The following is a 144,179-nucleotide window of genomic DNA, read 5'->3' as shown; positions in this document are numbered from 1 at the left end:
CCCTTTTTTTAATAATTTTTCACTTTTTAATGTAATAATGGTTAAAACCGGTTGGCTTTTTTAAAATTCCCCCTTTTTAATTTTTTACCACCCCTTTTTTTACTTTAAGTTTACACACCTTGGGTTTTCCTTGGGTTACACCCCGGGGTTTTAAAATTTTTTACACCCGGTTTACTTAATCTTTGGGGAAAAACGTTGGGCTGTAACATAATTTTCAGTTGTTGTTCTTAAACATATGGTTCCCCGTGTGGAGAATTAATTGTACCAAGGGGCGGGGATCCCTTTTGGAACCCGTGGGACGTGAATATATGGGGTCCCAAGTTTTTGGGTACGTTCTTATTGGGTTAACCCCCGTGTGGTTTTAAACCAAAGTTCCCCTTGGTCTTTCTATTGGTCACTGGCTGAAATTTTTTTTTTAAAACCTGGTAAGTATTATTTTTGTTACCACGGTGGCTGGGTTCTTAAGGTTAAACGTGTGGTTTTTCAATTTTTCCCCGTGTTTGGTTTTTTTCCACCGGGGATTAAATTTTGGTTTTACACCTTTCTGAACTTTTTTAAAACCCTGTGTCGTTCCCACTTTCCCCTTGGCGTATTTAAGTTTTAAACCGTTGGTCTGTGTTTGTTCACCCGTTTTATGTTAATTTTGGGGTTCACCCGTGTGGGTTTACTGTACTAATTTGGAACAGTGTGGACTGTATACATATGGGGTTTAAAAAAACCCCCGTTGGGGCTGTGTCTATATGTTTTCACCCTTTTACGTTTATGGTAAACCCCGGGGGGGGTAAAAATGGAAACCCCCGTGGGTCTGTAATTTCATAGGGAAAATTGGTATGTTCATGGTCCCCGGGGGGAGGGATATTGGGGCCCTGGGACGTTCTTTGGTTCCCACCTGTTCGGATCCCCTGGTTCACAGTGGGACTGTAATAATAAGGAAACCCGGGGGGAGAATAACCCCTGGTAAAACATGGGTCGTATTCCAAGGTTTAAAAACCCGGGGTACTTAAACAATGGTTACAACCCCGGGGGGACGGAATATATGTTCCACCTGGGTTTTACTCTGGACACCCGTGTGGTCGTTCTTTGGAACCCCGTTGGTACTGTTCTTTTGGCCACCGTGTGGACGTAAAAAGTTAACCCGGTGGTCGAACTTTGGTTTTAAACCTTGGACGTATTTCTGGTACCCCGGGGGTGGTACGTTAATAAAGGACAACCTGTGGCTTGAAAATTTAAACGGGACGGAATTTTGGGGAAAGTGTGGGAGAAAATTCAGTTCCCAACTTGGTTTTGTTTTTGGGTTCCCCGTGGGTTGTGATTAATTGGGGGAACACCCCTGGGGGAAAATAATTGGGTTAAAAATGTTATTTTTCTAAGGCAACCCGGAGGACGTTTAAAATATTGTTTCACGGGAAAAGTAAATAGGGCCCGTTAAAATTGGAAAATTTTAAAAGGTACCCGGGGTTCCTTTAGAAAAACCGGGGGAATTTTATGGGTTTTAATTTAATTATGGAAATGGGGATGTTGTTATTTCGTTTTACAAAGGGGGGCGGGTTTGTTTTTAAAGGGGACGTGAAAAGGGCCCAAACCGGGTCTTTTAAAGCCCGGGGGGGTTTTTAAAGGGGGTGATTCAATGGGGTTTGGGTGTTTCTAATTTTTAAATTGAATGAAAAAAAAGGGGAAAATTTTAGATATTATTGTCGTGGTATTGGGAAAAACCGGGGGAATTATACTGAAAACCCCTTTTTTTAAATCCCGGGACACTAGGAAATTTCCCGGAATTCAAGAAAAATTTTGGCAAATGGGGAAACCCGAAACAAATTTAAACATTGGAATAAATATTGGAAAAATTTTTTGGGTTTTTTAACGGGGGTCGGTTTTAGGGGGAAACCTTGGGGCGGGAAAAATACGGTTTTATTAATAAGACCCAAAAGGGGGTAAAACCTGGAAATTGGACGGATTTTTTGGTTTAAATGGACGGAAATTCAAAGGGGGAAGTGGGTAGTTTTCTTTGGGGCCAACCCCGGGGTAGAATTTTCTTTCCCAATGGGACCTTTTTTAATTTGACCACAGGGGCGTTATTTTCCCCCGGGGCTAAACCCGGTAGTAATTACTGACGTGACAGACTGGACGGTAGTAATAAATTACGGGACAGACTGGACGTTAGTAATTACTGAAACGTGACAGACTGGACGGTAGTATTACTGAGTGACGGACTGGACGGTGTAATTACTGACAGTGACGACTGCGGAATAATAGTTAATTATGACGAAGATGGCAGGTTAGTATTCGCTCAAAGTGCAAAGAAAGCGTGAAGATGATATAAATTTGACGATGCTTCCGCCGAACCCTTGTTACTTAACGCCCAGTGGGTAAAGACGGCAGATGATCAATGTGGTTTGGGTGGTATCTAATAAACTGTGAATGATTGACAGGCGAAATCATTTAGTCATATAATGAGTGTTGTCAGTGCCGTACCTTGAGAATAATTTCTGTAGTTACAGCTTATACTAGTATAACCACATTGTAATAATACGGACACTAGCGATCATGTTGGCAGGATTATTCAGCGACACTTTTACACGTGCTCACAATAGCACAACGAACAATAATGTCGAAACAACCTCGACATAAATAATGTGCGACACGACAAATCCTTTCTAGCTAGTCTTTAACTGTGATCGGATCATGAATGTAGGGTAGGCAACTCAGTAATGACGTGACAAACTGGACGGTAGTAATTACTGACGTGACAGACTGGACGGTAGTAATTACTGACGTGACAGACTGGACGGTAGTTATTACTGACGTGACAGACTGGACGGTAGTAATTACTGACGTGACAGACTGGACGGTAGTAATTACTGACGTGACAGACTGGACGGTAGTAATTACTGACGTGACAGACTGGACGGTAGTAATTACTGACGTGACAGACTGGACGGTAGTAATTACTGACGTGACAGACTGGACGGTAGTAATTACTGACGTGACAGACTGGACGGTAGTTATTACTGACGTGACAGACTGGACGGTAGTAATTACTGACGTGACAGACAGGATAGTAGTAATTACTGACGTGACAGACTGGACGGTAGTAATTACTGACGTGACAGACTGGACGGTAGTAATTACTGACGTGACAGACTGGACGGTAGTGATTAATGACGTGACGGACTGGACGGTGGTAATTACTAACGTGACAGACTGGACAGTAGTAATTAATGACGTAACAGACTGGACAGTAGTAATAACTGACGTAACAGACTGGACGGTAGTAATTAATGACGGGACAGACTGGACGGTGGTAATTACTAACGTGACAGACTGGACGGTAGTAATTACTCACGTGACAGACTGGACGGTAGTAATTAATGACGGGACAGACTGGACGGTAGTAATTACTGACGTGACAGACTGGACGGCAGTAATTACTGACGTGACGGACTGGACGGTAGTAATTACTGACGTGACGGACTGCAGGGTAGTAATTACTGACGTGACAGACTGGACGGTAGTAATTACTGACGTGACAGAGTGGACGTTAGTAATTACTGACGTGACAGACTGGACGGTAGTAATTACTGACGTGACAGACTGGACGGTTGTAATTACTGACGTGACAGACTGGACGGTAATAATTACTGACGTGACAGACTGGACGGTAGTAATTACTGACGTGGCACACTGGACGGTAGTAATTACTGACGTGACAGACTGGACGGTAGTAATTACTCACGTGACAGACTAGACGGTAGTAATTACTGACGTGACAGACTGGACGGTAGTAATTACTGACGTGACAGACTGGACGGTAGTTATTACTGACGTGACAGACTGGACGGTAGTTATTACTGACGTGACACACTGGACGGTAGTAATTACTGACGTGACACACTGGACGGTAGTAATTAATAACGTGACACACTGGACGGTAGTAATTAATGACGTAACAGACTGGACGGTAGTAACTGCTGACGTGACAGACTGGACGGTAGTAATTACTAACGTGACAGACTGGACGGTAGTAATTGCTGACGTGACAGACTGGACGGTAGTAATTACTGACGTGACAGACTGGACGGTAGTAATTACTGACGTGTCAGACTAGACAGTAGTAATTACTGACAAGACAGACTGGACGGTAGTAATTACTGACGTGGCACACTGGACGGTAGTAATTACTGACGTGGCAGACTGGACGGTAGTAATTACTGAAATATCAGACTGGACGGTAGTAATTACTGACGTGACAGACTGGACGGTGGTAATTACTGACGTGTCAGACTAGACAGTAGTAATTACTGACGGGACAGACTGGACGGTAGTAATTACTGACGTGACAGACTTGACGGTAGTAATTATTGACGTGTCAGACTGGACGGTAGTAATTACTGACGTGACACACTGGACGGTAGTAACTACTGACGTGACACACTGGACGCTAGAATACCTCTGGTTTCCCGACATCAGGTCTATTTCTGTAGGCAGTTAAAGTTTGTGGTTGATATCCGATGCGTTTAAATTCAATGAAGGTTTATAATAACTGTATAACTATGATCTTTGGCTATAATATCATATTACCCCTACAGCGTCGCCAGTTTAACTGTATTAAACATGTACATACAATATTTATAATAACATCCGTTATATTTAATTCCAGATGAATGTCTGACGTCGAGTGTATAAAGTAAAACCTGCATTTAATTTACCTCTGCTGAATGAGATTTACATATTAATTAGCTAGTGTACAATACCGTATAAACACATGTCGCAAATAGTCGTCCCGGAAATATAAAAAAAATATTCAATAACTTATATCATTTAAAATATTGGCAAACAAGGGAAGATAGACTGCTATGACATTTGAGTGTGATTTACAGAACAGCACGGTACATTATGTAAGTTTATATTGTGTTTTAAATTAAGTGTTCATTAATCACACACGATTAGTGGATCATTAATCAACATTAATGACATAGCTAACGCTGACGAGGACTGCTTTACGCAGCACATACCAGATTTTTTTATGATACGTTTCTATATACAAACTGTCAAAAAGTACGATCCACAGGAGACAGACAACCTTACTATTTAAAGAAAACAAGACCTTTGTATTGCATAATTAATCACTGAACGGCCGCCCGTTATATAGTCCATATGAATGCTATCTGAGTGACATATAACCAGTCTGTTCAATAACTATACAATTCTATTCATATTTCATTGATTACTTTCGGGGTTGTTGTTGTTGTTTTGTTGGGGTTTTTTTGGGGGGGGGGGGGGGGGGGGTTAGTGTAGTGGTGGGGGACAATTATATATGTACAGTGTAGTGGTGGGGGACAATTATATATGTACAGTGTAGTGGTGGGGGACAATTATATATGTACAGTGTAGTGGTGGGGGACAATTATATATGTACAGTGTAGTGGTGGGAGACATTTATAGACACAATTGGAATGGGCACAAGTTATTCTTGAAAGTTTGCAGAAATCGGAGTCATCTAATTTATCTATGGATAATATATGCATGTATTATGAAAAACTGTATAATTCCTCAATTAGACGCTAGTATCATCGGGGGGGGGGGGGGGGGGGGGGGGCGAGGCAGCATCCCGATGGTGCTGTTCGCCTGTCTGCACGACCCTGTTGACTACCTCAAGTGTTGTGGTTATCAACATTTTGTTGTCTGTCTCAGGATTCGTGGTATGGTATAAGGGAGACAACCCCGAGACTGGTATATAAAAGTTGGACTGTTGATACGACAGTACTTGTCCAAATTACATTTTAATATCTGCTATAGCTGTCACAGTGACCAAACGGCAGTGCACCGCACACGGCTTCAGGTGACATTCGTCAAGACATCGGCGACGGTTTAAACGTTATGGTATTGACAAGTAATTATTAGAGGAACCAGCTAGGGCCCGTATGAAACTGTACTCATGCTCGAACTCTGATGGTATGATTTCTCTGTCAACCCTTATATTATGATTTATTTCTCTGTCAACCCTGATGGTATGATTTCTCTGTCAACCCTCTTGTTGTGATTTCGCTGTCAACCCTCATGTTGTGATTTCTCTGTCAACCCTCATGTTGTGATTTCTCTGTCAACCCTCATGTTGTGATTTCTCTGTCAACCCCCATGTTGTGATTTCTCTGTCAACCCAGATGTTGTGATTTCTCTGTCAACCCTCATGTTGTGATTTCTCTGTCAACCCTCTTGTTGTGATTTATTTGTCAACCCTAATGTTGTGATTTCGCTGTCAACCCTCATGTTGTGATTTCTCTGTCAACCCTCATGTTGTGATTTCTCTGTCAACCCTAATGTTGTGATTCTCTGTCAACCCCCATGTTGTGATTCTCTGTCAACCCCCATGTTGTGATTTCTCTGTCAACCCCCATGTTGTGATTTCTCTGTCAACCCCCATGTTGTGATTTCTCTGTCAACCCCCATGTTGTGATTTCTCTGTTAACAACTATGGTGTGATTTCTCTGTTAACAACTATGGTGTGATTCTCTGTTAACAACTATGGTGTGATTCTCTGTTAACCCCCATGTTGTGATTCTCTGTTAACAACTATGGTGTGATTCTCTGTTAACAACTATGGTGTGATTCTCTGTTAACAACTATGGTGTGATTCTCTGTTAACCCCCATGTTGTGATTCTCTGTTAACAACTATGGTGTGATTCTCTGTTAACAACTATGGTGTGATTCTCTGTTAACAACTATGGTGTGATTCTCTGTTAACAACTATGGTGTGATTCTCTGTTAACAACTATGGTGTGATTCTCTGTTAACAACTATGGTGTGATTCTCTGTTAACAACTATGGTGTGATTCTCTGTTAACAACTATGGTGTGATTCTCTGTTAACAACTATGGTGTGATTCTCTGTTAACAACTATGGTGTGATTCTCTGTTAACAACTATGGTGTGATTCTCTGTTAACAACTATGGTGTGATTCTCTGTAACAACTATGGTGTGATTCTCTGTTAACAACTATGGTGTGATTCTCTGTTAACAACTATGGTGTGATTCTCTGTTAACAACTATGGTGTGATTCTCTGTTAACAACTATGGTGTGATTCTCTGTTAACAACTATGGTGTGATTCTCTGTAAACAACTATGGTGTGATTCTCTGTTAACAACTATGGTGTGATTCTCTGTTAACAACTATGGTGTGATTCTCTGTTAACAACTATGGTGTGATTCTCTGTTAACAACTATGGTGTGATTCTCTGTTAACAACTATGGTGTGATTCTCTGTTAACAACTATGGTGTGATTCTCTGTTAACAACTATGGTGTGATTCTCTGTTAACAACTATGGTGTGATTCTCTGTTAACAACTATGGTGTGATTCTCTGTTAACAACTATGGTGTGATTCTCTGTTAACAACTATGGTGTGATTCTCTGTTAACAACTATGGTGTGATTCTCTGTTAACAACTATGGTGTGATTCTCTGTTAACAACTATGTTGTGATTCTCTGTTAACCCCCATGTTGTGATTCTCTGTTAACAACTATGGTGTGTTATCTCAGTGTCGCCTAAGGCGTAATTTCTCCGTCACATTGATATTACATACACTTTTTTAGAATATACTTTGAATGAACCTAACATGAACAGCCCTGAAAGGGGTCAAAGCTGCCTGTCAGATTGTCGTCGAACTTTATATATATATATATATATATAGAATAAAGTTGAAATGTCCATGTGACGGTAAATAATAATAAAATAAAAAGCCAAGCGGCAGAATGTAGCCGCGAAAGTACTTGGGAGACAGCAGATCTGTGTTTAGCTTTTTATTATATATATATATATATTCGACTTTTAAAACAGGCTCATAGGTTAAATGCATGTCACTTCATACCAAACAATGAAGGCGTGAAAGTGGCAGATCATCAAAGTAAGGTGACAAGCTGGAGGGGATCTTCATTCGACCATAATTGTGGTGAGGTGTACCATCACAAACAAACAAGGAAATAAAATGGAGATCAAACCCTGTCACACGATAAACATACCCGCTCGTATAATATCTGAACGAAATTCAAATACATTTAACTAGACATATCCCCTTCTCTCTTGCTAGACATCACTATGTTTGCACTTAATTGACCTTTGAGCTGGAAATAAAGGTTGCAGTGACCAAATTAAAGTACACTACATTCGCTGGTAGGTGATGCATTATCTGTCATAAGGTTCATCAAGATATCTTTAACTGTTTAAAAGTTATACCATGGACAAGACTGTATAAGCAGAGCTTGTCAGCTTATTTGGATGATCTGCCACTTTCATGACTGGAGTGATACATGTATTTAACCTATGGGTCTGTTTAAGCCATATATATGTGTGTCTGTCATATCCTAGTGTTTGATAGAGAGATATTAACAGGGAAACCGAGAGACGAAACCGAGAATGATGGGAGAATTATATGTACAGTGTAGTGGTGGGAAATAGTTATATGTACAGTGTAGTGGTGGGATACAATTATATGTACAGTGTAGTGGTGGGATACAATTATATGTACAGTGTAGTGGTGGAATACAATTATATGTACAGTGTAGTAGTGGGGGACAATTATATGTACAGTGTAGTGGTGGGGGACAATTATATGTACAGTGTAGTGGTGGGAGAGAATTATATGTACAGTGTAGTGGTGAGGGACAGTTATATGTACAGTGTAGTGGTGAGGGACAGTTATATGTACAGTGTAGTGATGGGGACAATTATATGTACAGTGTAGTGGTGGGGGACAATTATATGTACAGTGTAGTGGTGGGGGACAGTTATATGTAGAGTGTAGTGGTGGGATACAATTATATGTACAGTGTAGTGGTGGGATACAGTTATATGTACAGTGTAGTGGTGGGGGACAGTTATATGTACAGTGTAGTGGTGGGGGACAGTTATATGTACATTGTAGTGGTGGGGGACAATTATATGTACAGTGTAGTGGTGGGGGACAATTATATGTACAGTGTAGTGGTGGGGGACAGTTATATGTACAGTGTAGTGGTGGGATACAATTATATGTACAGTGTAGTGGTGGGAGACAATTACATGTACAGTGTAGTGGTGGGATACAGTTATATGTACAGTGTAGTGGTGGGATACAGTTATATGTACAGTGTAGTGGTGGGGGACAATTATATGTACAATGTAGTGGTGGGGGACAGTTATATGTACAGTGTAGTGGTGGGGGACAATTATATGTACAGTGTAGTGGTGGGGGACAGTTATATGTACAGTGTAGTGGTGGGGGACAGTTATATGTACAGTGTAGTGGTGGGGGACAATTATATGTACAGTGTAGTGGTGGGGGACAATTATATGTACAGTGTAGTGGTGGGGGACAGTTATATGTACAGTGTAGTGGTGGGGGACAATTATATGTACAGTGTAGTGGTGGGGGACAATTATATGTACAGTGTAGTGGTGGGATACAGTTATATGTACAGTGTAGTGGTGGGAGACAATTACATGTACAGTGTAGTGGTGGGATACAATTATATGTACAGTGTAGTGGTGGGAGACAGTTATATGTACAGTGTAGTGGTGGGGGGCAGTTATATGTACAGTGTAGTGGTGGGGGATAGTTATATGTACAGTGTAGTGGTGGGGGACAATTATATGTACAGTGTAGTGGTGGGGGACAATTATATGTACAGTGTAGTGGTGGGGGACAATTATATGTACAGTGTAGTGGTGGGGGAACAGTTATATGTACAGTGTAGTGGTGGGGGACAATTATATGTACAGTGTAGTCGTGGGGGACAGTTATATGTACAGTGTAGTGTTGGGATACAATTATATGTACAGTGTAGTGGTGAGGGACAATTATATGTACAGTGTAGTGGTGGGGGACAGTTATATGTACAGTGTAGCGGTGGGGGACAGTTATATGTACAGTGTAGTGGTGGGAGACAATTATATGTACAGTGTAGTGGTGGGGGACAGTTATATGTACAGTGTAGCGGTGGGGGACAGTTATATGTACAGTGTAGTGGTGGGAGACAATTATATGTACAGTGTAGTGGTGAGGGACAATTATATGTACAGTGTAGCGGTGGGGGACAGTTATATGTACAGTGTAGTGGTGGGAGACAATTATATGTACAGTGTAGTGGTGGGGGACAGTTATATGTACAGTGTAGTGATGGGGACAATTATATGTACAGTGTAGTGGTGAGGGACAGTTATATGTACAGTGTAGTGGTGGGGGACAATTATATGTACAGTGTAGTGGTGGGGGACAGTTATATGTACAGTGAAGTGGTGGGGGACAGTTATATGTACAGTGTAGTGGTGAGGGACAGTTATATGTACAGTGTAGTGGTGGGGGACAGTTATATGTACAGTGTAGTGGTGAGGGACAGTTATATGTACAGTGTAGTGGTGGGGACAATTATATGTACAGTGTAGTGGTGGGGGGCAATTATATGTACAGTGTAGTGGTGGGGACAGTTATATGTACAGTGTAGTGGTGGGGGACAGTTATATGTACAGTGTAGTGGTGAGGGACAATTATATGTACAGTGTAGTGGTGGGGGGGCAATTATATGTACAGTGTAGTGGTGGGGGACAATTATATGTACAGTGTAGTGGTGAGGGACAATTATATGTACAGTGTAGTGGTGGGGGGGGGCAATTATATGTACAGTGTAGTGGTGAGGGACAATTATATGTACAGTGTAGTGGTGGGGGGGCAATTATATGTACAGTCTAGTGGTGGGGGACAGTTATATGTACAGTGTAGTGGTGGGGGACAATTATATGTACAGTGTAGTGGTGAGGGACAATTATATGTACAGTGTAGTGGTGGGGGACAGTTATATGTACAGTGTAGTGGTGAGGGACAATTATATGTACAGTGTAGTGGTGGGGGGCAATTATATGTACAGTGTAGTGGTGGGGGACAATTATATGTACAGTGTAGTGGTGGAATACAATTATATGTACAGTGTAGTGGTGGGCGACAACTATATGTACAGTGTAGTGGTGGGAGACAATTATATGTACAGTGTAGTGGTGGGGGACAGTAATATGTACAGTGTAGTGGTGGGGGACAATTATATGTACAGTGTAGTGGTGGAATACAATTATATGTACAGTGTAGTGGTGGGATACAATTATATGTACAGTGTAGTGGTGGGGGGCAATTATATGTACAGTGTAGTGGTGGGGGACAGTTATATGGACAGTGTAGTGGTGGGGGACAGTTATATGTACAGTGTAGTGGTGGGGGACAGTTATATGTACAGTGTAGTGGTGGGGGACAGTTATATGTACAGTGTAGTGGTGGGAGACAACTATATGTACAGTGTAGTGGTGGGAGACAATTATATGTACAGTGTAGTGGTGGGATACAATTATAGGTACAGTGTAGTGGTGAGGGACAGTTATATGTACAGTAAAGTGGTGGGGACAATTATATGTACAGTGTAGTGGTGGGGGACAGTTATATGTACAGTGTAGTGGTGGGAGACAATTATATGTACAGTATAGTGGTGGGGGACAGTTATATGTACAGTGTAGTGGTGGGATACAGTTATATGTACAGTGTAGTGGTGAGGGACAGTTATATGTACAGTGTAGTGGTGGGGGACAGTTATATGTACAGTGTAGTGGTGGGATACAGTTATATGTACAGTGTAGTGGTGGGGGACAGTTATATGTACAGTGTAGTGGTGGGATACAGTTATATGTACAGTGTAGTGGTGGGATACAGTTATATGTACAGTGTAGTGGTGGGGGACAATTATATGTACAGTGTAGTGGTGGGGGACAATTATATGTACAGTGTAGTTGTGGGGGACAGTTATATGTACAGTGTAGTGGTGGGATACAGTTATATGTACAGTGTAGTGGTGGGGGACAATTATATGTACAGTGTAGTGGTGGGATACAATTATATGTACAGTGTAGTGGTGGGGGACAGTCATATGTACAGTGTAGTGGTGGGAGACAATTGTATGTACAGTGTAGTGGTGGGGGACAATTATATGTACAGTGTAGTGGTGGGGGACAATTATATGTACAGTGTAGTGGTGGGGGACAATTATATGTACAGTGTAGTGGTGGGGGACAGTTATATGTACAGTGTAGTGGGGGGGGACAGTTATATGTACAGTGTAGTGGTGGGGACAGTTATATGTACAGTGTAGTGGTGGGATACAGTTATATGTACAGTGTAGTGGTGGGGGACAGTTATATGTACAGTGTAGTGGTGGGATACAGTTATATGTACAGTGTAGTGGTGGGATACAGTTATATGTACAGTGTAGTGGTGGGGGACAATTATATGTACAGTGTAGTTGTGGGGGACAGTTATATGTACAGTGTAGTGGTGGAATACAGTATATGTACAGTGTAGTGGTGGGGGATAATGATATGTACAGTGTAGTGGTGGGATACAGTTATATGTACAGTGTAGTGGTGGGGGACAATTATATGTACAGTGTAGTGGTGGGATACAGTTATATGTACAGTGTAGTGGTGGGGGAAAATTATATGTACAGTGTAGTGGTGGGATACAGTTATATGTACAGTGTAGTGGTGGGGACAATTATATGTACAGTGTAGTGGTGGGATACAGTTATATGTACAGTGTAGTGGTGGGATACAGTTATATGTACAGTGTAGTGGTGGGGGACAGTTATATGTACAGTGTAGTGGTGGGGGACAATTATATGTACAGTGTAGTGGTGGGATACAATTATATGTACAGTGTAGTGGTGGGGGACAGTTATATGTACAGTGTAGTGATGGGGACAATTATATGTACAGTGTAGTGGTGGGATACAATTATATGTACAGTGTAGTGGTGGGATACAATTATATGTACAGTGTAGTGGTGGGATACAGTTATATGTACAGTGTAGTGGTGGGATACAATTATATGTACAGTGTAGTGGTGGTATACAGTTATATGTACAGTGTAGTGGTGGGATACAATTATATGTACAATGTAGTGGTGGGGGACAGTTATATGTACAGTGTAGTTGTGGGGGACAGTTATATGTACAGTGTAGTTGTGGGGGACAGTTATATGTACAGTGTAGTGTTGGGATACAGTTATAAGTACAGTTTAGTGGTGGGATACAGTTATATGTACAGTGTAGTGGTGGGGAACAATTATATGTACAGTGTAGTGGTGGGGGACAATTATATGTACAGTGTAGTGGTGGGGGACAGTTATATGTACAGTGTAGTGGTGGGGGACAGTTATATGTACAGTGTAGTGGTGGGGGGCAGTTATATGTACAGTGTAGTGGTGGGGGACAGTTATATGTACAGTGTAGTGGTGGGGGACAATTATATGTACAGTGTAGTGGTGGGGGACAATTATATGTACAATGTAGTGGTGGGGGACAGTTATATGTACAGTGTAGTGGTGGGGACAGTTATATGTACAGTGTAGTGGTGGGGAACAATTATATGTACAGTGTAGTGGTGGGGGACAATTATATGTACAGTGTAGTGGTGGGGGACAATTATATGTACAGTGTAGTGGTGGGATACAATTATATGTACAGTGTAGTGGTGGGGGACAATTATATGTACAGTGTAGTGGTGGGGGACAATTATATGTACAATGTAGTGGTGGGGGACAGTTATATGTACAGTGTAGTGGTGGGGACAGTTATATGTACAGTGTAGTGGTGGGGGACAGTTATATGTACAGTGAAGTGGTTGGGGACAGCTATATGTAGAGTGTAGTGGTGGGATACAATTATATGTATAGTGTAGTGGTGGGGGACAGTTATATGTACAGTGTAGTGGTGGGGACAGTTATATGTACAGTGTAGTGGTGGGGGACAGTTATATGTACAGTGCAGTGGTTGGGGACAGTTATATGTACAGTGTAGTGGTGGGATACAATTATATGTACAGTGTAGTGGTGGGGGACAATTATATGTACAGTGTAGTGGTGGGGGACAATTATATGTACAGTGTAGTGGTGGGATACAATTATATATGTACAGTGTAGTGGTGGGATACAATTATATGTACAGTGTAGTGGTGGGGGACAGTTATATGTACAGTGTAGTGGTGGGGGACAATTATATGTACAGTGTAGTGGTGGGGGACAGTTATATGTACAGTGTAGTGGTGGGATACAGTTATATGTACAGTGTAGTGGTGGGATACAGTTATATGTACAGTGTAGTGGTGGGGGACAGTTATATACACAGTGTAGTGGTGGGGGACAGTTATATGTACAGTGTAGTGGTGGGGGACAATTATATGTACAGTGTAGTGGTGGGGGACAGTTATATGTACAGTGTAGTGGTGGGATACAATTATATGTACAGTGTAGTGGTGGGGACAATTATAGGTACAGTGTAGTGGTGGGGACAATTATAGGTACAGTGTAGTTGTGGGGGACAATTATATGTACAGTGTAGTGGTGGGATACAATTATATGTACAGTGTAGTTGTGGGGGACAGTTATATGTACAGTGTAGTGGTGGGGGACAATTATATGTACAGTGTAGTGGTGGGGGACAGTTATATGTACAGTGTAGTGGTGGGGGACAGTTATATGTACAGTGTAGTTGTGGGGGACAGTTATATGTACAGTGTAGTGGTGGGGGACAGTTATATGTACAGTGTAGTGGTAGGGGACAGTTATATGTACAGTGTAGTGGTGGGGGACAGTTATATGTACAGTGTAGTGGTAGGGGACAGTTATATGTACAGTGTAGTGGTAGGGGACAGTTATATGTACAGTGTAGTGGTGGGGGACAGTTATATGTACAGTGTAGTTGTGGGGGACAGTTATATGTACAGTGTAGTGGTGGGGGACAGTTATATGTACAGTGTAGTGGTAGGGGACAGTTATATGTACAGTGTAGTGGTGGGGGACAGTTATAGGTACAGTGTAGTGGTGGGGGACAATTATATGTACAGTGTAGTGGTGGGGGACAATTATAGGTACAGTGTAGTGGTGGGATACAGTTATATGTACAGTGTAGTTGTGGGGGACAATTATATGTACAGTGTAGTGGTGGGATACAATTATATGTACAGTGTAGTTGTGGGGGACAGTTATATGTACAGTGTAGTGGTGGGGGACAGTTATATGTACAGTGTAGTGGTGGGGGACAGTTATATGTACAGTGTAGTGGTGGGGGACAATTATATGTACAGTGTAGTTGTGGGGGACAGTTATATGTACAGTGTAGTGGTGGGGGACAATTATATGTACAGTGTAGTGGTGGGGGACAGTTATATGTACAGTGTAGTGGTGGGATACAAATGTGGCAGGGTGATTTAAATAGTTATATTGTATCTAATCTAGTAATTAGTCATTTATTAAGTAGCATCATCATCAATGCACCAGCACCTCACATTCATCTAATCACTATGCAGTGTGTTGTCCAGGTATGTCCATGCATGTCTTTGTGTGTGTGTTTACCTGCAGTGACTAGGAATGTGTGTGTGTGTGAGTATGGAAGAGTGTATGTTACCTGTATAGGTAGATACAGGTTGTTACCTGTATAGGTATATACAGGTAAGTAATAAGGCTTTTGGGTCAAACCATTATGTTGGTCACATGATTGTCAACATGGGTTTTATTGGTTATGATAAGATAGTACATATGTTTTTATTGGTTTATATTTTCCCTCCACTTTTATTGTTTGTGTCTAAGTCTTTGTGTTGAATCTGGCAGTTTTTCGGCTGGAAGTTCAAGAAGAAGGTACCGGTTCTACCTGTACATCCGTCCGGCATTTCAAAAGTTATGGCGATAGATTTCCGACGTGGTTTTGGAAGATAAATTCATTGATCTACTCCTGACCCTGGGTCAACTTGCTTAGATCTAATTAGAAGATCAAATTGCCAGAGAAAGTTCAGCCCATAGTAGAACTTGAATTGAATCTGGAATTTGGTTACTGAACCGAAATGGATTGAATAAATAATGAGAACAACCTTTTGGAGTTGTCCTATTTTGTCATCCACCTGGGACCTAACCCACCCCAGTTACATTGGCGCCCAACGTGGGGCCCAGGATTTCAGGAGTGGACACTGAAGCTGAAGGAGGCTGTTTATGTGTGATCACCATATGTGGCAGAGATGTATCCAGACACATAAGTGGATACGTATACATTGGGACTTTTCCTTAGATTAGTATACATGTGTGTACGTCATCAAGACTTTCCCTTGGATTGGTATACATGTGTGAATTAGTATACATGTGTGTACACGTCATCAAGACTTTCCCTTGGATTGGTATACATGTGTGTACACGTCAAGACTTTCCCTTGGATTAGTATACATGTGTGTACACGTCATCAAGACTTTCCCTTGGATTAGTATACATGTGTGTGTACACGTCATCAAGACTCTTTCTATGATTAGCACACACGTGTGTATACGTCATCAAGACTCTTCCTAGGATTATTATACATTTGTTTGTATACATGGAGACTTTTCCCTGGATTATCATACATGTGTGTACATGAAGACATCAAGCCATGAAGTGATGGTGAGACTTTTAAAGCAGTGATGAGATTTTGTTCCTGGGATTTGGCATCAACTGTGAAGTGAGCTCAACTCAAGAACTTTTTGGTATCTATAACTTTCCATAGTATGGTTGTATTCAAGTAAGGACATTGTATGGCCTTTTGATTACTTATCAGGTACTATTTAATTAAATCATATCACTCATAAGTTTGTTTGCCTTGTTGACCAGAGAGATGGTACCAATACATGTGTATTCCATATAGATTTGTATTTATGATACAGGAGTATGTTCTAACCCCTTTCATTCTATACTCTATGCCATCGCTATCTCCTCATGGTATTTGATAGTCGTCATAGTAGGATAGTGGATGCAGGTCTCTATCAGTTGATGGTGGTTCGTGGGTGGTGCGAGGTTTTGCGTGTAGGGATGCTAGTATTTGTGATGCATGTAAATGTCTCCCCATCCAATCACCACACATGCACATGTTAATCATTGTTTCATCACTTTTACTACATGTATATGTCACTCGTAACCATTTTGATTGCAGGAGTCTCACCTCATATTCTAGTTGTGCCACAGGTACTGGTGAATTAGTTACATATATATGCAATAGCCATTGTTATTCATTTTCAGGGGGTAAGTATCATATATCAGTTATACTATCTTACACTCCTAACATGTCTACAAACGAGATAGAGGTATTGGATAGTAAGTTAGACACCATTCCTGAGGAGGAGGAGCAGGCTACCGACATGTCCAGCCAGTCAGAGGAAGTAAGTGAATTGAGCACTCAAGAAGTAATGAACATTATCGCAGCCTTTAAACAGTTGAAGGTGAAGCCCGAAGCCTCCACTGTGCATGGAACTGTATCCTGGCTTCGTAGCTATATGACTTCACCAGCTGGTAATCTTACCCCGAAGCAGGAGGATTCAGAAAGGGCTGAGGCTCTCAAACCACCACCCATACAACCTCGAATCCTGGTGGCACAACCCCCACGACTTCCAGTCTTCTCAGGAGATGGCAAAGGTGACGTCACGTATGATCTTTGGAGATATGAGGTAGAGTCTCTCGCCATCAGGAGATCATTGCGAGGAGAAGCCAGTAGGATAGCAATGAGGCTTAGACCAGGAACTCCGGTGAGTGAGCTGTTACTGAAGATGGAAAGCATCTATGGAACAGTCGACAAACCAGAGTCGGTGCTTGCCACTTTTTACAGTGCAAGGCAAGGAAAGGATGAAGATGTCACCACTTGGGGATGCCGCCTTGAGGATCTACTTTCCAAAGCCTGCCAGAAGCACCCCTTTCCTGTTGAAGAACAGAATGGCATGCTGCGGGAAATGTTTTGGAGTGGCCTGGTAGGACACCTTAAGGATACGACAGGATACCTCTACGAGACAATTAAGGACTTCGACCAACTAAGGGTGGCGGTTCGTCGCGTGGAGAAAGATAAAGATAAGAGACGAGAAGAGGGAACTAAGGCTACACCAGCAAAAGCAGCTGTGGATCAGAAGTCCCAATTTGATGAGCTGAAGGGAATGATTCACCAGCTTGCAGGGGAAGTTGAGAAGCTGCGGGATAATCCTGGGAGACCTATACCTCCTAAAGGGCAAGGTCAGTATGGCAACCCTAAGCACCACAGTGATAGGAAATCTGCACAGATTCCGAATACACAGGAGAACAGGAGAAGGGACAACCCAACGGATGAACCTGTATGCTGGCGATGCAACCAACCAGGGCACCTAAGGATCGGATGCAAGGTTAGGCTGGACCATTCCAAGCAGCCGTTAAACTCCAACATGCTTACATCGGGGGGCAGATGATAGGCAGGGAACCAGCAAGCCCCAGGAAGCCAACACCAGATGTTGAACTGATAGGAACGGCGAACGAGGTAAGCATTGAGGTGGGAGGACATGAAACTAGAGCCCTGTTAGATACAGGCTCAACAGTCTCCACTATTAGTAGGAGCTTTTACCAGTCCTATCTCAGCGACATTGAAATTCAGCCACTGACGACAGTCCTTAACATTGAGTGTGCAGATGGGCAGCAGTTACCTTATGATGGCATTATAGAAGTCGATCTGAAATCAATAGGAATCAACGGTGACCAGATATTGGAAGGATGCGTCATGCTCGTGGTCCCAGACAGCAACTATAACAGTTACATCCCCGTACTGATAGGAACGAACATCCTCAACATATTGATGAGTAAGACCAAAGACATACACGGATCAAGATTTCTACAGGACTCTAGTCTCACCATGCCCTACTATCTTGCCTTTCGATGTATGCACCTGAGAGACAAGGAGCTGGAGCGCAATCAGCATCGATTGGCAGTTGTCAAGTTGGCAGGTACAAACAGAGTCACCATCTCACCCAACTCTGATATCACAGTGAGAGGATACCTTGACAAGTGCCTCGGGTACCAGCAGGTTTGTGCCATGGTCCACCCCACCCAGAAGTCGGCAATACCAGATGACCTTGATATTGCTCCTACGCTAGTAGCTTATGGACCGAAAGACCGGAGACCAATAGATGTTCGGATCTCAAATGTAACTACCAGGACAGTAACGATCTCACCTAGGGCTATACTTTGCGAACTCCAACCCATTTCTGTGGAGGACAGTGCAGATATACCACAGGGAGAAGATACCTCGATGGATATCCTGGACCAGGTCAACATTTGCACAGAGGACCTCACACAGACTCAGGTGGAGGATGTTAAGGAGATGCTGAAGAAATACCAGAATGTATTTTCTGTATCAGATGTAGACCTAGGACTCTCTAGTGCTGTCAGACACCGAATCGACCTCACAGACACCACACCATTCAAGCAGAGACACCGCCGGATTCCACCTGCCATGTTCGAAGAGGTAAGGAACCACCTGCAGCAACTTCTGGCTACAGGAGTGATCCAGCGCTCCCATTCACCATGGGCCTCCAACGTGGTCTTATGTAGGAAAAAGAATGGTAAGCTACGGATGTGTGTGGATTACAGACAGCTGAACCAAAGGACGATCAAGGATGCCCATGCCCTCCCGAGAATTGAGGAAATACTGGAGGCTTTGGGAGGTAACAAATTCTTTAGCACAGTGGACATGAAGGCTGGGTACCACCAGGTAGAGTTAGAAGGGGACCATAAGGAGAGGATAGCATTTACCGTAGGACCCCTGGGTTTTTACGAGTATGTTAGGATGCCCTTTGGACTCACTAATTCTCCTGCAACGTACCAACGTCTGATGGAACACATCTTATGGGACATGAACTTAAAGATATGTTTTGTGTACATGGACGATGTTATCATCTTTGCTCAGACATATGACGAGCACATGGCCAGGCTTGACGCTATATTTCAGCGGTTTCAGGAAGAGGGCTTGAAGCTATCACCAGACAAATGCTCCTTATTTATGAAGAAGGTGAAGTTTGTGGGACACATAGTGTCAGAGAGTGGTGTAGAACCTGATCCTGAGAAACTGGAAAAGGTGAAGTCGTGGCCAACCCCAACATCACCGGAACAAGTTAGACAATTCCTAGGATTTGTTGGCTACTACAGACGTTTCGTTAAGGACTTTGCCAAAATAGCGAGACCTCAACGTATGGGGTTGTTCTTGACTTGCTCATTCCTGTCAACTGACATAGCTCCTTGATCAACTTTCCTTCGAAGTTGGGACCCTGGTCGCTGTGGATGCGTTGTGGCAGACCATAATGTACTACGAAATGTCTGAAGAATGCCTCAGCAGTTGTTTTGGCAGTTGAGTTTCGTGTGGGGACAGCTACCGCATATCTAGTGAAATGATCCACTATTACAAGGATGTTCTGGTATCCTCCTTTTGACATCTCTAATGAGAGGAAGTCCATAGTCACAAGCTCCAGTGGCTGGGAGGTGGTGATGTTAGTCAGTGGTGCTTTGTCTGTAGTGGTCCTCTTATGACGACATCGATCGCATGTGCGAATCCATGTTTCTGCATCCTTCACCATCCCTGGCCAAAAGAACCTATTTCTCAGAAGAGAAATAGTACGTTCTCTCCCTTGATGTCCCATATCATTATGTAGATACCGTAGCGCTGTGTTGGTATGGATCTGTGGTAATACTTGTTGTTCTACAGTCTCATTTTCTTGTTGGACATGACGATACAGTAAGCCGTCCTGCAGCCTCAATTTGTCAAAACTATCCAGGAACTTTTGGTGAGTCCTCAAGTTATCTAATGGGAGTTCCTGCTTCCTTGGTTTCCTGGCTCCTCGGACTCTGGGTATCCACCAGCCTATAATGGGGTCTCTAACCTGGTCCTTTCGTAAGCTCCTTATAGGGAAAACTGTCCCATCCTCATCTTCCTCGATGACATTCCCATCTATTGTCAAACACTCAGCATATGGTGGTGTTACTGCATTACTACACTATACATATAATTGTATCCCACCACTACACTGTACATATAGCTGTCCCCCACCACTAAACTGTACATATAATTGTCTCCCACCACTACACTGTACATATAACTGTCCCCACCACTACACTGTACATATAATTGTATCCCATCACTACACTGTACATATAATTGTATCCCACCACTACACTGTACATATAACTGTCCCCCACCACTACACTGTACATATAACTGTCCCCCACCACTACACTGTACATATAACTGTCCCCCACCACTACACTGTACATATAATTGTCCCCCACCACTACACTATACATATAATTGTATCCCACCACTACACTGTACATATAACTGTCCCCCACCACTACACTGTACATATAACTGTCCCCCACCACTACACTGTACATATTACTGTCCCCCACCACTACACTGTACATATAATTGTCCCCCACCACTACACTGTACATATAATTGTATCCCACCACTACACTGTACATATAACTGTCCCCCACCACTACACTGTACATATAATTGTCCCCCACCACTACACTGTACATATAATTGTCCCCCACCACTACACTGTACATATAACTGTCCCCCACCACTACACTGTACATATAATTGTCCCCCACCACTACACTGTACATATAATTGTATCCCACCACTACACTGTACATATAATTGTCCCCCACCACTACACTGTACATATAACTGTCCCTCACCACTACACTGTACATATAATTCTCCCCCACCACTACACTGTACATATAATTGTCCCCCACCACTACACTGTACATATAATTGTCCCCCACCACTACACTGTACATATAATTGTCCCCCACCACTACACTGTACATATAATTGTCCCCCACCACTACACTGTACATATAACTGTCCCTCACCACTACACTGTACATAGAATTGTCCCCATCACTACACTGTACATATAACTGTATCCCACCACTACACTGTACATATAATTGTCCCCCACCACTACACTGTACATATAACTGTCCCCCACCACTACACTGTACATATAACTGTCCCCCACCACTACACTGTACATATAACTGTCCCCCACCACTACACTGTACATATAATTGTCCCCCACCACTACACTGTACATATAACTGTCCCCCACCACTACACTGTACATATAATTGTCCCCCACCACTACACTGTACATATAACTATCCCCCACCACTACACTGTACATATAATTGTCCCCCACCACTACACTGTACATATAACTGTATCCCACCACTACACTGTACATATCATTATCCCCCACCGCTACACTGTACATATAATTGTCCCCCACCACTACACTGTATATATAATTGTCCCCCACCACTACACTGTACATATAACTGTATCCCACCACTACACTGTACATATAATTCTCCCCCACCACTACACTGTACATATAATTCTCCCCCACCACTACACTGTACATATAATTGTCCCTCACCACTACACTGTACATATAATTGTCCCTCACCACTACACTGTACATATAACTGTCCCCCACCACTACACTGTACATATAATTGTCCCTCACCACTACACTGTACATATAACTGTCCCCCACCACTACACTGTACATATAATTGTCCCCCACCACTACACTGTACATATAACTGTCCCCCACCACTACACTGTACATATACTTGTCTCCCACCACTACACTGTACATATAACTGTCCCCCACCACTACACTGTACATATAATTGTCCCCCACCACTACACTGTACATATAACTGTCCCCCACCACTACACTGTACATATAATTGTCCCCCACCACTACACTGTACATATAACTGTCCCCCACCACTACACTGTACATATAATTGTCCCCCACCACTACACTGTACATATAACTGTCCCCCACCACTACACTGTACATATAATTGTCCCCCACCACTACACTGTACATATAACTGTATCCCACCACTACACTGTACATATAATTGTCCCCCACCACTACACTGTACATACAACTGTCCCCCACCGCTACACTGTTCATATAATTGTCCCCCACCACCACACTGTACATATAATTGTATCCCACCACTACACTGTACATATAACTGTCCTCCACCACTACACTGTACATATAATTGTCCCCCACCACTACACTGTACATATAATTGTCCCCCACCACTACACTGTACATATAATTGTATCCCACCACTACACTGTACATATAATTGTCCCCCACCACTACACTGTACATATAACTGTCCCCCACCACTACACTGTACATATCATTATCCCCCACCACTACACTGTACATATAACTGTCCCCCACCACTACACTGTACATATAACTGTCCCCCACCACTACACTGTACATATAACTGTCCCCCACCACTACACTGTACATATAATTGTCCCCCACCACTACACTGTACATATAATTGTCCCCCACCACTACACTGTACATATAACTGTCCCCCACCACTACACTGTACATATAACTGTCCCCCACCACTACACTGTACATATAACTGTCCCCCACCACTACACTATACATATAATGGTCCCCCACCACTACACTGTACATATAACTGTCCCCCACCACTACACTGTACATATAATTGTATCCCACCACTACACTGTACATATAATTGTCCCCCACCACTACACTGTACATATAATTGTCCCCCACCACTACACTGTACATATAACTGTCCCCCACCACTACACTGTACATATAATTGTCCCCCACCACTACACTGTACATATAACTGTATCCCACCACTACACTGTACATATCATTATCCCCCACCGCTACACTGTACATATAATTGTCCCCCACCACTACACTGTACATATAACTGTCCCCCACCACTACACTGTACATATAATTGTATCCCACCACTACACTGTACATATAATTGTCCCCCACCACTACACTGTACATATAACTGTATCCCACCACTACACTGTACATATAATTCTCCCCCACCACTACACTGTACATATAATTGTCCCCCACCACTACACTGTACATATAACTGTCCCCCACCACAACACTGTACATATAATTGTCTCCCACCACTACAATGTACATATACATATAATTGTCCCCCACCACAACACTGTACATATAACTGTCCCCCACCACTACACTGTACATATAATTGTATCCCACCACTACACTGTACATATAATTGTATCCCACCACTACACTGTACATATAACTGTATCCCACCACTACACTGTACATATAACTGTATCCCACCACTACACTGTATATATAACTGTCTCCCACCACTACACTGTACATATACAAGTAATTGTATCCCACCACTACACTGTACATATACATGTAATTGTATCCCACCACTACACTGTACATATACATGTAATTGTATCCCACCACTACACTGTACATATAACTGTTTCCCGCCAATCAAATGAACTAATTAAGCATGATTTGTAAGTGATCGACACCAGGGCTCGTTGGGTCCATGTCACACGAGGTAATCCACTGAGTCTGACAACAGATCTGTAGGACATGTGACGGACAACAATACAAGGGAGAACAGTCTGTGTGAAACTTATTTGTATATTAAAGCTGATGGTTAGTTGTTAATCTCCTTCTCCATTGAACGGTGACTGCGGGTATACAGCCACTCGTGTTCGCCGGAGTGTAACAACACGGGGTATATTGTACGGCTACAGAGACGTTGGAGCGATCCTCGGGGAAGTGTAGTCAGGGACGGGGTATACAGATCCCTGTGTTAGGGTAGCGCGTGTGTAGAGACCCGACCGCCAAAGACGCTACCCCCGGGCTATCGCGCATCTCAGGCAAGGACGACATCATGTGGCGTTAATGGTAAGTATATGTAGTAAGACTGATCGTGTTTTGGTTAGCCACTGTCATGGTTGGTAGTTGAATGTGGAATCCTTACTATAATACTGAAACATTGTACAGGTAAAGTATATTCTCCGGTATTGCATTTGTTAAATACCTAAATCTATTCGCCAGTGACTGTTTACAGATATCCATTAAGTAGAATGCTACCCAGTGTTGGACGACCTATAAACACAGAAAAAAAACCTTTATAGTGATACAGCGATACCCATTCAGAACAAGCGCGTAAGTGTGTCGGTGGAACTAGTTAGACCAGTTTTAGTCCCCGACCTTCAAAACAATATGATATAGGTATGCAGGTGAACCGCCGATATGATTCTCCACATATCCTTTCGATAGCAAGGAGCGCAAATTGTCATCCTGATTATTATAAGACGATTCCGATATATTCAGTTCCAAAACAATTACGGCTACCACGATATTGGACAACTACGGTACACTGTGATACCGGACAGCTCAGGTACACCATAAAAATAGATAATTCTGGTACACCACAATAAAGGACTGTTCCGGTACACCACAATAAAGGACAGTTCCGGTACATCACAATAAAGGTCAGTTCCGGTACACCACAATAAAGGACAGTTCCGGTACACCACAATAAAGGACAGTTCCGGTACACCACAATAAAGGACTGTTCATGTACACCACAATAAAGGACAGTTCCGGTACACCACAATAAAGGACAGTTCCGGTACACCACAATAAAGAACAGTTCTGGTACATCACAATAAAGTACAGTTCTGGTACATCACAATAAAGGACAGTTCTGGTACACCACAATAAAGGACAGTTTCGGTACACCACAATAAAGGACAGTTCTGGTACACCATAAAAATATATAATTCTGGTACATAACAATAAATGATAGTTCCGGTACACCACAATAAAGTACAGTTCTGTTACACCACAATAAAGGACAGTTCCGGTACACCACAATAAAGGACAGTTCATGTACACCACAATAAAGGACAGTTCATGTACACCACAATAAAGGACTGTTCCGGTACATCACAATAAAGGACAGTTCCAGTACACCACAATAAATGACAGTTCATGTACACCACATTAAAGGACAGTTCCGGTACACCACAATAAAGGACTGTTCATGTACACCACAATAAAGGATAGTTCTGGTACACCACAATAAAGGACAGTTCATGTACACCACAATAAAGGACAGTTCCAGTACACCACAATAAAGGACAGTTCCGGTACACCACAATAAATGACAGTTCATGTACACCACAATAAAGGATAGTTCCGGTACACCACAATAAAGGACAGGTCATGTACACCACAATAAAGGACAATTCCGGTACACCACAATAAAAGACAGTTCATGTACACCACAATAAAGGATAGTTCCGGTACACCACAATAAAGGACAGTTCCGGTACACCACAATAAAGGACAGTTCCGGTACACCACAATAAAGGATAGTTCTGGTACATCACAATAAAGTACAGTTCTGGTACATCACAATGAAATACAGTTCCGGTACACCACAATAAAGGACTGTTCATGTACACCACAAATAAAGGACAGTTCCGGTACATCACAATAAAGGACAGTTCCGGTACATCACAATAAAGGACAGTTCCGGTACATCACAATAAAGGACAGTTCCGGTACACCACACCGGACGACTATTTCATATACGAGTTCAGGTATATCAAGTAATATATGCAAGTTCCGGTTTACCATATATATATCAGAGTTCCGGTTTACCATGTAATATACGAGTTCCAGTTTAATATATCCGAGTTCCGGTATACCATGAAATATACCAGTTCCGGTACACTATGTGATATATGCGGGTTCAGGAACACCGTGTAATATAGGAGTTCCGGTATACCATGTAATATACGAGTCCATGTTTACCATGTAATATCCGAGTTCCGGTATATCATGTAATATCCGAGTTCCGGTATACCATGTAATATCCGAGTTCCGGTACACCATATGTTTACGTGTTTAAGAGTATATCGAGTATATCGACCCAAGAAAAGATCAACATTGACTTCGGACTACGTTCTCGGTTAATATTATCTTTCTTGGGTTGTTAAATCCAGGTATCGACCTCACCCAAAGGCTATTATTATATAATATACGAGTATGGTTTATCATGTATTATTATATGATTGGTATGTAACACTATCACTCATTGGTCCTAATGAGATCACATGACATCAATTAACCGAGGATTCAATATAATGTTTTGTCAGGTTCGTGGAATCTATTATTGACTCCTACTAAAAAAAGAAATTATGTCATGTGTGTTGAGATGTACTTTAGCAGAGGTTAATATAACATTCAACGAACCTGGCAAAAAGGTTATATTAACCTCCAGGTGTTGTGATGTATTTTAAAGGAACTTTCTTCGTTTTTTGTTTTTTGTTTTTGTTTCGTTTTTAAATTGATATCAATCATATATAAAGTAAATGCGAAAACATGATGGTAATGATCGAAAAAGCGAAGGAGCGAAGGAGTGAAGGAGCGAAAATACGATGACGAAGTAGCGAAGGAGTGAAGAAGCGATATTGGAAATTTGGCCCTAACGAAACACCATAGATTGCCCGAAACTAAAGTCTGCATTTAATATAATATACGAGTTCCGGAACACCTGTGTACCATGTGATATACTAGTTCCTGTGAACCATGTGATATACTAGTTCCTGTGAACCATGTGATATACATGTACTAGTTCCTGTGTACCATGTGATATACTAGTTCCTGTGAACCATGTGATATACTAGTTCCTGTGTACCATGTGATATACTTGTTCCTGTGAACCATGTGATATACTAGTTCCTGTGAACCATGTGATATACTAGTTCCTGTGTACCATGTGATATACTAGTTCCTGTGTACCATGTGATATACTAGTTCCTGTGAACCATGTGATATATTGTTCCTGTGTACCATGTGATATACTAGTTCCGGTATATCTTGCGATATACGAGTCAGTGTACACTATGTGATATACTAGTTCCGGTATATCTTGCGATATACGAGTCAGTGTACACTATGTGATATACTAGTTCCTGTGAACCATGTGATATATTGTTCCTGTGTACCATGTGATATACTAGTTCCGGTATATCTTGCGATATACGAGTCAGTGTACACTATGTGATATACTAGTTCCGGTATATCTTGCGATATACGAGTCAGTGTACACTATGTGATATACTAGTTCCTGTGTACCATGTGATATACTTGTTCCTGTGTACCATGTGATATTCTAGTTCCTGTGTACCATGTGGTATACTAGTTCCTGTGTACCATGTGATATTCTAGTTCCTGTGTACCATGTGATATACTAGTTCCGGTATATCTTGCGATATACGAGTCAGTGTACACTATGTGATATACTAGTTCCTGTATATTATACAGTTATTGTATGGGTGTGAGGGAAATAACACTTTTATTGTCCCCCGAAACTATTTCCCGAGGCGAAGCCGAGAGAAATAGTTAATGTCAGAAATACCCGTACAATGACATGACTTACGATTATGAAAGTTTACAGTGAATTTTAAACTTGGTAAATATAGTCAAATAACGTAAAAAGGGCGATGTTCGGTACAAAACAGCAGAATCAATACGAATTGAGAACATTTCGGCGAGGGGTCGACAATAACGCTTTCTACCCTGATTACTGCAGAGTGATTTTCGTTTCCATTGACATCTAATTAAAGCTATAGCGTTTGAGGAAATAAAAGTGGAATTACTCTTCAAGATCTTGGCATATTTATAGCGAGAATAAAAAGCTTCATTTGAGTATTTAACATTATTACGCTCCTTGAACACGCTTAATGTAACATGTGTCAATTCAAATTAACACTAAACCTCTACATAGGGGAAACCCGTCCTACAATATCTCATGACACCTGTGTACCCGGCCTACATTATCTCATGACACCTGTGTACCCGGCCTACAATATCTCATGGCACCCGTGTACCCGGCCTACATTATCTCATGACACCAGAGTACCCGGCCTACAATATATCATGACACCTGTGTACCCGGCCTACAATATCTCATGACACCTGTGTACCCGGCCTACATTATCTCATGACACCTGTGTACCCGGCCTACATTATCTCATGACACCTGTGTACCCGGCCTACAATATCTCATGACACCCGTGTACCCGGCCTACATTATCTCATGACACCTGTGTACCCGGCCTACAATATCTCATGACACCCGTGTACCCGGCCTACAATATCTCATGACACCTGTGTACCCGGCCTACATTATCTCATGACACCTGTGTACCCGGCCTACATTATCTCATGACACCCGTGTACCCGGCCTACAATATCTCATGACACCCGTGTACCCGGCCTACATTATCTCATGACACCCGTGTACCCGGCCAACATTATCTCATGACACCAGAGTACCCGGCCTACAATATATCATGACACCTGTGTACCCGGCCTACAATATATCATGACACCTGTGTACCCGGCCTACAATATCTCATGACACCTGTGTACCCGGCCTACAATATATCATGACACCCATGTACCCGGCCTACAATACCTCATGACACCTGTGTACCCGGCCTACATTATCTCATGACACCCGTGTACCCGGCCTACAATATCTCATGACACCTGTGTACCCGGCCTACAATATCTCATGACACCTGTGTACCCGGCCTACAATATATCATGACACCCATGTACCCGGCCTACAATACCTCATGACACCTGTGTACCCGGCCTACATTATCTCATGACACCCGTGTACCCGGCCTACAATATCTCATGACACCTGTGTACCCGGCCTACAATATATCATGACACCCGTGTACCCGGCCTACAATATATCATGACACCTGTGTACCCGGCCTACCATATCTCATGGCACCTGTGTACCCGGCCTACAATATCTCATGACATCTGTGTACCCGGCCTACAATATCTCATGACACCTGTGTACCCGGCCTACATTATCTCATGACACCTGTGTACCCGGCCTACAATATCTCATGACACCAGTGTACCCGGCCTACCATATCTCATGGCACCTGTGTACCCGGCCTACAATATATCATGACACCAGTGTACCCAGCCTACATTATCTCATGACACCAGTGTACCCGGCCTACAATATCTCCTGACACCCGTGTACCCAGCCTACACTATCTCATGGCACCTGTGTACCCGGCCTACAATATATCAGGACACCAGTGTACCCGGCCTACATTATCTCATGGCACCTGTGTACCCGGCCTACATTATCTCATGACACCTGTGTACCCGGCCTACAATATCTCATGACACCTGTGTACCCGGCCTACATTATCTCTTGACACCAGTGTACCCGGCCTACATTATCTCATGACACCTGAGTACCCGGCCTACAATATCTCCTGACACCCGTGTACCCAGCCTACACTATCTCATGGCACCTGTGTACCCGGCCTACAATATATCAGGACACCAGTGTACCCGGCCTACAATATCTCCTGACACCCGTGTACCCGGCCTACAATATCTCATGACACCCGTGTACCCGGCCTACATTATCTCATGACACCAGAGTACCCGGCCTACAATATATCAGGACACCAGTGTACCCGGCCTACAATATATCAGGACACCAGTGTACCCGGCCTACAATATCTCCTGACACCCGTGTACCCGGCCTACCATATCTTATGACACCTGTGTACCCGGCCTAACATATCTCATGACATCCATGTAACGGGCTGTCATCAGTGCAATACGCAATCTAACAGGTCGTCATCAGTATACTATACCTATGTAGCCAGCCATAACCAGAACACTACACTCGTGTAACCGGTCGTCATCAGTATACCACATCCATAACCAGAACACTACACTCGTGTAACCGGTCGTCATCAGTATACCACACCCATAACCAGAACACTACACTCGTGTAACAGGTCGGTATCAGTATACCACACCCATAACCAGAACACTACACTCGCGTAACCGGTCGTCATCAGTATACCACACCCATAACCAGAACACTACACTCGCGTAACAGGTCGTCATCAGTATACCACACCCATAACCAGAACACTACACTCGCGTAACCGGTCGTCATCAGTATACTACACCCATAACCAGAACACTACACTCGCGTAACAGGTCGTCATCAGTATACTACACCCATAACCAGAACACTACACTCGTGTAACAGGTCGTCATCAGTATACTACACCCATAACCAGAACACTACACTCGCGTAACAGGTCGTCATCAGTACATACACCCATAACCAGAACACTACACTCGTGTAACAGGTCGTCATCAGTATACCACACCCATAACCAGAACACTACACTCGTGTAACAGGTCGTCATCAGTATACTACACCCATAACCAGAACACTACACTCGTGTAACAGGTCGTCATCAGTATACCACACCCATAACCAGAACACTACACTCGTGTAACAGGTCGTCATCAGTATACCACACCCATAACCAGAACACTACACTCGTGTAACAGGTCGTCATCAGTATACCACACCCATAACCAGAACACTACACTCGTGTAACAGGTCGTCATCAGTATACTACACCCATAACCAGAACACTACACTCGTGTAACAGGTCGTCATCAGTATACTACACCCATAACCAGAACACTACACTCGCGTAACAGGTCGTCATCAGTATACCACACCCATAACCAGTACACTACACTCGCGTAACAGGTCGTCATCAGTATACCACACCCATAACCAGTACACTACACTCGTGTAACCGGTCGTCATTAGTATACCACATCCATAACCAGTACACTACACCCATAACCAGTATACTACACCCATAACCAGTACACTACACTCGGGTAACCAGCCGTCATCAGTACACTACACCCATAACCAGTAAACTACACCCATAACCAGTACACTACACTCACGTAACAGGCCGTCATCAGTACACTACACCCATAACCAGTACACTACACCCATAACCAGTACACTACACCAATAACCAGTACACTACACCCATAACCAGTACACTACACCCATAACCAGTGCACTACACCCATAACCAGTACACTACACCCATAACCAGTACACTACACTCACGTAACAGGCCGTCATCAGTACACTACACCCATAACCAGTACACTACACCCATAACCAGTAAACTACACTCGGGTAACCAGCCGTCATCAGTACACTACACCCATAACCAGTACACTACACCCATAACCAGTACACTACACCCATAACCAGTACACTACACCCATAACCAGTACACTACACCCATAACCAGTACACTACACTCGGGTAACCAGCCGTCATCAGTATACTACATCCATAACCAGTACACTACACCCATAACCAGTACACTACACCCATAACCAGTACACTACACTCGGGTAACCAGCCGTCATCAGTATACTACACCCATAACCAGTACACTACACCCATAACCAGTACACTACACCCATAACCAGTACACTACACCCATAACCAGTACACTACACTCGGGTAACCAGCCTTCATCAGTATACTACACCCATAACCAGTACACTACACCCATAACCAGTAAACTACACTCGGGTAACCAGCCGTAATCAGCACAATACAAAGCTAAGAGGTCCAGAGGGCATGCATCGCTCATCTGAATATCTTTGTAACAAGGCAAAGTACTCTTTTTTAACTTATGTTACAAATATTTGTTTCTCTACTTTCCCAACAATGGCTCACAGCAAATATGGACCAAGATCCTATCGTTCTTAAAGATGATTTAAAGAAATTGCTATTATTTTATTATTGGGTCCCACCTCTCCGACCTCCAAGGAGCTAAACTACTGATTGATACAATATTAGATCTCCTTTGCCAATATCAGATATGCCGCATATTTGCCTGTTTCGACCAGCGAGACCCCTATTTTCCCTCCCGGGCCCCTCCCCTCCAGCCCCAGGGGAACCATGTCCTCCGTTTATACAACATTGGGCCTCATTTCCAAAATAATGCAGACCATTTCACCAAAAATTCTTCGATCGTTCAGAACTTGTAGCGGAATTACCTATCTGGATGACTGTCTGTTGTCCAGAAAACATCTCCTAAAATTATGAACTACACAGGAAAGTTTAGGACCATGCATAGATAAGCATTGAAGATTTTTTAACAAAACGAAAATTGGTTGCCATGGCAAAAGAGTTATGCACAGGTTTTGTGTACTGACCCTTAGCTCATCAGTCCTTCGATCAGTTATATTAAAACTTGGTGAAGTTGTGTAACTTAACAATATCTGTAATTTTACTGATCAGGTGTTTCAACCCCAAGTAAATGTTGACGGACGGTCGGGCAGACAACGGCCGATAATGACATAACATCACTTTCCTTCGAACCAGGTCAGGTAATCGGAGACTTGTCAGTTGATGTATTTCCTAAAACTGACCGTGACGCTATTTCTCCAGTTGAAGTCTTGTAAAAATATACGCGTATGTTTCTGCTAATTGCTACATGAATTAATTGGTATATTTATAAACAAGTTTTATAACCGGTACATCTACTTTGCTGAAATACATTATGACCTGTATTATAGACAATAGCAATTATCTGAGCATTTTTCTTTTTCTTTACAGCAAACGAAAATGTCAAAGAAGTCGTTACACGTGCACTGGTATGTAATCTCTAATCGCGAGGTGTTACAAAGTATCAATCCCTTTTTTTAGAAAACATAATAGGGCACATTTAGTGTGTGTGGGTACTGTAGTGGTACGTGTAGTGTGTGGTTACTGTGGTGGTACATGTAGTGTTTGGTTACTGTGGTGGTACATGTGGTGTTTGGTTACTGTGGTGGTACATGTGGTGTGTGGTTACTGTGGTGGTACATGTGGTGTGTGGTTACTGTGGTGGTACATGTAGTGTTTGGTTACTGTGGTGGTACATGTGGTGTGTGGTTACTGTGGTGGTACATGTAGTGTTTGGTTACTGTGGTGGTACATGTGGTGTGTGTTGTTACTGTGGTGGTACATGTAGTGTGTGTGGTTACTGTGGTGGTACATGTAGTGTGTGTGGTTACTGTGGTGGTACATGTAGTAGGTGTAGTTACTGTGGTGGTACATGTAGTGTGTGTGGTTACTGTGGTGGTACATGTAGTGTGTGGTTACTGTGGTGGTACGTGTAGTGTGTGGTTACTGTTGTGGTACATGTAGTGTGTGATTACTGTGGTGGTACATGTAGTGTGTGGTTACTGTGGTGGTACATGTAGTGTGTGGTTACTGTGGTGGTACATGTAGTGTGTGTGGTTACTGTGGTGGTACGTGTAGTGTGTGGTTACTGTGATGGTACATGTAGTGTTTGGTTACTGTGGTGGTACATGTGGTGTTTGGTTACTGTGGTGGTACATGTGGTGTGTGGTTACTGTGGTGGTACATGTGGTGTGTGGTTACTGTGGTGGTACATGTAGTGTTTGGTTACTGTGGTGGTACATGTAGTGTGTGGTTACTGTGGTGGTACATGTAGTGTGTGGTTACTGTGGTGGTACATGTAGTGTGTGTGGTTACTGTAGTGGTACATGTAGTGTGTGTGGTTACTGTGGTGGTACATGTAGTGTGTGGTTACTGTGGTGGTACATGTAGTGTGTGTGGTTACTGTGGTGGTATATGTAGTGTGTGGTTACTGTGGTGGTTCATGTAGTGTTCGTGGTTACTGTGGTGGTACATGTAGTGTGTGTGGTTACTGTGGTGGTACATGTAGTGTGTGGTTACTGTGGTGGTACATGTAGTGTTCGTGGTTACTGTGGTGGTACATGTAGTGTTCGTGGTTACTGTGGTGGTACGTGTAGTGTGTGGTTACTGTGGTGGTACATGTAGTGTGTGGTTACTGTGGTGGTACATGTAGTGTTTGGTTACTGTGGTGGTACATGTAGTGTGTGGTTACTGTGGTAGTACATGTAGTGTGTGGTTACTGTGGTGGTACATGTAGTGTGTGTGGTTACTGTGGTGGTACATGTAGTGTGTGTGGTTACTGTGGTGGTTCATGTAGTGTTTGTTACTGTGATGGTACATGTAGTGTGTGGTTACTGTGGTGGTACATGTGGTGTGAGGTTACTATGGTGATACATGTGGTGTGAGGTTACTATGGTGGTACATGTAGATATTTCAGGTATAAGTAAATTGTAGGAATATTTCAACATGAGACTATGGAATTTATATTGTTTATATTTTATTACTAGACATTTGAATTAGCTTGGCATTCAGTTTTATTAGAATCATATTGCATTTTAGAAGCTTTGATGTTTTTAGGAGTCAGCCAGGTAAACTGGATTAGCCTTAATTGAGTTGACACATATCTACCTGTGAACCCTCCAGCTGACAGGTGGTCACTCAACAGGCTCAATTAAAGTAATTGTAGGATAAACACTTTGAGACAGAATAGGACTTTGTATGATTTACTACTGACCATAGCTGTTAGGTAATTGGTGTCAACATATCTTAATTACTATAGGCACCATCTAATAATTAAACTCCACCTCTTACTATTTTATTAACCAATGAAATTGAATGTTATAGTTTTGACTGTTTTGTAAAGAGTATACATAAATAGTTTTTAGAGAGAGAGAGTAAGAGTGCAGAAGGAGAGAGCTAGATTAGGACCCAAGCGAGTGTGAGGGTGCTGGCCTTTTACAAGGACCCGTAGACTCTGACCAACTTTGAAGTAGGGGCCAGCACCAGAGTGGACAATTTATAAAGAACTTCTGGTGATGGTGATACATGTGGTGTGAGGTTACTATGGTGGTACATGTAGTGTGTGTTGTTACTGTGGTGGTACATGTAGTGTGTGTGGTTACTGTGGTGGTACATGTAGTGTGTGGTTACTGTGGTGGTACATGTAGTGTGTGTGGTTACTGTGGTGGTACATGTAGTGTGTGTGGTTACTGTGGTGGTACATGTAGTGTGTGTGGTTACTGTGGTGGTACATGTAGTAGGTGTAGTTACTGTGGTGGTACATGTAGTGTGTGGTTACTGTGGTGGTACATGTAGTGTGTGTGGTTACTGTGGTGGTACATGTAGTGTGTGTGGTTACTGTGGTGGTACATGTAGTGTGTGTGGTTACTGTGGTGGTACATGTAGTGTGTGTGGTTACTGTGGTGGTACGTGTTAAAATAAGGCTATTGTTTTACCCCTGTGTACCGCGAGGTACATTTTGACGAGTAAAAACTGCACTGTTTATTTTTTTCAGGAGGTGCGAGGAAGACAGGACAGAAAGCAATGGCGAGGTGCAACCAGTCCTAAACGGTATCCTGAAAAATTCCACAACTAATGGTAAAAATGAGATTATTCCGGAAAAGCAAACGCCTGTCCAACAGCAGACGAATAATAAGCGTCTGCAAAACTTTATTGATGCCCAAGATCCTAAAAGACAAAGACAAAATATCCAGAACGTTCAACAAATACGACAGAAACAAAGAGCACCTCTACCACCAAACATAGGATCCCGGACGTACAACCCCGTTCCCGTGCCTACTCCCGCCAACAGGAAGATGTTTGGCGCAGGAGTACCACAGCAGTACGTATACCTACAGCAATCCGGGGGCAGCACGCGGCGATACCCACCAGGATACCGTTCATCCCGCCCCCAGTCGGCGCACAACCAGATAAACCATTCTAGGACTCTACCCCCATACAGGATCGTACCACCACAATTAGGATTGTCCAGGATGGACGACAATTCACCACAAGTACGCCTAGGTCGTTACCGACCAAAAGTTATACAGGAGCATTTCAGTCCGAACAATATCCGGGACGCCGAGTTTCTCAACAAACGGCGGGAACAATCAGCGCCTGACAAACGTAAGTAAAGGTTGTAGGTTGTATCAAGCCATTGCTAACCCGAAAGAGTCAATGTCTGGATCCTGCGCTAGAGATACTGGTAAAGAGCTTCGATCGATGAAGGTTCGGGGAAAGAAAGAGAATTTATAAAAAAAATTTGTTTGTGGATATTTGATTTAGTGTGCGCCTCTTGTTCTCCTATCACTTGATGTTATGTATGTATAATTCTATAGAGCATGAGTAGTCTGGCTGTTCTCTGAACGGCAAGAGGTTCCCAGTTCAGAAATGTTATCATGTGTGTGACGCAGTCTGACCTCTACTTTTATGCTGGTTGTAAACATTATCATTTGCAAGAATTTGGTCTGATGTTTATAGGTGCCAGCTAATGGCTGCATATTCTATTGATAGTCTTACCTGTGTAGAGCACAGTAAACTTTTACCATGTAATGAGTATTTTAACTTTAAAAGTTTTTTTTTAGCTCACCTGGTCCAAGGACCAAGGTGAGCTTATGCCATACCGTGGCGTCTGTCGTCCGTCTCTCGTCCGTCCGTCAACAGTCGACTTCTTCTCCATAACTGCTCAACAGAATTTGACCAAATTTGTTGAGAAGCATCCTTATGAGGTGGGGATTAGAAATTGTACAAATGGTGGGGCTGACACCCTGGGGGCTCAGGCGCGGGACCAAAAGGGGCCAATTTAGGCTATATTGATATAAACGACTTCTTCTCTGAAACTTAACAACGGATATTGCTCATATTTGACTGGTAGCATCTTTATGGGGTAGGGATTCAAAATTGTACAAATGGTGGGGCTGGCCCAATGGGGGCATGAGGGGTGGGGCCCAAAGTTGTCAATTTGGCTAAATTGATATAAATGACTTCTTCTCTGAAACTAAGCAACGGATATCGCTCATATTTGACTGAAAGCATCCTTATGGGGTAGGGATCCAAAATTGTACAAATGGTGGGACTGACCCAATGGCCCTAGGAGCGGGGCCAAAAGGGGTCCATTTGGCAATATTGATATTAATGACTTCTTTTCTGGAATTATGCAATGTATGACATTGTTATTTCTGTGGTAACATCCCAAGTAGGCTGTGATTCAAAGTTTTACAAATAATGGGGCTGACAGCATAATCATGATCATACATCAACAAATAAAGCTATTAGCAAATGGAGCATAAACATTATTTTGATGTTTGATCAAATAAACCAGGTGAGCGATACAGGCCCTCTGGGCCTCTTGTCTTCTTAATGACAACACACATTTTGGCATTGAATTTCATCTGCCATTTCTTTTCCTAAATTTCAAGTGATTTTAGGTCATTCTCCAGTTTCTGACAGTCTAACAGCGAAGAGACTTCATAAAAGAGTAGAAAATCACCAGCAAATGATTTGATACAAGAAACAGAATTTACAATGGCATTTATAAAGATAAGAAAAAGTAGTGGGCCGACCACTGTCCCCTGTGGTACCACGGAGAGGGGTGCCATCTTTTTGGCGTCTGTTGCTTATAGGAAAGAAGAAAACCAGAAAACAACTTCTAAAATCTTAACTTAAATAGTAGTCTGGAGTGTGGAGCTTTGTCAGACGCTTTCAACAAGTCTAACAGAGTCATATCAGATTGTTTATTTTGTCAATGTTCCTGGAAAAGTCATCAATATCAAGAATTAATTGTGTTTAATTAGAGAGCTTGGATCTAAAGCCATGTTGAAGATTCTTAAGCTTGTTGCGTTGTCTAAGCAGTATGTACGGCAATAGCGACAAGAAACCCTGCAGGCCTCGCATGGTCTTCTTGCGAAATTTCGAGCACGCACCGAACCCGTAGGCCGTACGATGATTGTTGAGCATATGGAACAAAACCCAGTGGCGTAGCCAATCTTTGCTCGAAGTGTTTACTTTTTTAGGCCCCCAAGCCCCTTGTTGTGGTCCAGCGGCGAAGCCATGGGGTGTCTGGGGCAAAGCTTTTAAGTGATCAGAAATGAGTTTCCATGTAGCAAATCTAAAACGTCATCGATTTTGCATTTCTACAGTAATTCAAAGCTGACAAAATACAGTTATTGTTTTATCAGGTGTCATTTCTAAGTTCATTGTCCGAAAAGGTGTTTAAGTCGCAATCGGATTTACACACATTTGTATGAGCTTTGCTAAGGGTACCGTTTGTTGTAACAGACGTTGAAGTATCGGGAGACTGGCTGGTCTTGACATCACATCGTTGACACGTCCAGTTAGAATTAAAAGTTCCGTTGTTTTACGCCATGCCACCTTCAATCTTATGTGGCGGGTAAAACTTCATAAACAGGAAATACTATTGTTTCATAACAATTATAGTACCAAATACAGGTTAAGAGCTAAATGTCCGCATCCAAATTTACAGGAAGAATCTAGGGAACGACAGTCTGAGGCGTAATACATTTACATTACTAATGCTTTTTTTAGTAAACGTGTAAAAAAAGAAAAACAAAAATAAGAAAAAAACTCCCACGAGAAAATGTATCTTTAAGCATAGAAGCATATATGATTCCCTAGAAACACAAAAGAACGCCAGTGTACAGTGCCAACACGATTTCGACTGGTCACTGGGAGAAAATTAGGCGTAAGGTGCTACCACGTAGGGCGTGTTAATAATACAAATAATGTTTTAGAGTAAGGGCTATTTTATAATCTGATACCATATCAATTGTGTTATTTTCGATTACCAGTATTTTTAGGCGTCAAGTCCCTTTGACGATGCATGTATGACATTGTCGTAATTTTGAAACTCACCTGGCTTAATAATCATAATATCACAGTTGTTTGTCTGGAGATCTTCTTTGTTTTAATGGATGTTTGCGAAAATTGTTTTATTATAAGGTAAAGGTATTTAAACAATATTTTGTTCGAACAAATCTCCTTGTTACACTTATTTATCTTATACATTTCAATACAAATATCCATCCCAGTACTCAAAGACAAATATAAATTGTTTCATGTGTGAACTCAGATTGTATGTTTCCATTGGAACTAAGACAAGATTTTATGAAAATAAATCATAGCTATCCATTTGTTTTTATTTCTAGGTAAATCAGTGCAGACCCACACCTGGTAAGTGCTGGAGGGGAAAGGTAACATAGAGCACGTGTCATAATAGTCTGTAAACTAGAGGTATAGTAAAACACTCAAAAACAGGTTACTATTGGTCATTAAAACAACTTAAAACAGGTAACTATTGGTCATTAAAACACTCACAACAGGTAACTATTCGTCATTAAAACACTCAAAACAGGTAACTATTCGTCATTAAAACACTCAAAACAGGTAACTATTGTCAAAACAGGTAACTATTGGTCATTAAACATCGTGATTGTATAGCTACTAAAGGGAGATTTGGATATTATCTGGGTAGACTGGTCCCTCTCTAGGATAGGTTAAAATAAGACGTAATGCACGTTTCACGGATTTGTTTGATTCAAAGTGTCAAACGGGAAGAGGATGAAATATAAGTTAGTGTAGGTAGCCAGTCTAGGTGTTTTGGTTAGATTTGATAGTACAGTTGTATAATAATGTACAAAGGAAGCCTTGTGTTAATTAGTGGACGCTGTTCACAATACTTTTCTCTGGAATCCCGTATATACCTCAGTTCTCCTAGTTAGGACAAGACACCAGCTCACGGGAAATGGTCTCAACATTTGGACACATACTAAGTTTTGATAGAGTATTGCTATATTCTATATAATTTATATATGGACAATTACTCACAGGAGTCTGATGCTGTATGTGTTTGTCACAGGGCGGTAGTTATCTTAGGTCAGTCAAAACAGCGGTTAATCCTGATGATGCGTTAACCTCTCCATTTCCAGTTCGTATTTTTTGATCCTCTGAATATTGTTTATTAAATGTCTACAAATATATCTGTTACAGGCAAAAACAGGGATCGGCCGAGGCCAAGGTAAATGTACGTATAGAATTTAGCGATACGTCATGATGAAACTATATATATATATGGATGTTAAAAGGGGATATCAAATTTCAATAACAAAAAAAATAACCAAAACATAAACCGTAAATAACTGGTATAAGAGACATAATATCTATGAGGTTACAGTAATTTATACTACTCCTGTACAGACTGAATAGTATGCGGGGTAATCAAACAATTATGGTACATGTTATTGAAACCCCAAACTTACCACGGGATAAAGTATACTGCAGCTCTAAGTCATATCATTTCAGGTCACGAGACAAGATGCTAACCTATCAACACTGCGGACCAAAACAATCGTGCGTCTCAAAGCTTCCCCGATCCAGTCCCACAACCCCCAATGGAAACACAGACTAGTGTCTTCCGTTACCATTCCACCCAGGTCTTCACAAGAGGACGACAACGGGAATTATGTGATTGTGGATTACGTGGTAGATAACCTGGGTCCTCAAATGTTACAAATGAAACTGACTGAAAATGGCGACACAGATATGGTGACACGAGGCGTAGGTAATGGCCAGGGCGACACAGATATGGTGACACGAGGCGTAGGTAATGGCCAGGTTAACAATGGACCTACTAACTCTGGCAATACAACAGCAATTTCTACAGCTTCAGAAAAAGAAGTTGAAATGATAGAAATGCAAAAGCAGGTCCTCCAAGAGAGTCTCTAGCACAGCTCCCTACATAGACACTGTGCTGTGTCACAGTATTGGATTCAGTTAAGAGCTTGGGACGTGACTCCGACAATACTCATTAATATTACTGGGTAAAAATTACTGTGTTTGGTGTACCCGGTACAACATACTGTGTTGAGTGTACCTGGTACAGTTTACTGTGTTGAGTGTACCTGGTACAGTTTACTGTGTTGGGTGTACCTGGTACAGTTTACTGTGTTGGGTGTACCTGGTACAGTTTACTGTGTTTGGTGTACCTGGTGCAGTTTTCTGTGTTGGGTGTACCTGGTACAGTTTACTGTGTTGGGTGTACCTGGTACAGTTTACTGTGTTGGGTGTACCTGGTACAGTTTACTGTGTTGAGTGTACCTGGTACAATTTACTGTGTTGAGTGTACCTGGTACAACATACTGTGTTGGGTGCTCTTTGTACATACAAACTTCCTTTATCCAGCACATGTATCATTCCATTTGTCGTTCCACTTGTACATGTATATTGTTTTTTCCAATATTTATAAGTGTTTGATGTAATTGCTATACAATAAAGGACATTAGTTTCTACATCTATTAATTCCAATTGATGAGTGAATAAAAGACATTTCTGTATGTGGTGAGGTCACCAAATCTAGGTCACTTTGAAGGTTTACTTATCAGCCTTCACTTCACACAGCTATAAATAAGGGTAAACTCAACTATTGAAATACGTGTATTATATATATATATCTATGCATTATGATATGAATGTCACCAATTATATACACATACAGATTATATGTAAATAGGAAAGAAATACACAATGTAATTGGTAAAGGATTCACTACTATTAAACTTGTGTCAGTTGGAAAATGTATATGTTTTGGAAAGTTGTGTTCTTTTCTTTATGTAAAAGATGTATAGTTTGCACCTATATTTTCCTTATTATAACAATCTCTGGATTTTACTGTAAAACATTGTATCTGTACATGTTGTCAGCATTTTACAATGTAAGATTACCAGTTTTCTAACAAATACCAGCTTTGCTAAAAGTAGCACCTGGAATTTGTATTTAGGATTCTTACATATACAGTATCACAGTAAGTATATCAATATAGACCGTATTTGTTGGTATACTGCAGTGATCCACAACCCCACAGTCCAATAAATATTTATATGACTAGAACTCAAACAATGATAGATCAGCAAGAGACCGACAGCGAACTCCTCATTGAATTCCAACAAACTTTGCTTCATCATAATAAAATGTTCATCTGTTCAGTGAAAAGATACCACAGTTGAACTTGTTGTATTGTGACTTCCTTTGCATCAAGATGTCATAGCAAAATATTAACCAGCAAAAAGCAAATTTGAATTAATGTTAAAAACCAAGATGGCTGAATAACAACCATTTTCAATTGAATCGCCCCAAAAAATTACCAAGCAGAACTAGGATGCATGGGAAATCATCATGTAAATCTTTTAAATCCTACTCCATTTATCAATATCAATAATTTTTATCCTATGACAACATAAGGACTGTAGAGATGAGGGATCTATGCCACCTCCATGTGGTCCTGTAAGGAATTTGAAGAAGGCTAACTTTCAGATGTCTTATGTTTTACATATAATGTAACATGACAGAAGTGTATTGTTGCTTTTATTGTTAATGTCAAACGATAAAATGTTATGAAAAAAGTAACTGTCCTTTGTTATTTGTACTTCCTACAACATACACTATATACCATCCAAATTATCATAGAGATAGTGATACCACTGTATACCATCCAAATTATCATAGAGATAGTGATACCACTGTATACCATCCAAATTATCATAGAGATAGTGATACCACTGTATACCATCCAAATTATCATAGAGATAGTGATACCACTGTATACCATCCAAATTATCATAGATAGTGATACCACTGTATACCATCCAAATTATCATAGAGATAGTGATACCACTGTATACCATCCAAATTATCATAAAGATAGTGATAAAACTGTATACCATCCAAATTATCATAAAGATAGTTATAAAACTGTATACCATCCAAATTATCATAAAGATAGTCATAAAACTGTATACCATCCAAATTATCATAAAGATAGTTATAAAACTGTATACCATCCAAATTATCATAAAGATAGTCATAAAACTGTATACCATCCAAATTATCATAAAGATAGTCATAAAACTGTATACCATCCAAATTATCTTAAAGATAGTGATAAAACTGTATACCATCCAAATTATCATAGAGATAGTGATAAAACTGTATACCATCCAAATTATCATAAAGATAGTTATAAAACTGTATACCATCCAAATTATCATAAAGATAGTCATAAAACTGTATACCATCCAAATTATCATAGAGATAGTGATAAACTGTATCCCATCCAAATTATCATAAAGATAGTTTTAAAACTGTATACCATCCAAATTATCATAAAGATAGTCATAAAACTGTATACCATCCAAATTATCATAAAGATAGTCATAAAACTGTATACCATCCAAATTATCTTAAAGATAGTGATAAAACTGTATACCATCCAAATTATCATAGAGATAGTGATAAAACTGTATACCATCCAAATTATCATAAAGATAGTGATAAAACTGTATACCATCCAAATTATCATAGAGATAGTGATACCCCAGTACACCATCCAAATTATCATAGAGATAGTGATAAAACTGTATACCACCAAATTATCATAAAGATAGTGATAAAACTGTATACCATCCAAATTATCATAAAGATAGTGATACCACTGTATACCATCCAAATTATCATAAAGATAGTGATACCACTGTATACCATCCAAATTATCATAGAGATAGTGATACCCCAGTACACCATCCAAATTATCATAGAGATAGTGATACCACTGTATACCATCCAAATTATCATAGATAGTGATACCACTGTATACCATCCAAATTATCATAGTGATAAAACTGTATACCATCCAAATTATCATAGATAGTGATACCACTGTATACCATCCAAATTATCATAGAGATAGTGATTAAACTGTATACCATCCAAATTATCATAGAGATAGTGATACCACTGTATACCATCCAAATTATCAGATAGTGATACCACTGTATACCATCCAAATTATCATAGAGATAGTGATACCACTGTATACCATCCAAATTATCATAGATAGTGATACCACTGTATACCATCCAAATTATCATAGAGATAGTGATACCATTGTATACCATCCAAATTATCAGAGATAGTGATACCACTGTATACCATCCAAATTATCATAGATAGTGATACCACTGTATACCATCCAAATTATCATAGATAGTGATACCACTGTATACCATCCAAATTATCATAGAGATAGTGATACCACTGTATACCATCCAAATTATCATAGTGATAAAACTGTATACCATCCAAATTATCATAGATAGTGATACCACTGTATACCATCCAAATTATCATAGAGATAGTGATTAAACTGTATACCATCCAAATTATCATAGAGATAGTGATACCACTGTATACCATCCAAATTATCAGATAGTGATACCACTGTATACCATCCAAATTATCATAGAGATAGTGATACCACTGTATACCATCCAAATTATCATAGATAGTGATACCACTGTATACCATCCAAATTATCATAGAGATAGTGATACCACTGTATACCATCCAAATTATCATAGATAGTGATACCACTGTATACCATCCAAATTATCATAGATAGTGATACCACTGTATACCATCCAAATTATCATAGATAGTGATACCACTGTATACCATCCAAATTATCATAGATAGTGATACCACTGTATACCATCCAAATTATCATAGAGATAGTGATACCACTGTATACCATCCAAATTATCATAGAGATAGTGATACCACTGTATACCATCCAAATTATCATAGAGATAGTGATACCACTGTATACCATCCAAATTATCATAGAGATAGTGATACCACTGTATACCATCCAAATTATCATAGAGATAGTGATACCACTGTATACCATCCAAATTATCATAGATAGTGATACCACTGTATACCATCCAAATTATCATAGATAGTGATACCACTGTATACCATCCAAATTATCATAGAGATAGTGATAAACTGTATACCATCCAAATTATCATAGAGATAGTGATTAAACTGTATACCATCCAAATTATCAGAGATAGTGATAAAACTGTATACCATCCAAATTATCATAGAGATAGTGATACCACTGTATACCATCCAAATTATCATAGAGATAGTGATACCACTGTATACCATCCAAATTATCATAGATAGTGATACCACTGTATACCATCCAAATTATCATAGAGATAGTGATACCACTGTATACCATCCAAATTATCATAAAGATAGTCATAAAACTGTATACCATCCAAATTATCATAAAGATAGTTATAAAACTGTATACCATCCAAATTATCATAAAGATAGTCATAAAACTGTATACCATCCAAATTATCATAAAGATAGTCATAAAACTGTATACCATCCAAATTATCTTAAAGATAGTGATAAAACTGTATACCATCCAAATTATCATAGAGATAGTGATAAAACTGTATACCATCCAAATTATCATAAAGATAGTTATAAAACTGTATACCATCCAAATTATCATAAAGATAGTCATAAAACTGTATACCATCCAAATTATCATAGAGATAGTGATCAACTGTATCCCATCCAAATTATCATAAAGATAGTTTTAAAACTGTATACCATCCAAATTATCATAAAGATAGTGATAAAACTGTATACCATCCAAATTATCATAAAGATAGTGATAAAACTGTATACCATCCAAATTATCATAGAGATAGTGATACCCCAGTACACCATCCAAATTATCATAGAGATAGTGATAAAACTGTATACCATCCAAATTATCATAAAGATAGTGATAAAACTGTATACCATCCAAATTATCATAAAGATAGTGATACCACTGTATACCATCCAAATTATCATAAAGATAGTGATACCACTGTATACCATCCAAATTATCATAGAGATAGTGATACCCCAGTACACCATCCAAATTATCATAGAGATAGTGATACCACTGTATACCATCCAAATTATCATAGATAGTGATACCACTGTATACCATCCAAATTATCATAGTGATAAAACTGTATACCATCCAAATTATCATAGATAGTGATACCACTGTATACCATCCAAATTATCATAGAGATAGTGATTAAACTGTATACCATCCAAATTATCATAGAGATAGTGATACCACTGTATACCATCCAAATTATCAGATAGTGATACCACTGTATACCATCCAAATTATCATAGAGATAGTGATACCACTGTATACCATCCAAATTATCATAGATAGTGATACCACTGTATACCATCCAAATTATCATAGAGATAGTGATACCATTGTATACCATCCAAATTATCAGAGATAGTGATACCACTGTATACCATCCAAATTATCATAGATAGTGATACCACTGTATACCATCCAAATTATCATAGATAGTGATACCACTGTATACCATCCAAATTATCATAGAGATAGTGATACCACTGTATACCATCCAAATTATCATAGTGATAAAACTGTATACCATCCAAATTATCATAGATAGTGATACCACTGTATACCATCCAAATTATCATAGAGATAGTGATTAAACTGTATACCATCCAAATTATCATAGAGATAGTGATACCACTGTATACCATCCAAATTATCATAGAGATAGTGATACCACTGTATACCATCCAAATTATCATAGAGATAGTGATACCACTGTATACCATCCAAATTATCATAGATAGTGATACCACTGTATACCATCCAAATTATCATAGAGATAGTGATACCACTGTATACCATCCAAATTATCATAGAGATAGTGATACCACTGTATACCATCCAAATTATCATAGAGATAGTGATAACCACTGTATACCATCCAAATTATCATAGAGATAGTGATACCACTGTATACCATCCAAATTATCATAGAGATAGTGATACCACTGTATACCATCCAAATTATCATAGATAGTGATACCACTGTATACCATCCAAATTATCATAGAGATAGTGATACCACTGTATACCATCCAAATTATCATAGAGATAGTGATACCACTGTATACCATCCAAATTATCATAGAGATAGTGATAAAACTGTATACCATCCCACTGTATACCATCCAATTATCATAGATAGTGATACCACTGTATACCATCCAAATTATCATAGAGATAGTGATACCACTGTATACCATCCAAATTATCATACGATAGTGATAAAACTGTATACCATCCAAATTATCATAAGATAGTGATAAAACTGTATACCATCCAAATTATCATAAGATAGTGATACCACTGTATACCATCCAAATTATCATAAAGATAGTGATAACACTGTATACCATCCAAATTATCATAAGATAGTGATACAACTGTATACCATCCAAATTATCATAGAGATAGTGATACAACTGTATACCATCCAAATTATCATAGAGATAGTGATAAAACTGTATACCATCCAAATTATCATAGATAGTGATACAACTGTATACCATCCAAATTATCATAGAGATAGTGATACCACTGTATACCATCCAAATTATCATAGAGATAGTGATACAACTGTATACCATCCAAATTATCATAGATAGTGATACAACTGTATACCATCCAAATTATCATAGAGATAGTGATACCACTGTATACCATCCAAATTATCATAAAGATAGTGATACCACTGTATACCATCCAAATTATCATAGATAGTGATACCACTGTATACCATCCAAATTATCATAGAGATAGTGATACCACTGTATACCATCCAAATTATCATAGATAGTGATACCACTGTATACCATCCAAATTATCATAGTGATAAAACTGTATACCATCCAAATTATCATAGAGATAGTGATACCACTGTATACCATCCAAATTATCATAGAGATAGTGATACCACTGTATACCATCCAAATTATCATAGAGATAGTGATACCACTGTATACCATCCAAATTATCATAGAGATAGTGATACCACTGTATACCATCCAAATTATCATAGATAGTGATACCACTGTATACCATCCAAATTATCATAGATAGTGATACCACTGTATACCATCCAAATTATCATAGAGATAGTGATACCACTGTATACCATCCAAATTATCATAGAGATAGTGATACCACTGTATACCATCCAAATTATCATAGAGATAGTGATACCACTGTATACCATCCAAATTATCATAGAGATAGTGATACCACTGTATACCATCCAAATTATCATAGAGATAGTGATACCACTGTATACCATCCAAATTATCATAGATAGTGATACCACTGTATACCATCCAAATTATCATAGTGATACCACTGTATACCATCCAAATTATCATAGAGATAGTGATAAAACTGTATACCATCCAAATTATCATAGAGATAGTGATACCACTGTATACCATCCAAATTATCAGAGATAGTGATACCACTGTATACCATCCAAATTATCATAGATAGTGATACCACTGTATACCATCCAAATTATCATAGAGATAGTGATACCACTGTATACCATCCAAATTATCATAGAGATAGTGATACAACTGTATACCATCCAAATTATCAGAGATAGTGATAAAACTGTATACCATCCAAATTATCATAGAGATAGTGATACCACTGTATACCATCCAAATTATCATAGAGATAGTGATACCACTGTATACCATCCAAATTATCATAGATAGTGATACCACTGTATACCATCCAAATTATCATAGAGATAGTGATACCACTGTATACCATCCAAATTATCATACAGATAGTGATACCACTGTATACCATCCAAATTATCATAGATAGTGATACCACTGTATACCATCCAAATTATCATAGAGATAGTGATACCACTGTATACCATCCAAATTATCATAGAGATAGTGATAACACTGTATACCATCCAAATTATCATAGAGATAGTGATCAACTGTATACCATCCAAATTATCATAGATAGTGATACCACTGTATACCATCCAAATTATCATAGAGATAGTGATAACACTGTATACCATCCAAATTATCATAGAGATAGTGATACCACTGTATACCATCCAAATTATCATAGAGATAGTGATACCACTGTATACCATCCAAATTATCAGAGATAGTGATACCAACTGTATACCATCCAAATTATCATAGATAGTGATAAACTGTATACCATCCAAATTATCATAGATAGTGATACCACTGTATACCATCCAAATTATCATAGATAGTGATACCACTGTATACCATCCAAATTATCATAGAGATAGTGATACCACTGTATACCATCCAAATTATCATAGTGATAAAACTGTATACCATCCAAATTATCATAGATAGTGATACCACTGTATACCATCCAAATTATCATAGAGATAGTGATTAAACTGTATACCATCCAAATTATCATAGATAGTGATAACACTGTATACCATCCAAATTATCATAGATAGTGATACCACTGTATACCATCCAAATTATCATAGAGATAGTGATACCACTGTATACCATCCAAATTATCATAGATAGTGATACCACTGTATACCATCCAAATTATCATAGAGATAGTGATACCATTGTATACCATCCAAATTATCAGAGATAGTGATACCACTGTATACCATCCAAATTATCATAGATAGTGATACCACTGTATACCATCCAAATTATCATAGATAGTGATACCACTGTATACCATCCAAATTATCATAGATAGTGATACCACTGTATACCGTCCAAATTATCATAGAGATAGTGATACCACTGTATACCATCCAAATTATCATAGAGATAGTGATACCACTGTATACCATCCAAATTATCATAGAGATAGTGATACCACTGTATACCATCCAAATTATCATAGAGATAGTGATTAAACTGTATACCATCCAAATTATCAGAGATAGTGATAAAACTGTATACCATCCAAATTATCATAGAGATAGTGATACCACTGTATACCATCCAAATTATCATAGAGATAGTGATACCACTGTATACCATCCAAATTATCATAGATAGTGATACCACTGTATACCATCCAAATTATCATAGAGATAGTGATACCACTGTATACCATCCAAATTATCATAGAGATAGTGATACCACTGTATACCATCCAAATTATCATAAAGATAGTGATAAAACTGTATACCATCCAAATTATCATAAAGATCGTGATACCACTGTATACCATCCAAATTATCATAGAGATAGTGATACCCCAGTACACCATCCAAATTATCATAGAGATAGTGATACCACTGTATACCATCCAAATTATCATAAAGATAGTGATACCACTGTATACCATCCAAATTATCATAGATAGTGATACCACTGTATACCATCCAAATTATCATAAAGATAGTGATAAAACTGTATACCATCCAAATTATCAGAGATAGTGATTAAACTGTATACCATCCAAATTATCATAGATAGTGATACCACTGTATACCATCCAAATTATCATAGAGATAGTGATACCACAGTACACCATCCAAATTATCATAGATAGTGATACCACTGTATACCATCCAAATTATCATAGATAGTGATACCACTGTATACCATCCAAATTATCATAGAGATAGTGATAAAACTGTATACCATCCAAATTATCATAGATAGTGATACCACTGTATACCATCCAAATTATCATAAAGATAGTTATAAAACTGTACACCATCCAAATTATCATAGAGATAGTGATACCACTGTATACCATCCAAATTATCATAGAGATAGTGATACCACTGTATACCATCCAAATTATCATAAAGATAGTGATAAAACTGTATACCATCCAAATTATCATAAAGATCGTGATACCACTGTATACCATCCAAATTATCATAGAGATAGTGATACCCCAGTACACCATCCAAATTATCATAGAGATAGTGATACCACTGTATACCATCCAAATTATCATAAAGATAGTGATACCACTGTATACCATCCAAATTATCATAGATAGTGATACCACTGTATACCATCCAAATTATCATAAAGATAGTGATAAAACTGTATACCATCCAAATTATCAGAGATAGTGATTAAACTGTATACCATCCAAATTATCATAGAGATAGTGATACCACTGTATACCATCCAAATTATCATAGAGATAGTGATACCACAGTACACCATCCAAATTATCATAGATAGTGATACCACTGTATACCATCCAAATTATCATAGATAGTGATACCACTGTATACCATCCAAATTATCATAGAGATAGTGATAAAACTGTATACCATCCAAATTATCATAGATAGTGATACCACTGTATACCATCCAAATTATCATAGAGATAGTCATAAAACTGTATACCATCCAAATTATCATAGATAGTGATACCACTGTATACCATCCAAATTATCATAAAGATAGTTATAAAACTGTACACCATCCAAATTATCATAGAGATAGTGATAAAACTGTATATCATCCAAATTATCATAAAGATAGTGATAAAACTGTATACCATCCAAATTATCATAAAGATAGTCATAAAACTGTATACCATCCAAATTACCACAAAGGATTCTAAAAGTTCATACAGAGATTGAGTATAACTTATGCCTACTGATGGCTGAACACCCTGATGCCAGTACACTTCTTCTACCTTCATTCTTGGCCAGGTATTATTACACATAAATAGAAACTCTAGCATTGGCAAATATATGCATAAGACTACCATATTTTTTTTGAACATTTTTATTTACCAGAATACACATAAAATTTATATAACATCATCGTTTTCTTTTCCCTCCGCCACCTTTACCCCCTTTAAATGAACTCTTTCCTCCCTTAAAGGAGCCTTTTCCACCTTTAAATGAGCCCTTAGCACCTCCTTTTCCCTTCTTTCGTCCTCCGAACCCTTTAGATTTTCCTTTAAAGGGTTTCTTACCAGAACTGCAACAGTGAGAAAACAGAACATTTATAGACATGTATTAGAGCAGCTGTTTATACATCAATACAGAAAACACAGTATATGTGAATGTCCAACATATTGGAACTTTCAATTATCCAAACCCCTTCAGTATCCCCTACATAACAAGTTTATCTGTAGCTAGAAAGTCTGAACAACTGCATAAATGTATGTGTTCAAGTGGTTCGGAAAGGCAGTGTTCTAATGTATTTACACTAATGGCATAGCTTTCCTGAAAATTACAAAAGCCTTCCAATCAAGTCACAAAAACCCTTCCATTGAGTCCCACAAACCTTCCCATTGAGTCCCACAAGCCTTCCCTGTAATTCCCTTAACCCTTCCAAGTGTGTCCCAAAAGCCTTTCCATTGAGTCCTGCAAGCCCAATGAGTCCCACAAACATTTCCTAGTACATGTAAAACCCACTTATCTTCCCAACGAGTTGGCAAACCTTCCCTGTAAGTCCCATAAACCTTCCCATTAAGTCTCGCAAACCTTCCCATGGAGCCCCACAAACCTTCCCATGGGGCCCCACAAACCTTCCCATGGAGCCCCACAAACCTTCCCATGGGGCCCCACAAACCTTCCCATGGGGCCCCACAAACCTTCCCATGGGGCCCCACAAACCTTCCCATGGAGCCCCACAAACCTTCCCATGGGGCCCCACAAACCTTCCCATGGAGCCCCACAAACCTTCCCATGGGGCCCCACAAACCTTCCCATGGAGCCCCACAAACCTTCCCATGGGGCCCCACAAACCTTCCCATGGAGCCCCACAAACCTTCTCATGGGGCCCCACAAACCTTCCCATGGAGCCCCACAAACCTTTCCATTAAGTCCCACAAAACTTCCCATGGGGCCCCCACAAACCTTACCATGGACTCCCACAAAACTTCCAAGTAAGTCCAGCAAACCTTTCCATTAAGTCCCACAGAATCTTCCCATGGAGCTCCAAAAACTTTTCCATTGAGTCCCACAAACATTTCCATGGAGCTCCAAAAGCCTTCCCAGTAAGTCTCACAAACCTTCCCAATGAGTCCCACAAACATTTCCTAGTACATGTAAAACCCACTTATCTTCCCAATGAGTTGGCAAACCTTCCCTGTAAGTCCCATAAACCTTCCCATTAAGTCTCGCAAACCTTCCCATGGAGCCCCACAAACCTTCCCATGGAGCCCCACAAACCTTCCCATGGGGCCCCACAAACCTTCCCATGGAGCCCCACAAACCTTCCCATGGGGCCCCACAAACCTTCCCATGGAGCCCCACAAACCTTCCCATGGAGCCCCACAAACCTTCCCATGGAGCCCCACAAACCTTCCCATGGGGCCCCACAAACCTTCCCATGGAGCCCCACAAACCTTCCCATGGAGCCCCACAAACCTTCTCATGGGGCCCCACAAACCTTCCCATGGAGCCCCACAAACCTTTCCATTAAGTCCCACAAAACTTCCCATGGGGCCCCCACAAACCTTACCATGGACTCCCACAAAACTTCCAAGTAAGTCCAGCAAACCTTTCCATTAAGTCCCACAGAATCTTCCCATGGAGCTCCAAAAACTTTTCCATTGAGTCCCACAAACATTTCCATGGAGCTCCAAAAGCCTTCCCAGTAAGTCTCACAAACCTTCCCATAAGTCCCAAACATTTCCATTGAGTCCCACAAACTTCCAAAAATCCCACAAACATTTCCATTGAGTCCCACAAGTCTTCCCAGTAAGTTCCACAAACCTTCCAGTGGAGTCCCACAAACCTTTCCCATTGAGTCCCACAAACATTTCCATTAAGTCCCACAAGTCTTCCCAGTAAGTTCCACAAACCTTCCAGTGGAGTCCCACAAACCTTTCCCATTGAGTCCCACAAACATTTCCATTAAGTCCCACAAGCCTTCCCAGAGTATCTACCTTACCTTTCATTATTTTCTTCAATCAACTGTGTGTTGACAGCTTTTGTCACGTCTATAACCGGTTCTTTGTTTTTTAGTTTCTGTAAAATGTCCAGCTGTTTGCTTGTCTCATTTTTCAAACTCCCATAATTTTCCTCAAACTGAAAAATCCATACAAATCAAAGTTAGCAATTTTTTCATTCTGAGGTTATGAAGGCCGATGGTCTAACTGACTGAGCTATTACCACTCCTTCCTATTTTTTGGATAAAAGTGAGAGTCCCTCAATTTGTGTTTCTACCAATGTAAATTGACCCAATGCTCCTTGTACATCTTTTAAAGTACTCCTGACAATATTGTTAAAATTTCAACTTACCAGCAATGATATATTATTCTACATATAGGTGAACCCAAAATATATCTGACTGGAAAAGGACTCTTTATGCCTTCTTTTGCTACTAGGTATTGGATGTAGACACATGAATGTACTTTTAGCCACTTATTCTGCTAATTTGTTCAAACTTTTTAAAACTTGACTTGACTTGTTTAACTTTTGGACATTGTGACAAAAGGCGATTAGAATAGGTCACTTGAGACTTCATGTCAGGTAACCTAAAAAAAAATTCATATTATCAATTAAGCTATAATAATCACATTACTACAGTAAATCTGTCTGTTGCTAGTAAAATAATTCAAGCCTTTATAAACCAAAAACACAGAACACACCTTGCGTTTCTTGCCTGTGTATTTTGAGGGTTTCTCCTTTGGAAGTGACTCTGTGAATTTTCCAATTGAAGCTGTCGACCTCTTGGCTACTGCTAGAGCCTTGCTGACATAGTCTTTGGAAGGAGCTTCTGTGGGTGTCAACCCAACACCAGGTACTGTAGAAAAAACAGAATTATGATACAATTGTAGTTAACTTTTGTTCTTTGATATACATACATTTTCTGTGACTCGACTCCACCCTTACCTTTAGTTTTCTGTGACCGGGCAATGTTTCTCAGTCTCTGTAACCCACCCTTGTCCTATGATATACCTACCTTTAGTTTTCTGTGACCGGGCGATGTTTCTCAGCCTCTGTAACCCACCCTTGTCCTATGATATACCTACCTTTAGTTTTCTGTGACCGGGCGATGTTTCTCAGCCTCTGTAACCCACCCTTGTCCTATGATATATCTACCTTTAGTTTTCTGTGACCGGGCGATGTTTCTAAGCCTCTGTAACCCACCCTTGTCCTATGATATACCTACCTTTAGTTTTCTGTGACCGGGCGATGTTTCTCAGCCTCTGTAACCCACCCTTGTCCTATGATATATCTACCTTTAGTTTTCTGTGACCGGGCGATGTTCCTCAGCCTGTGTAGCTCATTCTTGGCTGTCCTTTCTGATTTAGCTTTAAGTCTCTTTTCAAATTGATCTTCATATGGATCTGGAAAAAAAAAGTATAAATTTATAATTTGGAAATGTGTTTATGTATACATGTAACCAAGAAGGACAGCTAACAACTGTGTGATGAAAATTTACCTATTGTTAATATCTATTTCATAAATGTAACAACCCTGCTATCTCTACATATGCTCTTCAATGTCCCAGTTGATTCAATATTTAAGGACTTGTTCCCAACATCACAACTCCCCTGACAGATGTTGACTGCCAATAGAAAAACTTACAACACAGATTTCCGAGAGATGATGAAGACAAAAGATTTCCGAGAGATGATGAAGACAAAAGATTTCCGAGAGATGATGAAGACAAAAGATTTCCGAGAGATGATGAAGACAAAAGATTTCCGAGAGATGATGAAGAAAAGATTTCCGAGAGATGATGAAGACAAAAGATTTCCGAGCTTGTTGATATGGTTCTATTGATACCACCCTGGCTCTAGGATGTAAGACACAGCCTGGATTTGACATACATGTAGTAGATTTAGAAGAGGAGTCGCTGAAGCAGAAGATGCCTTACACTTTCTCCTTGTATAAGGGTCTCTGAAAATCTTTACTCTTTTCCCCTCATATGAGTTAGGACTATGATTTCATGATATTCTCTGTTCTTTATGGCATTCCCTTTTGATCTGTTTCACCCTAATGACCTTCAATTATCTTACACTATGACATACCTGCATTGCTTGGAACCTCTATACACCAGTCTTTTGTGTCGTCTGCTGCTCGATTGTAGCCCCATCTTGGCTTCCATTCCTATTACATAAACAGGGAACATGTCATAGGAGATTTTACCATGTCGTTGTGTGTCACCAGTATTACAATGTCGGCTTTAGTGTTATTGTTGGCCTTCAAACAGGTCCACTCAGATAATCCAGGATTTAGATTAAATTTCATTACAGCATAAGGACAACAGATAACTTGGTCCCAAAATACATTTTCTTTGTTTGCATACAAAGTATACAAGACCATTTTCATCTCTTGTCTTATGTCTTCCAATAAGCACATCCGCACAAAGTGTCTTAATTTACCAATACTGTTTTACACAGTGAGGTAATGTACACACTACTGTTATACTATGACCTTATGACCTATTTTGGGAGTAATATATGCAGGAATTTGCATTAGGTAAATCTCTTGCCTAAACTGTAGTGTAGCTAACAGGGAAAGGGAAGCCCAAAGCTTTAACCCCTGTCGCCACTATTTCATTTAAATAATTTACAGCTATAGACAGTGACTAAACCATTTGTCTTTTATGATTCAACGATTGGGCCCCCCTTCATCTGTTCATATCGAAAATCAAAGACATAGGGGTCTGTTTTGTCATGATCAATGCATCACTTTCTTTACCATCATCAAATTCTATTTCATACTGTATAGATGTCTAATTTCGCAAGGGAAAATTTCGTGTTTTTACCCTCTGCGACTAATTCGCAGGGAGAAAATTTTGCACATTTTCAATTTCTTACAATAGTAAATCAGTAGCAGTTATCTTTCTTGACAATAGTATCATCTACAGTGTAGGCTGTACGTATACGTACATACCCCACAGAAACGAAAACACTGTTATTATGGAATCTATTCGCCGGAACAAATGGCAAAATATACCATAGACAATCGATCAGCGAAAGCTGCCAAGCATTTCACAAATATCACCGGTCAGATTTTGACACATTGGATTGTTTCGCGTTAGGCCCAGTCAGCCTCTCCCATCTACGATGTTTGTTAAAACAAAATAATTAATATTACCCTAATTACCTTGTGATTTTCACGCTATTATGATCTTTTGTGGTATCTACACGATATACAAACCTAGTTAGGCCCAATTATAACAAGATTTACTGGTAAGCTGAGAATAGTAGGCTAGGTAATGTAACGCTGGTTGCCATTTTGTATATATATATATACATGGAAATAATTCTGCTGTCGGTGTGCTGGTCACAACTTTTATATCAATGAAGTAAACATGTCAATAGGACAAATTTTACAGTGCAAACAGTGAATCAGAGTAGTTTTCAAAGTCAGGTCGTAATTAATAGGGCCAGTTGTGACAGCCTTGCTAGAGTTATCCTTGCTGAATTGCGCATGCGTGCTGTTACAGCTTCCGTAAATAAACAAGTTGAACATTATCAGTTTTTTGTAAAGCTCTGATTATTGATCGTTTATTCATTCATTTTCATGGTTGCAGTCATCAAAGAGTGGAAAAATTTGCAGGTATTTAATTTCGCAGACATTACCTTGACCACAAACATAGCGAAATTAAATCCCCCGCGAATACAAGCAACTATACAGTAAGACTCAAATCCCCAGATTATTCAATCTTTCATTGAGGACATCCTTTTCAATCAGTTGCACCCATGTTGAATTAATGAGCGATAGTAAAAGTAGCCTGTGGTCAAAGGCCAGATCAGAGGTCAACCAAGAAGATTTGCTGGGGGACAAAAACAACCAATCAGATGATTTAAAAGTGGTTACACACAACTGTTTCCAAACAAAATCAATAACACATTGTTACAAATTGTATCATGTGGCATGTAAGTTGTAAAACAAGCGTAACTATGGGAAAAACAGCGTGTTACTTTACCAATACTGTTATACATGGTGTGGTACCCATAATGGTAAACTAGTCTTACATTTTTCTGCTCATCCCACACCATCTTGCTCCTCTTCCTGTTCTGAATGCCCTTCATCTGGGCATATTCTTCCCATTTTGTAAAGTTTCTGGCCTTGGGAACCTACAAAACAGAATATGGACTGACACATATTTGACAGAGGCTTGTATGTATACTAGTAAACAAACTGAAACACTTTAATTCTGTATCAAATCTATAGACGTTTCATATCAATTAAGTTTTTATATTTTCAGATACTTTGGTTGATATTAATATGCATTCTTCAGTTTTTTAAACTTGTATATATACATGTATACCATATAGAAATATTCTTTTTTACAGTTGTAAGTTTTAATATGTTGTTTACCTTCTTTAATTCTTCATTTTATATATTATCTAATGGACCGTTTTAAGAGGAGAATTTACAATATACACAATGTATTTGATACTTCCTTGTATGATAGACAAACAAGATTCTAGAGAGGTAAGTGTGCTTTTACAGATCAAATTTTTTTTTTCTTTTCATTTTTTAAATCTGACATATTTATGGAGTTATTTATGTATTTGATGGCAAATATTGAATTTTACTATGTTTAAGATATGTGGATAAACATACAAATATATATACAGATTATAACATAAATTTCCACTTTTGGTACTCCACAGACTGAGCGATTTACACATTAAACAGGTCTGATTCAATCATTAGAGCAAATACTTACTGGTTTTCCTCTAGGAATCAAAACTTTGGTATCAGGTAACTGCAAGATACAAACAAAAACATCAGATCACTGTTCCATTTTCTAACATTAAAATATCATAAATAGTGTAAATGGCTAATTGAATTACGACAGAGATTTAAAGATTGCATTTCAAGCTGCTAAAATATAATTTACTTTCCAAACCTGATTATAAAAGATCATTGACCAAGCTTGAAACAATTCATTTTTTTTTCAATCAGGATGGGAAGTGTTAAAGGCAGGGAAGTAATTTTCCTATAGTAAATTATCTCCCTTTACTTTTTGTTTGCTAAATGTGTCAATGCAAGCGCAATATGTGAAATCCAGTCAAAAATGCAGCTCACACACTTTTCCACCTCATGAGAATTCTAAAAAGTTGGCAGGTATAACTTGATCATCAGATATGTTGCATAGATTGATACAAACAACGAGTTAAATATGTTGTACTGCAATAACGTGTTCACCATGGAGGTGTCCAATCATTTCTTTGTATTGTCATATATTGTCACCATGGTAGAATAACCACACCAATCAACAACAGCAACTCCAATAACTGACTTCATTAGCAAAATTGTCCTACCTTAACTACCACCACTCCATCTTCTTTCTCTGTTGGCAACTGAAATAGATAAAATCCATTAGTTCCGAGATTGAAATTTAATTTTTTTCTATTGAGTATCACAGAATTAAGGCATTTCTCTCTGGGACCTAGTTTTCTCCTTCACTACATAAACTCGTGATTTCAACTCTTTTTTTTTTGAATATATATAATGTTACCAAACAAAATCAATTTTCTAATATAGCCCTCTAAAATCCTGGGGTTTCCCGGTGCTACCCTGACAACAACCCATGTCTGCTAGACTATGCTGCTGCTACCTGAATTGCCACTCAAGGTTCATCGACCATCCTCACTTCACAGAGTGCCTTACACTAAGGTATAATGTTCAATCTCACCTTTAGCACATGTTCAGGTCCACTGTCTCAAGAGAGAGTCTGCGGTCACCTGTCACAGCTTTTATACACCTGAGTGAGCTGACACAATATGTTGCAATCCTTCACAGGTAACACACAATTTAAACAAGGGCCCATTGGAGGGCCACAACATACGCCCGACGCAATATTTGACACTTGGAAGGGGGTAGTTTCACAAGTTGTAATGCTCCGGCTCATCAAGATGTATATTTGTGTCAAGTATGGAGAGCCTGGGTCGGGTAGTATTGAAGTTTTGGTCCAGATAAGCAAAATCATCAAAGGGCAATAACTCCGCTAATAAGGGGGTAAGGGGCATAATTTTGGTATGTGACTCCAGCTCATCTAGATGTATATTTATTTTAAGTATGGAGAGTTCAACACCATATGTGCCCGAAGTAAAATCATCAAAGGGGAATAACTCCACAAATAAGGGGGTAAGGGGCATGATTTTGGTATGCGACACTCCGGCTCATCAAGATGTATATTTGTGTCAAGTATGGAGAGCCTGGGTCGAGTAGTACTGGAGATATGGTCCGGACACCATATGTGCCCGAAGTAAAATCATCAAAGGGGAATAACTCCACAAATAGGTGGGGTAAGGGGCATGATTATCAATATGGTATGTGACACTCCGGCTCATCAATATGTATATTTGTGTCAAGTATGGAGAGCCTGGGTCAAGTAGTATTGGAGTTATGGTCCGGACAAGTAAAATCATCAAAGGGGAATAACTCCGAAAATACAGAGGTAAGGGGCATGATTTTGGTATGCGACACTCCGGCTCATCAAGATGTATATTTGTGTCAAGTATGGAGAGCCTGGGTCGAGTAGTACTGGAGTTATGGTCCAGACACCATATGTGCCCGCTCGCCCGCCAACATGATAACATAATACGTCCCGTCTTTCGTCGGGCGTATAAAAACTCAATGCACATGTTATCATGAGTGTACATTACCATGTGAATATCTATGATACAATATCTCACCTGAAATATTCTATTTATAAGCAACTGGGCATTATCTCTTGCTAGTTCTTTCAAACATACATCTTTCTTAGACCTGAAATAGGGTAAAAAGAAACAAATATAGGTACATAAAATAAAAATCTATGCACACGTTATTGTATTATCACATATTTCTTATTGAGTAATTTTGTTTGCATTAATGAAAACAATAGAACTGCTGTAATTCATAGCCAAAAATGTAGGCCCAATGCATCATATAAATATGCAGAAAAAGTGCTATCAATTTACAAGAAAATCAGAGACGTCTCTAATCATCTCAATTTCATAAATCTGCTTATTGTAATTGGACATAAAGTAAGTGTACGTAATTTACCACAGTATATAAATTTGTACACCTGAGGATTTTTGCATTTTTCCTCAAAGTGGTGGATAACTGTGCATTTTTGTTGATATGGTGACTTATGCCAGACTTTCGTTGTAATGAAAACTTCAAGGTTAAAAATTATAGTATAACAAGTAACAGTGTTTATCTGCAAACACCATGTCACTTTCGACAAAATGGAAAAATATTTAGTTGGTTATTTCCTGTGCGAATACACACAGATTTATGAGCGTGTAATTCAATGGAGGAAGAACATTCCACCAAAATAAATAAGGTAGCAGTCATAAATGAGAATCAACACCTTTCTTTGTAAATCAATCAAAGGATGACTGCTAAATTTAATTTGGGCTTAATCTTAGTTTATAATGTAGTTTGTCTACAAAATGATTGAAAACTATTTTTATCAACAAAACTAAAGAAATTAGATGGGTGTGCGAAATTACTTTCCCGATCCTCTTCTAGTTCTAACATACAAGCAAAAGTTTATGTAACAGTATGAGTTCTAACATACAAGCAAAAGTTTATGTAACAGAGCACATGATTACTTAAATTTAAATCACTGCCTTTCGCTAGGGATCTAGTCTTATGCTCAACCGATCCAGCTAAAGAGAAGATCTCTCTATCCGAACTGTATATTGTGGCCAGTATTTTCCTCTAGGAAAGAACTCGTCCTCAAGTTTCCAAGGGTAACAGCGATGCTTTTGCAAGCAACATGAGTATCATTCCTGAGTCCCTACGTGGGCGCCAATGTAACAGAACTTAATCACTCACTCCACAAGGGATCAAACCTGGGATTTCTGGCTTACTAGTCTTAAGCTTAACAGATCGAGCTAAAGAGAAGATCTCTCTAGCTGAGCTATATATTGCAGCTAGTATTTACCAGGGTTACGTATACATTAACAATAACTCACCTGCGCAGTGATAGTATGTGCTCTTTCTCGATTTGAAATGAATTTGATCGAAACATTTTTAAATACATACCGAAAATTGAGCGAAATTACGTACTCCCACTCTCTAGTAAGAGATAACACATTGCCAATACAGTGACTAGAGTGGGGGTACGTAATTTCGCACACTTTCGGTATGTTTTTAAATACATTTCCATCAAATCAATTTCAAATCAAGAAAGAATACCTCACATTGTTAGATGTACAAATGCTTCGTAACATACAAGTGTGCAACCTGATATGCGCACACGTAACACTGCGCATGGGAGCTGTTGTTAACTTGTGTTTATTGCTGGGTTTGAAGTCGATCGGGAACGTAATTTCGCACACCCATCTAACTTCTTAAATTTTGTTAGTAAAAACAGTTTTCAACCATTTTGTAGACAAACAACATCCTAAACTAAGATTAAGCCCAATGCCATGATTAAAAAAATCTTTAAAAACAAAATAATGTAAAATTGGAAAGTGTCAATTTGCTGCCATGTTTGCTTTAAATAATGACCGCTCCCTACAGAGATAATGTAAACAAGGCGGCGAAAATGACGGGGTGTCAGCAGGTCAGCGCTGTTATTGGTTATACTTTGTGGATTTGTATTCAGTTTTGTTTATAATCTGATCAAATGATATTTTCCTTAAATATTTGCAAATTCACATGCCAATCAACAACTGGGATTATTTTAAATAAAATATTTAATCATCCGGTAACAATTTTATCGGAAGAGAGTTGTATCAGTTAAAATTTGTTTTCAAAACGAACTTAATCTGAAAAGAAGTACTTAAAATGGGAAATATTCCACTAAAGGTTGACATTAGTCAACATATAAACAAAAAAACACAGTCCTCGACCACTTAGAGGAAAAACGCAAAAAATCGTCAGGTGTGCGAATTTACGTACTGTGCGAAATTACGTACCCTTGCTCTACAGTATACATTTAATAATAATACATGTATTTGCTAGTAAATTGCAGTATTCAGTAATGAGTGTGTTTAGCAATCCACCACATTATAAGATCATGCACGATTCAGGTTAACTGACCAAAATTATGCATTCAACATATATAATTAAAGGTTTTTTCAAACATCTTATAACCACATGGCCAGCAAGGCTTGATCTGTTAATGTACACATGGACATAATCGTATCGAATATTAGTTGAAAACCATATCTCACTTGTATTTTCTTAAGTCGAAAGGATTTGTATCGACGGCAAGCAGGTTTCCTTCGTCGATTTCAAGATCTATATCTTTAATGACTTCGATTGTTTTATAATTTGCTTGCTTTTCTATCTCTTTCTGTAGCACCTGCTCCACGAGGTCTGCCATGTTCCAATACCTACTTCCTACAACACAAAGTACGCGTTATTTGATTCGTTGATGGTTTCACAACGAACCAATCAAAACACGTTTGTCAATCGTCGGAAGAACATGTCTGTCGCCTGTGGTCTGAAGTGAAAATGACACTCTACAGAAAATGCAGATGAAATACTGAAACCTATGGTTTTAAGTTTACTTAATTCGTCGGAAGTGGACAGGATAAAACAACACAATGTTGAAGCGGGAGAATCTGAGGAAGAATTTCCTCCGCGTGAAGCAAATGGCGGATCAGAATTTGGGAAGGTGGGGCATTTTCAGAAATTCTGCTGTCAAAATATACAGTATATATATGAGCATAATACGTTCACCAATAGTTTGTTGCATGGCCTTTACTCCAAACTGTTATTGAAATCAAATAACTTCGTGTATCCTATACTGAATCTCATCAGTGCATGTGGAATGTGGTAATGAAATGTTTTTAGATAAGCTCGCGAAAATAATTTACATGACAACTTGGTACATTCATAAATAGTTACATTGTATGCATTTCCTTTGAAAGTTTTTTTATCATTTAGATACTAGTAAAAGGAAAAGTATATACTCCTTTTGAAATTCCACACGTGTTACATTGTGAATTACTACATCCTTTCCCTCAATATGATATAGATATAACCAGCTGAACCCACGATAACAGGTAGAGTAATCAATTGAAAGTCTATAGTTTTGAAACAGATGTCAGTTAAGTTTATCAGTCAAAGATGGAAAAAGGTTATCGTAAATGTCATGAGTTGGAAGACTTTGTTGAATGAGGCTGACTAATTATAATGTACTTGAACTGGTGGGTACGAACTGGTCATAGCTGCTGATTATTAGCTTGATCAGTTTGCAGATCTAGAGTAAAGTCCAGGGCTCAGGGTTTTGAATCATGGTTTGCTTGGCCTTAATAAAGTCTGAATGGTTCAGATCATCTAACACCAATTTACTTTTGCGTAGAAAAACTGATATGTATCACATTCACCAGCTGTCTCCTGTAGACGACTAATGAATGACAATATCTTAGGCTCCACAACCAGGCAATACAGAAGTTAATACTCATAGCTATAGGTATGAAGAATTAAGAGAGAGGTTAAGACCATGCGTGGAAGTGAGTACCAATAAGGGGAGGTAACTTTCTAATTTTTCACTACACTCCTCCCTATTTTATGATAGCCACCTTCTGGACTCTGTAAACTTCCTGGTCATACTTTTTCCTTTTCCAGCCACATTTGAATGATCATGATCTGGTGAGAGAATTATTTAATTCTGTCCATATGTTTTGAAAGCTGATATTACCTTTTATTAGGAAACTCCAAAATAATAAGGCTTATCAGTAAATCAACAACTTTAAGGTGTACACATCTATTGACCCTACTCCTCTCCCACCACCCATCTCTACCCCTGTCACACCCATCACCATACCTATGCTCTACAGTAATCACTATCCCTACCCCCTCCCCCTTACATCCATTTATCCATTTATCACCATCTTTGATGATCCCTACCCCTACCAGCTCTCAATCATCAACATTTCTACCCCTAATCACCATCTCTCCCATCCATTCATCTCCATCACAACCCCATCCTATTACTCATCACCATCCCTACCCCCTCCATCCAATCATCATAATCCCTACTCTCTACCACCCCTCATCGCCATCTCTACCCCTTCCATCCATTCATCTCCATCTCAACCCCATCCCACTACTTCATCACTATCCCTACCCTTCCATCCATTCGTCACAATCCCTACTCCCTACCACACTCATTATCACCCCTACCCCCTCTATCCATTCATCACAATTCCTTCTCTCTACCACCCTCATCATCATCCCTACCCCTTCCATCCATTCATCTCCATCTCCACCCCATCCCATGGCCACCACTACCAGTCCCACACTCTCTCTCCACTCATTACTGTTCAATTCCTACCCCTTCCCACCATCCCTATGTATATATACCCCTCCATGAATTTATTACCAGCCCTATTTCCTTCCACCACCCATTTCCACTCAGGAGAATCATCCCTAACCCCTCCATTCATCACCATTCCTACCCCTCTCTCACACCTCCCCCACCCCTCCTCCCACCAGTGTGACCATCATGATGATCCACCCTAAGCCTAGCCTCCCATCAGCCATTATCAAATTTGCTATTTTTCTGTGTAATTCTATATATTTACATCAGATATGTACTATATAATATATCTATTTATTTAATGCTCCATACAAAAAGAAGAATGATGTTCATTTGCATGATATTCCTTTTTCTATTGAGAAGAAGCTGAATTGGAATGGAATGCACAAAATTAATGGATATCTCTTTGTCATATAGTTCAGTGTCTTTATCACTTCCACTATGATTCAGCTTGATAATTGTTTTGATATTGATATCAGGTATATATGTTCCCTGTGTAGTTCTGTTTCCTTATCTGAACTACTTATTTAAGGTTTGTTGTTAATTTAAATTGTGTGGGATAATCTTCACAATCTCTGACTGATTTCTATAATTTCATCATTCCCCTTTGCTAGTGTTACCCGGTAGTACTGAATCATGAGACCTTATTAGCTTTGACAAGATGAAATATCTCCTCCCTAACATATATACATTAATTATTTGTCTCTCAGTTTCATTTTGCACAAAGGAGTGACCAGATTTTTTTCATTTCTATGTGTAAGGTAGAGTTATTAACAAATATATATACACTGTAGTACTCTGTACATATTTTATGTACATTCATTTCCTGGTTTAGCTTAAAGTTGATAAATATAGTCAATATTTTAGTCCAAGGACAGTTCTATCTAAATGAAATAATGATTTCTAATACATGTACAAGTTATATACAATTACCATTGTACATTGTGTTTAATAATATACCATATATCATATATATGTCACTTTGTTGTTGTATTTAAAAACCTTTACAATTACTAATTCGATTAGTATGGCATGGCTTATTTGAGTAATTATAATTCAAATACATGTAGAGTTTTGCAAACACAATGGGATATATGGCACATGACAGTGTATTAGTTTCTTTGATTTTTTGAGGAAAACAAACCAAATAAAAATTAATGAAACTAGGGTGATATATGCATATAGTATATGTATAATGAAGTTAACTCCAAGGAGTAAAAATTAAACATCAAACTTTATTTAGGTTGTATATAAGTGTTTATGCATGGGATGTGATCTCTAATTCAGTAATTGCCCACATGATTTATAAAGATGCATAGTATATTACAAAATGTGAAATGTTGGAATCAGGCTGCATTACCGGGACATTGCATCTGCCATGTAGTATATAATATAATTTACTTTGGGCTATTCTTCTGCTGCAAAGGTCATAGCAAATGCAGAATGTGTTGTGCAATCTGATGATTCTCATTACAAAACCAGAGCTACTAGGAATGTATGGAATCAGATGAAAATTATTACACTATAGTATATCATTGTAAGGGGTATGAGGAGCTGGATAGAGAAATCAAAGGAACAGAGTTTGGATTCAATAACTATTGCTGAAGTTAAAGCCAACAATACCTTATGAGAAAAGTTGTAAACACACATTAAAATATTGTTTTACTGTACTGGGCTATGCTTCAACAGCTTTTGCCAAAATTTTATTATACATATATATATTCCAATATACTATAATGCAGAAAACAGTGATGTCATTTTTCACTATTGTGAACTCACTGTTTTCCGCAGAAAATGTATTATGTGCAGATCTAGAGACACGATGGTAAGGTGTTGAGCTAGTGATCGAAGGATCTCTAGTTCAAACCCCGACACCGACACTTTATCCTTCAACAAGATACTTTACACAGCTATACCTGGTACCTTTATACATGTAGGACAGTGCTGGAAATGTCATGTACAAGACATAGGTTGGCACCAAATGTCTGATCCATCTGTAGATTTTCAAAACCACTTTCAAAGTTTACAACTGCTATAAATTGCTGTGATTAAATGATTTATAAGAGTGTCAAATTATTACTATTATTGTTGGTCAGTATTTCTTGAGTAATACAAATAAAATGACTGAAATAATATGTACCAGGTATCTCTGTGAGTTTACAGAGCATCAGTAGGTTTGGCCTGAAATAATCTGTGAGTTTACAGTGCATCAGTATAGGGTTGGCCTGAAATAATGTATCTCAGTGAGTTTACAGAATGTCAGCAGGGTTGGCCTGAAATAATGTATCTCTGTGAGTTTATAGTGCATCAGTAGTGTTGGCCTGAAATAATGTATCTCAGTGAGTTTATAGTGCATCAGTAGTGTTGGCCTGAAATAAGGTATCTCTGTGAGTTTACAGTGCATCAGTAGTGTTGGCCTGAAATAATGTATCTCAGTGAGTTTATAGTGCATCAGTAGTATTGGCCTGAAATAATGTATCTGTTGTCCTGAAATAATGTATCTCAGTGAGTTTATAGTGCATCAGTAGTATTGGCCTGAAATAATGTATCTGTTGTCCTGAAATAATGTATCTCTGTGAGTTTATAGTGCATCAGTAGTATTGGCCTGAAATAATGTATCTGTTGTCCTGAAATAATGTATCTCAGTGAGTTTATAGTGCATCAGTAGTATTGGCCTGAAATAATGTATCTGTTGTCCTGAAATAATGTATCTCAGTGAGTTTATAGTGCATCAGTAGTATTGGCCTGAAATAATGTATCTGTTGGCCTGAAATAATGTATCTCTGTGAGTTTATAGTGCATCAGTAGTATTGGCCTGAAATAATGTATCTGTTGTCCTGAAATAATGTATCTCAGTGAGTTTATAGTGCATCAGTAGTATTGGCCTGAAATAATGTATCTGTTGTCCTGAAATAATGTATCTCTGTGAGTTTATAGTGCATCAGTAGTGTTGGCCCGAAATAATGTATCTCTGAGTTACAGCTGTGGTCTCCAGGCATATGCATCCTGTATCCCCTTCATTCTGGCCTCAACTTACATACAAAATGTACACTTGTACACTTCTCCAATTCTGCACACAATAAATAATTCTGCACACAGAAATAACAAAATGGTCACAATATGATAATAAACAGAATACAGGGTTGGACCATTATCAATTGTTTATTGAGATTAGTTATAAACTGTTAGGAATGTGTACCAACATTGTCAATGAAAACAATATTGACCCAGGAAATAGATGTATGTAATTTTGATGGTGATTACGGAGATTACTGGACAACCATGTCCAGGTGGGTAGGTGTGATGGATGGTCATACTGTGTGTATACCACAAGCTGTATATTGTGGTCCAACCTTTTCATGAGTCAATACTAGTGATGACTCAGGCTGCTGGCGTGTTACAATTGTAAGACTGCATGTTATGTATAGTAAACACTGTCTGTTATTTGGTGAAAATTGAGTTGACTAAAACCTAAAATAGAGAAATGCTCCCATGATTTTAAAATATAGATCTAGTCTTACTCTTAAATTTCAGGCAGTATCTGTTAAAACAGTACTGAAACTGTAGTCAGATTAAGAGATGTCTTTAATTATTTGATTTTGGCTTTCGGTCTACATGTACAGCAATAAACATATGTTATACATAATATCAACTATTGGCAGGCAGTTACCATATACCATGGTATTGGTTATTAACTCATTATCATAATCAGGTCAGAATCAAAGTAAAGGTCAAAGACTGGAAATTAAGTTTATTGTGTTATTTTTCTCTGAACGTTCAAGAATAATTCCAGAAAATATACTAGCAAGGAGAGAAAAAAAAGAAATCCCAGCATACTGTTTTTGATAACTGTATAACTGTTTTTAGGGACAGCAATATTATTATTAATATTTATGCATTAAAACAGTGACAGATTGTCTGAGGTCAACTATGAGAGGCAGCATTTTTTATGGAGGCGTTTACGCCTGCCATATTACAATCACCTACGAGTTGTGACGTCACAACCTCTCACTTTATTTTCGTTACATTTCCTTTCACAGTTCATTTTGCAGTTTCTTTCGGTTCATATATTCATGCATTTAAAACAATGACAGATTTTTTTATGTCAAGTTAATATTTCATTATGTTTAAATTGGTGAAAACTGTATTTCCAGTCTCTATTGGTGTTACGTTTATGAACATAATATGAAAGTGATTCATAGGACTCGTTGTACATTGACATGAATTGAAGCCTTTGACCGGTGCTAGAAGTAATGTATAGGGTTATATACATCTCTTGAACAAGTCTATAGAAGAATCCTCGGTCAAGTGTTGTTGATGGGTTAAATCTTCCTGAATAGCTGTGTACAAGATATATGAACTTTCATGGTAGTACAAGGAAGTTAATATGTCTACATTATACACATTCCACATATATATTGTGTACATTCTCTTTGAGCTAAAGGTACATGTGCACTCTGGACGATTAATATTTTTGTAGGCACAGGTTATACATCATATAGAAAAAGTATTAAAAGAAGATAATCACTGTCAGGATTAGAGACTTTTATCTGACATACCAGTAGTTTCAATCTATTGTCCCAAGACTTATGTACAAGTATTGGTGTCCGTAAAGCTTGGAATTAACATTGGATAATCACCACAAAGTAAAAAAAAAAAAAAAAAACATTTAGCATTCTGATAAAAAAAACCCCACACAACTCTAAAAAAAACAAAACAGTTAAACAATGACTAAACATGAATGAAATAGTTTTGTGGAGATCCGTGTTCATGACTTGAGAAGGGTTAGTATTTTATGTTACATTAACAACACATACTGTGTAGATCTAGGTCACATACTCAAATTGAGGACCAGGGTAGTGACGATACCACCTTACTTACCAATGGGCCTCCAACATGTCTAACTTCTGATTGTACAAGATTTGTAATTTGGTTTTTGATGTCTAATTTTAACTTTTAGGTATATATTGTAACAAGTTTACATTGAGCCAAAAAGTTAAGAATTTTACGTTCGTGAGTTCTTTTGAAAGTGTACGTGGTTGATCTTGCCATGTCAGATACTTCCCTAAGGCGTTTTTTGTAGTTTTTGCTTACATTTTTGAAAATTTTAAAGTCTGTTTATCACTGTTAAAACTCAGCCTAAAACATATGATAGTGTGAGGCTAACCTTTCCACCCACAGGCTGTTGTGTAATGTGCTGCATTACATCGTGTGCTGGTGTTGGGCGATACAGGATCTGGCAGTTATGGCTGTGTGAGTGTTAATACCAGGTGTGATCACACCAATTGGAGTCTGGCCATAACTTGCTCATAGCTTACATTTGTTACATCAGTGCTATTGTGTCTGATAATTAGTAGGTCAATGGCTATGAATTTGGCATGAAATTTGTATCCCCAACCACACATATTTTGTTTCCTGGAGCAGCTAATGGACAGTGTTGGATTGTGGATAAATGTGGATAAATGTGGATAAATTGGATTGTGTAGAGTTGATAAACAAGTTTGTGTTATGTAAATATTGGGTAGAGTTGATAAACAAGTTTGTGTTATGTAGATATTGGGTAGAGTTGATAAACAAGTTTGTGTAATGTGGATATTGGGTAGAGATGATAAACAAGTTTGTGTTATGTAGATATTAGGTAGAGTTGATAAACAAGTTTGTGTTATGTGGATATTGGGTAGAGTTGATAAACAAGTTTGTGTAATGTAGATATTGGGTAGAGTTGATAAACAAGTTTGTGTAATGTGGATATTGGGTAGAGTTGATAAACAAGTTTGTGTTATGTGGATATTGGGTAGAGTTGATAAACAAGTTTGTGTAATGTAGATATTGGGTAGAGTTGATAAACAAGTTTGTGTAATGTGGATATTGGGTAAAGTTGATAAACAAGTTTGTGTTATGTAGATATTGTGTAGAGCTGATAAACAAGTTTGTATTATGTAGATATTGGGTAGAGTTGATAAACAAGTTTGTGTTATGTAGATATTGGGTGATGCAGTCTGGAAAAAAACAACATACGGCTGATTATTGATAGGGAGGTGGTTTGAGATTAAATCTCTTTTTGAAGGGAAATAACAGCTGATCGAGTTAACATGTAACAAAGAACTTTCACCAGAAGGTCTGTGGCTTGGAAATCTTGCTCCTCAAACTAGTAGCAAAATAGCTATCAATTGGGCAGCAAATATGCTTGTATCATAGTTGAGATAGCAATGAATACCAGTGGAATCGATGAGCCATTTAAGTTACAACTGTATGTATATACCGGTATCTGAAATGATTTGTGGAAGGTTGGACTATATATGAGGACCTTTATAGCTAGATGTCATATGGTACTATAGTTTGAGAGAATACTAGTTAATAATCCAGCACAACTAAATCTGTTGTCCCACTAATCAACCATATATAACAACAACCAGTCACCATGATTCTAGCTATCCTAATTACCTGTTACCACTAACACATTTCCTGCATTACCCAGCTATTGGTATAACTGTCCAACTATTTGTAACTGGTTGTTGCACTGTCTAGGGACCACCAACCCAGTTGTCACACTGTCTAGGAACCACTAACCCAGTTGTCACACTGTCTAGGGACCACCAACCCAGTTGTCTGGCTATCTAGGAACCACTAACCCAGTTGTCACACTGTCTAGGAACCACTAACCCAGTTCTCACACTGTCTAGGAACCACTAACCCAGTTGTACCACAATCTAGAAATCACTAACCCAGATGTCTCTTGATCTAGCCACAACTAACCCAGTTGTCCTACTATTTAAGCACCACTTACTCGGTTGTCACACCATCTAGGTACCACTTACCTTGGTCAGTTGTCCCACTATCTAGCCACAACTTATTCAATTATCCTGCTATTTAGCCACAACTAATATAACCTAGTTGCCCCACTATCTAGCCATGACTAACCCAGTTGTCCCGCTATAGCCCAGTTGTCCAACTATCTTAAGCACTGATAGCTCACAATGATAAGGGACCATAACATCTCAGCCTAGTTCGAGTTAAATGGATTTTGGGTCAAGGTCAAAGTTACTATTTTTTATCGAGGGCCGGTAAGGGACATGCAATACCCAGTATGCTTGTTAGACTCTAGCGATGAAACTGGGGGGACTATTGGTTTCCTCTCTGTCCGTCTTGTATATGGATGTATATAATCCCAAAGTTTGTCAGTGCTGTAGTGGCTTCATATTCCTTAGGGATTTTGGGATATCTCGGACAAGTTTGAGTTTCAGGTTTTTTTGCTCAAGGTCACTGGATTTTTTTAACTACTTAACAGGGGCCAGTAGAGGACCTGTATTGCTGAAGCAATATATGTATGCTTGTTCTAGCTACCATTAACCAAGTTGTCTTGCTTTCTGTAGCTAGCCACCACTAACTTACTTGTTTGTGATCCAGTTGAAATAAAATCCTACCAATTGCAAGACAAGTCAAGAAGCTGATGTGCTTTTACAGTTACTTGTTCTGGTATGTCCTGTTTACATTTCATTTATCTTCAGATTTTATTTGTAAATCAGCATCTTTTTAACAGGCAACTTGAATTATAAACAAAACTTACGTTGATGTAGGATGCAGCACTTAATCTGCGGAACTGATTACTTCTTATACAACAGCTTTACACAACACATACACTTAACACTGGCGTGGTAGTCATTTTATCTGAATTTGTCACTCACAAAGAGAGGTTGAGCGACAGATTATGTTTAAGAAGGTAGAAATATGTTTTTCTCAAGTGTGAAAGGAGATAACATATATTTATGTGGCCCTGTACTGAATAGTGTTGTTTGCTGGATAACTGAAAACCACTCCATGTTCTATAATTGTCTAATGTATATGTATACAGCACCTTTAATTTGCTATTATTTGTTATTTCACCATCTTTGATATCATTACCATCACTCATCATACAACAACTGGAAAAAAGTGTCTTGGTGCTACAATCTGTTTTATAGATAACATCGCACATTCGTTAATATGCTTGAGGGTTCCAATAATATCCATAAACTCTCTGTAAGACTCTAATGTCTATGGACTATGTAGGGATGAAAAAGTATATCTGAAAATATTTAATGCTGTTTCCGAATGGTCTTTCTTACATTTTTAGTCATCAGTGTCTGCAGGCTATATATATAGCTAGAGCAGCCACAGCCTGCAGTTTGAAAGTCATTTTAATTAACACTTTGATATTTATATACATGTATACATTTTGTATCTAGATAAAAAAAAGTCATACATGCATTAATTTGTTTATGTTCACAAGGAAATTGAAAACTTTGTCAGACTTATCAAAACACATGTGATGATCATATTCTAGTGGTCATAACCACAGGCGCTTGCTTAGAAAATATGACTTTCAATTTTTTTTTGTTATATGACAGTGGTATGTGAGCCATTTGAGAAATGGCGTTCTGAGCGAGGAATTCAGCGATGTTTTCACAGATTATTGTGTTTTGGATGTAACAATTCGTATTGAGTGGCACGGTAGGTTAAAGATGAATGTTTTCTGATGACGGTCGCATATAGTGTGCGCCGTGTCAGTTTGAATAAATGTGTTTTTTAGTCGGTTAAAGTGAGATATGGGATGCCGTTTCGCTCGTAGCGTTGTTGCCAACCTTCAGCTTAACAGATTACACATACCACTGTCAAAAAAAAAAAAATGAAAATAACATTTTCTATGCAAGCGCCTGTGGTCATAACCTGTTTTGTAAAATCAAATATAACATTGGGAATCTGATATCATTTCAAACTATTATGAAATTGTAGAATAAAAGGATTTTTTTATGTATATAGCAGGAAGTAATCCAGGACACAATTTATGGCTAAAGTAGTAGTCTTGACACAGGGACATTATATTTACCTGATGAGATATAAATAGATTTGTTGTTGTTAACACATAGAGAGGCTCTGACAAAGGAACCTGTAGTTATATTCCTGGAAAATTAATTAACAGTCAATAGGCTTATATTTCAAGTTCCTGTACATGTCTATTCATGAAAAACATTTAAATATGCTATATCAATATATAAAAATATGACATATACAGTTTCAACCCTGTGTTGATGGAGGAAATATTTATCAAATGTCAATGTACTCATGTGTAACATATAGGTTTCTGATTTGTCATCCTTTTGTATCAATATTAGCTTTGTAACACATCAATCATCAGTCAAAATAAATATCTACTTCCATTAAATTTTACTCCTATGTTAAACACAGCCGTATTTCTAAAATTTACAAAAACCGGTGCCAACTGATATTGGGAAAAGATATTAATATTTTTTCTTTAAAATCGAGAAGATGTTCATGATTTTTTCTTCATTTTGGGAAAAACAACACACTATTAAACTAGAGGAAATAGTCTGCATTAGCTGTGCATGTACATATACATGTAAAGTAGGAAAATATCACTGACAAATTTTACAAGTACTGTATGTTACATACCGTTCATATCTATAACCTATCAATCAACTCATCTTAGTGCAGTATGTTTATTTGATAAGCACAAGATAGAATTTAATCATGTATGCTCACTTAACCTGCCTGGGCCAGTAGCTAACTCATTATCATGTACACCCAATCACCCAGCATGATTAATTCCCCTCTAACAGGAAGCTTGGATGGTTTACTGTTCACTAGCCTGTAAGCTATAGTTGTTTTGATCCTGTAGTGGAGAATTATCTGTTGATATGTACGGGATAAACATTATTTAAAATACAAGGATGTAAGAGAAAAGAACCAGCATGTATAATGTATCAAAATGTGGTCCTGCTGCTCATGGTTAATTATATATATGTATATAGATAATAGTACGTATGTACATGTACTTGTGGTCTGGTACTGACTCGCAAATCATCTCTAGGAAAATTATATTGATGGTACCTAAAGTACATGATATAAGGGATGTTTTAATCTCCTCTGATTATTAGGAACGTTGTGTTGTCATTTTCACACGCGGTAAACACAAATCTCAGGCCTAAAAAAACTTGGTGGTGGGAGATAGCTGATTAACAACAGTATTGACCTATGAAAAAAACACAGAAAAAAGGGGCTTGGGTCGCCTTCCATTTTATGACAGATTGAATAAGAATTTTTGAGTTCTTAAATATGTAGCTAGTTAATTAAGTAAGAAATGTAAAGATTTGATATTTAAAGCATGTCTTCATACATGATGTAGGATGGGTTAAGCTAACAATGACATGGGAGATGTACCTGGGGAGATTATAAAGCCTGATGGGAGGAGACACATGTCAGTTCCTGTTGTAGGAGAGGGCATATCTCTCCTCATCAGAGAATTCCGCCAAGCAAAAACAGGAAAAACAGAAATAAGTAAGAGGAATTTGAGAACATGCTAAAGCAGCAATCAGATAGAGAGGCTGTGAGGATTCTCAGGTGGTTTAAGATTCTTCTCCTAAATACACATCTGGTGTGTAAAGATAATAAATATATGGATGGACTATAATTGTTTAAGTTGTTTATACCTCCAGTAGTTTAAATGTAAATTCTACTGTGAAGGTCAGGTGGAGTTTGTGGGACCCTGTAATCGCCAAATTGTCATTGAGCTTTTGCTTCAAATATGGATTGTCACAATATCTCCTTTAAAATTCCCTTAAAATATTAACATTTTCAGAGGTGTTAGATTCACATCTGAATGGTAAAATCCATGTAATGTTTTCACAATATGGCTATATGTTGGGTAGTACCATCAGTTTGGGGCAGTAATGTTATTTTTACATGAATTCTGTAGGTCCTTGAGACTAGTTAAGTTTTGTATTGTTCTCAAAATGAGTTCCACATGCACATGCACAGGTAAAACAGTCCAATAATCTAATATCTGCTCAAAAAACACTATTGGATCACAAGGTACATTTTCCATGTATATCTTTTAAAAAAAAATGAAAAAAGAAAGGTCCTTATGTATGACCTATTCAATTTTGAGACTGATTGGAATAAGATGACCAACTGGCAGCCATCTTGGATTTCAACAGTTAAAATTTGTAATCACTGTTTCTTGGAAAGTACTGCTGTTGTTGTTTTTAGCTCACCTGGTCCGAAGGACCAAGGTGAGCTTATGCCATACCGTTGCGTCCGTCGTCCGTCCGTCCGTCAACAATTGACTTCTTCTTCATAACCACACATCAGAATTTGACCAAATTTGGTCAAAAGCATCCCTATGGGTAGGGGACTCAGAATTGTACAAATGATGGGGCTGACCCCCTGGGGGCCTCTGGGGCGGGGCCAAAAGGGGTCATTTTTGCGCTATTGATATAAACGACTTCTTCTCTGAAACCAAGCAATGGCTATCACTCATATTTGCCTGGTAGCATCACTATGGAGTGGGGATTCAAAATTGTACAAATGATGGGGCTGACCCCCCAGGGGCCTGAGGGGTGGGGCCAAATGTGGTCAATCTGGCTATATTGATATAAACGACTTCTTCTCTGAAACCAAGCAATGGCTATCGCTCATATTTGCCTGGTAGCATCATTATGGGGTGGGGATTCAAAATTGTACAAATGATGGGGCTGACCCCCCAGGGGCCTGAGGGGTGGGGCCGAATGTGGTCAATTTGGCTATATTGATATAAACGACTTCTCTGAAACCGAGCAATGCCTGTCACTCATATTTGCCTGGTAGCATCACTATGGGGTTGGGATTTAAAATTGTACAAATGATGGGACTGACCCCCCCAAGGGGCCTGAGGGGCGGGGCCAAATATGGTCAATCGGGCTATATTCATATAATTGACTTCTTCTCTGGAACCAAACAATGGATATCTTTCATATTTTACTGGTAGCATCACCTTGGGGTAGGAATTTGAAATTGTACAAATGACGGGGCTGACCCCCTGGGGTCTGAGGGGCGGGGCCAAAAGGGGTCAGTTTTACAGAATTGATATATATAAATGACTTCTGCTCTGAAACTAAGCAATGGATATCACTCATATTTACCTGGTAGCATCCCTATGGAGTGGGGATTCAAAATTGTACAAATGGTGGGGCTGCCCCCCATGGGGTCTGAGGGGTGGGGCCAAAAGGGGTCAATTTGGCTCTCTTTATATAAACAACTTCTTCTCTGAAACCAAGCAATGGATATCGCTCATATTTGCCAGGTAGCATCACTATGAGGTGGGGATTAAAAATTGTACAAATGATGGAGCTGACCCCCCGGGGGCCTGAGGGGCGGGGCCAAATGTGGTCAATTGGGCTATATTGTTATTAACGACTTCTTCTTTGAAACCAAGCAATGGATATATTGCTCATATTTTCCTGGTAGCATCACTATTGGGTGGGCATTCAAAATTGTACAAATGGTGAGGCTGACCTCCCGGGGGCCTGAGGGGCGGGGCCAAGAGGGGTCAATTTGGCTGAATTGATATGAACAACTTCTCTGAAACTAAGCAAGAGATATCGCTCATATTTGCCTGGTATAGCATCCTTTTGGGAAGGGATTCAAAATTTTATAAAGGAAGGAACTGACCCCCACTCCCCCCGGGGTGCAGAAGGCGGGGTCAAAAGGGGTCAATTGGTTTAAACAACTTCTTTTCTGAAACTAAGCAATGGATATCACTCACATTTGTGTGGTAGCATCCCTATGGGGTTGTGCCAAAAGTTCATTTTATTTCATGGATTAATGCATTTTTTTACATCAAATCCTAACGTACCCATATAAAATGCCTATGATATATTGACATAGCAATACCAGTGACAAATATACTTAATCATCATTCTTGTTTCATATCTCATGAAATCCAGGTGAGCGATACAGGCCCTCTGGGCCTCTTGTTTTATTATTTATTTAATGTGTGGGTTCTCCTTGCTGTTTTTGGTAATGCATATTTAATTCTTAGACTGATCAGCAAAAATGTTCACTAGGTGATTTTGGTAGGTCAAGATTGGCACCAATTTCCTTCTGAGATCTGATGTATTCAGCTGCATACATTGAGAGGTATTTCTATCTTCAATTCATGATTGGAAGAGTTGTACAGAAATGAGATTTTACTTAGCAAGCAATGATTGGTTTGGGATTCCAATCAGGTAGAACAGATATTCATAGTTATTGTTCACCGGGACAGAGTTAAAGCTATTGCTATACTCCCAGTGTTGGCATGCATATGGTCTGTAGACAGTATAGGTTAAAGATTTTATAAAGCAGTGTTATATCAATACTAGTGAGAATACAGCTGAGGTATTTGATATGTGTAATCCTTTTGATATGAATGTTGACCTATTTTTAAATAGGCTGACCTTGACTATGACCTTTGACCTACTATAAAACTTATTCCAACCCACTCGGTGAGCTTTGTTGTCTTCAGACAACTATTATTTTACTTGGATATTATATATGTACTAATTAATTGTTGTTTAGGACCTGACTTCAATTTACATTAGCAAATCATGCTAGAAGAATATGTATATAATATATATTGATCAATACAACTTACAGGGCTGAGAAGTCTGAAGTCCTCTCTGAAGATCTCCAGACAATCGAAAAGAGAGTGGAGCTGGTGAAAACTGTGGTGCAGATAACTTCTAAGAAAGTGGCGGGGAGTCTGCAGTCTTCGGCTGGCATGGACGTGGAGAAACGACTTGTAAGAAATAAAACCACACATCTACCAAGTTTTTTTTCTGAAAAAAGATATTCTTTTTAAACATGCAGCAAATTTTTTAACTGGAGAAGAAATCAATTTGTAATCTATCAATGACTTGATCCTGAAAGAAATGCAAGTACATCTATAGATGTTGTAATAGATCTAGAGCAACTGACAGAGGACCTGGAACATTCTAACAGAGTACTCATGATATCCTACTTTGTAATGGAGACATTATATACACCTGTAGTTTACCTACCTATTGGTTCATTATAGTTTGCTAAATGTGACTGATTCCACATGTATTTACTGTAGTATGTCTTGTCCTGGTCTGTTACACTTTCATTTTAATATGAATATTAAAATGTCTTTCTAAATAGTGATCACCACAAAAATGACCTTCTTGTTACAGAGAAAATTACCGGAAACAAATTTGGCACATAGTCTGATTGAAAATGCGAATTTGCTGGGAAAGGACTCTGTCATGGGGTAAGTATGAATCAACATATCAGTTTCATTCATTTTCTGTTAAAATGTGTTTTGCATTAAAAATATCTTAACTTCTTAAATTCAAATACATGTAGAATACAAAATATAATTTCCTTTATCTTTAGTTGAAATAATTTTTGATGTCCACTATTACACCCTACGAGCAGATGAGTAGTTCAAACAGTCAAATGAACTAGTGAGGTATAATTTGACAGGTTGTACTCAATTTGAACTACATATTTTAAACTGTTTGATCATAACCTGTAATAGTTTTATGAATCATATTTATAAAACCTTTGTACCAAATGTATGCCAGTTGATAAACATTGTACCTGTAAGTTAATAGGAAAGTTGTACACACCTGTATTGAAGTGTCTTTTGTATTTCTAGGAACATGTTCCAGATGTGTGGTGAATGTGAGAGTAATCTGGCGTCTAACGCCCTTCAGTATGAAATAGATGTGGAGGCCAAAGTGTTGGGACCACTACAGGACATGTTTGATGTAAGAGCATATATCTATAATCAGCCTGATACAGTCCACATGTTCACCCTATCCGACCCCAACATACAGTCCACATTTCCACCCTATCCGACCCCTACATGCAGTCCACATTTCCACCCTATCCAACCCCAACATACAGTCCACATTTCCACCCTATCCGACCCCTACATGCAGTCCACATTTCCACCCTATCCAACCCCTACATACAGTCCACATTTCCACCCTATCCAACCCCTACATACAGTCCACATTTCCACCCTATCTGACCCCAACATACAGTCCACATTTCCACCCTATCCAACCCCTACATACAGTCCACATTTCCACCCTATCCAACCCCTACATACAGTCCACATTTCCACCCTATCTGACCCCAATATACAGTCCACATTTCCACCCTATCCAACTCCTACATACAGTCCACATTTCCACCCTATCCGACCCCAACATACAGTCCACATTTCCACCCTATCCAACCCCTACATACAGTCCACATTTCCACCCTATCCAACCCCTACATACAGTCAACATTTCCACCCTATCCAACTCCTACATACAGTCCACATTTCCACCCTATCCAACCCCTACATACAGTCCACATTTCCACCCTATCCAACCCCTACATACAGTCCACATTTCCACCCTATCCAACCCCTACATACAGTCCACATTTCCACCCTATCCAACTCCTACATACAGTCCACATTTCCACCCTATCTGACCCCAACATACAGTCCACATTTCCACCCTATCCAACCTATACATACAGTCCACATTTCCACCCTATTCAACCCCTACATACAGTCCATATTTCCACCCTATCCAACCCCTACATACAGTCCACATTTCCACCCTATCCAACTCCTACATACAGTCCACATTTCCACCCTATCTGACCCCAACATACAGTCCACATTTCCACCCTATCCAACCTATACATACAGTCCACATTTCCACCCTATTCAACCCCTACATACAGTCCACATTTCCACCCTATCTGACCCCTACATACAATCCACATTTCCACCCTATCCAACCCCTACATACAGTCCACATTTCCACCCTATCCAACCCCTACATACAATCCACATTTCCACCCTATCTGACCCCAACATACAGTCCACATTTCCACCCTATCTGACCCCTACATACAGTCCACATTTCCACCCTATCCAACCTATACATACAGTCCACATTTCCACCCTATTCAACCCCTACATACAGTCGTCCATATTTCCACCCTATCCAACCCCTACATAAAGTCCTTGTATCTTTACTAGTTGTTCTTGTATTATGCCGACCCTGTGCCCCCTCTTACAAATATTGTATTGAATTTTCTCTGACTATTGATGTTGAAACCTACCTGAGGACTTTTACTTCTGAAAGCTCTAAACAGATTTATACAACTGAAGCGATACTTGTTGCTAGTCCTTCTGATCTCCTTACAGTCCCTAACATACAATACTTACTCCCAGTCATGCTCCACACATTTCATCGGCTTGTTTATCATGAATACAATTACTGTTGTTAGGTTAAGTATAACACTGAGCTGTAGAGTGATAAATGTAGGACCAATAAGAAAATGCTGTTGATGTAACCATTGATTTCTTTATGTTGTCATGATATATATAATGTATGTATTCATGTTCCAGAATGATCTGCCAGGTATAGCTAAGTGCAAAAAACAGCTGAGTAAACTGACACTTGATATGGATTCAGCAAGAAGCAGGTATGTGGACTGTGGTTAGCTAATAGCAAAGTTTGAACAAAAATAAAGATTTTAGGTATTAGAAAAAAAGTCAGCAGTGCTTTGAATTTTCTGCCTTCTCATCCATCAAATATTTCCAGATGGAATACAGCTTTGAAATCAACTCAAGTCCATGGAACAAATATGACCTCTGCCTCTGCCAAAGCTGACACAATCAGAGAGGAATATGAGGACTCTGTTACAAGGATGGGACAAGCCAGGGTTGGTACATTTGTTTAGCAACTTAACCCTTACTGCCCTAACCTAGGAACCAAATGATTGACCATGAAACCCTTAATGTCCTAACCTAGGAACCAAATGATTGACCATGAAACCCTTAATGTCCTAACCTAGGAACCAAGTAATTGACCAAGAAACCCTTACTGTCCTAACCTAGGAACCAAGTAATTGACCAAGAAACCTTTACTGTCCTAACCTAGGAACCAAATGATTGATCAAGAAATCCTTATTGTCCTAACCTAGGAACCAAATGATTGACCATGAAACCCTTACTGTCCTAACCTAGGAACCAAATGATTGATCAAGAAATCCTTACTGTCCTAACCTAGGAACCAAATGATTGACCAAGAAACCCTTACTGTCCTAACCTAGGAACCAAATGATTGACCAAGAAACCCTTACTGTCCTAACCTAGGAACCAAATGATTGACCAAGAAACCCTTACTGTCCTAACCTAGGAACCAAATGATTGACCAAGAAATCCTTACTGTCCTAACCTAGGAACCAAATGATTGATCAAGAAACCCTTACTGTCCTAACCTAGGAACCAAATGATTGACCAAGAAACCCTTACTGTCCTAACCTAGGAACCAAATGATTGACCAAGAAACCCTTACTTTTCTAACCTAGGAACCAAATTATTGATCAAGAAATCCTTACTGTCCTAACCTAGGAACTAAACAGTTGATAGAGAAACCCTAAAATCTCTAACTTAGGAACCATTTAGTTAGAGACCCTTACTGTCCTAACCTAGGAACTAATTATTTGATAGAGAAACCCTTAAAGCTCTGACATAAGAATCAGAGAATCTGTTCTAAATAATGTAGCAGATACTTCAGTAGTCTTTTCTTGTAAATCATGTGCAGATAGAATGAGTAAATACACTTTGTTGATATGTAACAACTGTTTCTAACTCAGGACAACCTGGCTACAGAAATGTACAACTTCATCTCCAAGGAAGCAGAACACAGTCAAAAGCTGTTAGTGGTAAGTAAATCACATCACCTCCAATCTTCACCTGCCAGAATTTGAGGGCAAGTGAGCTTATGCTGTGGTAATGCATCTGTGACCCAGCCACCCGACCAGCATCAACTGTTCCCTTTAAATAACTTCTCCGTAGCCAAGAGGCCCAGATGCCTGATAAATAGCATGTATTGGGCCTGTAGCATGCTGGGGTGAAAGGCTACCAAGTTTTGTTCAAGTGAAGAACAAGGTTACAGGGGTCAAATATGCTAAAATGTTTCACAAACTTCATAATACTTAATCGACCTAAATACTTATTATGTTTTTTAATTCTCATAAGATAAATCGTATCTGACTACATGTATTGATTTTAAACTAATTGTGTTTACCTTTGTAAGAAAATATTTGGATTTAAATGACTCAGCTAGAAATGTAGACAGCTTCTGACATATCATTTTTCATACTGTTGGGATGGATAGAGAAATTGTTTATGGTTGAAATGTGGGAACTCATCGGAGTTTTGTTTTTCTTTTTTCGTAGTTAATGGAGACCCAAGCAGAGTACCACAGAAAGGCACTGGAGATTGTCAAGAAGATGTTACCAAAGATGAAGGAGGCACTAGGTAGGTCTCTATCAACCAGTGTATTATAAATCTGGGAGTATCGTTAGGTATAACACTGATATAAAGAAATGCTAATGTTCACGCATAAGCACTTTCAGCTAAAATCTTATTTCAAATGATTCCTTTATGCTGTTGTAATGTTAATTTCCTATAGAAAAATTCTAAAAATTGTCGTCTCAGACTTATTTACTCCGAGTTGATCTCGCCTCCTCCATGATCTATCGTCCGTCTGTCATCCGTCAGTAGTCTGTCTATCCTATGTCTATCCGTCTGTAAATGATCCTTGTTTTCGCTATTTCTATTACTGGAGGGATATTCCTCAAACTTCATGTGTAGGTTCCTCTTGGTCCTTAATTGTGCCAGTTCAATTTAGAAATACTGATATGCAGCCATCTTAGATTTTGATAAAAGAAGTTTGTAAATGCTATTTCTTGAAAAGTACTATAGGGGTATTCCTCAAACTTCACATGTAAGTTCCCCTTGGTCCCTAGTTGTGCCAGTTTAATTTAGAGTTTTCTTCTGGAAAAGAAAATGGCCAACAGTCGACGATCTTTGGTTTTGAGAATTGAAGTTTATTTCATCTTTATTTCTTGAAAAGCACTGGAGGGATATTCCTCAAACGTGATAAGTTCATTCTCCTTGGTCCATAGTTGTGCCAATTTCATTTAGATTTTTTATCAGGAAACAAAATGACTGACTCATAGCTATCTTGGATTTTGGAATTGAAGTTTTTTATTGCCTTATTTTTGAAAAGAAGTAAAGTAAAGTTGCTCAAACTTCACATGTAGGGTCCACTTGTTCTTGTTATCAGATTGTTAAGAGGAAAATTTGAGAGATCAGCCTGACACTTAATGGTGGGCACCAAGACCCCTCTTGGATCTCTTGTAAGACATAACATATCTGCCAGATTGTTATAGTTTTATCTTGCTTGAAAGATGTTTTGATATTAATGGCATAATCCTTTACTTCAGAATGCAATCCACATAAACCAGTGTTTGGGACAACATTAGATGAGCATTTACGAGTGACAGGACGGGATATTGCTCTGCCTTTAGAGGCTTGTGTACTCACACTGCTGGAAACAGGGATTGATGAAGAGGTAAATCTTGCTGTGGGTGGACAGTAATGGAGGATTATATATAACCGCACAAATCCATTAAAAAAAAGAAAGAAAGAAAGAAAACAAAGGATTGAGTTTGTATTGATGTTGTTAAATGTTAAATTTAGTATTAATAGTACTTAAACATTTATATTTTGCATAGGATTTATTTTTTGCATTGACATGCAAGGAAAAATTATCACAAATCCTTCACGATTATATGGACACATATAGTCCATGACGCTAAAAACTGATCATTGGCAAAGTTAAAGTCTTTTCTAGATCAGCGTTCACAAAATCATGTCTAAAGAGGTAAGTTCACAAAATAAAGTGATTTACAGTAAATTGAGATTGCTGTGCATTGTTTTTGTCTATTTGTCATGACGGTAGAAACTGAATATTTCTTTTATTTCAGGGATTATTTAGAATAGCAGGAATGGCTTCTCGTGTGAAAAAATTAAAAGTAAGTGTCACATTTCAATTTATATAACTTATATATTTTCGTAGTTTTGTTAATCCAGAGTCAGTAAATTTCCTGTTGTACATGTGAAAATTACAGGGCACTAAAGATGAACTCCCATACTAAAGTAGAGACTTGCATATGAAACAATTCTGTCATTTTTTAAGGCATCACCATTGGTAACTTGGTGTTTAACACTACAACAACTACAGTTCAAAGATTAACACTAAAGTAGGGCCAAAATCTGTAAGCACCCCATTTTGTGTACCTGAGGGGCCAGGTTCTTTGTCTAGATGAAGCATCATCCTTGAGGCAAAACTAGCTAACCAATAAACAAACAAACCCACTTACTGGTGACGCTTGAGATGGGTTGTGATTGAAAATCTCTCCGAATGATATTAACTACGGTTCAAGATTCTATTCATCACAGTACTTAGTCTAAGAAAATTGTTTAGATATGTCAGAGATTTTAACACAAGCTGTATATAACATATATCTGGAATGCTTCATGACCTATATAAACTGAGAGAGAATGTGTTGTTACAGAAATCCTTTGATGCTGGTGTGATTGATATGGAGGAGTACAGTTTGGATCCTCATTCTGTAGCAGGTAGGAGTCTGATAGAACCAGTTCTACTGACACACATAAATATTGATTTACATTAGAGACACTGTTTATACTCAAATGTTGATGTACATGAAGTGACAAAGTTTATACCTAAATTTTGATGTACATGTAGTAACACAATTTATACATGAATGTTGATGTACTGGTATACTGTTGTAGTAAATGGTTGTATATTTAAGAAATAATTAACAATGATTCGTGTATTGTTGCAGGATATACAACGAGGACGAGGATATTTTGCAATTGAATTAATAACGAAGGACGCAGGCCTGAGTTATTAATTAAAATTGCAAAATATCCGAGTCCGAGTTGTATATCCTGCAGCAATACACGAGTCAAAGTTGATTATTTCTATTCTACTATGTACTGTTTAGTTCTGAGTTCGACCTCTTTCTAATAGAAAAACAGCAAAGAAACCCCGGGAAAACCTTGTAATTTATTTCTTGAGTATTGCATTATTTGTTGATGAAATATACAGGCAATACAGTACTACGATCAAGAGCATCTATCATATGGCATTGATTTTGAAAATTTAAAAAAAAAAAAGGATAAAAAAAAAAAAAAAAAAAAAGGGGTGCATCCATAGGATTCGAACTCGCGTCGTGATAAAAATGTATTGAAAGACTAACCCATTAGCCCACTCGGCTATAGTAACCTTTTAAGAAACAAGTGAATATTAGATATTTAAAATTGTAACAGCCGTGACTCACGACCGTGTATTATTGGCATGAGCGTGGGTTATTGGAAAATAATACATGGTTTTAAACCAATCAAAACTGGCGTTACATAGCAAACATGGTAGAATTAGGTATACTGTAGTAGTAAATGGTTGTATGTTTAGGCATAATGTAGTAGTAAGTGGTTGTATATTTAGGTGTACTGTAGTAGTAAGTGGTTGTATATTTAGGTATACTGTAGTAGTAAGTGGTTGTATATTTAGGTATACTGTAGTAGTAAATGGTTGTATGTTTAGGTGTACTGTAGTAGTAAATGGTTGTATGTTTAGGTGTACTGTAGTAGTAAGTGGTTGTATATTTAGGTATACTGTAGTAGTAAATGGTTGTATGTTTAGGTGTACTGTAGTAGTAAATGGTTGTATGTTTAGGTATACTGTAGTAGTAAATGGTTGTATGTTTAGGTATAATGTAGTAGTAAGTGGTTGTTTGGTTGTATGTTCAGGTGTTCTGAAACAGTACCTGAGAGAGATGGCTGAACCTCTGCTGACTTATCAATTGTACCAGGAATTCCTACAGGCAGCACAACTGTAAGTTTTCTTACTTTCTTTGTGTGGGTGATTTTCTCTTGCAAAAATAGATAATTTCATGCAATGGTCAATAGTGTGGAGTCATTCTTTTGTTGTCTTCCGACCCATGTTTGACTACCCATATCTGAGGTCAAAAGGCCCAGGTTAATTCATAATATATGGTTTGTAGCTTACTAAGATAAAGCTTGCAAAAGAATAAATAAATCACTAAATAAATAGGTAAATAAATAAATGGCTCGCCTCAACCCATATTTCAAGTCTTACAGGCCATTGCTGTGATGATGCCCAACAAACGTTTTGAAAAGAAACAACCTTGACACACATACAAGGTGACTGGGGTCAAATTTGCTAAAACACTGAAATGACTTATGATGTTGGACCCATTCTGCTTCTTGATGTTTCAAAATAGCATGATAATAATGTCAAAGGAAAATGTAGTAAATTTTCATGTAGCAGGACTCAGGTTCTGTACCTGTGACCTATGTCTGACCTCTTTGACCTACATCTGTACATGTGATCTTTGGCTTGTCTATTCTTCATTTGACCCCTATATTTGCAGGCCTCAGGACCAGAGACTACAGGCTTTGTGGACCTCCATACATAACCTCCCAGAACACAACTATAACAACTTTAGGTTTGTCTCCTGGTTTGATTTGTTTACAGGTTTAAGGTCTTGATTTAGGTAAATTTACCTTTGCTCATGACCATAATTAGTAGCATAAGTTTGTAGTCAGTAGATTGTTAGGTGTTGTCACTTTGTAATCCCCTCCTCCTTTCTCACCTCCGACAGGGAACTGGCTGTGTTTATGTCTGACCATCCCCTCCTCCTTTCTCACCTCCGACAGGGAACTGGCAGTGTTTATGTCTGACCATCCCCTCCTCCTTTCTCAACTCCGACAGGGAACTGGCTGTGTTTATGTCTGACCATCCCCTCATCCTTTCTCACCTCCGACAGGGAACTGACTGTGTTTATGTCTGACCATCCCCTCCTCCTTTCTCACCTCCGACAGGGAACTGGCTGTGTTTATGTCTGACCATCCCCTCCTCCTTTCTCACCTCCGACAGGGAACTGGCTGTGTTTATGTCTGACCATCCCCTCCTCCTTTCTCAACTCCGACAGGGAACTGGCTGTGTTTATGTCTGACCATCCCCTCCTCCTTTCTCACCTCCGACAGGGAACTGGCTGTGTTTATGTCTGACCATCCCCTCCTCCTTTCTCACCTCAGACAGGGCACTGGCTGTGTTTATGTCTGACCATCCCCTCCTCCTTTCTCACCTCCGACAGGGAACTGGCTGTGTTTATGTCTGACCATCCCCTCCTCCTTTCTCAACTCCGACAGGGAACTGGCTGTGTTTATGTCTGACCATCCCCTCCTCCTTTCTCAACTCCGACAGGGAACTGGCTGTGTTTATGTCTGACCATCCCTCCTCCTTTCTCACCTCCGACAGGGAACTGGCTGTGTTTATGTCTGACCATCCCCTCCTCCTTTCTCAACTCCGACAGGGAACTGGCTGTGTTTATGTCTGACCATCCCCTCATCCTTTCTCACCTCCGACAGGGAACTGGCTGTGTTTTATGTCTGACCATCTCCTCATCCTTTCTCACCTCCGACAGGGAACTGGCTATGTTTATGTCTGACCATCTCCTCATCCTTTCTCACCTCCGACAGGGAACTGGCTGTGTTTATGTCTGACCATCCCCTCCTCCTTTCTCAACTCCGACAGGGAACTGGCTGTGTTTATGTCTGACCATCCCCTCCTCCTTTCTCACCTCCGACAGGGAACTGGCTGTGTTAATGTCTGACCATCCCCTCCTCCTTTCTCACCTCCGACAGGGAACTGGCTGTGTTTATGTCTGACCATCCCCTCCTCCTTTCTCACCTCCGACAGGGAACTGGCTGTGTTTATGTCTGACCATCCCCTCCTCCTTTCTCACCTCCGACAGGGAACTGGCTGTGTTTATGTCTGACCATCCCCTCCTCCTTTCTCACCTCCGACAGGGAACTGGCTGTGTTTATGTCTGACCATCCCCTCATCCTTTCTCACCTCTGACAGGGAACTGGCTGTGTTTATGTCTGACCATCCCCTCCTCCTTTCTCAACTCCGACAGGGAACTGGCTGTGTTTATGTCTGACCATCCCCTCCTCCTTTCTCAACTCCGACAGGGAACTGGCTATGTTTATGTCTGACCATCCCCTCCTCCTTTCTCACCTCCGACAGGGAACTGGCTGTGTTTATGTCTGACCATCCCCTCCTCCTTTCTCACCTCCGACAGGGAACTGGCTGTGTTTATGTCTGACCTTCCCCTCCTCCTTTCTCACCTCCGACAGGGAACTGGCTGTGTTTATGTCTGATCACTCTGCTAGTTATGATGTCTAATTAATAATACATCCATTGCCACTCATTCATGATTAGTGTCAGCTGTCTGTATGACAAAATGATTGCTGTTGGTGTATTTAAAGATTTGGTATTCTGTCGCACCAAGGCATTTCCTTTTTAGGTCATCTGACCCAAAGGGTCAGGATGACCTATAGTCATCGTGCTTCGTCCGTCGTCGTCCGCCGTGTGCCGTCCGCCGTGCGCCGTGCGCCGTGCGCCGTCCGTAAACTTTTTCTTTCAAAACGCTACTCCTCCTTAACGCTTGGGTGGATTACTTCCAAATTTGGTTTGAAGCATCATTGGGGGAGGGCAATCATATTTTATATAAATGAGGCTGGTCTGACCCCTGGGGCCAGAAGGGCGGGGCCCCAAAAAGGGAACTTAGGTGAATATTGCTATAAAATCCTACTCCTCCTTTACCCTTGGGTGGATTACAACTAAATTTGGTGTGAAACATCATTGGGGGAGGGCGGTCATATTTTATATAAATGAAGTTGGTGTGACCCCTGGGGCCTGAGGGGCGGGGCCCCAAAAGGGGAACTTTGATGAAATTTTGCTATAAAATCCTACTCCTCCTTAACCCTTTAGTGGATTTCAACCAGATATGTTGTGAAACATCATTTGGGGAGGGCGGTCATATTTTATATAAATGAGGCTGGTGTGACCACTAGGGCCTGAGGGGCTGTGCCCCAAATGGGGAACCTTGATGAAATTTTGCTATAAAATCCTACTCCTCCTTAACCCTTTAGTGGATTTCAACCAGATATGTTGTGAAACATCATTGGGGGAGGGTGGTCATATTTTGTATAAATGAGGCTGGTGTGAGCCCTGGGGCCAGAGTGACGGGCCCAAAAAAGGGAACTTTGATGAAATTTTGCTATAAAATCCTACTCGTCCTTAACCCTTTGGTGGATTTCAACCAGATATTGTGTGAAACATCATTGGTGGAGGGTGGTCATATTTTATATAAATGAGGCTGGTGTGGCCCCTGGGGCCAGAGGGGCGGGGCCCCAAAAGGGGAACTTTGATGAAATTTTGCTATAAAATCCTACTCCTCCTAACACCCATAGTGAATTATTACCAAATTTGGTGTGAAACATCATTGGAGGAGGACAATCATATTTTATATAAATGAGGCTGGTTTGACCCCTAGGGCCAGAGGGGCGGGGCCCCAAAAGGGGAACTTTGGTGAATTTTTGCTATAAATCCTACTTCTCTCTAACCCTTGGGTGGATTAATACGAAATATGGTGTGAAACATCCTTTGGGAAGCGTGGTCATATTTTATATAAACGAGGCTAGTGTGACCCCTGGGGCCTGAGGGGCAGGGCCCCAAAAGGGGAACTTTGGTGAATATTTGCTGTTAAATCCTAATCCTCCCTAACCTTTTGGTGGATTACAACCAAATTTGATGTGAAACATAAGGTGACGGCAATCATATTTTTTAATGAGACAGGTTTGACCCCTGGGGAAAAAAAGATGGGGCAAAAGGAGCGCTTAGGTTAAACATTTCTTAAAAATGCAATTCCTCCTTAATGCCTGAATTGATTACAACCATATTTAGTATGAAACATCATTGGGGAAAGGCAATCCTAATTGATATAAATGAGTCTTGTCTGACCCATTGGGACAGAGGGGCATGCCCCAAAAATGGGAACTTGGCTAAAATTTTGCTTTATGATGCTGCTCTTCCTGGACAAGCTAAATGGATAAAAACCAAATTTGATCTAAAACATAACTGGCTGCAATAAATAATTTATGGTAATAATGCTGGATTGGGGTGTGTGTCCCTGCTGTAAGTGTAAGTGTTTGTCAGATGACCGTTAAGGCCCATGGGCCTCTTGTTTCTAAAATCATATAACAACAATGCATTTACAGTTCCCTAATATATTCCTACCAAACAGATATGGCATTTGTCAGAGCATAACCATTGTTCATACGACCATTTTGATGGCATAGCTACAACTATGGGAAAAGTGACATTGTATCTGTTTAAAAGTTTGTTAACTGTTAGTAAAAATGGTATCTTTTGGTTTACATCAAATTAGAATCTACATTCAACAGCAAAAAGCATAGGAAATGTGGATATATCAGTTGAACTGTTTTTTGTGTGACAGTTATCAGTTACACATTCACTATAAGTAGGTTAGCTAAAACAGTTGTTTTCTTGTCTCTTGAATGTTTATACTTCTACCAGAGGTAATTCTAGGTATGTGATAGGTAGATAATGATAGAATCAGTTCTGGCTGGGTTCTCAATAAAACTTAATCTTAATGTGTCGCATATAACCAACACATGTGGGACAATAATATGCCTGTATTTGATATGAGCATCACTGCTATGTTAAGAAGTATTGGTGTATTGCTGCTGGACTAGATATATAGATATAATTGTTTTATGTGTGATAAAATACCCATGATGACATGTTTTAAGCCAATGATTTCTTGTCTTTGTTGTAGGTATCTTATTAAATTTCTAGCCCTTTTAGCTTCCAAGAGTGATGTGAACAAGATGACTGCTAGTAATATAGCCATTGTGATAGGACCAAACCTCTTATGGTCTGAGGGTGATAATGGGTGAGTAGGATTTGAACCTCTTAAAATTTTACATTGGACTGCCAAGTGCTGGTCAGCTCAACTCTCACACAGAAATGTGTGTGGAAATTGATGATCGATGTAACATGGGTACATGGTAGTTATGGTCTTATGGTCAGAGTAGATGTAGAGTGAGTATGGCCAAGCTGAATGTCATATAGAGTGATAAAAATAATATTACAAATCTGAGTGAGAAAAATTATATTACAGTATTGAGTGATAAAAATAATATTACAAATCTGAGTGAGAAAAATAATATTACAGTATTGAGTGATAAAAATAATATTACAAATCTGAGTGAGAAAAATTATATTACAGTATTGAGTGATAAAAATAATATTACAAATCTGAGTGAGAAAAATAATATTACAGTATTGAGTGATAAAAAATAATATTACTTATCTCAGCAAGAAAAAATAATATTACAGTATTGAGTAATAAAAATAACATTTCAAATCTGAGTGAGAAAAATAATATTACAGTATTGAGTAATAAAAATAACATTTCAAATCTGAGTGAGAAAAATAATATTACAGTATTGAGTAATAAAAATAACATTTCAAATCTGAGTGAGAAAAATAATGTTATAGTATTGAGTGAGAAAAGTAATATTACAAATCTCTAATCAAGTGAGAATGATAATTTTGTTCTTGTAATTTGTTGTTTGAGTCCCTTGGGCACAAGCGATAAGAGTCGATGATGAGAAAGGTAACTAATAAGTAATGTTTTAAGCATTAAGTATTGCATAGGAAACAATGTTTAATTGTCATGTGACCTTTGTGATTTATGACATCGTTTTTCAGGCCCAACATGCTGACCAGTGGGACAATCAGTAATCTGATTGAGTCCATCATTTCTCATGCCAGTTGGTTTTTCCCTGAAGGTAGGTCAAGGTCGCTCACTCTTTCTAACCTAATTGCATTTATTTAGATTTTTTTCAAAGCTTTTCTGATGAAAAGTAATCACTGATTTGTAAAAATAGTGCTTTATTCTGTTTATTATTTGTTGGTTTATTTTATGTACTATGTTCTATATGATTTTATTATTTGCCGATTGATATAAATATGTTTTCTAGAGCTTAATGAGATGGATCACCTTCAGGTATGAGAATAAATATTAATCAGCAGGTATAATTAAATATATCTACTTAACCTCCCTTTTCTTTAAGTCAAGAGGATTTGTATTAATGACGAAGGCAGACCTACTTTCTGTGATAATAAGGATATCATTAAGGAGTTTTAATGCTCTATTTCACAATGTATGAAACATCATACAGACACATACATATGGGTTGTATATGGAGGACATGGTTATTCTCTCTTGTAAACTTTCTAATAGTAGACCAGGATTTCTGTAATTTTGATGAGTATTTCTGACCTTTTTGTGGTCCTATTCATAGTAACAACAGCTTCACCTCTGTTGTCTGCAAAAATATCTGTCTGTTGTCTGTACAACAGGACAGTGTCAGTAAACATGTCTGTCTGTTGTCTGTACAATAGGACAGTGTCAGTAAACATGTCTGTCTGTTGTCTGTACAACAGGACAGTGTCAGTAAACATGTCTGTCTGTTGTCTATACAACAGGACAGTGTCAATAAACATGTCTGTCTGTTGTCTGTACAGCTAGACAGTGTCAATAAACATGTCTGTCTGTTGTCTGTACAGCTAGACAGTGTCAGTAAACATGTCTGTCTGTTGTCTGTACAACAGGACAGTGTCAGTAAACATGTCTGTCTGTTGTCTATACAACAGGACAGTGTCAATAAACATGTCTGTCTGTTGTCTGTACAACAGGACAGTGTCAGTAAACATGTCTGTCTGTTGTCTATACAACAGGACAGTGTCAGTAAACATGTCTGTCTGTTGTCTGTACAACAGGACAGTATCAGTAAACATCTCTGTCTGTTGTCTGTACAGCTAGACAGTGTCAGTAAATATGTCTGTGTTGTCTGTACAGCTAGACTGTCAGTAAGTATGTCTGTCTGCTGTCTGTATAGCTAGACATTGTCAGTAAACATGTCTGTCTGTTGTCTGTACAACAGGACAGCGTCAGTAAACATGTCTGTCTGTTGTCTGTACAACTAGACAGTGTCAGTAAATATGTCTGTCTATTGTCTGTACAGCTAGACAGTGTCAGTAAACATGTCTGTCTGTTGTCTGTACAACAGGACAGTGTCAGTAAACATGTCTGTCTGTTGTCTGTACAACAGGACAAGTCTACTCTGTAATGTGTGACATATTACCTGGTATGTTTGTTTGGTCAATTGAGATCTGAAGCCAATCACTTACATTAAATAATTTTAGAGTTCACTATATTTTTGATAAAAAATTTAATTTCATCAGCATATTTAACTAAAATTGTCATATTTTCGATTTAATGTATACATAATGCAATTTCATTTTTTTAACATTATTAGAAATGCCTTCATGCATATGCGAGAAACAAATTTTTACCTTTGACTAAAACAAATTACCCATAAAAGAATTTAATGCAAAAGAAAAATAATAATTGTCATCAAGCATGCATCATTGCCTCCCTTTTCAACATGCCATGCCCGTCCCTCCTGGAATGTCCCACCCTTTCCTGGCCCCAGAGACAGTTCAGTCTACATGCACCCAGCAGGCAGTTAACATGTCCAGGTATATAGAATTCCCATATAAGGGATATTACACACCCTACAATACCAAGGTCAACTATTTATAGCTCCCCTGTAATATTTTATACAATAATTAAGTGAACCTTGTATATGGAATGGTAATCCTACCCTTTTAATATATCGCTACCCTATAGACTAGCTAGACAACCTTTAGTTATAGATGTACCCCTCCCGCCATTGTCATACTATTATTTATATCAATTTTAGTCACTTAATTGTTCAGATATGATATTTGTGATGTCATATAGTACCATTTCTTTTGGGTTTAAAATTTTATTTTTGTTTTTGCTTTTTCAAATTTAGTTGATATTTCTTAACATTCTACACCAAGATTGATCTTTACATTTTACACCACAAATGATCTTTAGCCTCCTATCCCAGAAACAATCTTTACCTCCTACACCAAGATTGATCTTTACCTCCTACATCAAGATTGATCTTTACCTCCTACACCAAGATTGATCTTTACATCATACACCACAATTGATCTTTACCTCCTACACCAAGATTGATCTTTACCTCCTACATCAAGATTGATCTTTACCTCCTACACCAAGATTGATCTTTACCTTCTACACCAAGATTGATCTTTACATCCTACACCAAGATTGATCTTTATCTCCTACACCAAGATTTATCTTTACCTCCTACACCAAGATTGATCTTTACCTCCTACACCACAATTGATCTTTACCTCCTACACCAAGATTGATCTTTACATCATACACCACAATTGATCTTTACCTCCTACACCAAGATTGATCTTTACCTCCTACACCAAGATTGATCTTTACCTCCTACATCAAGATTGATCTTTACATCATACACCACAATTGATCTTTACCTCCTACACCAAGATTGACCTTTACCTCCTACACCAAGATTGATCTTTACCTCCTACACCAAGATTGATCTTAACCTCCTACATCAAGATTGATCTTTACATCATACACCACAATTGATCTTTACCTCCTACACCAAGATTGATCTTTACCTCCTACACCAAAATTGATCTTTACCTCCTACACCAAGATTGATCTTTACATCATACACCAAGATTGATCTTTACATTCTACACCAAGATTGATCTTTACATCCTACACCAAGATTGATCTTTACATCATACACCAAGATTGATCTTTACCTCCTACACCACAATTGATCTTTACCTCCTACACCAAGATTGATCTTTACATCATACACCACAATTGATCTTTACATTCTACACCAAGATTGATCTTTACATCATACACCAAGATTGATCTTTACATTCTACACCAAGATTGATCTTTACATCCTACACCAAGATTGATCTTTACATCATACACCAAGATTGATCTTTACCTCCTACACCAAGATTGATCTTTACCTCCTACACCACAATTGATCTTTACCTCCTACACCAAGATTGATCTTTACATCATACACCACAATTGATCTTTACCTCCTTCACCAAGATTGAACTTTTCATCATGCACCAAGATTGATCTATACCTCCTACACCAAGATTGATCTATAACTCCTACACCACAATTGATCTTTACCTCCTTCACCAAGATTGAACTTTTCATCATGCACCAAGATTCCTTTATAGTAACTAGGTAAATTTTAGAAAGAGTTTTATCTGAGGGGCAATCCTGATGTAGTATATCACCTATACATAATTACTGTAATACCATTAGTATTAGATCTCCTAATTGATGTAGTACCATACCCCAGGGCCTGTCTCTATGCTTTGTTCCCTCATTCTCATTTTATTTCTCTGATTTATATTGCTTTTAATTTTGTTTTATGTAGTTTGATTTTCTGTAGATTTTATTTTGAATGTGATACCTAGCCTGGTATGTATTGTTATTTATTTTTCTTTGCTCAATTGAAGCAAAATATATATTTTCCTCATTAACATGTTCATAATGTGTCGTCGGAATCAAATGAAAAAAATTTCAAGTTTGAAAACTTATTCAAAATTTCAAGTTTGAAAACTTATTCATCAGTATCATATGAAGATCCAGCACACTTATGTAATACACATTTATCATATGAGGAACTTTCATTAGTACAACTTTATAGACAATCATATGAAGAGCTTTGTCTGAATTATCACAATCATGAAGAGCTTAAAGTTTGTCCTAACAAGCATATTTATGCTGGTTCTATAAGGACTTTTGAGTTTGAAAAACAAACCACCATATTGATTGATAAAAAGACTTATTGGTAAGGGTTAATAATTTTTTTAGATTTTTTAACAAGGTAGATAGTTTGATTTCAACCAAGATTTGTGAGATGTTAGTGATACATTAGTAGTACACATTGATCTGATAGGTATGGTAACCGTGTGTGTGGTGAAAGGTCCTTTAACTTGCTGTTGTTGATCTTGTGTGAGTCCCCACCTTCGGTGCTATACATGTTGGGTTTCAGGCATGATCATCGTCATTCATTAACGCTCGCAATATTAACACCAAGTAGTGCACATGCAGTCACCCATGTCTATGATGGAGAACCCGCTGCATGTATTTATCCCAAAATATGACTAAAACATTGACATATGGACTTGTATAAGAGTGACGCTTAACGACCCAGTAACCTAACAACAATTATGTCCATGTTAGTGCCAGCATTTTTACACCACTTATTCTTTGTCACCTTTTAAACAGCTATAGATTTCCAACAAACTACAAGGGGAACAGCTCCTCCCAGAAAACAGAAGAATTCAGACGAGACGTCGACGAGCACCGAGCCTGTGACTTTGGCCCAGCGGTCGGCTACACCCTCACAGTCCTCCGGTGGGAGGGCTTGTGACACAGCGTACATGACGGCTTCAGGGGGAGTTTCATCCCGTGGCTCTGACACTTCCTCCCAGGACCGCCTGTCCAGTGTGGGCAGTAATGAGGTGATAGCTGAGAGCACCTCCCCCTCATTTCACTCGGTGTCAAGTACGGAGGATGACATTGTACATAGCAACGACATGACTTGTCAGGGTCAAGGTGAAGGTGATCAGACCGTGTATGCTAGTGGTCGTAGACAAGTGGGTGCACTGCCACCACAGAGTAGCTTCTCCTCTGTTCGTTTGTATACTAACCCACCAGCATTACGATTTAACCCACAGGACATAGCCAAGTCATCACCACGCTCCGACAGTAATTCTAGTCGCTCCTCCACTCCCCCGACCCCAAAGTCGGGAGGCAGTGTCCACTCCGATGTGTACAGCACTGTGTTTGCTTTACATTCCTTGGGTGATGGGAACAGTAATAAGGGGCCATCTGAGTACCTCAACAAAGTGCGGGCATTATGGGATGGACACATGCAGTACAACAAGCGCCCCCTTTCCACTGGTGGCATAACTAACCCTATCGGAGGTGGCAGCAGGGTAACTGATTACCAGAGGCGTTCCCTCGGGCAAGGTCAGACCAAGCATAACGATTAGTTTCATTCTTTAATGTTCAAAGTTACAGCTTGTTATTGCTAATCTACATTCAGTCTTTTCTGTATTGGCCCTTGTTCTTTAAGTTTCAGTTGCAAATCTTTGCAGATATTTTGTTTTCTTTAATAACTTTGCTAAGTAAAATTTCCTGTGAAATGTTGTGTGAACACATGTAAAATCGTTAACCATTTCATGCTAACCCACATTAACAAAATAACATTTCACAAGAGGTTCCTACTTAACAAATCAAATTTATTTTCTTTCTAATGTTTGTGAATGGCCCTTCTATGCTGCCAAAATTCTTATTTGGTAACATAAGCCCGTTGTCTGTGTGGGGGCCGCCCTGGCCTCCTCGCCCCTCTGCCACCCCTGTGCTGCTTGGACGACTAACAACGTGTGTAGTGTCACTGATCACCTCACAGGAACCTCCAGGGAGGGCATGGCCTCCTCCCCCCTCGTCCCATGTTGTCTTAATGTCAACCACATAGGTATGCATTGATGCATGGGCAACATAATTTACTTTTCTTTAAAAAGTCTGGAGATTGTTTTGTTATTGATATTAAGTTTTAAATTTTATTGCACCAATGCATGGGCGTTAGTTTTTGGTTAAATTTACTTTTTTTATTTATAAATCTGGCATGTTATTGCTGTTAATGTACACAAATAAATATGCCATGAATAAAACAGAAACGATTAAGATGACTTGATTATTTTTATTTTGATTGGTAGACTAGAGATACAGTGTATGTATGAGTGTTGTATGTGCCTCACATATGTAGTAAATTATCACCTAGTATTGTCCTATAAAAGTATGTAACAAAAGCTACTACAAGAAGTGCTGTTTTTGTACTCTTACCAAATTCCTTCAAAAATCATTTGGAGCGTTCTAGGGGGAAACTGTATACCAAATCTGGACCCTACATCAGTCAAATTCTGTTTCGTTTTCAATCTAATTCTGTTTCGTTTTCAATCTTACAAACATGTTTTCTTTGGTTAAGCCTCTCCAAAGTTTACATTCCATGAAAACTAATGTTCTTATATACGAGTTTTACCAGTTTTAGGGATCAAATATGGTTGCCTCTATTCTTTGTGTATCCTTACTAGTTGTGATATATTATCTACAGGAATGAGCTTGGCGGACTGGCAAACTAACTCCATCAAACCCCAATTTTTATAATTTCTGTCTCCAACAGCCTGTCCCAGTCTCATCCAAACGTTTCTCCAACAGCCTGTCCCAGTCTCGTACAAACGTGTCTCCAACAGCCTGTCCCAGTATCATACAACTGTACCCATCTCCAACAGCCTGTCCCTGTCTCATACAAACGTACCCGTCTCCAACAGCCTGTCCCAGTATCATACAACTGTGTCTCCAACAGCCTGTCCCAGTCTCGTACAAACGTGTCTCCAACAGCCTGTCCCAGTCTCATACAACTGTGTCTCCAACAGCCTATCCCAGTCTCATACAGCCGTATCAGTCTCCAACAGCCTGTCCCAGTCTCAAACAACCGTACCCATCTCCAACAGCCTGTCCCAGTCTCATACAGCCGTATCTGTCTCCAACAGCCTGTCCCAGTCTCGTACAAACGTGTCTCCAACAGCCTGTCCCAGTCTCGTACAAATGTGACTCCAACAGCCTGTCCCAGTATCATACAAATGTACCCATCTCCAACAGCCTGTCCCAGTCTTGTACAACTGTGTTTCCAACAGCCTGTCCCAGTATCATACAACTGTACCCATCTCCAACAGCCTGTCCCTGTCTCATACAAACGTACCCGTCTCCAACAGCCTGTCCATGTCTCATACTACTGTGTCTCCAACAGCCTGTCCCAGTCTCGTACAAACGTGTCTCCAACAGCCTGTCCCAGTATCATACAACTGTGTCTCCAACAGCCTGTCCCAGTATCATACAACTGTGTCTCCAACAGCCTGTCACAATATCATACAACTGTGTCTCCCACAGCCTGTCACAGTATCATACTACTGTGTCTCCAACAGCCTGTCACAGTATCATACAACTGTGTCTCCCACAGCCTGTCCCAGTCTCATACAACTGTGTCTCCAACAGCCTATCCCAGTCTCATACAACTGTGTCCCAACAGCCTATCCCTGTCTCATACAACTGTGTCTCCCACAGCCTGTCCCAGTCTCATCCAACTGTGTCTCCAATAGCCTATCCCAGTCTCATACAACTGTGTCTCCAACAGCCTGTCCATGTCTTGTACAAACAGCCTGTCCCAGTCTCGTGCAAACGTTGTTGCCCCTTAAGGATCGTATGCATGTTTCATTTCTGCCTGATGCTTCCAACAGTTCTGAATGCTATGTTTTGTAATGGTTCAATAGATATAAGTTATCCTACACTGTATTACAGTATGTACTTGTTAGCTGTTATAATAACTTATCATACACTTTATAATGTACTTGTCAGTATCCTATTTATGTAAAATTGATATTCTACTGTGATATTTCTATTGTTGCAGTAGTATATGGTGGCTATACATCTTAAATATCAATAATAATGTAACATTGTGTGGTGGCCATATATGTATACTGTAACATACTTACATGTATATATCAATTATGTATGACAATTTTCAAATCATGATTTATTGATTTTTTTTTTTACATTTTACAGGAAATGTGCCCATTAAGTTACTGAAGTTTTATATCATTTGTTACAGAAAGTTGTTAATGCTTGATGAAATATTCCATTAACTGTACTAGTGGAATATTTCATTAAACATTAGCAGATTAGGATTTGTATTTGATAAATATAGTGTATTTATGTTCCTTGTTTTCAGTTATTGAACATTGTACATGAAACTCTTTATTAATGTTTACATTTTTGGGTTGTGAAAAAAATCCCAGAAATTATGTTTTCTAGTAAGGTTGTGTATCCACTAACATATTGAGCAATTGTACTATAGATTCCAGGAGAATTAGAAAGGTCCTCTGGTGTTAAAGTATGTTGCTGAAGTCTGATTGTGACCAGCACATTTTGACCATCACAATGCAACATGACTGTTTAATTAATCAGAGACAGGTGCTTCTATATTAGATTGATTCTATTGGAGAAATCAGATACCCAGAACATCATGGATAGTTAACCTTCATCAACTAGAGTTAAGGAAATCTTATAAGCTCGTTAGAAGAAGTGTTGATGTCATGAACTGTTGGTACATGCACAATTTGACAACAAATGACCTTTTTTTTGTCAGTGTTCTAGTAACTTCATTTTTAGCCCATCATCATCATCATCATCATCAGAAAGTGGGCTACTTTGAAATCACTCCTCCTCTGTTCATATGTTGTATGTCGTCCATTATCTGTCTGTCCCTAAACAATCCTTGTTATTTCTATTTCTTGAGAAGTACTGGAAAGATTTTTGTCAAAAATCATGTGAAGTTTCTCCTTGGTTTCTAGTTGTGCCCATTTGATTTTGTGACTGATACAGAAAACAATATGGTTGACAGTTGAAATTAATTTGCTATTTCTAATTCACAGAAAGTTCTTCTTCGATCTCTTTTAGATTTCATATGAAGGTTCCCCGTGTTATGATATTAATGTAGAGAAAAGATCAGTCTTGCATAGATCATTCAATGGCTTCATCATGTCCATGGCAACAAGGACAAGGTTACACTTATTTTCTATATAAAATATTTTGCAGCACTCTAACAACTAAATTATTTGATACATTTTAATCTAACTTCATAAATTGGTCACGTATGAAAATACCTTTAAGAAGTTGGCCTCATGGCTTATAGCAGGATGTTTCAGTTGGTATGCAAGGTGCATTAAGGGATTTGTATCACTGGCAATGCCTTGTTTCCACTGGAGTGGCATATGCCCATTTAAATAAATAGTATCTATGATAACATACAGAAACTACAAAAAACTGTAAAATCAAAGGAAACTTCTGAAATCTCAATGTTTTTCACTTCAGCTTGGGGATGTGACCTACTTTATTTACTAGGGTTCACATTGTGTTTGCATGTCTATATGCCACTTCATCTATTTGTATATTAAGGTGATTGTTATGCAGTATTTCCAGAAAATTAGGAATTGAATTTTATTAATAATTCATCTTATTTAAGATGTCAGATAAAATGTTTTCAACCTTTTTGTTATTCCCTATTGCAAATTTTGGCTCTGACCTTTCATGACCTAATATTGAGGTCAAAAACCAAAGTTCAGTAGTTTGAGGTATGTTTTATTTTAGTTAAGTTTGAAAGCATGGCTGGGTATTAGTTTTGAGCAGCTTGACTTGCATTTGAGCAGGATTGATATTAGTATTCTCTACTGGTGTTGGCAGGTAATGCATTTGTTTTTTATTTTAGCCTACCATCATCAAATGGTAGGCTTCTCATGTTACCGTTTGTGGTCCATCTGTACATAAATCTTACCCTCATTACTTCTCTAAAAGAACTGGGCAGCCTTTTCGTAAACTTTGGAAATAGTCCTTGTTGGGTTAAACTGTGAAACATTATTATGTTGGTAAATAATTATGAAAATAAATATGGATGTTAGGCAATATGACCAAGTAGATGCTAGTAGCCATCTTGGACTTCTGAGTCATTGTTAACTATTACTATTTCTCAGAAATAAATAGAAAACTCATCATGGTTGCATAATCAAGGTTAAAGGTCATTGTCATTTATATCCTTGGTGATCATTGTACCGTATGATATGTTTGTGAGGCCATATGAATGTTATCGGGTCCAAATCCCTTTGTGAATAAGCAAAGTTAACTATAATGCAATGTCTTTAATAGAGAATATTATGTAAAAAGTGATATTGATGGCACTACAAACTTGACATCATAAAGATATGTGATCTCTGATGTTGAGCACTGAGATCAGTATGGTATTTCATGAAGTTTATTTAAATATTGATATATGGATACTGCTGGGGTAAAAACACTCAAAGGGTGACATAGTCACTCTATTTAGGGATTGATTTTTGATTGTAGAATGTAATTAGGTCTACATTATATTACATCGATTTTTCTTCCTGAAAGATAGCCCTTTGTAAGTGGAGCTTTCATTAGCATTTATTGATAAGCTCTGCTTGAAATGTGAATTTTAAATTTCAGTACCGGGGGTATTTATAAGACTGAAGAAAATCTGAATAATATTTAATCTGCAGCTGTTTACTTTTGTTCTATGTGCTCAAAATTGGTTGATTTGATGGTAGAGAACCAAGAAACTGTTGACATTGTTTTTGTACCCTTTTATTAAGTCTTGTTCAGAATATTGATCAACAAGATAATTGTATAAACTCCACAATACACTTGCCTAGGTCACAGAATCACAAGATCATTTAGCATCATAACTGTCAATAGTCACAAAGTCACTGTGAGTTTTAGATAGCTTGTACTAAAAGTAGGTCTTAATTTTGGTCTAAAAGTCCTTATACCTATCATATCTTTCTATGTTAAATATCACCAAAGCTGCTTAAGATATAAATCTGCACAAGTTTTAAAAAAAAAATGGGCAGGCATTGTTGGTTGTCCTGGGTTCAACCTGTGAATGCTAAGGTAGATATTACAGCAATGCAATAGAGATATTAGGATATACCGTATAGCTGGAAATTTTAGTGGGGCTTTAATTTGGCGATTTGGCGGGTCCGTATATAGATCGCCAAAATTTAACCCGTCAAATTTTAACACCGCCAATTGAAAAGACGCGAAAATTTCAATTTTGCCATTAGTTTCCGTTCCGATCGCCATTTACCTTTGATTACTCCCGAGAGTAACGACTGGTGCGTAACGTTGGTTGTTGCCTTGCACCTGTCAGCCAAAATGCCGATAGGTATGAATAGCTATAGCTAGTGAACAACTACTCACGATACATGTATAGCAATACAAGTATGACATATATCGCATCATAATTATTTTTTTGTGAAAACAAAGCCATCTACCCTTACCATTCAATGGACTGATGTTAACACTTTACCTGTAGACTCATTGTTTAACTTACCTGTACGTATACACATCATACAATAGATGACCACGTCGATAGCATACGGTTGATTAAATTATCTTTGTCTGTTGCTTGTACACATACTCATATAAACACTAATTCGACAACACACTTAATCAGCATGGATAGAATGTATGGGCATAACATAATTATCTATATATACCGGTAGGTAATATATATGCTCAACGCCAAATTAAAACCCTAGATTTAATGGAAAATCGCTAAATTTTAACTCGCCAAAATTTAACTTTCAGTTTTCATGACCAAATCGCCAAATTTTATGACCGCTAAAATTTCCCGCTATACGGTACATATTGAAATAATGACTTGATGATGGGTTAACCGGGTGTTTAGCATAGAAATTGACTTATCTACAAATAATGGGGCTGTTATGTATTTGGACATGTCTTGATATTGAGATAGTGAGTGGAATAGTCCCGAAAGTGAGGTGAGTCACCATAACCCTGGTAAATCTTAATAGTTATGCAGTAATTTCCTGATAATATTTTTGCTCTTATAATGAAATTTAGAACTTTCAACAAGTTTTTTCATCAGTGAAAGGAAATCTGTGCCTTAGATGTTCATGCCTTGTATTTGTGTGTGATTATGATCAAGTCATTAGGGCGAGTATGTGTGAGTTACTGGGGCAAATCACTAGGAGCTTGGATGAGTTATACTTACTACAGGGAGTCACTACTGCACGTACTACATCATAAGCAAGGTACTATTCCTGGGGAGAGTCTGTCAACAATATCTCGAATTAGTAATATTCTACACTTAAACAACAGTCTGTTTATTCTTGACAGCATTGATGACTTTGAATTCTATTAAAAAAACTTTTTAAAGCATATTCAGCAGAACTTTGGAACATATATGAGCTATATCAACCATCAGTATTACCATCCACTCATTGACTTTTTCAGCAAACCACTCATGATCAACAACACTCTATAGTGTGACCACATGTTGGATTTAAAATAACTTGTAACCTTACTTTTACAGAGGTGGACTTTGGTAACTATGCACTGTATGCCTCCAGCAATGAGGGTCCATTAGACGGAGGAGAACCTTCGTCAGACCATGAGGGTTCCTTTTCCTCTGGGAACCAGGCATCCAGTACGACTGGGAGTCCACGAGTTAGCCTGACATCACCCCACTCCCCAAATATGAACACCAGCACCTCTCCCTCGAGCAGTACAGAAGAAACTAACACCGTTGGCCTAGCTGCTCCCCTTGCTGAGAGGTAACTAACATGGGATAGTCACCACTGCATACTATCATTAAACTGTAAATCAAAGTGAACATTATTCATTAGAAGTTTTTGGTCATTCGAGCGATGACGAAATCTTCATGCAATAAGTAAATTCTTGGTGATTTGAGCCACAACATTATGCTCGCAATACAGGAAATGTTTGGTTTAAGGCATACTGTATCACATGAAATGTTCATATGTACTTTCTTCGTTTGTGGCTTTCAAATTATTTTGTGGTAAAAACTTTCATGGTTAACCCATTCATCAATGATACATACATGTATAACAATAACACCTACAACAATATTTGTTGTATTTATATCTGTGGTGCCATAGCAACCATGTAAATAACAAAAGTTTGTACTCACCAAAAGTTTCATGTGATACAGAAGGCAAATATTGGGTACTAAAAAACATCAGGCAGGAAGGTTTTTGGGCAGTACAGTACTTACGGCATGGGTAAAGTTGGGTGGAAGATTGGTATCAAAGTGTATAAACACCTTTACTATGTGTCTCTGAGACTAACACTTCCAAGATACTTGTGCATGACTTTGATGACACATAAAGATTTTGTACTAATTTTTCTCAGCTGAACTACTCTGGTGTATATGAAATGTATATGGCTTGGTACTAAACTCTATTGAATGTTTGATTTTGGAATTTTATTGTATAATGTGAATTTAATGTCTTCCTAACAAATCTTTTTAATTCTGAATAGCCTCCTGAAAATGCTTCAGTTCTGTTGACTTGATGTTATTGTTCATTATTCACTTCAGAGTTATGTGTGAGATAATTTCTGCAAATTTTCCTCAGTGAACAAACCAGCCCTAAAATCCAGCGACGTGCAACAAGGAAGCCAGCCCCTCCTCCCCCACCTAACAGACCTTTCTCTGTGGCAGTCACAGCTTCTGTGACTAAACCAGTCCAGTACCAGACTTGGCCCAGGCAGGGTGGGGGCATTGAGCCAGAGAGCCCTGGTGGGGAGGAGTCAGCTGACAGGATGAAGGCCCCACCTGAGAGGCCATCCTGTCCTCCAGAAAAACCAAGCCATGCCCCACACCGGGCATCCACCATATCCCACAGCCACTCTGAGCGTCCTACGATGCCACCACCAGATCGACCAAAGATACCACCTCCAGTGGCTCCCATGCACCAGCGTTCAGCCTCGACAGGAAGTCCCAACTCAATATTAGTGACGTCTTTAGGGGACAGCCCCTCCCCACAAAATGGACAAGGTAGTCTGTCATCCTCCAAAGCTGCACAAGACTTGACATCAATAGGTGATCATCCACAGATACCTACTTCACATGGGCCTGGTCCCTTACTAACTTCCCAGTATAACCAGCTTCAGCAGCCTCTAGAACCCGTCTCTAATCGCTTGAGTTGCCAAGGTTCTGTGCGCCCTGTGCCTGCCCGCCCTTCTCCACCCCCACCCATGGCTTCCAATGAAAAGACTGAAGATACAAAACTTTAGACATCTTTGGACCTTGCCCTGTGTCATGTTAGAGGGCAATGTTATTACTAAATAGCATGACAAAGTATTTGAATGTTGTTTTGGTCCTAACTTTGAAATGAAAACATCTAATTTGGCATGTTGGTATTAATATTGCTGCATGTGGAGCATGGCATTGATGGAGAGATGATATGCCTCCTATAATTATAAGGGCAGACTGGTCAGTGTGTTGGTTACTCTCACTGTAAGGATGACAAGCATCCATTATTACAGTGTACAAGCTACAACACAGAACGTACTCCATCTATATTTAGCCAGGGAAGTCTTAGAATGCTAGTAATGCTGTGTTTACCAATGTAATCTGTCATTCCTTCGTCTGCCTCTGTAGACTCTCCTAATCAGTCTACTGTGGTAAGATGAGGGCTCTGACATGTGCACTATAGTTGATATATTATAAATTTAATAACCTCCCCTTATTCTATCCATGTTGTGAAAACTAATTATGAAACTTCAAGCGAAATGTGATACAAATAGGATATAAATCACTAGTGCTTACTGTATTGTAAGGTGCTTAAACTGTAATGTTGTAGCTCCTAACCAGTGTCATTTACACTGGTATAATCTTCTTGTTATCATATATGTGTACATGTATAATAGAATATGTCCTTCTTGAATGTAACGAATATATGGAATATAATGTCATTTAAGCTATTATAATATTGAATCATAGTGCTTTTCTGTGCATCTCTGTCTCGGTCCGTGCTCATGTTTGTTAAAAATCAAATAGTCACTTTGGTTACATCATGACTGTTATAAACAGTTATGAATATAATTTATGTGATATTTTTCTGTTCCTGTTTCTTTTTAGTTATTGTTTTAGATGTTTTCTTTCATTTTGTCCTCCCATTCATTCTGTTAGTCACTCTTTCCTCAGGACATAGTTACTTATATTGTATGAATGAAAATTACTCTAAGGAATTATGATAAGTATTGCTTCTGATTTGTGAATGTTGCTCAGACATTGGATGATTGCTATAGGTATTGTCCTAGCAATATGTGAGTAGGTTATATTTTAGTTATTAAATCAATATTAGTCACTCCATTTGATATTTTTCATCAATGAACATGTATTTCTGATTATTTAATTGTAATTAAACTATCACACTCTCTCAGAGAAATCAAAAGTATGGCATATTTATAGAATATAGGATATATTTATGAATAGAGAATAGTGATTTCATTCCGTTATAATAGGGTTTTCTTTGTATCAGGACTTTCTGTTCCAGTGTCTTTCCCCAGTCTGATCATAGGTCATAGGGTTGGTGAATTCTCGCGTCTACAGAATCACCTATCTATACACTCTCTTGCTACCTTTTTAGGTCACCTGAGACGAAGTCTCAGTTGACCTCTATTGCGATCGCCTTTTGTCCGGCGTCGTCAGGCATAAACGATTAACATTTTCATCTTCTTCTCAATTACCAACAGGCCCAAAGACCTGATACTGGGTCTGTAGCATGCTGGGATGAAGGGCTACTAAGTTTGTTCAAATGGATGAACCTGACCGACATTCAAGGTCACAGGGGCCAAATATGCTAAAATGTATAAAAACTCAGGTGGCCGTTAAGGCCCATGGGCCTCTTGTGGTAATTCCCTTTCAAAGTACAATTGTAAGTTTTTAATGCTTATGTATGTATATGCTTATATTAGGTTTAGAAATGGCTAAGTTAGGAGTTATATCTGCAAACCTTTGTAACTTTGGCTTAGATGGGAAATAACAGCACGAGCTTGTAACTAACAACAGTGTAAAGCACTGCATGTATTAGGTTAATCCACCACACTTCATTGCTCACTAGAGATCTGTCACATGACACTTAACAGCTCACTAGAAGTCTGTGTACAGTTGATATCCCTCAGCCAGACACATGACACTTCACAGTTCACTTCGGGATTGTGTACTATTGATATCTTCTAATCATACACTTCACAGCTCACTAGGTGTGTGTACAGTTGATATCCCCAGTCAGAAACACATTTCACAGCTCACTAGGGGTCTGTATACAGGTGGTATCCCCAGTTCACCATATGAAACTTTACAGTTCACTTGGGTCATTGTACTAGTCAGACACACGACACATCACAGCTCACTAGGGATATATGTATAGTTGATATTTCCCAGTCTGACACATCACAGCTCACTAGGGATATATGTACAGTTGATATCTCCCAGTCTGACACTTCAAAGCTCACTAGGGATATATGTACAGTTGATATTTCCCAGTCTGACACATCACAGCTCACTAGGGATATATGTACAGTTGATATTTCCCAGTCTGACACTTCACAGCTCACTAGGGATATATGTACAGTTGATATTTCCCAGTCTGACTCTTCACAGCTCACTAGGGATATATGTACAGTTGATATCTCCCAGTCTGACACTTCACAGCTCACTAGGGATACATGTACAGTTGATATTTCCCAGTCTGACACTTCACAGCTCACTAGGGATATATGTACAGTTGATATTTCCCAGTCTGACATATGACATGCCACAGATCTCTATGGATCTATGTAACATCGTCCTGAAGAGTTAACACTAGCTTTGTATATCTTTAGATCAGAAATGTATCTCAAATGTCACACATGATGTAAAAGTTTAAATGTAAACCATTTGCAAGTTTCTTAAATAGGAATTGCATATATTATAATACATCCATGCCATGTTCTGTTGCTTTTGAGTTTGCTTCTTGACCTTAATGCATTGATTTCAATCACTCCATTGTTATTTCATTCATTGCATGCCCTAAATGCATTTTACTTAGTACTGTTTAAACCAATTTATACTGCTGTATTTAGAGTGTGTAATGTATTCCTGTCAAAAGTTCAGGACTAGATTCCTAGAATAATAAATACCTGGGTAGGCAGAAATTAATTATTTGTAATTTGTCAGTTTAAATTTGCCAAGTTTTTTCTAAAATAATAAATGAAATCATCCTAATAGGTAAGGGCATGTAGCTAATGTCTCTAGTGACCAAAATTTGATGCTGATGAAAAATCAAAATAACCTTTTTTTTGCAATATGATTTAAGTGCCATAAGATTAAAAATAGTGTAAATTGAGAATATATCTTGTGTAAAGTAAACCTTCCAATAATGTTTGCGTTTGAAACACTAATTTATGTTAGTATATAATTACTGAACTCGGTTCCCAACATTGTGTACATCGCGTAATAACATCCTAGTTATCTATATTTTGTACATTCATAATTCCATCTTTAATTACCCTCATATATGACAGGTATTATTGTATTTTTAGCCCACCATCATCAGATGGTGGGCTATTCAAATCGCCCTGCGTCCGTGGTCCGTCGTCCGTCCGTCCGTCCCTCCGTCCGTCCGTCCGTCCGTAAACAATTCTTGTTATCGCTAATCCTCAGAGAGTACTGAAGGGATCTTTCCCAAATTTCATATGTGGGTTCCCCTTGGTGCCTAGTTATGCATATTGCATTTTGAGACCAATCGGAAAACAACATGGCCGACAGGCAGCCATCTTGGATTTTGACAATTGAAGTTTGTTATCGCTATTTCTGAGAAAGTACTGAAGGGATCTTTCTCAAATTTCATATGTAGGCTTCCCTTGGTGCCTAGTTATGCATATTGCATTTTGAGACCAATCGGAAAACAACATGGCCGACAGGCAGCCATCTTGGATTTTGATAATTGAAGTTTGTTATCGCTATTTCTGAGAAAGTACTGATGGGATCTTTCTCAAATTTCATATGTAGGCTTCCCTTGGTGCCTAGTTATGCATATTGCATTTTGAGACCAATCGGAAAACAACATGGCCGACAGGTAGCCATCTTGGATTTTGACAATTGAAGTTTGTTATCGCTATTTCTGAGAAAGTACTGAAGGGATCTTTCTCAAATTTCATATGTAGACTCCCCTTGGTGCCTAGTTATGCATATTGCATTTTGAGACCAATCGGAAAACAACATGGCCGACAGGCAGCCATCTTGGATTTTGACAATTGAAGTTTGTTATCGCTATTTCTGAGAAAGTACTGAAGGGATCTTTCTCAAATTTCTCATGTAGGTTCCCCTTGGTGCCTAGTTATGCATATTGCATTTTGAGACCAATCGGAAAACAACATGGCCGACAGGCAGCCATCTTGGATTTTGACAATTGAAGTTTGTTATCGCTATTTCCGAGAAAGTACTGAAGGGATCTTTCTCAAATTTCATATGTAGATTCCCCTTGGTGCCTAGTTATGCATATTGCATTTTGAGACCAATCGGAAAACAACATGGCCGACAGGCAGCCATCTTGGATTTTGACAATTGAAGTTTGTTATCGCTATTTCTCAGAAACTTACGAAGGGATCTTTCTGAAATTTCATATAAAGGTTCCTCTTGGTGCCTAGTTATGCATATTGCGTTTTGAGACCAATTGGAAAACAACATGGCCGACAGGCAGCCATCTTGGATTTTGACAATTGAAGTTTGTTATCGCTATTTCTCAGAAAGTACTGAAGGGATCTTTCTGAAATTTCATATGTAGGTTCCCCTCTGTGCCTAGTTATGCATATTGCATTTAAAGACCAATCGGAAAACAACATGGCCGACAGGCAGTCATTGACAATTGAAGTTTGTTATCGCTATTTCTGAGAAAGTACTGAAGGGATCTTTCTCAAATTTCATATGTAGGTTCCCCTTGGTCCCTGGTATTGCATTTTGGGACCAATCGGAAAACAACATGGCCGACAGACAGCCATTATCGCTAAATCTTAAATTTTATATATAGGTTCCCCTTGTTTGAAAAGTACTAGATCTAGAGGGCTGTTTCTGAATTTACACAGATTAGTAAGACTTAGAAGAAGGGAAAAGTAGAGAAAAGATCAATCTGACATGGAACCTATAAAGATCATTCAATGGTGGGCGCCAAGATCCCTCTGGGATCTCTTGTTATTACTTGTATATTCTAACAAACTAAAATGTAGCCATATCTATTGTCATTTGGTCTAAGTTATTTAAAGTTCATGGTTAATCAAAATGATATATTGATTGCAATTTCAGTCATTCCTTGAATCAGTATACATGTAATAATTTCACTAATGAATACATCACTGCATAAATAATTTTTAAAAAATGAAGATAATAATAGCAATAAAAAGTGAAGCATGGTATACATTAAAGTGTCTATAAAAGAGTAAAGGAAAGGTGGTAGAAATCAATTCTTCACTTAATTTTGCCAATATTTTATTGAGTTGAACTTGTTTTTATTGAGCTGGGCTTATTTTTCAGGAAATTCTTTCAAAAATGACTCCCCGTAGCTTCCATCTGCCTTACATGGAGATAAGATCTGTGATCTTGGCCGCTGGTAGCCGCCATTTTGTTTGGCATGTGATAACCATGTGACTGAAACCATGTGATCAGATTTTGTGAGCAATGACTGTTTGTGGGCAGAACTTGAAATTGTTTGTGATGTGCAATATCTGTGATGTCGTATGTTTATAACATTGGGTAGTGTAGTACATTGGCAAAAGGACTTGACCAAGAAGCTGAATTAGGGGGTTTGTATTTGATACGGTACAGCCATGATACTTCAATATTTCTATCAAGTTTTAATATATATCATTATATAAATCTATTACTCCATGTGACTATTAGACCGCCTGAAGGAGTTTCCAGGTTTCTTGTCTCGAATGAAAAAACAAAATTATCCTGATATGTCCTTGAAAATAATTGGGAAATTATTGTTGAACTGGACCCAAATACATACCGGTAATTTCAAAATATTCTAAATTCAGTTGCTTGCTGTGATTTTAAACAACAATGTTACCAGTGTTAATGTGTACACTGCACAGTAGTCAATGTTTTCTGTACTCAACACATATTTACTTTAATTTTTCATCACCAGTTTAATATATTGTTTGTTTGGCATGCATAAATCAGAACTAGTAAATTATCCCATTGAATAATTGGACATGACACAATTTACATCTGAATTATAGATAATCCTACAACTCCAGAAAGTATTATCCTATTCCCACTCCTGTGGTATAGGGTTTTTGGATCTGGTTTTCGTACGACTCCTGTGGTATAGGGTTGTTGGATCTGGTTTTCGTACGACTCCTGTGGTATAGGGTTGTTGGATCTGGTTTTCGTACGACTCCTGTGGTATAGGGTTGTTGGATCTGGTTTTCGTATGACTCCTGTGGTATAGGGTTGTTGGATCTGGTTTTCGTACGACTCCTGTGGTATAGGGTTGTTGGATCTGGTTTTCGTACGACTCCTGTGGTATAGGGTTGTTGGATCTGGTTTTCGTACGACTCCTGTGGTATAGGGTTGTTGGATCTGGTTTTCGTATGACTCCTATGGTATAGAGTTGTAGGAGTAGGTTTTTATATAACTCTAATGGTATGGATTGTAGGGTTAGGTTTTCATATGACAGCAGTGTGGGTTGTAAGATTAAGTTTGCACATGGCCATAATCTTTAAATCTTTATTTTCAACAATTGCAAAACAAGTTATGTATTAACTTAAATAAATCACTCTTGTTGGCCGGATTAATGTAGGCATGGGGTCATACAGTAGAAGGAAACCCAAAGTACACCCCCCCCCCCCCCCCCCCCCAAAAAAAAAAACACTTGATCAGGAAAGATACCTCCATAACTTTTCATGTTTGATCAGGGTATCAGAGCACTGGTTTCTAGGTGGAAGACGAGTGTGTTATCACTGCTTCACCTTTGGTATGATCTAGTGGTATAGATGGTAGGTTAGGTTTTCACCAGAACAAATATCCATTCCCTGCCTACACTACTCAAGTTTTCATACAGCCCTGGTGTATAGGGTTGTAGTATCAGGTTTTCTTAAACTCTTGCGGTATAGGGTTGTAGAATTAGGTTTTCTTACAACTCTGTGGTATAGGGTTGTAGGATTAGGTTTCCTTACAGCTCTGTGGTATAGGGTTGTAGAATTAGGTTTTCTTAAACTGTTGCAGTATAGGGTTGTAGGATTACTCTTGTGGTATAGGGTTGTAGGATCAGGTTTTCTTAAACTCTTGCGGGATAGAGTTGTAGGATCAGGTTTTCATACAACTCTTGTGGTATAGGGTTGTAGGATCAGGTTTTCATACAACCCTTTGGTATAGGGTTGTAGAATTAGGTATTCATACAACCCTTGTGGTATAGGGTTGTAGAATTAGGTTTTCTTAAACTCTTGCGGTATAAGGTTGTATGATTACTCTTGTGGTATAGGGTTTTTAGGATCAGGTTTTCTTAAACTCTTGCGATATAGGGTTGTAGGATCAGGCTTTCATACAACTCCTGTGGTATAGGGTTGAAGGATCAGGCTTTCATACAACTCTTGTGGTATAGGGTTGTAGGATCAGGTTTTCATACAACTCTTGTGGTATAGGGTTGTAGGATCAGGTTTTCATACAACTCTTGTGGTATAGGGTTGTAGGATTAGGTTTTCACACAACCCTTGTGGTATAGGGTTGTAGAATTAGGTTTTTGTATGACTCCTGTGGTATAGGGATGTAGCCTAGGATTAGGTTTTTTGCAACTCTAGGGGTATAGGGTTGTAGGATTAGGTTTCCTTACAACTCTAGGGGTATAGGGTTGTAGGATTAGATGAAATATGACATGCTCACTCATGAATTATGTTATGTCCATATATATAATTAAGAACCTGTATTTTTAAGACCTAAGGTTTATGTGTCAATGTTGTTTGTAACAGAAAATATAAACATGCTACTTGCACTGATGCTACTAAACAATTCCACACACACCCTCTCCGACTGGTAGCTGGGGCTTCCTTCTAACGGTAGTGGACCCTACAATCTGCATGTAACACCTTAAGGACATGCTGAGGCATTTTAACCCTCGACTGACATCATACAAGTCATTAAAACATCTACTTAAGGCGTATGTACATAATAGTAGGTGTACATGTGTAATGCTTTTTTTCAGTAGCACAAGCTTCTTGGCAGGATACAGTGAAACTTATAACTTACATGATTCTTCCTGTAACTGTGACATCAACAATAATGTCACATTTTAACTACATTATAATATTAGCGGAGACAGAATGCCATGAACATGTTACCTATCAGAATGATATCACACATAGTTATTGCAGCATTATCTTTTATTTCATTTATATTTCTTTGCAAAAAAAAAAAGAAAAAGAAAGAAAAGTACAAAGACAGACAAAACCAGAAAGGACCAAAAGTAATGAGCATAGCAAGAATTTCTTGCACATGCAGTTGATAAACTTTATTACAGAATGTGCAATTTGTTAGCTTATTACAGAAATTATTACAAAACTTTTTTTTTTAATTTTTGTATAGGAATATAAAGTCATTTGAACCTGTGATGGTTGATATTTGCATACTAAAGTGTTACTTTTTATCTAGATATTGCAATATAGGGTTTCAATGGATGATTTGATCCATTAAACTCCCAGGGTGATACAATAAGGAATATATTGACAATATATATGATTGTGGTTTGTGATGGTCATGTACCACTTTTAAATCTGTGACTAGTGAGTGAGCGTGTATGGGAGGAGTGTAATGAAATGATGCACGACACCGACATTTTAGGATGTGTATCATCACCACAATCAGAAACTGTTGTGTAGATGACAAAGTTACTAATCTATATTTTGCTTTTGAAATCATTGTAATATTTTCCATGTATTTGTGAACTTATCACTTGTAAAATCATCAGTAAGGTAAATACTTGTTTCCTATTATAGTGGAAACCTTTTGAGTTAATGACATATATAACCATTGTTTTATTTACTAAATGCTCTGGACACTGACCAGTATGCATGTCATGCAGTGTATAATTGAGACATGCTGGTATACAGAGGGTGTTTCTAGGCTCCGTTTTATGCATGAGACCAGGATTTACACATCATTTTGGGAACAGTAAGTCACGTTTCAGAAGATAAATCAGGATCCTCTCTTACCCAGGTATATAATTATATCAGGATCCTCTCTTACCCAGGTATATACTTATATCTGGATCCTCTCTTACCCAGGTATATACTTATATCTGGATCCTCTCTTACCCAGGTATATACTTATATCTGGATCCTCTCTTACCCAGGTATATAATTATATCAGGATCCTCTCTTACCCAGGTATATACTTATATCTGGATCCTCTCTTACCCAGGTATATAATTATATCTGGATCCTCTCTTACCCAGGTATATACTTATATCTGGATCCTCTCTTACCCAGGTATATAATTATATCTGGATCCTCTCTTACCCAGGTATATAATTATATCTGGATCCTCTCTTACCCAGGTATATAATTATATCTGGATCCTCTCTTACCCAGGTATATACTTATATCTGGCAAGAGAGATTCTGTTATTGCCCTCGCAAGAACACAGGCTGAACCACTGAAGGTCCAGATGATTTTTACAAGGTTTTTTTTCTATAGATGTTACATGTAAATTCTTGTTAATGTTGCACACTTATTCAATGTAGTGAATTTTGTCTCACTAACTGAAACTGTTGTTGGTTGCTTAATAGATCATTTAAGATCTGGGATATGTGTTGATTGGATTATAATAATTTTTATTCATTCCTGTTATACTGTAAACTGCTGGCCACAATAATTGCTGTCAAATATTATATCAGCTTAAAATCCATTTAAAATCAGTCAAATTTTGCAGTTGTAATTATTATTTTGTTATTTGTTTTCATTAATATATTTTCATTGTTTTTGTAAGTTTTTCATTCATTCATCAGTAACTGAGCAATTATCATGTACTTGTTTACGTCACATTGTTGCATTTAACACATAGTCACGATTTTGGTCCAAGTGAATTTTATAAAAGGCTTGATCATTGTTGGGGAGTTAGCTTGAGTTTCATCTAGCCCCCACACCAGCTGAAGTTTGGACATTTTGACAGACTGGTGTCCAAAGTCTAGTTTGGGGGCCAGAGAAAACTGGGGCTATATTGGAACATTGAATAAGAATTGTACAATCTGGTAAACTTTAATAATATTAGCAGTAAGATTCAATAACACATTTTTTTCTGAATCGTTTAATCATGAGTAAATTTTGTAAAGCTGTCTGTGCCTTTACATCTACACTTATATGTCACTGAGTAACCAGTAACACTCGGTCAATGTGTGTTGTACCCTGTACTGTCTACAATATTGTTCTCCAACCATCTCCGACATTATGTCAGACTATCTTACTACTCACAAACATCTTGGCAGAATTGTGATGGTCCACTCTTATAAAGATGTCTTTGTATGTCCTGGATTGTTATACTAAAGCCAGAATGTAGCTGTCACATGTCATTACCTACATGCAGAAAAGTATTGTAAGGCTGATGTCAGTGACTGTGGTTCCTGTTCCGTCTCGTCCTGTCCTGGTTCAGTGTAAACACTTAGCAACTTCATTCTTTGACAGATTTGGGTCAAACTTTATAGAAAGGTCAAGTATATTATACTTTGGACTTTGATGTGTTTTAGGGTTCCAAGGTGAAAGCCAAGGTCACACGTGCCAAGTGAGTTGATGATTTTCTGTACATAGCAAGTGTGACCTTGGCCTTCACCTTGGAACTCGATACTTCATTCTTTCATTTTGGTCAAACTTTATGCAAAGGTCACATGGCAGTGATGATCAATTATGTCAGATATTTTCTAGTGTTATACTGAAAGGTCCTAATTCAATAATTATGTGTATTTGGTGAGTAGTGTTTCATTCAAATTTTCGTGTAAATTGTCAAACAAAACCACTGTTACTAGTGATGTTTTACATAATAATGTGATATTACTGGGGATATTTTACATATTGACACACTGTTACTGGAGACATTTGTTTCGTCTGCCAGCTTTATTTCCAGAATCATGATACAAATATTAATGCATGCATTATGTAGAAGCATTGTTGATGTTTTGTAATCTAATGTCAGTTGACAATTATTATTATAGTGTAATTTGTTATTTTTATGCATTTTATAAAGTATGCTTTCATCATTCTTCATTAAGTCTCCAACTACAAGCTTGTCATATTGATATATGTATTATCAATCAATAATATTATTGAACAAATCACATATACTACATTTTCCAAAGTAAAAAATTAAAAAAATGTTTTAGAATTATACATCAGTTTGTGTCTTACATTTGTGATGGTTTTGAGTAATCACCACCACCTTGTACATTACTTCTGCATTGCAATGTTAATATATTGTGATGCAATCTTTGAAGGACCCCGACAATCCTACCAAGGACAGACCAAAGACAAAAGGCAATTTGTACAACTACTAACTGGTTGATGGTGGACCAAAAATGATTCATACGAATGAGTATGACAGGGTATTTAATTTTAATTAGGCAGCCTTTGAGAGTTTCTTTTCTATGGAAGTTTTGTAAAAGTCAAACACTGCTCTGCTGGCTTCTCTACATGTTTGTGAAGACTTTTGGAACTGTTGGACAGTGTAGCTTCCTGTGGTGTACACAGTCAGTATGGAATTGTCTTTGTTCTCAAATACGAAAGTAAGGATAGCAGAGCTCTCCCTCTCCTGCTTAGCTGTTGGGTCTAGGATTACACAATCATCTCCGTCTATGGCACATGTCACTGCTGCAACTAGGAACTTCATAGCCACACTAGCATCCAACAATGCTAAACAACAAGAGTTCACACAACATGATAGTAATGAACCAGAGTCCTGAATCTCTTGCACAATGATACTTATAGAAGATCTAGGGTGCAATGCTGCTAAAAGGAAAGTCTCGCATGTGTTTCTTAGAGTTCTTTCAAACATCTTTTCAGCACAGCCAGGCAGTCCTGATTTGGGTTTATATACAGTTTCTACTGTGGCCTTATTAAGAATTTCTTTATTCATACGCACTTCTCCCGGTCCATACACAGCCGTTGTGACTGATGTATCTCCCTGAAACATGGTAACATCACCATCAGGGCGCGACAGCTGACCCAATTCACACACCATGTTGCGCAAGTGAAGACCACTGCTTCTCGTGGTAACCTCCATGCTAATCCTGCAAAAAAGGAGACTTGCATATCAATGAGAGTATTAGATTTATTTTTTTTAATCTATACGTTGTATATTCAAAGTTGTGCTTAATAGTGTTGAGACATTTATCTGACTTTGATTATATCATTTTTTTTGTTTCTTTTGTTTTGTTCTTAAGACTGAAGATTCTCTACTTTCACCAAAGCATGTGGTTTGCTTGCATTATAAAATTGCTCTATCCTTAATCTGGTAAATGTGCCATTGGAATATGATACAAAGTTGAGAATACATTATGCTATACAACAACCACTACTTTCTAAATATAGTGTTATATAAAGACCTCAAAGCAAGAAGTCTAGAGGCCCAAACACTAACCTGATCTATTGATCAGGTTAGTATTGCTCTTCACCTAATAAGAGACGAATTACTTTCTGAGCTTTGTTTTCTTTACCTGTGCACATATCATTGATGCCTATCAACCAACCACTTTATTTCACCAAATACCAAAAATCAAATTAAATTGCATACACAAAAAATAGGTCATCAATGGTCATATAAGTCAAACTAGTTGTTGTGAACAAAAAACATGTCTCCTCTTTTCAAACAGGCTGTTCAAATCTGGTCTCTCCTATTGCATTTAGGGACCAATCTGAAAACAACATGGCCGACAGACAGCCATTATCGCTAAATCTCAAATTTCATATATATGATCCCCTTGCTTGAAAAGTACTGGAGGGATGTTTCTCAATTTACACAGATTAGTAAGAGGAAGGGAAAAATAGAGAAGATCAATCTGACATGGAACCTATATAAAGATCATTCAATTGTGGGCGCCAAGATTCCTCTGGGATCTTGTTTCCTTAAAAGGTCAATTGACCTTAAATTGACATTTTACTTGAAAATGAAGGTTATGACCCAATAATGTACACCGCTCATTAATTGCCTGTATGTGTGCACATTCAAGAATTTTGATTCATTAAGATATCTTGTGAACAAGAGATCCCAGGGGGATCTTGGCCTTCACCATTGAATGATCCTTATCAGGGGAATGAAAGACTGATCTTTTCTCTTCTTTTCCCTTTTTTCACTCTTCTTTCAAAAATATTTAATAAGTATATACATGTAACACGATATAGCAGGACCAACCTGCAATTGTCAAAATCCAAGATGGCTGCCTGTCAGTCATGTTGTTTTCTAATCAGTCCTAAAATGCAATATGCACAACTAAGGACCAAGAGGAACTTACATATGAAATATGAGAAAGATCCCTTCAAATCCTTCTTGAGAAATAGAGATAACAAACTTCAATTGTCAAAATCCAAGATGGCCGCCTGTGGGCACTTGCAAAGGTGTGAAAATCAGTCGGGCATGAAATTACCAGTATTATCTGGGGTAAGGGCTCTGTTGTGCCATCCACGGTTGAGTGCAAACAACACTGTTCAGATTCAGACTAATTAAGGTCCAGGCAGTCCTTGTAAGGTGTTAATTACCTTATACAGGGGAACAGACCAGGGGCTTGGGTTTGAGAAGGGCAGGGTTTATGATGACTAGAGAAAAACAAAATGGTGACCAAGAAAATTTATACAACCATGACTGACCTGCTACAAAACCATCACCACGCGTCCTCAGCTTCATTGGTTCTAATTATTTGTTTATTTATCGGGGTATTGTCACCCTTGCAGTCAGTGAAGTGTCAGAATTTCGTAACGGTCTGTAAGCAGGTCAGTTCACTGACCAATGCCCCACACGTCTTTCACTAGCCAGCAAGCGTTACCTGTCATAGGCCTAAATCAAACTAACAAGATGAATAGGGGCTCCATACGGGGTTATCAAGACATATTCTCCAAAATCGGGAGAATACACTATGTTTTATCTATACGATCGGGAGACGGGGCAGGGAGTCTGGAATCGGGAAATTCCCGACTAAATCGGGAAAGTTGGCAAGTATGATAAAAGGCATGTAGGAAATAAAGATATACAGATTGCAGATGAAGTATCCGTTAATGCACTTTAAACCCTTTATCTATTTTATTTTGTAGTATATATCTTGTTTCTGTAATCATTGTTGGTGCCCAGTAATTAATGATCTTTATTGGATATTTGTCAGGCTAATCTTTTCTCTTCTATACTCTACTTTCTCTAATAGGGTTAAAAAAACTGATACAAGAGGAATCTATATGAAACTAAAAAAAAATCCATGAACTTTCAGAGAAATGGTGCCAACAAACTTAGCGACAAAATTTGAAATGGCCACTGGTTGTCCATTCTATTTTCAATCAGTCTTAAAAGGAAACATACACAACAAGGAACCAACGGGAACCAACTGATATAATTTGACAAAAATGGCCGCCTGTTTGCCATCTCGTTTTCCAATCGGTTTCAAAATAGAACTTGAACAACTAGGGACCAAAGGAGAATCTACAGGTGAAACTGGAGAAAGATCCATGAGGAACTTTGGGGGGAATAGAGATTACAAACATCACATGTCAAAATTTTAAATGACTGCATGTCGGCCATCTTGTTTTCTGATCAGTGTCAATGTGGAAAATGCACAACTAGGGACAATGCATATGGGGAACAGTCAACCTACAGGGGAAATTTGAGAAAGATTGATTAAGAACTTTTGGTGGGCTAATTAGAAGTAATTACATGCCTAATCTTGTCAGTATACTGTACTATGTTTTAAGCAAACTTTAAAAAAATTCCTAAAATTCAGTAATTGTTAATCACTCGATAGTATAGGAAGCACCCTATATATTGATGCATTGCAAAACAAATATAAAGTTAATTTCACAAAATCACTAATTCTCAAAATTCACTTTAAATATGTCAAAAAATCACTCTTTCTGAAGTGCAAAATGAAAAACATCCGACATATTATGGAATTCATTCCGATTTGGCTATAAACCAACTGGTAAATCAATTTTGAGGATCAATCTAGTTTTTATATAAATTCCCAAAATCTTAGGGTTTTAACAAAATAAAACAGCAAAAAAATTAAAATTCATGTAATGTGTAGGGTGTGTTGAGATCTAAATTTCCTTGAAAAGCTAAACACAAAACTTAATAAAAGTCCAGAATCCCTAATTTACAGTCACAATCGACTGGACCATAAATTCTGGATGATATTCTACCATATCTGGGTCTTAGAAGATTTTTGAAATTTTAGTTTTGACCCTTTCTTGCCCTGGGCGATAGGGACCCTATGAGTTAGAAATTTGGTTGACATTTGGCTAAGGTAACTTTCTACAAAATTTCATCAAAATTAGTTTCGAGGCTTTTTAGAAGAAGTTTAAAATGTCAAAATATGAACAAGCAATGATAAGAACAAGGGCATGAATCGTTCACATGGCCAGTAAGGAATAATATGGCAAAATTACTATTTCCAATTTTCATGTTGACTGTATGTTAATGATGTATTAGGAAATGGTATACATTCCACAAGAAAAATGTATTTTTTAGCTCAAACTCAGCAGTTGAAAATTTTCCTTAATACAGTGTTCTTCAAGTTCTTCCTATGTTCAAATTTCTTAATAGTGTCTAATAATAATTGTTTGAAATATCTCTTTATGGGCTATACTTGTGTGATATCCAATCACCAATTGAATTTCAGTGTCAAAACAGAATCTGTGTATGTTTTTATCATACCTTGTCAAATAAATGTCCCTATTTTGTTTTTGGACATGCACTTGTAAACATTATGGAATACCGTAGTTGTTTTTTGCAACATTTGTGATTCACACAGATTCTCCAGAAACATGCCTCTTTTTGCTATAATTGGGAAAAACAAGGTTATGGTTTGCTATGATACATAGCAACAATTGATCAAGATATCCCTGTTAAATTGCAACAGAGTAACAATTTTTTGGCCAGGTTGTCACTGGCTATGCTATTTAGCTCCCCCCCCCCCCCCCCCCCTTGACTTTTAAAAAGTTATTACCTGCATAAGATTGTATAAGAACAGCATGAACAAGAAATTATGAGGAAGAACCAGAAGACAGAACTGATACTAATACAATATGTTTTGTCCCTTTGTTTCAAGCTATTGTGCACAATTATCAATGGTAGAGCAATACATATCTGTGGGTGATAATAGAATCATCCACCTTGAGGGTATGACCAAGAAATCTCCATCCGGTGATTAATAAAGAAACCCCCTTGCGAGTAGGTATGGACGATTAATAGAATCTTCCACCCTTAAGGTATGACAGAAAAATATCCAACCTGAGAATCTTCAACCTGTCCTTAGTCCGGGATTCTAATATATCATTTATTTATGCATTCATGATTCAGTTGTTCAAATATCAAAAATAAATAAATAAACTGTCATCTTTCATTCCCTGGGGATGACAGAGAAATAACACCCTTAGTATGACTGATGACAAATATTTTGAACAAGTAACATGGGAGACAAATCGGGACTTTTAATCTTTAACAATATTGGGGAAAATTGCATTTATTTGACTTTGAGGTCAAGTTCTCATTGACCTAACGGCAGTGTCCTACTAGTATATGCCATATCTTGCTTATCATTTTCTAACGGTCGCTTATAGAAAAGATATGCCATTGATTTATATTTCGTGATTTTTTTTTATGCAAACAAGTAATTTCAGAAAAAAAGCTAACAATGCTTAAGTGACTTCTATGATATCAAATATTGACCAAGTTACATTTTCAAGATGATTCTCACAAATGCAAAGTTTCACGGATTGAAATCAAGTTCATGTCCTAGTAAACAGAAAAACTTAACAAATAGAATAAAGCTAAAAGATGTTGAGTTCGTCTTACCGGAAACCACTTCAAGCACGTGTTCGGTGTGTGTTATAGGTGGCGCTCTGTTATTTCATAATCCAATCCATAACGGAAGTGCCTACGAGAAAAAAAATAGCTCGCCATTATCTATGCAATTATTATTATATAATGGAAATCGATTCATAATTACTTCAATCTTTAAATCACTTTATTTTCTATGGCGCATCAAATTTATACTTCATTTGTTCGAGACATTCCACGATGTTCAGAAGGTGACGGAACTCAATGACGTAATTGCGGAGGAATATCACAATCCGGTCTGGTCGTACGAGCATCAGGGTGTTTTTCAGAAGATCGAAGAGACTACAAAAATCACTATTGTTACCAAATTGCTTGACATTGATTGAGAAACAAACGCCAGCCAGAATGTCATACAGAGACAGAATGTTCGATTCCTCTAGTCGATCGGATAGAAAAGGGTATGTATTTGTTGATAAAATTTAATTAAAAGGTGTTAAAAAGATTTAGGTCTACTCCTTTTTGGTATGACGCCATGTTGGATATTCACTTGGTCAGACTAGGCCTTCTTGGTTTCTGTAAGAAAACATCGAGAACAAAAACGTTTATTTCCTTAAGTTTTATTTTTGATAAACAGGTTATCCCCTCAATGTTAATCAGAGTTATTCTGTTTCGTTGTTCATCTGTGAACGAACAAAAAAACGCGAAATCGATTACCCCTGACCTTGCGCTTGGGAGCGAGAAAACCTCGTGACATCGTGAACGACTATTCATTGGATACATTCAGGCCGTCGATGCATAGATTTACCACCATCGTAGAAGTATGGATGGTTATTTTTTCAATTCCGGCTTGAAGTCTTGATCCCTGATGGATACTTACACCGATGTTCTATTCATGCGACTAAATTTGTCGATCACGGTGGGCAGTACTACCTCGTTGTGCGAGATGTTTTCAATTTCGTACAAAATTGCGGTTGTATCTATTAAGCTTAAAGTTATACGCAAGGGTCACTGTTTCGCAGTTATAGCGGGTGATCATGAACTGTTCTCAGGAATGTCTTCCATAGTCATAAATTCGTTGTAAATTTCGCTGGAAGAGTGGCAATATGCAATAACAGAAGAAAAAGAATGTATAGAATTCATAACATATTAAACTGGTAATAACATGATTATTTAACATATTTAACACATTGTACAGGACCGACAAACTAACTGTCAAGTGTTTACTTGTCCTTGAGCTCTTCTGTTATGCTTTGAAGCCTCTCTGAGCCATCTGGTTGTCTTTATTCATTTCTAGTTCGATATTTTCAGCAGAGAAACAGATTAATGTGCAGGAATTTTGTGGTTTATCTTTTCCAGTGAGTGTTGATGTGGGATTTTTATGTTTCACATGAAACTGCAGTGGCTTTAGTTAGTCCTTTGCAATGAAGAATAGGAAGCAACAACAAATCTTTTCATGAATTTAGAAGTAGTATTATTGTCCTACAGGATAAAGTAAATGTCAACAGTAAAAATGCACATGCACACAAAACACTACAACATGAGCCAATCAGATAACCCAACATATATCATCCACTATTGCCAATATGTCTCCAATCAATGTTATGTTGATCTGTTAGTCTACACTCATTACAGCACATCAGTAATCGCTGCTACTGAGAATTTCATTCCGGTCATTATTAGTTGGATTTTTGTTCTCTTTTACTTTTAATAGATTTGGTGGAAATTCAGGAAAATTGCCTGGTGGATTTCCATCACGTTTTGGACAGGGAGGTGGAGGAGGCAGCCGCTTTGGAGGTGGGGGCAGAGGAGGTGGTGGTGGTTTTGGTGGTGGAATGCGTGGAAAACTAGACAAGAACAGCCAGCCAGGTCAAAACCTCAGAAAGCCAAGGTGGGAGACTGAAAGATTGATACCATTTGAGAAGAATTTCTATCGAGAACACCCAAAAGCTGCCAGCAGAGATCCTGTAAGTATCAAACAGTTGAGGTTTGGGGTTCAGAAAGAGATTGGATAGGGTTTTGAAGAATGTGATATCTGCTTCATCATTACTAAACTAGTTTTGGTTTAATTTTGGTATACAATAGGATATGTGTTTTTTGCGTATTAAAATCGTAGGCATTGAGAGAATTTTAATCATGATCTGATCAACATTGATAGTCATCGCATATGAAAGAGTTTGGAATAAGTTGGAACCCTATTTCATTGTTAATATGTGTTTCTTTTTAAATAACAGAATGAGATTGCTGCATTTTTCGAAGCTAACAAGATAACCTTCAAAGGAAGTAATCCTCCAAAACCTGTTTTGACCTTTGAAGAAGCAGCATTTCCAGGTAATTAAAAAAGGTCCATTACATTTCAACAAAAATAAATATATGGTATAATATAATATAATTTACCCAGGAAGGAACTTTGAGGTTGACCATTATCCTGTTATAATATTTCTTTTACAGAATATGTAATGGCTTCATTCAGACGACAGAGTTGGGGTAATCCAACAGCCATTCAAGCAGCTGGTTGGCCCATCGCTTTGTCTGGCAGGGACTTTGTAGGAATTGCACAAACTGGGTCGGGTAAAACTGCCGGTGTGAGTATAAATTCATGATATATTTTTTTTTTTTTTTTTTTTAAATATTAATCATTATTTATATCAGAAGTTTGATATATTTGGCCAATACAAGGGTCAACATTCATTGATGATGAAAAGAAAGCTGAATTTGAACTTTTAAATATATACAACAAAACATTTAATGAATTCATCATCTTTTTGACATAAGTAATCTTATATATCTTAATTGCCCCCAAAAAATCTTAGCTGCAAACAAATTTCTTTTTTTTTAACCAATTTTTGATTTAAGCAAGATTTAACAGGTTATTATTTTTGTTACAGTTCATCTGCCCAGCTACTGTTCACATCATGGCCCAGCCTCACCTGCAACCACGTGATGGACCAATTGTAAGTAATTTCTATGTGTAATTAACTAATAGGTCATTAATAATTAAAGTCGTATCTTTTTCGTGACCGAGTTGGACCATTTTATGAAGGTTAATAAGTATTATTTAAAATCAATACAAATTCCTAGTTTGAAATTACATCAAATTTGTTGTTTTTCAAATTTGGTCTTTTCCATTGTGGCTTTCCTTCATTTAAGGGGACTGCGTTTCCCATCTAATGGTTTTAGGATTTAGTTACCTGTGAAACCTGTCCTCACTCATGAGACAGTATTCTGTTTTTAGGTCCTTTAAAATGTATGTCACTTCATTTTTGCAGGTGTTGGTTTTGGTTCCTACTCGAGAATTGGCTCAGCAGGTACAGGAAGTTGCCATCGAGTTTGGTCAAAGTTCAAGGATAAGAAGTGTGTGTGTTTATGGTGGATCTCCCAAAGGCCCACAAATAAGGGACTTAGAGAGAGGTAAATCATACAAGCTTTGTTTTTCTGTCTGAAATTTAAGCTGCAAGTCCTAATTTGTTGCAATGAGGTTTTCAATTCAGTGATACTTGCAAATTTATCACAACAAGCAAATGCCTTTCAATGGTCAATCTTTTTCAAGATACTTATGTATATATTAATATTTGTTGATTCGATTTCAGGAGCGGAAATCTGCATTGCTACTCCAGGAAGGCTCATAGATCTGCTTGAAGCTGGAAAGACTACATTAAAAAGAACCACATACTTAGTCCTTGATGAAGCAGACAGAATGTTGGACATGGGATTTGAGCCTCAGATCCGTAAAATTTTGGAGCAGATTCGTGTAAGTTACAAACTTTTTAATTATTTAATTGAGGGCAAGTTTCCTGTCTGTAAAATTCCAATATGAAGAAAGCATCATAACACTTGTAATGAAAAGGATGATTATGTGATTTTGAATTGGCTTCTGTTTTAGCCTGATCGTCAGACACTCATGTGGAGTGCAACTTGGCCCAAAGAAGTGAGAAAACTGGCTGAAGATTTTCTGAAGGAGTATGTACAACTCAACATTGGAGCCTTACAGTTGAGTGCCAACCACAATATCCTTCAGATAATAGATGTCTGCAATGACTCGGAAAAGGATTACAAGTAAGTAACAAATAATCAATCTTATTGAGTTGCCAATAGTGTGGGAACTTGAAATAACAATAATTAGAATAACACTGCAACTATGATAATTCTAATCGGAATTCCTTGAAATTCCGTTAAAACTACAATAGTTTAAATCTTCAGATAAAATGTCTGATTGATTTGTAAATTGATCCTAAAAATAATGCTGTTTCTATGGTTAGTCAATCTTGCTTGTTTCAGAGAACACACATGGATTAATTCATTTGCAAATCAATATTTGAAAAAAATGCAGTATTTTAAATGTCGGGAACATTTAGTTCCACTATCAATTTGCAGGTTGTCCTGGGTTTTTGGGGAGGAATGTTTGTGTAAAGCATCTAACAGGCCTCACTATATGCAAATTTGAAACATTCCGAGTTGGATATAGTCCCATTTCAACTGCAACTGTTGGCATTAATCGGTATATGTATTCATACTGTCCTTGGGTATCTCATGTAATTTCTTGGTGTATGTATGTAAACAAATTTATTGGGTTTTAATTTCGCATATTCAGTATTTCGTTGGTGTGTCTAGTGGGCAAAAATGAGTGAAAAGTGTGCATACACGTTACTGTTTCTTCCTTAACTGGAACATTGCTCGATTCTACCAACATGCCATACCCTTTCGCTGAAATATCTTATCCTTCCTAATTGTTATAGTCCCATTTCCCGTATTTCATAACTTCTCACAAACTTTGTTTACAAATGCAGGACAAGATTTGGCCACATTTAGTGATCATGTGTAGCGATCATGTGATCATACTGTAAAATTAAAGCTATTTACTTTTCCATCAAAGTTCTCGTTAATCTTGTGGTCTTCTATGTGACTGGAATATCAAGAAAATATCAACATGAATTAAGAAGGCATCGTTCTTAGAATGCTTCAACATTGTTTGTTATCAAGATTTTGTTAGATTATTCTCTTGCTCAATAATGAGAAAACTTTGTCTACTTTCTTTAATAATCCAAGTCTGATCAGACTGCAGTATCAAAGCTTTTGTTAAAAATCTATCCTATATAAAATGCATGTAAAAGATCAGTAATTGTATGATTAGACCTGAATTCGTGTTTTGCAAACTGCACAACCCTTACACATTTGTTGGTCATAATGTTGCAATAAAGCATTATACATTCTTTATTTAACTGTTTCAATACAGTGAGTGGAATAATAAAAGGAATAAAAAGTTCTGAAAAAGGGTCTGTATTTTGAAAATAAAGATGAGAATAGGATTCTTGAAGAAGTGTTTAATTGGATAGAATTTGTCTATGGACCAAAGACCAGGCTTGAAGACATTATGTCTGATAGCTCTCTGGCATAATGCCCAATTGCAAATTCTTAATTGATTATCATTACAATCTCGAACCCAGATGTTTGGCTTTTGGTCCTAGGCTTTGATTGTGTTAGTCAGTGCTATTTGTTTCTCAAATTTCATTTTTTTTTGTCTGTTGCAGGCTGTTAAAATTGCTCGAGGAGATAATGCAGGAGAAAGAAAACAAAACATTGGTGTTCACAGAGACCAAGAGGAGAGCTGATGAATTGTCACGCAAAATGAGGAGAGAAGGGTAAGTCAGCCTATGGTTGTTTGTCTGTTCAATTGATAGTCCTATTCATGTATTTAGCAGTGAGTTGATCTTCCCTGTAATGGGTAAGATCTTCACCCAATTTTCATAAAACTTGCTTAAAATCGATGATGAATGAAGTTAAAATAACAAATCTCTTTCCAGGTGGCCAGTTATGTGTATTCATGGGGACAAGTCCCAGCCAGAGAGAGACTGGGTACTCAGTGGTATGTATTTATGGATTTGTCAACTTGGTGAATTATATCATACATTCTACCAATTGTTTTTGGGGAATAAAATTGAACATTCAAAAGAGGATTGGTTTTGTTATTTAATACCTGGAGCATCTCCATTACATATTTGAATATTTTATCAAAGTCTTTGTCTATTAAGGATTATTGAGTCTCTTACCATATTCTCAAACTTCACAACTTTCTGTTTTTTACTATTTTGCAGAGTTCAGGAACGGACGGACACCTATTCTTATCGCCACAGATGTAGCTTCCCGGGGTCTAGGTTTGTATACAAGCAAAATCTGTCTCTTAACATTTGTTCTACTCGATTTCATCATATCCTGCATTGTATTTGTTCCTTCAATTACATCGAAAAGCTCCTGTGATATAAATGCTTTCATAAATTCTTTTACTATCATTGTTCTTCACTCATACAAGTGCTGTGATCATTTTGTAAAAACTTACAATGTGCTGTATTCATTAATAAAAGTTTATGTGTTGAATATTATATTAATGTAGTTCAAGATTTGTTTTAGCAACTTGAACATGGAAGCTGGACCGGCATGACAGATGTATGTAGAGGCAAGGAGGGGGAGTAACTAATGTCAATATGTAAGGTAGTCTCTCGGGCCTAGTTTTCATTGGAAAACAACTGGCCAAGTGCATGAATGTGACCACAAAGGTTTATAGAATGTGAGACTGCCAGGATTGTTCACAACCATTTTTTTTTGGCTTATGAATTTAAAACCCAATTTTAAACAATGCTGCAAGAGCCCAGCCGGTTTGTACTTTGTTCATGATGGCAATCTGACATGTACGAAATGGTTATCTGCTTAGCAGTGCAACACCAGAGACTTTGCTATATGGACAGATAAGGTACGAGAGTTTAATGCTTCACTGATGGACAGCCCTCTCGTCTCTCCCTCACTGCATCAGAATTTTGTCATGTCGGATTTCAGCTAAGATAACAAGTATGTACATAAAATACGAGTTGAAATGGAACTTTGCTTGGCATCCGAACTGACTACAGACTGCTTACCATGGAATTGTGCCTGAATTATTTCGGGGGAATATATTAAGTGGATTCTGAATGGGAAAAAGTATGTTGATTTGGAAAAAGAAATATTGCATACCAGTGAACAGGCAAACGTACTTGTAGATGTATTATGCACTCCAGTCCGAGCTTGAATCATGAACTGTCTGCACAACATGTCTTCTTACTGGCTCCTTGACAATTCCTTTGGAAATAAGTTATGTAAGTCAGGTTGACCTATGATGGATAGTAATACCAAGGTAGCTTCAGCATGGAGTTCAAAACGAAGTATAGGCTATTTATAATTGTGGTTGAGATATTATAATGCTTGTTTGTATGCATTCAACATTTTGAAATTTCATGTGCATTATGCATATTGCTTTACAAATTCAAAAATTTCTTTCATATATTGTGATGTTACTAAGTCATATATCTTTGTTTCCTGTTAGAATATATATCAAGTGTTTTGGTGTTTGGATTTTGACAGTATTTCAAAAATACAATTTTTAATTTAATTTTTTTTTTTCTCTCGCTCTTTTAAGAAAATTATTTTCTTTAATTTTTTTTCTCGAGTATGAACAAAAATCAGTTAATACTGATGAAATTAATTAATGTGTAGCAATATGATATAATATCACTCAATTCATTTATTTTGTGTGAAGACTGAAATGATCTATACTGTCAATAGGATAATTCAGTGTAAATGAGTTATATAAACTGTGGAGCAATAGTGGGGATGTGTAGACATGAAAACTCATGAGGAGATCACCACACTTCTGGAGTGCATTTGTTTAGAAGTCAGTCTCGGAGCAAAGTACCAGAAAAGCCATCAGTTACTCTTTCATGAGAGATGCATGCTCCCTCATGTGTGCACCTGATGATAGGATTGTGATTACCCTGGGGTTACAGGTAGAACTTCAACTGTCTGATGCATCAAGGTAAGTCTTGAAGAGGTAAGTGAGTTTTGTTCTGAAGATGACCCAGGGCTAATTATGCAATATTTAAAAAATGTCACATCATGTAGGTTATTGGGAGTATGCATTTGATGGTTTTCAACTTTAAATAACAAGGATAGTGATTGACTTGTGTAGATTTTTAGCAGGGTGAATAGATGATATGATAGATATCATCCTATGACTTTGGTTATTTTCATTTTCAGATTGTGAATGATTAAGTTAAAGTTTTCAAGATTTCTGCCATCTCTTATACCTTGTTCTGTTCTTCTTCCTTTGTTGCTTTTGTGTGTTGATTGCGACACATTGCAACTTTAAACAGATGTGGAAGACATTAAGTTTGTCATAAACTTTGACTACCCCTCAAGCTCTGAGGACTATGTACATAGAATTGGGCGTACTGCCAGGGCAGGCAACACAGGAACTGCTTACACATTCTTCACCCCAGACAATGTCAAACAAGCTAATGACCTAGTCAATGTCCTGCGAGAGGCCAACCAAGTCATCAATCCTAAACTCCTTCAGTTGGCAGAGAATTCCAGATTTGGATACAAAGGTAAACTGTTTAACACTTGTTGAAACAAATGATTCCAACAGGTGTGATATGCTGTACTTGATCAATTAAAGGGAAAATTTATTCATCCCCGATACATGAGAAAATAGAAGCAAATTGTGATAATCATGGATAATTATTTCAAGGTATTGAGTAGTTAAAATGTACTGTTAATATTTGTATATTTTTTATCCGTAGGTCGCAGCAGGGCACGAGGACGTGATGATAGAGGCAGTCGGTTCGGAAATCGCGATTCATTTGGCTCGAGAGATAGAGGATCATCCCGTGGGGGGCGCGGTGGATATGGAGGAAACCGAGGTGGATATGGTGATGGTGGTGGCTCCAACTTCAACAGAGATAGGCCTGGAGGAAATTCTGTAGGTGGAGGTAGCAGGTTCTCCAATCAGGGGGCTTCAAGGTTTGGGGGGGCCAGTAATAGCAACAGTACGAACAACTCATATGGCAACAATGCCAATAAAAGCTATGGACAAGGGAATGCCAACAACTATGGCAGTCAAAATACTATGAATGGAGGAAACTTTGGAGGACAGCAGCAACATCATCAACAACAACAGAATGGCTATGCTAGTAATAATGGAGTTAACAACAGTGCTGGCAAACCAAAGGACTTGCAAAATATGGCTTACATGTACAGCCAATGGATGCAGCAATCTCAAAAACCTAACCAACCTCCTCTCCCCAATGGCAATCCACCACCACCACCTGCACCACCTAAGTTCCCTCCCCCACCACCCCCATCTATGTGATGATACAAAATTTTAGAGTTCAGAAAATTTCGGTGCAAGTGGAATTTTATTTATTATTGGACTTTTACTTTTAGTTCCACTACCTGTCGACGTCGTGTTCCATGGTGATGTCAATTGGTCAATATTGTCTGTATAAATGCGAGTATGAAACGGGTGTTTGTGTGCGTGTGTGGGAGAGTTTGAGCAAGTGAACATTTCATCCGTTGGCATTTGTGTATGGTATGTCTTGCCTTCCATGGATGAAGCTATTCCTGAACAAAGGTAGACGTAGACACTTGAATTTTAATCAGTGATGCATTCTCTGTTGTAGTGTCTGTTGAGATGATATTTTTTTTTAGTCGTGGATCAGTCTAGCAGGCATCAGTTTACAACCTTTTATGGCAAAGGATAACTTACTGTCTCTATTCAAGTATTGAAAGAAATCCAAAATTTGAGGAATAGATGATGATATTGGTATTTTACAAGTTTAATGCACAATTTTTTTTTTCAGGGAACAATTTTTTAACCACATGGATAATCTTGTTGATCATTTCGAGAGCAGATGGGTGGGGATACCATGTTTGGGAGCTGGGTGGGATACCATGTTTGGGAGCTATCATGATCATTTTAGTCATTCAAAAGTATTTTACACATTCGGTTCTCATCAGGCATGAGTAAATGTTTAATACCTGATACATTATTTTTTCGGAAATTAAAATGTTGATATCTGAATGTTTTGCTTTTGTTATTATTGACAATTAAGTATTTTGATTTATAGAAATCACTACTTGAAAAAGGTGGTAACAGATCAGGTGTATCTAATTGTGAAGGTCAAATGACTATACCATTATAAGTGAAAAAATTCTATTATTTTTGGACAACCCTTAATAAGGTTTATTAATTGTATAAAAATATCACTGTTGTCTGTTTGCTGGTATGTGGTCTCCGCTTGTCCAACAGAAACTTCCTTTACTGCAGTTAAACACTATCTGTGGATGATGAAAGTATAACGCCATTAGGAACATTATAAATAGTACATTATCCACTACAAATAAACAACACCTTAAGAGAGTAAAGCGTTTCCATATTGGACAGTTTGTTTAAAGCGGGCAGGGCTTCTGACTTTCTGTGCATGCATGTCCGGCTGTGTACAGGGTTCCTCATGAAGGGAGAATTCGAACTTGCAGTATTTGCTTAAACTATGATTGAAGGCAAAATAAAAAAAGTTGTGTAAAGCTATGGGTTGATTAGTTACAAGGAAGCTTCCTTCAGGTCAGAAAAAAAAACTTGCTAATTCAAAAAAATGCTGGACCATGATGACAAATATTCCTTACAACAACCTTGCTTCAACTTTGATAAATCGAGCATGACAGTCTTTTTGTAAACAACACAGGCCTAGCAGGCCCCTGCTAATTGTGAATATAGGTATTCGTACCAAGTTCATATGGATGTGATAACTCATTAAAATTACATGTATAAATGTATAAAAGCCCTGGCCGAGAGTTAAGCCCATCTTCATTTAATCAACAACACCAATAATTATTGTTTTCGTTATGTTTCTTATTCTCATTTTTAGCTCACCTGGACCGAAGGTCCGGTGAGCTTATGCCATGGTGCGGCGTCCGTCGTCCGTCAACATTTGCTTCAAATCGCTACTAGTCAAAAAGTTCTTATTGGATTTTGACCAAATTTGGTCAGAAACATCCTTGGGGGAAGGGGAACAGATTTTGCATAAATGGTGACTCTGACCCCCAAGGGGCCTGAGGGGCAGGGCCCAATAGGGGAAATTGAGGCAATTCCTTTAAATCGCTACTAGTCATAAAGTTATGAATGGATTTGAACCCAATTTGGTCAGAAACATCCTTTGGGGAAGGGGAACAGATTTTGCATAAATGGTGACTCTGACCCCCAAGGGGCCAAAGGGGCGGGGCCTAATGGGGAAATAGAGGTAATTCCTTCAAATCGCTACTAGTCATAAATTTATCAATGGATTTGAACCCAATTTGGTCAGAAACATTCTTGGGGGAAGGGGAACAGATTTTGCATAAATGGTGACTCTGACCCCTAAGGGGCCAAAGGGGCGGGGCGCAATATGGGAAATTGAGTTAATTCCTTAAAATCACTACTTGTCATAAAGTTATGAATGGATTTGAACCCAATTTGGTCAGAAACATCCAATGGGGAAGGGTAACAGATTTTGCGTAAATGGTGACTCTGACCCCCAAGGGGCCTGAGGGACGGTGCCGAATAGGGGAAATTGAGGTAATTCCTTTAAATCGCTACTAGTCATAAAGTTATGAATGGATTGGAACCCAATTTGGTCAGAAACATTCTTGGGGGAAGGGGAACAGATTTTGCATAAATGGTGACTCTGACCCCTAAGGGGCCTGAGGGGCGGGGCGCAATAGGGGAAATTCAGGCTATTCCTTAAAATCGCTACTTGTCATAAAGTTATGAATGGATTTGAACCCAATTTGGTCAGAAACATCCATTGGGGAAGGGTAACAGATTTTGCGTAAATGGTTACTCTGACCCCCAAGGGGCCAAAGGGGCGGGGCCTAATGGGGAAATAGAGGTAATTTCTTCAAATCGCTACTAGTCATAAAGTTATGAATGGATTTGAACCCAATTTGGTCAGAAACATTCTTGGGGGAAGGGGAACAGATTTTGCATAAATGGTGACTCTGACCCCTAAGGGGCCTGAGGGGCGGGGCGCAATAGGGGAAATTGAGGAAATTCCTTAAAATTGCTACTTGTCATAAAGTTATGAATGAATTTGAACCCAATTTGGTCAGAAACATCCATTGGGGAAGGGGAACAGATTTTGCATAAATGGTGACTCTGACCCCCAAGGGGCCAAAGGGGGGCATGGCCGAATAGGGGAAATTGAGGTAATTCCTTTAAATCGCTACTAGTCATAAAGTTATGAATGGATTTGAACCCAATTTGGTCAGAAACATTCTTGGGGGAAGGGAAACAGATTTTGCATAAATGGTGACTCTGACCCCCGAGGGGCAAAAGGGGTGGGGCCCCATATGGGAAATAGAGGTAATTCCTTTAAATCACTACTAGTCATAAAGTTATAAATGCATGTCGTAAACTCAGAGAGTCTGGACTTCATTATTTCTTTAAAGCAGTTGGGATCCCACCGCTATAACCATATAAAGCATTGTTTGAGGTTAACAAACAAAAGGAATTGAACATGAACATTATTTTGACATTTGGTCAAATACAACCAGGTGAGCGATACAGGCCCCATGGGCCTCTTGTTCTTCTGCCGTTTTTGTGACGTATTAATCTTTTGATTAGCAAAGATTAGGCTAATTGTCTTTCAAATATGTTGTTGGCCAAGGTATGAAGATGTGTCAAAAACTCTTGAAAGTAGGTCAAGAATCCAATATGGCAGCCATGACGTCATTCCTAAAAAGTTTAAATGAGCATAACTCAAAAAGGCATTCAAGATACAAAGGTAATGTTATAATATTATGGTACATTACATCTGGGGCTAACTTTTATATAATTACAACCTTAAGGTCAAAGGTCAAACAAAAAAGCTCACCATAGGGTCAAGTTTGTCTATTTTGAGAAAATTTTCAATTTTCTTTTTTAGCTCACCTGGTCCAAAGGACCAAGGTGAGCTTATGCCATACCGTAGCCTCTGTCGTCCGTCCGTCCTTTAACAATTGACTTCTTCATAACCACTGATCAGAATTTGACCAAATTTGGTCAGAAGCATCCCTATGGGGTGAGGATTCAAAATTGTACAAATGGTGGGGCTAACCCCCTGAGGGGCAGGGCCAAAATGGGTCAATATAGCTATATTGATATTAACAATTGAAACCCAACAATGGATATTGCTCATATTTGCCTGGTAGCATCACTATGGGGTGGGGATTCAAAATTGTACAAATGATGGGGCTGGGGGGCGGGGCCAAATGTGGTCAATTGGGCTATATTGATATAAACGACTTCCTCTCTGAAACTGAGCAAAGGATATTGCTCATATTTGCCTGGTAGCATCACTATTAGGTGGGGATTCAAAATTGTACAAATGATGGGGCTGACCCCCCCAGGGGCCTGAGAGGTGGGGCCAAATGTGGTCAATTGGGCTATATTTGATATAAATGCCGCCTTCTCTGAAACCGAGCAATGAATATTGCTCATATTTGCCTGGTAGCATCACTATGGGGTGGGGATTCAAAATTGTACAAATGGTGAGGCTGACTCCACAGGGGCCTGAGGGGCGGGGCCAAGAGGGTCAATTTGGCTAAATTGATATGAACAACTTCTCTGAAACCAAGCAACAGATATTACTGTGCCATATTTGACTGTGAGCATCTCTTTGGGGTCGGGATTCAAAATTATACAAATTTTAGGGTTGACCCCACCAGGGGGCTGAGGGGTGGGGCCAAAAGGGGTCAATTTGGCTAAATTGATATAAACAATTTCTTCTCTGAAACAGCTCATATTTGACTGGTAGCATCCTTTTGGGTAAGGATTCAAAATTTTCAAATCCAGGTGAGCGATACAGGCCCTCTGGGCCTCTTGTTTTTAAATTCATAGTATGATGCAGTATGTCATTCTGATGATTTTGCTATTTTTAATTTTTCAGTAACATTTGTCGTTAACGCGAGATGCCATTTTTAGCTCACCTGGACCGAAGAGCTTATGCCATGGTGCAGCGTCCGGCGTCCGTCCGTCAACATTTGCTTCAAATCGCTACTAGTCAAAAAGTTCTTATTGGATTTTGACCAAATTTGGTCAGAAACATCCTTGGCAGAAGGGGATCAGATTTTGCATAAATGGTGACTCTGACCCCCAAGGGGCCTGAGGGGCGGGGCCCAATAGGGGAAATTGAGGCAATTCCTTTAAATCGCTACAAGTCATAAAGTTATGAATGGATTTGAACCCAATTTGGTCAGAAACATCCTTTGGGGATGGGGAATAGATTTTGCATAAATGGTGACTCTGACCCCCAAGGGGCCAAAGGGGCGGGGCCTAATGGGGAAATAGAGGTAATTCCTTCAAATCGCTACTAGTCATAAATTTATCAATGGATTTGAACCCAATTTGGTCAGAAACATTCTTGGGGGAAGGGGAACAGATTTTGCATAAATGGTGACTCTGACCCCTAAGGGGCCAAAGGGGCGGGGCGCAATATGGGAAATTGAGTTAATTCCTTAAATCACTACTTGTCATAAAGTTATGAATGGATTTGAACCCAATTTGGTCAGAAACATCCAATTGGGGAAGGGTAACAGATTTTGCGTAAATGGTGACTCTGACCCCCAAGGGGCCTGAAGGGACGGTGCCGAATAGGGGAAATTGAGGTAATTCCTTTAAATCGCTACTAGTCATAAAGTTATGAATGGATTGGAACCCAATTTGGTCAGAAACATTCTTGGGGGAAGGGGAACAGATTTTGCATAAATGGTGACTCTGACCCCCAAGGGGCCAAAGGGGCGGGGCCTAATGGGGAAATAGAGGTAATTCCTTAAAATCACTACTAGTCATAAAGTTATGAATGGATTTGAACCCAATTTGGTAAGAAACATTCTTGGGGGAAGGGGAACAGATTTTGCATAAATAGTGACTCTGACCCCCGAGGGGCAAAAGGGGCGGGGCCCCATATGGGAAATAGAGGTAATTCCTTTAAATCACTACTAGTCATAAAGTTATAAATGCATGTTGTAAACTCAGAGAGTCTGGACTTCATTATTTCTTTAAAGCAGTTGGGATCCCCACGCTATAACCATAAATAGCATTGTTTGAGGTTAACAAACAAAAGGAATTGAACATGAACATTATTTTGACATTTGGTCAAATCCAACCAGGTGAGCGATACAGGCCCCATGGGCCTCTTGTTAATATTTTTGTTCTATTGGGTATGCCCACAACTCAAATTTTCAGTTTCTTCTCAAATTCCACCAGTGGGATCCAGCACAAACTTTGACAAAATGACTATGAGATGATACTGACCAAGTCCTGTTATCATGGGGTCGGTCCGAAATCCAAAATGGCTGCAATGCCGTCATGTTTTGAAAAGTTTAAAATGGCCATAACTCAAAAAGGATCCATTTTAAAAATGTCCATGATTGCACAATCATTGCTAAATCTTTAAACCATTTCTTCTCAATAACCAAGAGGCTCAGGGACTTGATATTTGGTCTGTAGCATGCTGGGGTGAAGCGCTACCAAGTTCATGTTCAAATGAATGACCTTGATCTACATTCAAGGTCACCGGTGTCAAATTGTCTAAAATCTGTAAATGACTTCTGAATAGCCAAGACGCCATGAGAGTTATTAGTAATATTGGGTATGTAGCATGCTTGAATAACGGTTAACAAATTTGTTTAAATGAATTACCTTGATCTACATTTCAGTTAATCGAGGTAAATTCTCCCTTAAGTTTGTCAATGGTGTGAAAAGCCCGTCAAATTGTCCATGACAATTTCTAGTTATTGTAGATTTAGTTAACAACACTAGTACTGACAGTATAAAAAGGGTTAGCAACATTTCTATCTGCAATCTGATTTTGGCTGAAAATGGGATATGCTGTCGATATTTATGTTCCTCTGGATATTCCAAATCCTTATTTCTATTGTTATTTTGATCAATGTGGACATGCATAAAGACAAAAACCACGTGCTAAATTTGTTTTATTTTTCGATGTCAACATTTTAATTAGAACTCCACCTACTTCCAAGTTCAGCCAAAAATCGCGGGATGCAGATTACTGGTTGTGTCGGTACATATGGTTCAACGGCAGGAAAGGAGGGCTTCAAAATTTGTTATCTATAGGGACATGCTTGTTCATATGTAACCAAGTAACATCCTTGCTCTACCAATGAGTTTGCTTTTCCATCATCTTTGGTCGAAGAGGAGTTTGTGGTGGTTACTATAAAATCAATTTTTGATGTCCTTGTTCTGACTTGGTAGTCCTCTCAACCATCATCTCTTGTTTACATTTCAAGAACCTGCATGGTGTCAAAAACATTAGAGGTTAGTATTTCTCGATGGATTCTATGAATTGCTACTTGCCATAAAGTACTACATGGTTTTTAACCAGATTTGGTTGGAAGCATCCTGGGAGAAAGGGGGAACAGATTTTGCATAAATGGTGACTTTGAACGCACGCACACACACACACCCCAAGGGCCCAATAGGGTAAATAGAAGCAAATCCTTTAAATAGCCACTTGTCACAAAGTACTAAATGGATTTGGTCAGAAATATTGTTTGGGGAAAGGGAACAGATTAATGGTTCTGGAGCTCCATCAACTTGAACCTTCTAATAAATAAATAAATCGCTCTTTCTAAATTATCAGCTACATGTATATATTTAGTTCTCTTACAATAACCTCGTGCAACTCAAACGCTGAAATGACTTGATAACTAAGAGGTTTAGGATTATGACATATCCCAGTAGCATGAGGTATTAATGCAAGAGGTCCAATGGGCCCGTATCGCTCAACTGGCTCTACAGCAACTTTTGGAAGTTGATCTAGGTCATTTCTGCAGATACTATGCTGATAAACATTTTATTCAAATATCGGAGTAGGCTAGGTTTATTCATGTCAATAAATGTTCTACTAGTCCTTCATTTCAGCATATTGGGTCTCTTGGCTATCGAAACTCGTTGTTTAAAGATTTGACCCCTGTGATCTTTAACATAGGTCAAACAAAAATTGGTAGCCCTTCATCCCAGTATCCTACATTCCTAATATCGAGTCCCTGGGCCTCTTGGTTATTGAGAAGTTTGAAGACTTAAGCCTATTTGACCCATGTGACCTAGAATGTAATATAACTTTAAGTAGTGTAGTTTTGACTCTTCTCATAATAGTTTTGAATAATTTCCATTAAAATGTGATTTCCCTACATAAACTATAGTAAAGTTTAGCACATCTCAAGGGAGAAACATGAAATTGATGGGCCATGAAATTTACAATTTTGATAAATCACCTCAATACCTTTCCATCCATGAAGAGTATTTGATTCAACCAAATCTGGGTATTGAGAAGATTTTTGAAGTTTCTCTTCTTTTTATCTTCATTTCTGTCCTTTGACCAGTCATTTGATTATTGTGGCCTTGAACTGTATTGGTCAAGTCAACATTTTGCATTATTATTGCAGACAGCAATTGTGATGTATATGTGCTAAGTTTCAAGTGTATATGTGTGGGAGTAATGAAAAGAACAAACATTTGAATTGTAATTTTTGGATAATTTTGAATTATGATGAGGGCTTTTATAACAAATTTTGATCAAAATTAATTTAAGAAGGTTTTTTTTCAAAGTGCTATGTCTGCATCATTTTGATGTTATTTTGAAACCTTGCTCACACCTTAATAAGAGCAGGTCCTTTAAAATGTGAACCAAATAAACCATTTTGAAAGAATTTTAATTTTTTTTTATTCATCATTCGACCCCTGTGACTTTTAAGGTCAAGGTCAAAGATAAGCATAATAATGTGCTAAACATCACTTGAGCCTTCATGTGTATAGATAAAAGAGCAGAATTTCTTGCGTTAAATTTTGGGTGATGTAATTTTAGCAGGAAAAAATTTGCCTTTTTTTCAAAGTGCTATATCTCGGTCATTTTTCATATGCACATTCTGTTTCAGTGGATCATGTTTTTTCATATGCAATGATATAAATTACTCAATTTGAAATTTTTATTTTTGACCCCCTTGACATTCTGCGATACATGCCATTGAGAAAAGTTAGCCCTGACCAAATGCCAACCAATTTTCAAAGAAAATGAAACAAATTATGCTAAAATATGTGAGTTCTGTAGTGAAATATATCTTACCCAGGGGGCATGAAATTTACAATTTTAACAAAGAACTGTAAGAACCTTCCATCCATGAATAGCATATTAATCTGCCATATCTGGGCCCTTGAGAAGATTTTTGAAATATTGGTCAATTAGTTCCTTTTTGGACAACATAGTTTACAATTTTGGTAGACATTTAGCCAAGGAAGGTTTCTAGAAAATTTCATCAAAAATAGTTCAGGACTTTTTGCTTTGCTCAGGTGACCTATAAAATTTTTTTCAGTAAATGTTACTAGTAAACTAATCTTGAGTGCACTGCTGTAAATATCTTATCTTAGTGCACTAAGATTTCAATGCATAACTAAATTAACAATGAATGGGTGCATCCACTAATTATAAAATGACATCAAAAACAAAACACAACAGATAACCATTGTATGAAGAATATTTTGAAGTTCATTTATTAGCTACTTGACATAACCTTCCTAATTGAGCCAGCAGCATTCTACACAAAATGTACAATGTTTCATGCTTAATTTAACGAAAAATAAAATCACATAAATCGTAATGATGTCTGGGATAATACATCCACATTATGTACAACTAAAACTTGGACATTGATAAAAAAGCTTTGGGATAAATCTATAAAATATATAAAATATGTTTTTTAAACATTGTTTCACAATCATCACACAAATATCTCAAAATTAAGTACATGTACATAAAATAACAAACAACACAAGGTATGTACATTTATAAGTTTTCCAAAATGCAGCTTCCTTGGGACAAAACTAAGAGACTGCCAGCCATGCCCAGTGCATGTCAAAAATTAGTGAATTTGTGTCATTAGTCACAATGGAAAAGAGTAAATATCTTGGTCCAAGGTCTAATTCAATACATATATTTCAACCACTTTGTTAGTGACATTTCTGCACTTTAACCAGAATATCAACAGGTTAGCAAGGGCATACATTATACTTATTTTAAGATGGGATTTTTCTTTTCTTTTTGTATCCACATCCATACTTGCTGAGCAAACCAAATTGAAATACATTGACCTGTATAATACTAATTTTCTAGCTTTGTTTTGCTTTATTTAAACTTTAGTTTGTTAAATACCTCCCCCACGAATCTTTGACCCATTGACCTTCAGTCGACTTCATGTTTAATTCACCAAACTTTGCCATGGTAAAAAAAATTTGAACTTTATCCCTTGGGCTGAATGACCTTGATCTTTGGTCAGTTTACCCAATTAATTCCATTTTTTTTAATATAAGAAATAGTTAAATAAGTCAAAAGCTAAAAAAACACTCACTTTGGCAAGTTGATTACTTGTTTAATTCTGACCAACTCTGCTTCATAACAAAACACTCATCAGTGGAAAGCTCCCAAATTTGACCTTGATCTTTGGTCAGCTGACCGGTGATTACTATACAGACACCTTTATCTCCGATTTGTGGTCCTAATAAACTGTAATTTCTTTTCTTTGTTTCAATTTTACTGAAATCATCTACATGTATACTATGGTAATCAGTGTAGGACGATATAGGTGATCTCCGAGAAATGCAGATATACACTGTAGACAGCCCTATCGATATTATCAATATAAATAATACGGCAATGGCAAATAAAAATAAGATCAGTAGGGGATTTTGCTTATTTAACAACACAAAATGTATAAATATGTATAAAGTAGTTACAGTTTGATATTTTCACAACGTTCATTTAGCCATCAAATATAATCACAATCTTCATGCAGTTACAAAAAATTCGCTATTTTCATATATCAATATAAAGATGAAAAGTCAATGGCCTAAAATTGTACCACAACAAATGAAATATCACTTGAGTAACAAGAGGCCCATAGGCCTGAATGGTCGCCTGGATTATATACCCTTAGGTCCCTGGTGGTCTTTCTGTTAGGTATATCGCCCTATTTACTGTTGGGGCCATCAAACTGCCATCCTGGCAATACTGATAATTCCAACCTTTGTTGGATCATTTGCAATAGAAAATCAACGAATGATAATCAAAACTGTGATTTCCCTATATAAACTCAATTAAATTTCACCCCTTCCCCAGAAATGCGAGACTCCAGAGTATAAATTTCACAATTTTGATAAAGCACCTGAACACCCTTCCATCTATGGAGAGTATATTTGTTTCTACATTATTTGGTCTAGATCTTGAATGTGACCCATTTTTGAATGGTGGTCTTATAATTAACAATTTTGGTTGACCTTAGGGCATTGAATATTTGCACAAAATTTCATTGAAATTAGTTCTGGTGTTTCTGAAAGGACTGTACGTGTCACTTTGAAAACATAATTGTTAATTATAACAGACGCATAACAGACAACGCATGATGCACAAGGACATACAAAAGGCAATTGGAGTAGGTCTCTTGAGACTTTGTCTCGTGTAACCTAAAGGCTGAAAGTGACTGATCATTACATTTTTCTACAAATAAAATTATCATGAGGAACCTGTGACCAGGAAGCCTCATTTAAATCAATATACCGGTATGTCCAATAAAATGGCACTCATAGCAGTCATATAAATTTGTAAATCACAACATGGCACACAAATAACACACCATAAATCTTGTAATGTCTTGTATCACGGTAAGTTTACTCCATACACTTTTTCTTTGGGATTTGCAAAGTCATGGCGTAAATCTGAAAAATGTTAATTGAAAACAGATTCAATGGTCATGGAAACGATTGTTTAT

General features: G+C 38.4%; 5 protein-coding genes across 14 annotated transcripts; 3 read left to right on the top strand and 2 right to left on the bottom strand.

Annotated features, from left to right (window-relative positions):
- The first annotated feature begins 24,494 nt into the window (after positions 1-24,494).
- On the top strand, positions 24,495-42,829 carry LOC117326856. 4 transcript variants are annotated; one of them, XM_033883659.1, is made up of 7 exons: positions 24,495-24,690; positions 33,011-33,094; positions 33,329-33,366; positions 35,931-36,541; positions 39,580-39,604; positions 40,421-40,454; positions 40,733-42,829. In XM_033883659.1, the coding sequence occupies exons 3-7, from the start codon at positions 33,338-33,340 to the stop codon at positions 41,153-41,155; spliced, it is 1,122 nt and encodes a 373-aa protein (XP_033739550.1). In that variant the 5' UTR covers positions 24,495-24,690; positions 33,011-33,094; positions 33,329-33,337; the 3' UTR covers positions 41,156-42,829. The 4 variants fall into 4 exon arrangements, with proteins under 4 accessions (XP_033739550.1, XP_033739560.1, XP_033739542.1 ...); XM_033883669.1 differs by having other exon boundaries at positions 33,011-33,099; XM_033883651.1 differs by lacking the exon at positions 33,011-33,094 and having other exon boundaries at positions 40,421-40,448.
- A 9,129-nt stretch (positions 42,830-51,958) lies between these two features.
- Positions 51,959-63,466, bottom strand: LOC117326837 (ribosome biogenesis regulatory protein homolog). 2 transcript variants are annotated; one of them, XM_033883611.1, is made up of 10 exons: positions 63,297-63,466; positions 60,819-60,891; positions 59,442-59,480; positions 58,844-58,882; positions 58,143-58,244; positions 56,187-56,265; positions 55,392-55,499; positions 54,798-54,952; positions 54,098-54,234; positions 51,959-52,174 (listed from the first exon to the last, which is right to left on the bottom strand). In XM_033883611.1, exons 1-10 carry the CDS (start codon positions 63,446-63,448, stop codon positions 52,012-52,014), a joined length of 1,047 nt encoding a protein of 348 aa, XP_033739502.1. In that variant the 5' UTR covers positions 63,449-63,466; the 3' UTR covers positions 51,959-52,011. The 2 variants fall into 2 exon arrangements, with proteins under 2 accessions (XP_033739502.1, XP_033739510.1); XM_033883619.1 differs by having other exon boundaries at positions 59,442-59,488; positions 60,827-60,891.
- An 82-nt stretch (positions 63,467-63,548) lies between these two features.
- Positions 63,549-115,082, top strand: LOC117326813 (rho GTPase-activating protein 44-like). 6 transcript variants are annotated; one of them, XM_033883564.1, is made up of 19 exons: positions 63,549-63,742; positions 78,845-78,989; positions 79,402-79,478; positions 79,869-79,980; positions 81,633-81,709; positions 81,829-81,949; positions 82,886-82,954; positions 83,471-83,552; positions 84,524-84,651; positions 85,067-85,114; positions 85,658-85,721; positions 86,919-87,003; positions 87,563-87,637; positions 91,841-91,957; positions 92,779-92,858; positions 97,286-97,621; positions 105,033-105,273; positions 106,096-106,517; positions 112,038-115,082. In XM_033883564.1, the coding sequence occupies exons 1-19, from the start codon at positions 63,672-63,674 to the stop codon at positions 112,064-112,066; spliced, it is 2,379 nt and encodes a 792-aa protein (XP_033739455.1). In that variant the 5' UTR covers positions 63,549-63,671; the 3' UTR covers positions 112,067-115,082. The 6 variants fall into 6 exon arrangements, with proteins under 6 accessions (XP_033739455.1, XP_033739448.1, XP_033739476.1 ...); XM_033883557.1 differs by having other exon boundaries at positions 106,096-106,562; XM_033883585.1 differs by lacking the exon at positions 106,096-106,517.
- A 2,997-nt stretch (positions 115,083-118,079) lies between these two features.
- LOC117326849 (exosome complex component RRP46-like) lies at positions 118,080-123,628 on the bottom strand. Its single transcript, XM_033883632.1, has 2 exons — positions 123,540-123,628; positions 118,080-118,776 (listed from the first exon to the last, which is right to left on the bottom strand). Exon 2 carries the CDS (start codon positions 118,767-118,769, stop codon positions 118,107-118,109), a length of 663 nt encoding a protein of 220 aa, XP_033739523.1. The 5' UTR covers positions 118,770-118,776; positions 123,540-123,628; the 3' UTR covers positions 118,080-118,106.
- Positions 123,629-123,798: 170 nt separating this feature from the next.
- On the top strand, positions 123,799-133,407 carry LOC117326831 (ATP-dependent RNA helicase dbp2-like). Its single transcript, XM_033883598.1, has 13 exons — positions 123,799-123,982; positions 125,236-125,488; positions 125,756-125,852; positions 125,973-126,106; positions 126,410-126,475; positions 126,791-126,932; positions 127,112-127,272; positions 127,405-127,577; positions 129,050-129,160; positions 129,323-129,384; positions 129,614-129,673; positions 131,699-131,932; positions 132,128-133,407. The coding sequence occupies exons 1-13, from the start codon at positions 123,930-123,932 to the stop codon at positions 132,694-132,696; spliced, it is 2,115 nt and encodes a 704-aa protein (XP_033739489.1). The 5' UTR covers positions 123,799-123,929; the 3' UTR covers positions 132,697-133,407.
- Positions 133,408-144,179: the final 10,772 nt, after the last annotated feature.

Source organism: Pecten maximus, chromosome 1 (genome assembly GCF_902652985.1).
Source record: "Pecten maximus chromosome 1, xPecMax1.1, whole genome shotgun sequence".
Classification (NCBI taxonomy): domain Eukaryota; kingdom Metazoa; phylum Mollusca; class Bivalvia; order Pectinida; family Pectinidae; genus Pecten; species Pecten maximus.
The sequence above is the reverse complement of the archived record's forward strand: the minus strand, read 5'-3'. Positions and strand labels throughout refer to the sequence as shown.

Coding starts and splice junctions, on each gene's coding strand:
- LOC117326856 (XM_033883643.1), top strand. Junction 33,367..35,930: donor AAGTCGTTACACGTGCACTG/GTATGTAATCTC, acceptor TATTTTTTTCAG/GAGGTGCGAGGAAGACAGGA. Junction 36,542..39,579: donor ACAATCAGCGCCTGACAAAC/GTAAGTAAAGGT, acceptor TTTTATTTCTAG/GTAAATCAGTGCAGACCCAC.
- LOC117326837 (XM_033883611.1), bottom strand. CDS start 63,448: ATGGCAGACCTCGTGGAGCAGGTGCTACAGAAAGAGATAGAAAAGCAA. Junction 60,892..63,296: donor TTCGACTTAAGAAAATACAA/GTGAGATATGGT, acceptor ACCCTATTTCAG/GTCTAAGAAAGATGTATGTT. Junction 59,481..60,818: donor TTATAAATAGAATATTTCAG/GTGAGATATTGT, acceptor TATCTATTTCAG/TTGCCAACAGAGAAAGAAGA.
- LOC117326813 (XM_033883538.1), top strand. CDS start 63,672: ATGTTGAAGCGGGAGAATCTGAGGAAGAATTTCCTCCGCGTGAAGCAA. Junction 79,479..79,868: donor GGAAAGGACTCTGTCATGGG/GTAAGTATGAAT, acceptor TTGTATTTCTAG/GAACATGTTCCAGATGTGTG. Junction 97,622..105,032: donor TTGTCAGGGTCAAGGTGAAG/GTGATCAGACCG, acceptor TTACTTTTACAG/AGGTGGACTTTGGTAACTAT.
- LOC117326831 (XM_033883598.1), top strand. CDS start 123,930: ATGTCATACAGAGACAGAATGTTCGATTCCTCTAGTCGATCGGATAGA. Junction 123,983..125,235: donor AGTCGATCGGATAGAAAAGG/GTATGTATTTGT, acceptor TACTTTTAATAG/ATTTGGTGGAAATTCAGGAA. Junction 125,489..125,755: donor AAGCTGCCAGCAGAGATCCT/GTAAGTATCAAA, acceptor TTTAAATAACAG/AATGAGATTGCTGCATTTTT.
- LOC117326849 (XM_033883632.1), bottom strand. CDS start 118,769: ATGGAGGTTACCACGAGAAGCAGTGGTCTTCACTTGCGCAACATGGTG.